A 144179-nucleotide genomic window follows, 5' to 3' on the forward strand; every position below is an offset into this window, starting at 1 on the left:
TGACTGAGCATTCACCTGGCTCCTCTGCACTGTACTGCATTCATTTCCCCTCCTTGTTCCTAGCAAGCTTTCTCTGCAACTAATGCACTCAGACAGATGCTTGGTCACTTAAGGCTTTCCTACAACTATGAAAATTTGGCCTATGACTTCCAGTGTGGCTGAACCAAAGTTGAAAGGCTAAACTTCAAGTCACAAAGCAATATTGCCTCCAAACCATGGGAAATTTTCAAATATCAGCTATTTCCTTACAGTTACAGCTGCTGGTGTTTATTTCATTGCAATTCAGGCATGGTTGTAATTTGTCAGCCATCCCTTCACCTAAGTTTGTGGAGACATGCTAACACCTGGTGGTCACCCTCTTCCTCCTGGGGTGACACATCCTTTGTCGGCTTTCGCCCCCCAGCTCTTGCAGAAATTCTATCTTTCTCAGAAGTTTCAAAGCATGGAGGAAGGATACACAGAATAAAAGCTGTAAGGGTCAGGTTTATCTTCCATCAGCAATCCTTTGCAGTTATGGGAAGGTGGATGAAGTGGACCCCTCTTATGTTTCAGAAGTCTTCAGAGCGGGGCAGAGATATTTTTTTAAGACAGAAAAGCTGTTCTGCTGCTGCGTCTTGTCCAACTCTCTTCTTTCTGCCATGCATGCTTCCCCACCACAGTCATACCCTGGAGCTCCATGGTATGGAATGAAAGTGTAATACTTGTGAATATCAGTCATCTGATAATATAGGGTCACAAGAATATTTTTAATGAGGAAATTTCAAAGGAAAAATCTGCTTCAGACCTCCCTATATATTTGCCCCAGTAACAAAAGAAAAGAAACACCACCTATTTGCTTTCCACTCATGTAGTCCTATTAGATAGGGAGGCTGATTCTAATTCCTATGTGACCCCAACTGCCAGGTAACACTTTAAACTTTTGCACAGTTTTACTAATCCTTCTAGACATACTTGGCTTCCCAGTCTTTCTGAAAAATGTAAACAAGTATGACTCAATGTCACAGTTCCAATGCAACATCTTATATTCCACCTATGCTTACCCTAAATTTTGAAGATCCTTAGTAAGACTAGCATCAGGCACAGTATTGAGTATACTGCAGAAGTTAATTGTCAGAATCTAATTACACAATTTCTCCCAAATCTCCTGATTTTCTGTTGGTGGAAAATGGGCCATTAGAGGTATATATTCTCCTGGATGACAAAAGTAAATATGTGCATTGAATTGCAACATGATTTTGCTATTATAAGCTACAGTCCCATAACTGAATGAATTTGGCATAATTTTTTCCTGCTGCTCTCCACTTTTCTCTCCAAATCCACCTTAATGTTCTGATTTTCTGACCTCTGCCATTAGTAAGTACTTGTCTATCCCAACAGCAATGCAAGTTGCATATTTTCCTCCATACTGCATCCCAAATTGCCCCCCAGAAAATAATGTTATCATGCCTTTCAAAGACAAATGATACCTGCAAAATAATTTCAGGAATTAGGGTTTCCTCTCCTCCTCTCTGATGTCTTATGCCGATAATACTGAATAGGTGAGGTATTTGGGGTATAGAGACCACTGCAAATGGCTTTCCCCTGATTATTATTATTATTTAGAGATTGTTATTATTATTTTTATTATGATATAGATTCTGAATGTGCCCTCAGACTCACTTGTGGAGCAGAACTCTATTTATTAGAAAAAGCAATACTTCAATACAGAGTGATGTCCCTATCACAAAGACTTTACAAACTACAAAATAAGACTGTCAAGAATAACTACAGTTCCCCAGATGTGTATAGAACAGGACTGACAACAAAACGTGTTAAAAAATCATGAGTCACTACTTAGGAAATTGTGAGACTTAAACATCATGAGATTTTTAAAAATTACAAAAGGGGAGTTCTGCATGCTTTATGAGCATTTACAGTGCACTACCATTATATTTTTCAACTTTTTTTTTCACATTCTTTTGAGCTAGAATCTTAGTTTACAACTGCATGTTAATACTCTAATGTGCTCAGGCAACTAAAAAAGCTGAGGCTTAGACATAGCCCGCTAATACTTTAAGTTTTGTAATAAAGCTCCTGGTGACAAATTGGCAATGCAATGATTGTTTAGCTCTGGCTAGAAAGGATGTCAAGGGCACTGAGCATTTTCACGTTCTTGAAATAAGCCAAACAGTCAGATCATGTGCCTGTAACTCATGTCTGAGGGTTGCATAGCCAGTAATTCCGAGTGCCTTTCTCCACTTCACCAGTCAGATCTTTGGGTATGTAAGTTCACCTATTTCATCGAACTTGCTCAATGTTCTCCAAATTGGTGTTCACCCACTCATCTATTTCAATGTGTTACCAAGAGACTTGAGCTTTAAAATAATTTTGTCATTTGCTATCATTATCTTCTATCAAGAAAGTGTTCTGCTTCATTATGTCTTCATTAAAATAAGCCTCCAAATGGTGTGTGGGTGAACAGAGCCCTCCAATTCCATTTATGCCATTTGTGAAGAGTGGTAAAGAGCAACTGTCTGCAAGAATCAATAATTTTGTAATTACATACATATTGGAGTAGCTACATGTATGATATATCACATAATGGTTCATTCTGCAGAATTTCTGGAGCAGCAGTAGTATATTATCCTATATTTTGCCCTTTGTTCACTTTCATCATATATTCATGCATATGCACTTTGCACACTACAGAGATAAAACAGTGTTACTTCAACATGGCAAGGCAGTATCATCATCTTCATTAGTGGAAAAATTTATTATTCTACTAATAAAATGGTATTTGTTTAACATACTTTACTTCTCAGTTTTTCAAGATGATAAGAACTGATTCCCAGTACAGGAAGGATCCAGCCTTCTCATATGGTCCTGAAAGTCAGATGCTAGTGCTACTGTGAAGTAACTCTTGCTCTGATGTGGAGATGCCTTGTAGGTATTGGTGTCCCAAAGGGCAATATTAAATACCTTTCTTCCTTTACAACAGCAAATAGCAAGCCACATCTGCAAACAGTAATGCCTGATCCTTAGGTTCAAAAATCTTGGAAACATGTACTAGGTCTGGTTCAAATCCCTGTTAGTCATTTGCCTCGAGCAGTGTACATTTCTGAGTCAGCACGTGGCAAGCTATTGCAGAAACCAAAAGGTCAGCCTCCACTCCAGACTGCAGATATATTTATCTTCTCTATTTGATCCTATCTTACTCACATATGGACCTATCCATCAGTTGAGGACAGGACCCTTATGAATTTCTGTGAACATTTAGAGATTGGATAGTGAATACAAGTTCATCCTTCCACACAAACCTCAACCCTGCCATGCTTATATTATCTGCCAGATGTTTTAAAATGCTTTGTAGAAGCTTGGAAACTTTTAATCATCATGCAAAATGAAATCATTCTTATTACTACCAGAACTCCTTCTCACTTGAGGCTTAAAGAAAGGGTGCTGTGAGAAATGTGTTGTTCATACTCATCGCTGGCATTTTGTGTAATTAGGAAGGAAAACTGTTGGAAGGAAGGAAGGAAGGAAGGAAGGAAGGGAGGGAGAGAGGGAGGGAGGGAGGATTTTATTATTTTTCCTTTATCCAGCTATATGATATAGTGTATATAGCAGTTAAACCCTGAGGTCAGATGTCAGGAGTCACAGGTTCCAGACTACAAGGAAAAATCCTGCAATTTTTGATGCTTAGTTACAGTGAAGTATTCTTACACATTAAGACACAGATTTGTGCATTTCCCTGAGCCTCATTTCGCTCTTCATTGAACTGTATCGATGTCTTGATTTCAGCTGGGATAGTTATTTTTCTTCCCAGTAGCTGGTGCAATGCTGTGTTTTGGATTCAGTGGGAGAATACCATTGGTAACACACTGATGCTTGATCTGTTGCTATGTAGCACTTACTCTGAGCTGAGGACGTTTCAGTTCCCCCTGCTCCCCCAGCGAGGGGGTGCACAAGAAGCTGGGAGGGAGCGTGGCCAGGACAGGTGACCTGAACTAGCCCACGGGCTATTCCATACCATGGAGCGTCAGGCTCAGCGCATGGGCTGGGGGGGGAATTGCTGCTGGGGCATCGGTCAGCGGGTGGTGGGCAGTTGCCCAGTGCATCACTTGTCTTCTCTTGGGTTTTATTTCCCCTTCTTTTTGTTATATTCCTTTAAATTACTGTTATTGACATTTATTATTATATTTTATTCTATTTTAGTTATTAAACTGTTCTTGTCTCAACTCATAAGTTTTACTTTTTTTCCCAATTCTCCCCATCCCGCTAGGAGTTGGGAGGAGTGAGCAAGGTGCTACGTGGTGCTCAGTTGCTGGCTGGGTTTAAACCATGACAATCCAGAATCACAGTTTTAATTTCTGTCTCTAATTTCAGCCTTCATATTTGGCTAGCAAGCTAAAGAGTGGAACCAAAACAAACCAAGTTTGCTAATAGCTTAATTCTGGAATTTAGAGGTAAAAGCATTTGCTTGATGGCTCTGCTTGGTTAACTTCATAAAGATTTTAACCTTCAACTCACTGTATGCCAAAGACAGAAGAATTTCAGTTACTTTAATGATAAAAGAAGCCAATACAGCAACATCATCCAGTGCCAAAAAGTGACAACTGGAAATTTTCACAGTACTTAGAAATACTATTCTTTTTATTAGATTATTTTCTCATTGAGATGAGATATATTAGACGGGAATTGATTACTCTGTATTTTGAAATTTTGTATGTGCTCCCCGGCTTTATGGTATTAAAAAACACTTGCAAACTTTGCACCTTGTAGACTGGCCTCAAATAAAAAAATCAAACTCCAGTTATCCTACCTGCATTCTAGGTAGATTATTAGCAACTGTTTTTTGAAATCTTTGCTAAATATTGTTGTTTTATCAAAACATTTAGAAAAATACAATACCCACAATTTCAGCAATTCCCTGCAATATCATTTCTCATTTATGGTCACCATAAACTACGAGGTAAAGGCACTTCATTAGTTTTCTATGGAGGGAGGGAGGAAGGAAGGCAAAGGCACTTCATTAGTTTTCTATGGATCAAATCAACTGTTACCAAAGCTTATACAAATTATGATAATAGGCTGACCTAGGTAGGAAAAAGTTGGAGGACTAAATAAGTAAAACTCACTTGCTTTTTCCTCGCTTAACTACAGTCTCTGAAGATATTGTTTTAAGGAGTACGAGGAGGCAAGCTTTCACTTCCTACACTGTGCACTACGCTGTACTGTGTATGTTCCTGTAGGACCCCTCTGCCTCTCCCAGCACTGAAACACTCAAATGACTCAAAAATTTTAACATATTCCTAGCCCATACAAATTACTTGCTGTGTTCCTAAGTAATTCCCTTTAAATATTGTCAAGACAATTCTACAGATTAGAAATGAATGTTGGGACACCGGGCTACATACATATCAGGTCACCATGTGGTAGTGATTTGTCAATACAGCAGTTACTTATGTATTTATGTATCATCCTAGGTCTACAACAAAGTAACCGGGATTAGTTTACCCTTCAAGAAAAAAATCCATACACGTAAATACATGTCACTTTTCTCCAGGCAAATGTTCAGATATTCAAGACTGGTTCCTCCGTAAGTTTCATTAAATTAAAAAAAAAAAAAAAAAAAAAAAAAAAATCAATAAAAACCATATTGTCACATATACAGTCTTACCCATGATCTGCTCTGAGAACTTTATAACAGTGAGCAATATAGCTAACGAATATATTCCTATCATCTGTACACCTGAAATGTATTGACATTTTTTCACATATGCTTCCTATTCATTTCATAGTTGTTCCAGGATGTGTTGAAATCACACAAAGCTAAACATAGTTTAAATAGAATTTAGATTTTTGTTTGCTCAGCAGCTGTACTTCATAGCTGTACAGGCAGTTAGTCTCCCAAAGTATTAGTTCTTTTGGTCTTTTTCCATAACTGAGTTCATTTCTATAATAACTTCAACATTTCAAGAATGATCCATGGTCTTGGGCTACCTTTAATTATTTTTCTTTTATTGGGACACTTTTATTACAAGGGGGTTTTTTTGGTTTTTTTTTTTTTTTTGTTGTTTTTTGGTTGGTTGTTTTTTTTTTTTTATATAGCTCCCCATACAGAAACTGCCAGCTTGACTCTACATCCAGGATCAAAGCCAATGTCTGTCATTCTATAATAGGAAGATCAAATTAAAAACAGCTTGCTCATCAGGATGTTTAAAACATCTCTATTTCACCTGCCTGAGATTTTTTTAAAATGCCTCTTTAAGTTTCTATGGATGCCGTAAATTATCAACTTATTTTTTTCAAGGTCATGGCCATGGAATTACCTTTCATGAAGTGAAGAAAAAAAAAAAAAAAAAAAGAAATACAAATTAAGAAAAAAGCCTAGAATATTGGCATGCATTTTAGGGACAAAACACTAGCAGAAAAGAACAGAAACATTGTACCTTAACAGGAAACAAAAACTATGTAAAGGTCTTCAATACAATTCAATATATATCGTTCTACTGTTGCAGAACATGGAAGTAAGATATATCTCTATGTATTATGTTTTTTCTAAGGTTGCAGAACTGCTTTAAGATATTGCAAGCTCTGGGAAGGTGTATATCAGCTACAATCACATGGCTCGATACCAGTAAGAGGTCATTTTTTTGTGCTGAGCACTGCAGACAATTCTAGCTCTCCCAAAAAAGTACTACAAAATCCTTACTGTGAAAAAAAGGAAACTTAAAGCATTAAGAGAAACACACAAACCATGGAAACTCCACAGAAGAAGAAGCAAACTCTAACTTAATGTTAGTTATTTCCTCTAGTTCACCAAAACAGCTCAAAAGAAAAGCAGAGTAAGTTGTAAGAAGGGGTATTTGAGAAAGTAAATAGACAGAAAAATAAAGGAAGCCCTTGAACTGGGAAATTGTCTTGCAAATGCTGTGGTTGCTATTGTCCAGAGAGGCACCACCTTCTCACCTCCAGGGACAGATCAGACCTTTTACTTGCTGAAAGCAACATCTGAGATTCCCAATATATGTGGGAGGAAATAAAAAATTACACTCTGTGGCAGTAAGTACACCAAGGCCAGAGCTCTTCTGCACAGGGTAAGCCTGATCCTTCCCACCCTGAAACCTCGTGTGCCTTTTTCTTCTTATACATCCTCAATGCTACTCATACTTTGCCACATTTCTGTGCCAAAGTCTAGACATAGTCATGGTGTTTCTTACTCTTTCTTTGCATTAGACACTTTCGGTTTGCCTTTTCTGTGGCTTTGTAACATGGTAGCATGCCAGCATTCCTTTTAAGTGGTCTAGAGCCTTTTGTGATTTAATTAAACTAATATGATACTCACTCATCTGCTTCCTTTTTTCCACTAGGCTTCCTTTTATTTTTTTAATTACATTTTCCTGATTGTGACAGATACAGACAAATTACTGCAGTTGCTCAACACATTTGAAAAAGAAGGCCACATTTTTAGGAGTCTCTGTATAAAGGTACGCAGCTGGCTCCAGGTGTTAACACCTGGGATAGACGATGGCTCTTGCTTCTCATCCATGGGGATTTCAGTCCTCTTCCCTGCCTCAGCAAGGTACATAATTTTTTCTTTTCCCAGGCTGTCACCCAAAACAGCCAGACCCATGTGAAGAGGAAATGTGAGAAGGTTCCAACTTTTGCTGATCTACCCCAGGCCTTCGCTACTTGGTCGTCATAGACAGAAATCATGCAAACTTGACTAACATACATTTTTGGATGGATTGTGTCGAGTGTAATTAAATAAGACAAGTTAAACTTTCATTCTGCACTCTCCTTCATGTCATTCAGCAAGAGTTTTGTTTTTTTCCCTTACATTCATCTTCCCAAGTTTGAAAATTGTGATCAGCAAGTTTATATACAAATATTGAAAACCCTGCCATAATCCTAGAGGGAATTGGGCCCCAATATTGTATACACCTTAATCACGTTTATGGGTGGGGAGGGGGAAGCAGGCCGTTGTCAAGGTCTTGTGTGGAGAAATAAATGCTTCTTCACAATTTTGGCGTTTAAACTTACCAGGACCGAACGCCAGTGGGAAATCCTACAATCCATTCCTGCACTCTCCACACCCAATTTCCTGCCAGGATTACAGGGCTGAATATTTCCCCAGAATATTTAACCAGAGATTATCGGCAGTACAGCCACGGGTGGCTTTTCCGGCAGCCCCCCCAGCCCCCAGGACCAGCTCCCCTGCCCGGGGGTGCGGGCCTCCCTCCCACCCCACCTGGCAGAGCACGGAGGTCGCCTGGCAGGCGGGGTGGCAACGCGGGCCTTGCCGTGGGGCGACCTCCCCCCTCGGGCACGGGTGTCGCCCCACGGCACCTTTGCTCCTTCCCCTCGCCCTGCGGGGCGGGGCTGGTGGGGGGCGGAGAGGGGAAACCCTCCGGGCAGCCTCCCGACCCAGGGGAGCGCTGCGCCCCACGCACGGCCCCGGCGGGGGCTGCGGGAAAGGCCGGCAAGGAGGGGCGAGCGGCCGCCGGGCCTCGCCCCGGCGGGCGGGGAGGCGGAGGGCGTGCAGCCGGGCGGGCGGGCCGAAGGGGCGGGCGGGGGGCCGGGCTCCCCCCCGTTGCCAGGTGAGGTGCAACGTCTCCCGCCCCTCCCCTGGGGAAGCGCGCCGCGGCGCGGAGCGGAGCGCAGGCAGGCGGGCGGGCGGCAGGGCGCGGATCGACCGCCTCAGCCGCCGCCGCCCCCCGCCATGGCGAAGGCGGGCAGGAAGGGATGCAGCTGCCCAGGTTTCCTGAGGAAGAACTGGCTGCTGCTCAGCACGGTGGCCGCCGTGCTGATGGGTGAGTGGCGGGGAGTGGCGGGGGGAAGGCGGGCGGCAGGAAGGGAGCGAGGCGCCGGAGCCCCCCGCTCGGCCTCGCCCGGCACGTTACGGCCCTGCCCGGCGCGGCGACACCCCCCCCCCCCCCTCCCCGCCCTCCGCCGGTGCTGTGGCAGGCTAACGGCCCTAACGGCGGGCGAGGGGGGCCGGCTGCCCTCCCGCGGCGGAGCGCAGGCCGGCGGAGGCGCTCCGGGGCCGGGGCGTCGCGTAGCCGCGGCCGCGGGGGACGGGTCGGCGGTGCCGTGGCGGCGGGTGTAAAGCGGGGTCTCGCGTGGGTCCGCCGGCGGTCAGGTCGGCAGCGGGGCGCCGAGACGCGGGGTACCCGGGCCCCGCTGGGCCGGGCCTCCCCCCGGCCTCCATCCCGCGTGGCTCCGGCAACGAGTGCGGCAAAACCCGTGCTGTGGAGAAGCCGCGAGCGCACCGGATGGCCGCGCGCCCTTTTCGTGCGTGGGCGCTGCGGGTCTCCCCGGCCGACCCGCGGGCAGGCTGTGCCGCGGGCTGCGTTTGCACAGCCCGGGGCGGGGGGAGCGCAGCGTGCCGAGCGGGCACGGACCGCGGGGAACGGCGTGGGGGGACGCCCGGCGGCTGCGGTTGGTCTGGGGGCTGGAGCCCCGCGGCGATGGAGGCTGCTGGGCGGGAGGGCGTCGTGTCGGGCTCGGGGGTGCTTCCGGTGGCCTGCGCCAGCAACGCGCCTGGAAAAGTTTGGCGACGACACCCGGCTTTCAGTGGGGCCGGGGGGGTGTGTCATCGTAAGGATACGAGGATTTCTTCTCTTGGTCGCCGACGGGTTTCTGAAGGAGAAATGAGTTGAACGCCATTTTATTAAGACTAGGTGGGCAAAAGGGCCGAGAGAAGCTGCCAGATGACTTGGCTGCAGAGACTTCCATAGGATGTAATTTGTGTCCTAGTCACGCACCCTTTTCATTTTCTCCTGGTGATTATTTTATTGCTAACCAAAGAGAGCTTCCTTCACATTATTGCTCCTGTAGAGAAGCGCTGCTTTAAGTACTTCATTAACAACGCTTGCTGTTTGATCTGTCTCTTTCAGATGACTTTTCTGCTGATTTGAATTTTGGCTGGAACATATCTATTTCTGTGCATGTTTTTTCAGGGAAGAATTATTCCTTTGGAATTCCACCCCGCTATTTATATGCTGTGATCAGAGGTGTACTTAGGTATACATGTGTTTTCCTTCACATATTCAGTATGTGAAAGATCTTAGTTCTTCTTCACCTCCTTAGTAAGTGGAAAGATTTTTGTGAGTTCTATATACCAAGTGCTAAGGGCTTGCTTTGAAAATCTGCCTGTACAACTGGAGGAGTGTGTGTATGCTTGCGTGTACAACTGCTTTTTCATGTAGTCCCGTCAGGTACACTTCTGTGAGTCTACATACTTAATTACCAGTTACAGAAGTGGTTAAGAAATATTCCCTTCTCATTATCTTCTATTAATGTAGGTAGAACTGAAGTGTGTGGCGTCATCCTACAAGCTGATCATTCTGAAATGAGATTTTCCTGATAACCACAGAGCCTGGCAATGTGGGAACTGTGGGAGCAATTTGACCCTAATACCCAGTGGGAGTTCACAGAGGGAGAGTGACAGGCACCCAAATGCCTCCTGTGCCTTTGGACTTCACTACCTGCTGCAGTGTAATTAGCAGTCCAGAACTCAGGGGAGCTCTGTAATGTGGCAAAGACAGTCTTCATAAAAATTCCTTGAGCTTTGGACCGAATTGCATTTTGCAAGTAGCTGCATATCTGCTGCATTTTCAGTATTTGTTGGAGGTGAAATAAGTTACACAAGGAGAACAGTGAAACCCTTGTAAGGTTGAACTGGATGTTATCTTTTTATTACAGCTTGAGGAATGTTTGTAATATACCTGAAGTCCACAAACCATTCATATTTAAATTTACGTATTCTTTTTTAATATACACTGGGAAATTGCTCTGAGGTCTACTTAGTTTGGAGGAAGAATTCGTCATTCATGAACAGAAGAGTATCATTTATCACTTTGAAAGCAGAAAATACGTTTAGACTTTTCAGAAAAGTATGCGTGAGTGAGGAGTCGAAATACCAAATGCAGCAAGCTGTGGAAACTCACTGTGAAAGCTGTACAGCTGTGCTGCAAAATGCCTGAAATTTCAGCACTCTCATACGGAATTATGATTTTTGCTCATCAGTCGTGTTCAGCATCCTGCTTAGATATGCTTATCTTTGTTAATATCCTTACTAAGCTGAAAAGTTTGCCTGGTTGCTTGTTGTGCACATCTCTGACAAGAAGAGACAGTAACAGACAGAAACCCCTCAGAATTCCAAACACTTCTTCCTTCAAGGGTAATTATTTTATATGTTACATATGAAGCATTCAGTCGTTTGCCTGTCATTTACATTTCCAAAGACATTGGAATTTCTTTTACAGCAGTTAGGGGGACAGTATTTAAAATCTGTACACAAATTATCTTAAGAGAGGCACATCTTTTTTGGTGGAAACATCTGTATGTATTCAAATAACGCAAAACTTGAGACTCAAGAGGTTATTTTTCTCGCCTTAGTGGAGATTCTATTCCAGACCACCAAAATGGTGTGGAGAGGTCTGTGAACTCAGATTTGGCATCTGAAATTGTCGAATTTCAGAATCGGGGCTCATTGTGATGCTTGTAGTTTGTATAATTTCAATGGTAGCTTTGCCGTAATACTGGGCCCGAGAAGTGAGTTTATTGTTCATTTGTTGTTAGTGCATACTTAGGGCATGTAGTGTGGGTCATCTGTGCTGACCAGTGACTCAGAAGTGAGATATGGGCTCGTCTGCACCTCCCCTGCCTCCGTGCCCTTCTCTAGGAGGGAGAGGAGTAGGAGAGTAGCAGCCTCACCTAAGTAGCTGTGAAAGGAGGAATATCTTGCGTCTTTTTGCTCCACTGGCCTTCCAGAGCCCAAAGCAGCTGAGCTAACAAAAGTGATTTAAAAATCAACTTACTTCAAGTGCTTCTTCAACCTTTAATAAATAAAGTTATATTGCTTTCAGTTTGTATCATTAAGTCAAAATAAACCAAAAATATCCCTGAACTTTACTCACCCTGAAACAGGTTTCCAAAGGACAATTGCAAAGAGAGAGTTTGTCACACTTCATAGGATTCTCCTCAAGCATCTATTTTTTTATCATCACTTTGTCTTCTATGAGGTCAGTGCTGCAACACAGCCAAACCAGTCATGAAGGTAGAAGGCTGATGATGCGTAAATACTTATTCACTCATTAGTCTGCAGGTCATAGCCTAGTAGCTTGGAGACCTGGGCAATTCTTCAGCAGAACGGATTTTTTCTTACAGTGGAAATTAAAGTGTAAGTGATTTGAGTACGTATGGTCTCAGGCATTGAGTAGCACACTATACTGAAGTGGAGATCCTTTTACACACTCAGAGTATACACAAACAGGTTGCGATTATTTTTTAATACTTGTATTTCTCAAATCTGTTAGACAGATACCTTTCTGTTATAGCTCTGTGTCTGGGGAACATGATTCTGAGCGATTCGGGTTTGGTTTTTTTTGTTGTTTTTTTTTTTTTTTTTTTTTTTTTTTGTGGGTCACTTGATGGGGTGTCTGTCTGTGACTTCCTAAACAGACACCTGTGAATCCACCCATGACTGAGGTTTGTTTTTATTCAAGAGCAGATGTGCAGGACACTGAAATTGTTCATATATTCATGAGGACGATACAAGAAATGCAGTGTTTAGGCTGATGTAGCCACTAATCACAAGAGGGAGTAAATGGCAAGTGTCTTTTCTTCAGCCAGCCATAAATCGTGTTTATCAAAGGTGTGCACATGCTGTTGCTGTGTGAGGCAGCGATGAACGTTTTCGTGCTCTGCCATTAACTGTCTCCTTTATTCTCCACGTATATACATGACTCGACGCTCATACTATTCACCTCAGATCTTGAGAGAAAGGGAGTTTTCGTGTCGTCGCCGTGCAGGCGGGGCGGGGGCTGGAGGGAGCCGGGGCGGGGGGGGAGCCGGGGCTTTGGGGGGAGCCGGGGCGGGGGGAGAGCCGGGGCTGGGGGAGCCGGGGCGGGGGGGGGAGCCGGGGCGGGGGGAGAGCCGGGGCTTGGGGGGGAGCCGGGGCGGGGGGGGGAGCCGGGGCGGGGGGAACCGGGGCGGGGGGAGCCGCAGCCGGAGCTGGAGCCGGAGGCGGGGCGGGAGCTGTCCGAGGTGGCTGCAGGATCTTCTGGTTTGTGCTTTATGGTATCACCCCAGCAGTCCATATGCCAAAAATTCATTCTCTTTAATGAAAAATATTATTTCATATTACAGTATTAAGTAGCAGTATCTTTCCCATAAGAATATTTTTAAGTTCATTGGTCTGAGTTAAAAAAAAAAAAAATGTCAGGTATAATCACACCTGCTAACTGAAAGGGTAGGCTCACTTTGTAATCAGAGACAAGGAGTTTAGACAGCTGCTTTGAAAAGCACTGGTCCCTTTAAAATTCAGCCATGTCAGAGCAGTGTCAGCACATGCTATTGTTACTGGAGGCCCACCAATGCATTCTTACAAGAATGAAGGTCTTGCAGGGCAAAGACAACAGCAGAACAATTAGTAACCTATCACTCTATTGACAGCCTCTCACCATGTGGAAGGCCACCCTGAATCAAAGGTGCTCACAATACTCCTGACAGTGAGAAGTTTCTTTGGTAAAGGTAGCCTGCAGCCTCTAAACCCTGTAAACCTATAGACTCTTTCAGAAAGTTTTTCCCATTAAATTGTTTCTGTCTCTGACAAGTGTAATTTAAAAATAAAAACCCCATTCTGGATATGGAGTAAGGCTTCACTGTTTTTCATTTACGTCTCCTTGTACATTTACCAAAAAGTGACCAGTTAGCTTAAGCTGTCTTTGGTACCATTTCTCTTTGCTTGTACTATACAGTGTGAAGGTTACAAACAATGAAGCAGATTAATTGCCTCTTGAAATACACTAGCAAAACCAAAGCTCTTTTCTTTACAGCAGGAAAAGAATTAAAGGAAATATACCAAAGGAAAGAACTTATTACCCTGTACAGTTGTCAAGCAAACATCTGATTCCTTGCTTGAATTCTGAAGCATAACATTTTATTAATTTGGAATTTATAACAGGTGAAGACCAGACATTCTGAATCAACTGTGGTACCATGAAAATTTAACAGAAGACTCTGGTTTCTTCCTGGTGTAATTTTTAGCAGCATAGATACTTCTGACTTTTTATGCCCCTTAGGCAGTTGTGATGCTTATCTGTCTGTCTTCTCTGTCACACTGCATACAGTTCGATACAGGATGGGATCTGTTCAGAAACATGTGAAACCCAGCAATTCTGAAAGAATGTCTGAATTTAATTTTAAAGACAGAAAATAAAATGCAGAAAGGCTAACAGTTTCATCTGAGAGTTACACTTACTACTGAGGATGAAAAATGCTCTGAGTCTGAAACTCAGCCAACAAAAGAAACCAAAGATAACTGAAACCTGGTGCCTCTTTTGCTCTTGAGCTGTTTTGAAGCAAAGAAAACCTAACTTTTATTTGTTCTTCTGTAATTTAAAGTGTTCTCCTGTTGTCCATGTATTTTGTGTCATTTTGTAACATAAAGCCTGGGTTTCACTTTATGTGAATGAAGTGAAACTGTCACTAGAGGTGAACTTTTCAATAAAGGGAGCTTTGAAAGAAGTGAGTCCAAGGTTGATTTCCACTCTACTGACCACCAAAGCTACCAAAGTCAATGAAATATTTATTTGTTTGAAAGAATAACACCAATACTACCAGAAAAATATTTACTGTTTCCAATTTCCCAATATTATTTAAGGGAAAATGCTACAGTGTAATGACAATAATATTTTCTGTTCTCTGTTTACATCTTAAGAAAGCATAAAGACATTTTCCTCTTGTATACCACAACAGATGGATAATGTTCAGGTTGAGACTATTCACAAACAACACTTTCACTGTTTGCAAATTTATTTTTTTTTTTTTTTTACAAAAGCCTCATAGGATTTCTGGAAGGCATTTTTACTTAAGGCCCCACAACAGTATCTCATGCTGTAAAGTCACACCTGTATCAAATATTATGCTGAAGATCAGGGCTATATTGGACTTAGTGTTCCAGACTTACTTTTCTGTCTACCATTGTTCCACTTATTACCCATTCCATGAGAACCAAAAGGTATATCAGAAGATTAAATGTAACATGATAGCAATTGCTATGGATTACATATAATCTAAGTATTTTCACAGTATATTGCAGAACACCCATTTCTTGGTCCTCTTGGTCCTTTCATGCTTTTGGAACTGCAAACAACCTGACCTTGCTTAATCTGAACTCATTTTCGGAGTCATATCTCTGATTTCTCAAAGCTTTGATGTCTTCATTAGTTTTAGAATAATGATGTTTCTGCATGTCACTATCTGTCTCTCTTTAGTTTCCACTAAATTGCCTTTCTGGTGCTTATCTCAATTTATTACAGTCAGAATCATTCCACTGTCCTTCCAGCAAGGGGATAGCTAAAAAGGTATGTCCTGTTTACTATCTTTCCTCTCATCACAGCTTAAGACAGAAGCTGTAACAAGGGTAAGAATCCAGTAGATATTCCCAATTACTAGCCTTTCACCTTTCTTAAAGCATTGCAAACCATTTAGTTTCTCATGTTTTTCAGGGGTCTTGAGTGAAGATTCAGTGGATTTGGAGACATGGAGGAAGCAACAAGACCTGTAAATGTCTGAATGACTGTAGAGGAGACAGGTCATAGTTGAAGAAGGCTTCCAAGTTAGAGATGGGTGGTATGAAGGAGAATAGTGGCGGTTTTAGAAGTAGCAGCTTAAAGGGGTCATGGAAAAAGTCTACAAAAGAAGACGAGCAAGTTACTGTTGTCAGGTTACATACAAATTTTACTGTAAACCACAGAAATATGAGATAGAAAGATACCTCCTGGGTTATCACATCCAGTCAGTCTACTGCTGCTTCAGGTTACACCATTTTAGATAAGTTTCTATGACATACATGCTCCACATTAAAGCTGGATAGGCTTCTTGGTGCCTTCACATCATCCTAGGGAGCTATATTCATCAGTCTGATTGTTATAAACCTTACAGTTTCCCTTCTAAATGTATTCATGTTCAGTATGCATCCTTTTGTTAAAACATTGCTCTTTCTCTGCTATTCTTCCATTTTCTATAATTTTCGCTCACTCATCCCTGTTGAACAAATCAAGGTCTTTAATCTCCTTTCAGAAAGTAGGCTCCTCATTCTTTTAATCACTCTACAGTCCTTCTTTGTGCATGTTTCAGTTTGATTTCACTTTTCCTCAAGCCTTAATGACTTTCACACAGAATTACCCAACAGAACAGGTGCCTTCACCAGAACACATCCAAATTAACGAGGGAGTGTAGGTTGTATAGCTGCTGGGAAAGAACTGTAATTTTCTTTAGATTACTTAATTTATGACATAATCTTGATGATATCGTGTTTATTGTGTTAAAGTTGTAGATATTGTACTTAATTTTACAAATCTAACGAGTCACCGAGTTTGTTGGAAAGCTGTGAAAGAGGCAAGCAGTATTTCTCATACAAGTTAATTTATCTTAACAGAGTTAAGGACTAATGAATGAAATCTTCAAACCACCTCTCTGTATTTTTGTGTATGTTAATGGATTGTTCCTATAGTTAGGTTCTGTACAGCAGTTCTTACTGGTGTACTGAGATACATATACAGATGAAGCACAATTGTAAAGGTTTTTTCTTTCCTTCAATTGTATTCTTCTATCTTGGCTTTCTTGGATAGAATTTACATCTGCCTACTGAAAGTATGTACACACAAAATTCATCTATAGCGTATTTAGATAAATGAAAGGAAATTACGAGTCTAATAGGAGACACTGTTAAATTATCAAACTGCTTAGCCATCCACACATTGCTGTTCTGGGGAACACTGGGTCAGCATTCAGCAGAGCTGCAGTTGCTCATAGTCAGAGGAGAATGGCCATTATTTCCCTTTCCTGGCTGAATGAAATAACTGCCCATGGCTTGACTAAGGATGAGGTGGGTCCTGTGCAGGCCTGCATTGCAGAGAGGCCACCCTGTGTTATCAGTGACTGTTACAGGCCACTCTGTGTTATCAGCCCTGCTACAGGCTTCTTCAGCACAGAAGGTAGCAGGAGTTACATGGCTTTGCTGGTTGCAGCAGCCTTCACACCTGCTGTGAGTCAGGGAGTGCCCCACACTGGAGAGGCTGTTTTTTCACCCTCTGGCTAGTACTCCACCTTGCCTTCATTCCTAAAGGTCCATCACAGGGAGTCACTGTCCACCCAGACTTTCCTCACACTGCAGTCAGATGACTGTGTCATTTGTGTGAAGGAATTTACAACTGCTGCACCCTCAACAGGTTAATCAGAGAGCAGACAGTGGATCCTCTCCTCATCCTCACCACAGTGGAGGAAGGAACACCCATTCCTCTAATACATTCCTACTAAATAAGTTTCAGTCGACTTGGGAACTTTCTTCTGGAGGTTTTCCGAGAGAACTTTTCTTCACATATCCTTGTAAGCAAACTGGTAGTCTGGTCAACACCAGCATCTGGTGAGTTAAGATCAGTTGCCATGCAATTATACCCCAGAGACTCTAAATCCTATCTCAGTAGTTAGTAGTTCTACCTTAGTAGTTTTCTAAGAATCTTATTTTTTTTTCAGTTAAGATCAATATGTTTTTTGGAAGGAATACTAATTGTGAAGTAGAGTGTAAAACAGTAGAATGCATAACATCAGAAAATATTAAAAATAATGCAAAGGGACCTGAAATAATAAGATGCAACAATAAGTTTATAAGTATTATTATAAGTAACAATTTCTTCTGCACCCTCTCTTTTAGTGCTTTGTAGTTGGCACTGTGTATTTCTTTGTAGGTAAGAGACAGCCAGTGATACTACACAAAATCTATAGAGAGGAGAAAAAAAAAATTGATTTTATAAAATATTACTAAAGGTGTTAGACTGTGCTACAGACTGAAAAAATCTTGCCTGCCTGTACTGCAATTTGACATGTTTATATTGATGTTTTGTATTGTGTTTCAAATCAAGTCAGTCAACTTTGTTTGCCAGCCTTTTCAGTCCCATGAATCATCTGCTGTAGAGATAATCCAGTTAAGACTCGCCAAGATGATAGCAGTAGTTGTATTTTAGTCTGTCAAGTGAACAGCATATTGTGAAATTATGAAGAGCTTAATCACTTTGTTAATAGCACAATCCATGTTGATACAGTACAATTAAATATCAGCTTTTAACCATGAGACGTGCCCACATTTTTTCTTCTTTTAATGCAAAATTCCTATAATTCCCCCAGTATCTATCAGTATTAGCCAGAATCACTAACTGTGCTCTAGTGAAAAGGAGTTTCTACATGCTGGAATTATATGAAAACAGGAAAAATAAATACCACAACTTTTTTTCAGAAAGAGATACAGTGTAATTCAGAACAGATCATTTTACAAAACAGATTATTTTCTCACCAGAAATGTATTCTGGATTTCTTTTCACATTATCCTTATGGTTTATTTCTAAGGATCATTCCCATAATAAAGTCAGTAAGAGTTGAAGATGATATGCTGTTTCTGAAGTACCATGCTGTTAAGGATGATGTTAAGGAATCCTACCTGTTAGATACCAACTTTATCTGGTTTATAGTTCAGTGAGAGGTAAGACCAGGCACGTTTGTGTGTGGACTTCAATTATTTGTTTCTAAATCATGAGTTGTTTTGCCTGCGAATGAAGGTAAAGATAGTAAGGGTGCATAGTACCATGCATCATCTTTGTTATCCAAGATGTAATCAGGCTCTGAAGAGCATCTAACCCACAATGGTAATGACATAAAGCAAGTAACTACAGTCATGTCATACTGCATGTCCTGAACAGATTCAGCTACTCAGGGGTTCTGAGTTTTCAAATTCAAGATCTGAATTATATTGATGCCACACATTTATACAAAAAAGGCTTCAGGATTTAGCCTTCACTCCCTGAAAAACTGTAAATAGTCTCCACGTTTGGTTACTTGGGTGGTTGGTGAGAGGGCAGCACATTTTCACAAGTTTGCAGTGCCTGTAGGGCAATCTGTGACACTCCGCATGACTACTAGTATAGATGAACTGAGAGATTATGGAATTTGTTTGAACAAGATGTGTATTTCTTTTCTTAATAATTTCCAAATCTGCGTCATGAGCTGCATCACAGTTCTTGAAGAAGAATGTAGTAGTCCTATTGTTGTTCCCGTGCAAATAATTTGCCTTTTTCTTTAGACAACATTTCAGAAACAGCAGTATGCAAAAAAATATACTGTAGATGTAGGGCAGATGGCGATGAGTGTTTACCAGATACCCACATGTCACAGAGTTAACTTTGCAGATATGCAGAACCTACAACGTAATGGTTTCCCAGGACACATTTTACCTAATTTCTGTGGTTCACTCACTGCACACATGTACAGAGACCAGACTGGTTCTGCCACCTTATTGCACACAGTGATCATTTCCTAGGCCCTGGAAAGCAAGCCTCAGGCTTGGCAGATGTGGTTGATCTAGTTCTACATGCAGTACAACCCATTGCAGATGCTATCCCCTTGCAATACTTCCTGCTCCTCTTTACCTGGGCAACACAACAAAAGAGAGATCATCCCATACAGAGGAACCATGTATTCCCTGTAAGTTTTTATGCTAGGACTCCAAAGACTACCTGAAAGATGAGTGCCAACAGTTTTCTCTTAATATGCTAATTTTCAGTAGTTTTCTTCCACTCTGTTTTTCTTCTCTTGTTCTTCTTAGCCTCACCTCTCACTTCTCTGAGTCTGCATTTATGGCCTTTCTTTGAAGGATTTTCTGTCTGTTACCAAGCTTGTAAAAAGACTATATGGTACCTGGGAGAGCAGTACTATGGGGTCAAGGCATGTGTTGTTCCATATAGACAAAATAATCGTCCTGTGCCACCTTCACGCATTGCAATCCCAGGGACCCGAACTGCACCTTGCCTTCTCTTGGTCAGTAACTAATAGGAGAGAAAATGTATGTAGACACCAGACGATATAGCATGTACTGTACTGTGCACAGTTGCAAGGAGATATTTGCCTTAGAAAATTAAAGACATGGGATTGTACTGTTTTTGCCACCTTCATTCTTCCATTCTGCCCAGTATTGCAGAAATCAGGACCTTAAGGAGTATATGCTGTTGAGCTATAAGTAGAGGATTGCTCTTGTGGTAAAAAACATAACCTAACTTAGCCATGTGGGCAAGAAGGAAAAGCAGGAAGAGGGAATAGGAAAGAAAGAAAAGCAATTTAGCATGCACAAGAAGAAAGGTGTAGTGTTTGACACTGAGGGAGGAGGAAGAGGGCAGGCAGGAAATGTGATGTTTTGCTCTTTAAAAATGCAGAAGTCGATTATTCCATAAATGAAAAAGAGAGAAATAAAAAGAAAGGAAAATTCCTAATCTATAGTAGAGGGTTTGCCTACTATAGGGTGTTTTGTGGTTGTTAGAAGTAATTGCACATGTATGAATTAGTTTCAGAAATCGTGGAGTATCAATATCATTCATGTAAAGGAATTAACATTTTGTAAGACTATACTTGCTTAGGGCTGCTGTAATCAATGTGATGTTAAAAGCACTGGTGACCATGTGAAATATGTTTATGCCAGGCCATGCTTCTTTCTGTCCATTATAATTCCCAGGAAGCAAATTCCAGTTGAACTTGATTATTCAGATGAGGATCAAAAAATTCTACATATATCCATTTCCAGTACATAAGCAAATTTATTCTGCTAACTTTCTAACCTTCTCTCTTTACTGTTACAAAATAAAATTTCTTCTTATATTCCCATGCTAAATTCCAGCAACATATGCTAGATGCTAGCTCCAGTTAAAAGGTAGATGAATTTTACTGTATTTTGACACACTACAGAAATTAATATGGATACAAGTGCTCTTTCTGGTAAAGGAAGAGCATGAACAAGGAAGCAAGAGCAATAGCGGAATTTTAAGAGATTGTTGGAATGAGGAAGTCTTTTCTCAGTTACTGGCACTAGATAAATAATATCCTCATCAAAAAAAAAAATGTAAATGAAAAAATTTAAGGAAACCCTATTAAAATTTTGAGAGCTTGTGGGAAGTTTTTGTAGTGAAATTCAAAGAAATGGAAAGGAGAACTCTGAGGAATGAAAATGAGGGTGAATCTTTCAACTTGCTAGTAATCTTGCTAAATGTATGACGATGAAACTTCCCAGCTGGTCAAACATGACAGTCACCACCTGGAATGAAAGGCACATGGTTAGAACACATCCTAGTCACACCTGCTCAAAGTGATGTTACACAGCTTCTAATAAACATGCAGTCTAGTCTTGCCTACCCTAAATCATGTGAATAGTCCGAAAACATGGAGATTACTTACAAGCTTAGGTTCAGCTATTTACACTGCTGTTTTCAGGATCAAAGCCTTCCCAACTTACTTCAATACATGTTACCATTTTACAGATTTTTATCTTGCTTGGGCTTATCTTAAGGTACAGACTAATTCTTTTCAACACATTTAGTTCAGTCACTAGATTAGAACTAGAGTTCATTATATCTTTATCATTCACCGATCAAGGGCATTTACATAATATTGTAAATATCTTCAAGGCTATTAAGATTCAAGATTGTTGCAAGAAATTTAAACTGTCCGTGTTCACTGGCACAGATGATTCCTAAATCGGAAATCTTAATAACTTCTTAGAGCAGCCTGTTTCCTGAAAGGTTAACTTGTTCATTTTCCATCTCTTTATTAACAGGAAAGACTTGGTAGGAGTTTATAACCTGCCTCTATTTTCTTTCAGCTTGTTTCTGCAGGTGCAGATAGATCACAGAAAAGATGGTTCATGATCTTTTTTGTGCTCTCAGAGGCAAATTCTGTGAAGCTAGCTGGTAGCTTACATTTCTACATCAACTAACATCCAGATAGTGTGTGAGCTAGCACAAACCTCAGCCATGGTGAATCTTTAGGGAGGATTTTTGCAAAAGTCCTTACTTTCAAGAAGAGAATGTTAATGAGTTGCTTGTTTAGTAGAGAATTGGATATGGGATCCTTGTCTGTTTCCTTCAATATCAACAGTACAGACCAATTGTTTGTGGATTTGCCTAAATCTGGGTTTGAACCTGCTGGTACTGTCTGCCTGCACAACTTCAATCACTTAAAATAAGAAACGTATCCTATAAGCCTGTTTAGTCAAACTTTACTCCAGTTTCTTGAGCAACATTTAACTTAAATGCCTTGTATACCATCAAAAATAAAACTGGGGGAAAAGGTGCACTTGGCAGCTTTCCCGGGACCCTGCAAGTTTACATGAGCCACTGAGACTGGTAAAGGTAGACTGGTAGCACCTTCTTGTGCTTTTATAACAATTCTGTGGCACAATACACACCACAGATGTCACTAAAATACCAAGGGATGTAAATAATTCCAGTAATTTAAGTGGGCCTATTCATACAAGTAAGACCTTTCGCCACTCAGCGGGTAATGAAGGGTTCTGGGTTGCCATGTCTCCCACTGAATCCAGTTAGAGATTGAATGTCTTGATACTCAATTTGGCCAGGACTGAAGCATTACAAGGTTTGTATATGAAACAACAGTCGTAATGCTTTCTAAACACTGATGAACACATTTCCTATACCAGTGATTTTCATTCAAAAATCACACTGAAATGGAAAATGAAGGTATTTCCTGTCAAACTGAAGAAATTTGTCTTTTGGCCCATGATTTATTTTATTTAGGTATAACTCTTGGCTGTGATTTGTCTCAGAAGCTGGAACTATTTGATAGTTAATCCAAAGATAAGAGTAAGTACAAAGGTGCTTTGTACTGTGGCTCAATCACTGATTAAACTTATAGTTTGGTATTTTGTAGATCCGTCATGTAGTGGAATGAGTGTGAAATATGCTGAGTGTATTTTTGTTGATCCATTTCCTTTAAATTATTAAATTAATTTAGTGATTGTAGTCACACTTTTCTAATTATGTAGAGCCACAATTGCTGAACATATCAATGCTGGGTAGACATATTTTCACCAATCCAAATTATCTAAAATATTTATATCATTTCACTTTATTTAATGTTTTGTAGTGCTTATATATTATTTTGAATTTTTTTAATGCCAGTTATGGATCTTATAGAGCTAGTGAAAGCAGATAAAAAGTCACTACTGGACTGGATAATCAGAGGGCATGATCAAGATTTTTCCAGAGACATACCTAAAGACATCCTCCAATTTCAGGATTATACATGTTATTACTGTGCCTATTATCAATATATAGAAAAGAAAATGAAACATCTCTAATTTGCTTTAGAAGTTCCACCATGGCAGTAAAAATATGTCTATTGCTTGTTCATTTTGTTTTGCTGTTGTTCTCTTATTTCTCCTCCTTTCCCCCCATGTGTCTACTCTAAATTACTGCTAATTTGTGTCACATTTTTTATGTGTCTTTTAGGTATTGGAGTCGGCATGCTGGTACGGGAATATGGCAAACTGTCTAACCTGGATAAATTCTACTTTTCGTTTCCTGGGGAAGTGCTGATGAGAATGCTCAAACTCATCATTCTGCCATTAATCATATCAAGTATGATCACAGGTATGACTGGAAATAGACTGTTAGCTGATGAGATTGTCATTGTGGTTTAGCTTTCTTTCTAAAAAAAATAACCTTTAAAAAACAATTTGATAGAAATCTATAATGAAACGTATAGTTTGCACACATTTAGATGAAGCTTTTCTATATATAATGAGAATGGATTTGGAAGGGTTAGCATCTTTATCTGGTAATTAAGTTATAAAGAGCTATGAGATAATAATTTAGATGTTTATAGATTCTTGTATCAATTTCTCCTTGTTTTCAGGAGTTAAACAGTTGCAAATTACAAGCCCAAAGCTGCAACTGCATATTCTCAGTTAGAGTTAACAATTGTAATTAGTCTTATGCTGCCATTTCACAAGAAGGAGCAAGCTAATCTCATAGTTTACTGTCATAAAAAGAGGAGAATCCTCACCTACACTTCCCTCAGCAAACTCCCATGAGGTACCTTGAATGAGCTCTGACACTTGCTGAATCCTTCTGTGAGTCCATTCAATTCACTGACCTGACAGAAAACTATTAATTAGGAAAAAAAAAAAAAAAAGAAAAAAGAAAAAACCATAATCTGTTTGTTGTGCTTGGTTCAAAGGAGTTTTGGAGAAATGCAAGGGAGTGGGGAGGGAGATGGTGTGGCCAGGAAGGCGTTACAGTAAGAGAAGGAGAGCTTTCCTGTTTTGGAAGAAGCAAGCAAGCCTTTGGCTGGAACCCCGCCATGGCATGCTGGAATTTGCTAACAGCTCACCAGGTAGGAAAGATTTGGCTAGATTGGCCAAAGTGAGCCCAAAGAGAAGAGACAGAATTGAATGTCAAATAGCCTTTCTGAAATAAATAAAAAAAAATAAAATTTTAAAAAAGGGTAAAGAAAGCCAATCTAACTTGTCTTTATTCTTTAAGCCTTTATTGAGGGAACAAGGTTTGTGACTAATTTCTTTTAGCTTCCTACAATGAATCAGGACTTCTATCTTGGGAATGTCTCCACGTCCAGGTGTTTGTTGTTTGGTTGGATGGTCATGGAAATGCGTCAGACATTTGACTGCAGAAAAGGAGAGCATGTCATGATCAGAAAATGAAAGGGGAATTTTGATCATGCTATGAAAGTGCTTTCAAGAATAGGATATTGAATACAGACTCCCAAGCTTCTCAGAGTGCATGGCCAAAAATATCACTAATTTCACTAGCACACTTCAAAGTGGGCCTATGACAGAAAGACCCTCAAGAAAGCTGCCAAGGCCTTTGGGGCATATCTGTAATGCAGGGTGACAGGACTGAAATGGTGAATGTCAAGAGCTGCAAGATGGAGACATCCAGAAAGGAAAGCTGCGAGAGGCAGAGTGAGAAATGGTAGCAGAAAATAGTCAAGGCCTGTGTCCAAAGGAATGAAGGGACATGAAACAGCTAGTGTGTAAAGGAGAGGAGAACAGAGAGAGGAATAAAAAGAACTTGGTGTTTTAATTAATAGACAGGACAGCAGCATTTTTATATAGAGGAGTAAAGGAAACAGAAAGCAAAGGAAAACTGAACTCTGCTTCTGTCATATTGAACTTGAGTGTGTGACAGGAGATCCAGGAAAAGCTGCCCAGATAAGACTAATATATTTGGTTTTTCAAACAAGCTTTTACTTGTGAGTGAAGTTGGGCCTATGTCTTCAGAAATAAAGGATATTGTTAGTATAACTATGAAATGAATTATTTATTAAATGTATCCTTGTCCAGTACTTGCAAGGGGAAACAAATCATGCGGTTAAAAATATTATGCTGCTATTTATTGTTTATCATTCCAACATGAGTAAACTGTATTTGTAACTACTAACATGAGATTGCATAAAACCCAAAATTGCAGGTTACAGGACTTAGATTCATATACAGAGGTGAGAATGAGATGTTCTGATTCTGACCTTGGCATATCCAACTGACATAGAAAAGAATGTAAACATCTGATAATCAGAGGAAATAATACTATCTAGATGTGAGTAGATGAAGAAATGTAAAGTACTACTCAATTTCTTTCTTGTACTGGGGAACCCAGAACTGGACGACACAGTACTCCAGGTGTGGCCTCACTGGTGATGTGTTTAGGGAAAATATCACCTCCCTCCACATACTGACAGTGCTCTTCATAATGCTGTCCAGGAGGCTGTTGGCCACTTTTGCTATGAGATGTTGCTGTTTGATGGTCAGCTTGTTGTCCATCAGGACCCTCAGGTCCTCTGCAGTCCCGTTCTCCAGCCAGTCAGCCTCCAGCATGTACTGGTGCCTTGCATCATTATTCCCCATATGTAGAGCTTTGTATTTATCCTTGCTGATCTTCATGAGATTTCTCTCAGATGAATTCTCCAGTCCATCCAGGTACCTCTGAATGTCAGTATAAGCATCTCATGTATCAGCCACTCCTCCCAATTTTGTATCATCTGTGAATGTGCTGACAGAGCACTCTGCCCCATCATCTGGGCCACTGATGAAGATGTTAAATAGTATTGGCCCCAGTACTGACTTCTGGGGTACACCAGTAGTGGCTTGCCTCCAACCAGACTTTTGCTGTTGATCACAACCTTCTGAGACAGGCCATTCAGCCAGTTTTCAATTCATCTCACTGTGTAATTATCTAACCTGTACTTTGTCAGGTTTTTCTGTGAGCACGTTATGGGAAGCAGTGTCAAAAGCCTTACTAACATCAAGGTAGACAACATGACCTTTTTGCAATTCTGAATTTTAGCACCAAAGCAAAATTCACACTTTCAGAAAATATTGTAAAGAATAGAACAGGGAGGGAAATTTAAATTATAAGGAGGAAACAGGATGTGTCTTAAGCTATGTCTGTAAAAAAGACAGGCACCTCACTGTTGGCAGGGGCACATCTCTCTGCCTTTGCCTATGAACCTTCACTGGAATGAGACACAGAAGTATTTTCCTCAAAAGTAACCTCATCATTATTGACTAAAAGTAGGACATACAAGGATAGCACCACAATCTGCATGCTGGCTGTCTTTGCTGGCACCAATGGTGTTCTGAGTATGCCCACCTTCTCATGATTTGCACATTATGCAGACACCTATAGGGCTTATATCTGATAATCACAGCTGTCAGACCTGTGTACATGTTCACAGTCCCAGTGGCAGACATTTAGGGCCTTAATACATATGTGGTTACTGCAGTAAAACTAGTGACAACACATCAACTGGTCCTGAATAACTGTCTTTTAGTTCACAAGATAAGGGGATGCTTCTTAGCTCACAATGAGAGAAAGTTAAACTTTAAATCATGTTATTGTGCTTTTGCTGCAGGCTAAGAGAGTACACAGAGACAATTGCAATGGCTCATTTTGTGCATAATTGTAACCAGACCATCGTGCCTGGTCCAAAGTCATCTAGGAAGTTTTGATGCCTACAGGAGGCCATTTTGTGAAAATGTCATGTCAAAATATTGGATTTTGGTGACTAGTAACATTTTTGTACAAGAACCACCAACATGTTATTGAAAATACAATCTGTAGTTTTCTTTTTTAGGATTAGAATGTTTTAAAAGGTAATGTCACATCCTGAAAAGCACCGACTTATACACAGGCTTTTGAGACAGTGAGCTATGGACAAATGCATGTTCTATGACCAGATCCCTGTTCATTTGGGCATAATGATGCAAATAAAGCCCACAGCAAAGACAGTGATGTTGGGAATCACTCCTGGAGATTCCAGGAGTTTCTGCAAAAATTAAACTATTAGTAATTTTAAATTGTTGGGGGAAACCCTATCTTAGTGGAAAAACTCATGGACTTCTTTAATTAGAGCAGGAACACACTTAGTCTATTTTCAAATTGAAAAGGCAAAATTCTCCCTCTGGTTAAATGAAGGGCTTTGTAGAATGTGGTTTTGCTTTGCAAACCCAGTTCCTCAGAGTGTAAAAGAGGGAAAGCATTGTTTACATACTTACTTTGCATAGCATATGAGCTGCAATTTGTGAAACTTTTCCACTGACCTGCCTGGAGGCTGAACTATAATCTGATAAAAAACTAACAAAAGCACAAAGAATTTATTTGTTTGGAAAAAAATTAAAAGAATGGTTATTAGATTGTTGTTTTGAGGACAGAAGAGTCTAAGTAGTGCCATGCTTTTTTAAACTATTCTTAATCTATTTCAGAGCTGCATTTTAAATGCCCTCTTCTTCTGTTAATTATTTTAATGGATGGCAGATGTAAGTTTAATTTACTCCAACTTATTAACCCACCACTGATAATTCAGTTCAGAGCTCTTTCAGATCTCTATGAGATTTCTATCCCTCAAATTAGCTAATGGTACACTAATGCATAATTCTTGTGAAGGAATTATTTGTATTTTCTGTTTCCTGCTGTAGTGTCATGGACAAATGGAAAATTAAAATCAAAACCCTAGAGGGTTACTCAAGACCCTTGCTATGTCATCCAGAACTACACCTGTACTGAGTGTAATACTCCATACCCCAAATCAACTTCTTTGAAGTAATGATCTAAAAGAAGAAATGATTAGGCAAATACCAAAAATATGTTATTTTTAGGTGCCCTGTAGGGAGAAAGAATTGAGAGGAATCTCTTGTGTACTTCCTGGGAGTTTTGAGGCTCAAATATAATAATTCTGAGAGTACTTAAAAGCCTATAAAATATCTTTGAAAGTCTTGGAAATTCACAACTCTTATTTAATTCAGAGAATGAAGATTCTGTAGAATTGTGCAGTATATGTCATCACGTCTGTATATTGTGCAGACTAGTCCCTTTAATCACTTTTAGCCTTCTTTTTCATGGACTGAGATTCACAGGGAAGGTAATGTCAGTAAATGTTTGCAAATCTGTTTTCTTTCTGGATCACAAAAGAACTTAGGCTGGAGACTACTGTCCAGTTTCTGAACAGTTCCCCTGTACTTGGTTACAAGCTGGGGAAACTTAACCCAACACCCCCAGCCTTTCAGATACTACCGAAGTGCCATGGCTCCACTTCCCATCTCTCTTCAATCAGTCCTTCTAAGCTAGGGTTATTTCAGACTGCCCGTCTCACTGATTTCTAAAACTACAAGCCACGGACCATGATGTGGAGGTCTTTCTCTAGGGCAAGAATGTTTTCTGTCAAAAACTTCCCCTAAAAGCTGGAATCATGTATCTGATAAATGACCATTCTTTAATGATATTTCCCGGTTTACCCATAAATGCTAGAATGCTTAGCTGTGTAGTAGTCACGTTTGTTCTGTTTTCTGCACCATGCTTTGGGTTAAAAGATTTGACACATAACACAGCAGGTCCATGACTCACATCTCAATATCAATGACATGATTTTATTAGATATTCAACATCTCTTTTAAATTCTACAATAACCTCTCCCTCATTTCTTATATTTTCTCCCTGATGAAACAATAAAGCTTTTCTTTCTATTTCTGACCTTCCCTGCACTTCCAGCCTTCACAGACAGCTCCAAAGAGGCTAGAACATATACAGGGGAGTTTTCTGGCTTGTGAATTTGTGCAGGGTTAGCTGTAGGGAACACCGAAATTCTTTAAAGCAATTGATGAGGTGTTTGTAGGTTACACACACCATACTCCAGGAACAGTGAAAAAAAGAAAGTATCAGTTTCCTTTCTGAGGGCAGCTTGTATGTGAGCTATAAATACAATACCTGCCTTGCTGTGATTCTGACAATGCTCTAATCACGAGGTTTCCATGACTGTAGAAATAAACTCTTCCTTTACTCCAGGGCCTGCTTTGATTACTGCTTCAGTACTGTCTGAACGACCCTGCCAGTTCCACCTTTCCTACTACCAACTGCACACTCTTTTATTTGCACTTCTTGTTCATAGTACAAAGACAATGATTCTGCAACAGATCTGGGTTATTCTTTCTGACAATGGCCTATTACAACTGCATGAGAGAGAAAAATGTCCCAGTGAAGTACATGGGCCATGTGACTTTTCTCATTTTCAAAGACCATTGCTTTCCTTGTGGAAAGAGGATGTTGAATTGTGGCTGATAGATAGGTATCTTGAATTGGTTATTTGTTCTTTTTCATTGTTCAAAATGATATTGTCAGTTTCCTACCTTGGATCTATGTTTGGGAAGTTATTAATTTGCTTTATCAAGATGTCACCAAGTTTGGGAGACAAAATGTACAAAATGAGAAGCAAAATAGCTGGAATGCAAAGAGAAAAAGTAAAAGTAGAGTATTAATCAGATTGTTCTTATTTCTCATGTTTATCTTTGAAAGTCAGAACAGTTCAGATTTAACCTTTTTTTTTTTTTGTCCACTGTATTAGTAGTTGAAGTTAAAACACACCGAGGCTGGGCCTATGCTCAGAAATAGATCTGCCAGTTCCATTAGAAATAAAATGTCCACAGATTTAAAGAACTGTGAAGGAGCACAGACAAGGAAATGGCTGGAGAACAAATCTGTTTTTTTTCTTATAATGCAGGGTTTCCAAATAAATTTTCCTTTGGTATCACCATTCCTGGAGATGGCAGCTGCCTCAGCAGTTTCCATTTCTGCAAGTCCAAGAAGTGCCGCTACTGAAAGATGCTTTGTGACTGAGTCATCCTTAACATCCCCTTGTGCATCACCATCAGGCACACTAGTTTCCAGTCCTTGGGGAATTCCCTGAGCTAGCTTAACATACTCAGAGACTGTCTCTTGAGATACCTGCATGTTCTTTGCTTGCTTCTCTACTTTTCTGAACCCAAAAGAACCTCTAAGAAGGCAAGTCCATTGTATAATATTAGTAAACTAGTTATCTGGTCTCAGGCAGGAAACTCTCCTTGTCCCTCTGTATCATGTACATTGTCCAAAGTACAAAAATTGTTACGCTACTGTTAATGAGTTTTGCCTTCAGTTGTACTGAGGGATGCTGGAGGTCCTGTCCCCGCTGTCCATGTGCAGTCATTGAGGCAGGGAGGACTGCAGAGTCATGGGCTATTAATGGACAAGGCTTTGTGCCTATCCTCTTCAGATTACTTCTATCACAGTCATCTACTCCTTTCCCATCAATATCAGTTGACCTTATGCAACTGAGACAGCCCCTACATTATTTAAGGTTTTAAATTACAGTAATAAAACTTTGAAGTGCACTTCTGGTTCATGGAGCATGATTACCACCAGCTCTCAAGGGCAAAGAGCCCCAACACAATGGCCATTCTGCAGCATCAGCAGTCACTGCCTCCTGTCCCAGCCATATCACTGGGGTGCTGCTGGTGGCACCACTGTGGACAATTCTGAAGTGAATTAATGTCTTCTGTTCTGGAGCTCAGGATGCAAGCAAGAATTTCACTATATAAAAAAGATTACATTCACTTTTTTGCTCCATTTCCCTGTATGTGGACATCATGATTGATTATAAAATGAAGTGGCATGTTAAAGTTTTCTTCTTTAAGTGTCTGGAAGCTAAAACTTGTCCACCTATACATTCTAGCACCGCTAATTTTGAGGCAATTCAAATAATTTCAGTATTCCAGGTTTTCAATATACACTCCATTTATATTTCACTTGCAACAGTGTAGAGGCTAAATTTCTGCTACATCCATGAACTCAGTCTGATTTCTGTTATAAGTCTTGCTAGCCTGTCCATCTTGGCAGATTGATGTGTCATCTTCCCTCCTCATACACTCATATCTCCTGAAAAGGCATTAACTTCAGATTATGTAACCCCTAAGAGCTTTCTAGAGGAAAATTAAAATTTTCCTACAAGTGATACTGTTTGCAAATAAGAGGGATGGAACACAGTACTAATACCTTCTTTCTATGCATGTAGTCCAATAAGCTCTCTAGAGAAATATCATAATACAGTGCTGCAATGCTGATTATGCCAACTGCCTACAGGGTCAGAAATTTTTTTTTACATCTTACCTGAACTTCCTTCCATTTTATAATGATTTCATCCCTTTCATTGCCATAAGATATTCATCTCCCTTTTCTATCTGGCATTTAGGAAGGTTCATAGCAACTACTTTTTCAGCCCCATCCTAAATCATCCAGGACACCCCTTTTAGTATTTATTACTATTATTGCATTCCATGCTTTAGTCTTTTTTTTTTTTTTTAAATAATCTTTTTTCAATGCCTCTTCAAAGTTAAAAGATTAATATTTATCAATCTAATCCAGAGGTAGTCTCACTAGATCATGTAATTAGGAATTGAGAATTTTCTAATTTAAATTTTTTGTGGTATTTAAATAGCACTAACAGGTGCTTATTCATTACCTGCATGCATCTATCTTTCTATGTCCCCCCCGACTCTCCCCCCTCACCCTCCAATTTGCTAGGTTTTTTCAGTTCATTTGTAAGATATTCTTCTGTTGGATGTACACAACAATATTAGTGGAATAACAATGATTTTCTCCAAAAAACAGAGATTAAATAAATTTCTATTAAGTCTATTGTAAAGGTAATTGTTACAAGCTGTCATAAAATCCTTTTCCTTTGCAGTAAGTAACAGTGAAATTTGAATAAACACGATAACTGCTATTATAGAGGTACTGACAGAATAGGAATGGAAGACTTCTAGTAACAAACACTAAAGACAGAGGTAGTGAGTCACCAAAAATCTCATTTGAGACGCTGCATATCACTGCCTTTGGGGATTCTATTTGCCGTAGCTTCTTCATTACCTGATCTCCTCAGCCAACATCTGACTCAGAACTATCTTCCTAATGAGACTTAGCTGTATATGTAATTCAGTTAGCTAGTGGAAAACTATATACAAAAGATAATTCAGAGCCCAATGACACAGGAAACAGAAGGGAAAAAAAAATTATATGAGATGCATATCAAATGAAAGATAGTTGAGGATGATCTACATGTAACAATAGATAGCAGCATCTGAGTCCTGTGTCTCAGACAAATAGTGAAGTCGTGCATAGAATCATGCTATCTGAAGTTCTGAATGTGAGTGGTATTTCAGTAGATGGTTGTGAATTACTTGTTTGATCCTGACAGTCTTGTTCACGTGCAAGCGATGTGTTACTGCGTTTTCTAGAGAATTCCACAGAGCAAAGGGAAAAATAGCAAAAGATTCACTGTTCAGTCCTTGGAAAAAAAACAACAGTCATTCCTGTTGAATCTAATTTGTAAACTTAGATTTCAGGAACAATATGAGGAAAGTGAACTTTCAGGAAATTAACCACAGTCAGAGTAAAGTTGTATTACAAGATCACTGAAAGGGCAGAATGGGAGAGAAAAGGCTCAGAGTCTGGAATGGAAAGAGGGTAAAATCAAAGATGAGTCAAAGACAGCTTCAATAGAATACAGGCTCTGAATTCACCAGTGTTACAGTGATTCACCCTGCAGCAGTTACTGTCTGATGTGTAAACAGCATGGTTTTCCTTTCAAAAAGTGAGCATAGGCCAAGGACAAAAGGACAGAAAACAGCTGGCTTTGATACTAATCCTTGTTTTCCAGAAGGCCTGAGAGAAACATTCTTCACATAGGAAATGAAGAGATAGTAGTAGGATTAGCATGCAAAAACAGACGTCCAGGGTGGATATAGCCACATCACCAAAAGACTGAATGGGTGAAAAATGTTCAGATTATTTGACGAATTTAACATTTAGCCTATTCATACCCTTTCTGAGTCCCAGGGAATGTGAGTCCAACAAGTGTCTCTGTTTAGGAAGAATCACTGTGGACTAATGAGTCACGAGGGAGATTGCGTAGGTGATGTCAGGCACTTTGAGCACAAAGATCTCTTCAAATCTAACTTCATGTTTATGAACTGTCCTGAATTCATAGGACATCAGAGAAGACCTTTCCCTGCCATGAAAATGAAACTTTCCCACTTATATCTATCACCCAATTATCAAACAATGACAAAATTTACATAGAAATAGTATGAAATCTAGTCTTATATGTGTGACTTTCCTTTCTTTCCTGGAAGTAGCTGATTAAAGCTGATTAGCCCATGGAACAAGAATGAAAACTTGGATTCTCTTAGACACATGGAGAAATAAGAACATAAGCAATGAATTTGCTGCACAAGTCAACACTGGAACTAGGATTTTGTGTCCAGTTCCTCAAGCAAAAATCATGTGTCACTTCTGAAGATGTAGGCCAAATCCTGTTTAATATTAATCGTGTTTCCCACTGCAAGTAGAAGAAAAGTATGACAACTAATTCAAAATTGTCACTTGCCTCTAGGAGAGATTGCTGTTATGACTTGACCACCAGCCCTGTGATGATCAGAGGATTAAATGAGAATAGTCAGTATGAGATAGATGACATTCCAAAAACCAAATTAGAATAGAGACATCATACCACACAGACAGATGCAGTTGAAATTTTGATACTGCTCATCTTAAATTAGAAGCACTCTCAGCTCCATCTTTTAAAGCCCAGAAACTTCATGCGTTTCAGACAGCTATCCATTTATAAAGGTCACTGTGTCTGTACTTCTTCATTCTTTCCCTCTCCCCCTACCATTTTTCAAAGAGTAAACCTTACATTTTTGCAACAACACATAACATAGTGCACCCCAGCAATAAAACAACACTACTATTTTTATATAACATATTGTAGTACCCCTAGAAGGATTGCTTACTGAAATTCTTTGTATGCATTTTAAGATTCTCCTATGTTTTTCTATTTTCATATGTCTGTTACAACATTCTATAAAAATTTTTTTAAATGGATTTGACTGTCGTGGATGTCCATTGTATCACTTCTATGACCTAGTGACTGCACATTGCAGCCAGAAGAGCCAAGATGTAAGAGGGAAGAATTAAAACTAGTACACCTGGGAAAAACTGAGAATTCCTTTGTGATTAGCATCTGCAGAAATTCCTCAATGAAAGCAGTAAGGCTGATGGCAGTTTGGAGCAGCTTTAGAATTGCATTTTATCCTTAGTCATAGATGAGAAGGTGTGAAAACCTTAGCATTCTATTCTTCAGGAACTGTTGTTGCTATATTTTTGTTACAATAAGGAATTAGATATCAGAACCCTGAGAGAATTGTGTACAGTTGTCCTCAGAAATGTGATTAGCTCCTAAAACTGATTGAGAAAGCTATGATGGGGCTGGCAGTTTTATGGACATGGAAGACCTCTGAGCCAGGCTCTGAGTCACACTTAAGGAGAAGAGCCTTCCACCAGTGCTAGGAGCTGGCTGGGTGGTATTGATCTTTGTACAGAGAAAACTCACGTCTTGATCATCAAGTGTAGCAGCATTGACAAAGGGAGGTAAACAGCCCAGCCTTTTGCTGATTATACTTAATGGTCAATTTGTTGTGCAGATGAAGTGACATGGCAGAAGAAACAGACCCTGGCAGCTTCCATTGATATTCAGAAGCTTTGAGAACATCTAAGAAGTACTGCAGGAGATGCACTTGGTGATGACACTGAAAAAAAAAAAAAAAAAGCTGCTGAACATAGTCAATCACAGCACCAAATTGTTGATATAGTTTTTCATAATGTATCGAAAAAGAACACCTGGACGCAGAAATTCTTGTGCTCAGTTGGGATACCTCTGTAGAATGATTTGACAAACTCTTAAGGATGTAGGTGTTATCCCCTAGGGAAACAGTAAGACGATAATCAGCGGAAGTCAGAAAAGCCCAGTGATTTTTTTCCAGTCCTTAATGCAACCCTTTTCACTTCCAGATCTCAGAGGATCACAGGATTAATGAAGCACAGTGAACAGCTCTAGAATTACAGTGTTATACCTTGTGCCAAAGCTGTTTGGACATGTGTGCATTTGTACAGGCCTCCAAAATGAACACTGATGCAAACCACACAACAACGCAGTGCAATATCATCTTGTGCAGAGGGCATTTTGTTTAATTGATTTCTAATCATGTTGGATACTGATTTGCTTGTTTCAGTTTAAAATATTTATCCCAACTGTACACATCTCAGAGGGAAAAAAAAAAAATCTAATTCATGGATCACACAGTTTCAGTTTTTGACCAGGGTTAGTACCTGTGGTACAGACCAAGTGTTCTACCCAGACAGTAGTTGTCTTAAATGTTGGTAGTTTTTCTGATGATGGCAACTGCAGTCAGTCACTTGGTGTGACAGCGGGTAGGGAATGGGGGGTGCAGTCAGTGCTTCCACTTCTTACATCTTCGGTGGGGGGAGCTTCTGGAACTTCTTCCCCTGCTCCATCTTGGTCCCCCTCTCACAGGAGACAGTCCTCCACAAACTTTCCTTGACATGAGTCCCTCCCATGGTCTGCAGCATGTCCTTACACTGCACTGGTGTGGGACACCAACTTTCTCCGACTGGATTCCCTCCCACGGCTGCAGCCCTTCCCGAGCTGCTCCGGTGTGGGACTCCCCCGCATGCTGCAATCCTCCCAGTGCCGAACTACAACAGCAGGGCTACCTTTTCCCACAAGATTCCAGCCTTCTTCGGGCACAGCACCTTGATCAATCATGCAAAAAACACAGGCCATAAATCAATGTCTGCTCCACCGTAGATCTTCATGTGTGGCAGGGGGGGCCGCCCTGCCGTCTCCCCACAGGATACAGGGGGGTCTCTGCTCTGGCACACCTCCCCCCTCCTTTCTTCCTCCGTTCCTCCACTGACCTTGGTGTTCATGCAGCTGCAGCAACTCCTCCTCACAAGTCCCACTGCCCGTCACCACGTCCCTTCTTAAATACGTTATCGCAGAGGCGCAGCTGATTGGCTCAATTTCCCAAACAGAAGTGGAGCTGACTCTCACAGGGGGCCACCCCTATAGCACCATCCTCTGCTACCAAAAAACCCCACCACTCACTCAACCCAGGACACTTGGCTATCCACTCCATGCTGTATAAAAATGTAGTTCTATAATGGATTTTATTATGAGGTTCCCAAATCTTGATAACAGCATAAAATTTCTACTTTATGTGGGAAATGTAGATCATTCCAATAGGGAGGAGCAAATTAGGAGGGGCTGATGGGGTAGTATCCTTTCAACTTCTCTCGAGATTTTATTAATGCACTGTAAGTAGTTCCCTCTCCTGCACTCCATTAAATACAATTAAAATATTAATATTAATCAGTACTTGATTTTTTTACCTGACTTTATAGGTCGCTCCTTTGGAACTGCCATGAGCTCTTAAGTCTGTGTTAATGGCCAGCTTCAGAGAAAGATAAAAAAACGTTACAGTATCCAGATGCAGAATAATTTCACATCATGGAAGTTTCAGTCTAATCTAGTACCTTGATAATGTTATAAACTGAAACAACTGGTTTCTTTATCTTTCATGTTATATTAACTTCTGTGATTTTGGGTATTTCTACAACCTCTGTACAGGTTCAATACCTCTGTCTCCTATATAGCTCTCGGTCTCAGCAACACTCAAAGACAACAGTCTGCAATCCAGTTACCCAAGTGATGAAAGATATTTCCACACAACTAGTCTGAAATTGCTACATCACGATTTAGCTAGCTGGTGGCACTTTCCAATGCTTCTGTGTCAGGAGAGGAAGAGAATAGGAATTTTCTATTTTCTGAATAAATGCCTCAGACATAGTGAATGTGAAGCACTTTGCTCTAGGATTTGTTACAAAGGCCGCAGTACTTTACACAATGCAGAGATGTATTGTTACATTACTCCACAGTGTTTTTGCTGGCACACTAGTGCAGGATGTAAAAGATCTCAGTTGGATTTTTATTCATCAAAAATCTGTGTATTTCAGATTTCAGGAGCCATTTGAGAGTGGCAAACAGGTCTGGTTTGTGACTATGAATTTGTCTGAATGGTTTACCTGACTCCAATACTTGCAGAGTTTTTTTATTAGATATGTGGTTTCTTCTACCTGAAATATTATGCATTATTTGTATTTCCAAAGATCTGAGTAACTGTTTTTGAAAACTAAAAGGGAAGTATAGAAATCATTGAGAATCTTACTACATTTTCTAGGCTGTAGACCAAACTGGAGACAATGAAAAGAGGTTGACTCTGTTGGCAGTTGAGCAAAGACACTCCTGTATTTAATGGAAATGGAGTTCTCATTAGTGTCAGAAGATTAGTGTCATTAGTGTCAAAGAAATAAAACCTGAGGACTGGTTTGTGTGCAGAATATTTCAGCACAATCTTTTGAAGCAGAAAAGCAAAGACAGACAAGTGTTTATCACAAAAAGTTTAGAAAATCAATTTCCTGGATTTGTATGAAGCTTCAACAGCATCAGTACCGTTGAGACACATATTTCAATGATTTTTCAAGACTTCATTACAACTTTTCAAGCACTTCAAAAATTATAGCTTAGTTTTGGAACATTCTGTGTTCCTCTGTGACACCAAAATGGAAAAAAAAAATCACTCTTATCAGAGGGAAAATGGACAAGTAAATATGGGTCTTTCATAACATTGCAGCCTTGTGTTATACTAAAGTGTCATTTTTTAAAATCTGTGAGAAACTGAAAGATTGATTTATCTTTCCATCAGTGGCTACTGGTAAAAATTTCTGGAACACCGCATTTCGTATTTAGGCTCAGTTTTGTTTAAATCGGACTGTTCCCTTAGGTGAAGCAGCTTTATACAGTAGCATCTCAGGAAAGCAGCTCTAAATATGTACAACATAGCAAGGTTATGAAAGAAATTTTAGAAGGTCTTCAAAAGCTGCAGATGACTCATGGTTCTACCATTCAGTCTTAAGAGGACTCCTGGTCTGATGGACCTAACCAGGTAGACAGGAGTTCTAACATAAGAGTCAGAGAAGTTATTTTAACTTTGGCAACACACTGTATTCCACATGCAAAAATCAGTAGTTGAACACAACATAAGATTAAACTGGTTAGTTGTAGTCATTCAGTTTTTCCACTTCCGATTTTTTGCAAGTTTCATGGTATTGTCCTCCTTTCTGGTTATTTTTTAAAGAGGAAAGTCCTGGCAATCCTCTGGTAATAGAGCAAAAATAACAGCTGTAAAAATAAAATTTTAAAAAAACAAAACAAAACAAAACAAAAAAACCCACATAATTGATAGGCTTCCTGACAGTACCAACCAAAAGATTCAAGTATATAAAGATGATATACAGAATAAATAATGTTATTGGAATGCAAGGAACCACTCGATCAGAGTTTTCCTTTTTTCCCCAGCATTTAAAATGAGATCTCTCTGTTTCTTAACAAAATCATGTGCCTGTTCTGTTCTGTTGAGGGTCCTGTACTACTCTCATCCCTGTTATTCTTAGCTTTCTAGTACTCTGTCAAGCAAAATTATTAGCATCAGTCTTCTGATTTATCTTCCTATCGTTTCCACACCAAAAAAAAAAAAAAAAAAGTATGTATACAGTACAGCATTTCATTTTGGTAGGGTTTTGAGGTCCTGGGACAAGGAAGAGAAAATGTGAGATACTTGATTTCACTGATTGTTTCCTTTTTTATTCTTTCACAAGTATATGTGTTGAAAATTAGAGAAAATTGGGCAAAAAGAGAAAAACAGTACAAAGAGCTTTGAGTTCGAGACTGCAACACAGAAACACAGAAAATATGGAAGCTGAATTGCAAAAGACTAGGCAATTGAATCCCAAATCTGGCTTCAGATATTAAAATCTTAACTCTGTTCTGCTAAAATAATATGGGTAGATAGATTAACAGATTTTAACACCAGTTGGTGTCTTTTGTGATCATCTCCCTTAGGTCTTATGTATCACAGCCACAGAATTGTGTTCCATGCTTCAGTGGCTGTGAATTGGAAGATCTCTTGCAGGAGAATTTAAGGAACTAATCTGAAATACTGCAGCTTTGAAATGTCCAGAGTTGAAGGAGAATATATCATGCTGTTTAAATTCTGTACAGTAGACTACATTTACAGTTTATCCGCTCAAACTTGTTTAAACAATTTAAAACTTGGGGACAGGCTGAGGGAGGGAAAGGCCAAATAAAATACTTATAAAAGTTTAGTGCTAATCCACGGTAGATACCCAAGTTTAATTGTACTGGTTTTGTGATCTTACCTTTACTACAGGATTTCCATTTTAAGTAGTATGTATGCCATATTAGTTGGAGAAATAAGTTTTCTTATGAACTGAAATCAGTGTTAGTTGTATGCTTTGTTTAATACAACTTCGATTAACTCTTTCAGTTATGTCCAAAGAAATTATAAATCCATTATGTTATTACCAAGGAAATTTAATTTGCAGTTGGCTTGAGAAGGTGGCCAGTAGCTATCAATTATAATGTATTATCAGTTGCTCACAAATGACAGTAGGGTATATCTGGACGGAAATCTATTTTTATATATTGTGTTTTCCTGTGTATAACAAGCTAACATGAAAAAAAGGATCTTAGCAGCATAAAGCACCCAGTGTAAATCTGTGTCTCTGGCATTTGTAGTAAGTGCTACTTCATTCTCTGAACAGAATAATAACCATGAATGCAGTTTTATTTCAGAATAGAACAGGTTTTTAAAAAAAAAAAAAAATAAAACCAAACTCTCACCTGCCATCCTCAGAGCATGCTCATACTCAATCAGTTATGTCTGACTGATTTGCATGTTTTTATAGCTACCAACAAAGCAGCACTGACATGACAGTGGAAGCACAAGCTGGACTCTAGCACATCTCACTCGTTAATGGGATCGTTATCCAATTTAAAAAGGCAGGGGCAAAGTTTTCCCTTAATTATACCTCTGTAACTCCAGTGAGCCTGACAGTTTGCAATGGGATTTCGTTTGGAGCCAGAAGAATGGCTATCACAGGAACTTCATGTCATACTAATTGTAGAATCTTTATAACTGAGTACTCCAGGGAAATAACCTTACATGATTATTACGCTCTTGGCTGAGTTAGCAAGACTGTCAGCAAAAAAAAATCTTCAGGCAAGCTTTGTGAAGACCTCCATCCCATGAAAAGCGTATTATCTTACCTCCACTGTCTGTCTAACCACTATTGACAGTCAATACAACAAGTTTTAGAATAAAATTCCTAATTTCTACTTTTTATTAACTTTTAATTAGAAGATATGGAACTGTGGCAGTACCAGTTTGCTCTCTTTTATAACCGAGATGTAAAGTCTTCTAAGTTAATATACCAGCTGCAAAAGGTTCAACATTGACAGCCTTTGAAACCAGCTCTTCTATTGTCCACAGAACCCATTATTTATTACTGCCCATTCTCAAGAATTCTCGCTGCCATAATTTCCACAGCTGAGCCCACAGCAATGTGGAAGTCCTCCTTTCTACCTGTTTTTTCCCAGTTCCCATGCTGAGAAATAAAAATCATGGCCCAGGTTCTGTATCCATTCTGTTGTTTGTGCCTCAAACAATATCCTTAGTGCTGACAGCCTCCTGTAATAGCCGTGACATTGCTTTTTTTCTGTGCACTGGTCTGTATTCCCTTGCCATATGAATAGTTCTTTCGTTATCCATATTTGCTGTACAAATGAGATAATGAGATAGTCTTTACACCATGTTTTCTGCGTGTATATTTAGTTCTTCTATACTGTCTGATGATACGCTATCCCATCAGAGACCCCAAAATAATCAAATAGATGATGAAATAAAATAACCTTCATTCTCCCCTCCCAATACTGTTTGCATTTTGAATAACAATTAACAGAACAAGTAAGTCATTATATGAATGCTCTAGGCACAAGTTGTTACTGCTCTAAATATACCTTCTGAAAGAGACATCAGCACATGGTTAAAGTATGCTTGCTAAGATCCTTTTTGAGCTCAAAGATCAGTAAGTTACATTTGTGTCAGAAAGATCTTTTGATTTTTCTTCCTTAGTTTTTGAAACTTTTTTTGCTACAAAATCATGCTTTTCTGAGATTAAATATTGTTATGGTATTTTTGCTTTCCTATACAAAGGAATCCAGCTAGTCTTTGATAATCTAACTCAAGAAACATTAAAATATAAATGGATCACAAATGTATAATAAAGGGATAGTAGTGAATTATTAACTAATGTGGTTATAGACAGTCAAGTTTTGTAGTCACAATGCTCATTTTACCCTGGTTACTAAATTGTATGTGTACAGATGTAGCTGTAAATCTTTTAAACAATTAAAAAATACTTCACGAGCAGTTTGATGTATTATTGTTGCCAGAAGTTAAGTTGACCTCACTATAACACCTGCCTCAGCACTTTCCCCACCTTCATTAACAGAGACTGCCCTCAATTCCTGGCAATGATAGATACAGGCAGAGTGGGAACAGCCCAGACTTTAGAAAAGCTTTAGTCAAAAAAAAAAAAAAAAGGTAAAAAAAAAAAATAATAATAATAAAAAAAAGCAAACCTGTTAATAAAGGCAAGCCCACCAGGAATGACCTGTCTGCACGTGCCTTTGAGCAACCTGGTTTAACAGCCCTGAGCAGCTCCCTTTCCATGACTTTTAGTTGTAAAACCAAAATGTTACAGATCTGAAGAAAGTGAAGTTATTATTTAAGTGAATATGAAAATAAACCAAAATCAAACTCATCACGAACATCAGGGAATCAGAAAAGCTCAATTATCCTAGAAAAATCCAGGAAAACTGGATTTTTGCAAAGAAACAGAAGCAGATATGTTGGTCTGCTACAGACATTTTTCAGATGTGCAATTGGTTATTTAGAAATATTTTGAATAAGGAAAAATTTCCTGCATAGAATTTAGAGACAATAAATAATTGTCTCTACAAAAATAACAGGTGTCTTCTAAGGCTGTTTTTTAGAGTGTTGGTTTTGTGGTTCTTTTTGCAGGTGTTGCTGCTTTGGATTCCAGCGTTTCTGGGAAGATTGGTTTGCGAGCAGTCATATATTATTTCTGCACTACAGTCATTGCTGTAATACTAGGTACTCTGTCGTACTGTAACTTTTAAAATCCTCAGCATTGCATAATTACAGGTATACAGCACTGTGGCATTACTAATTTCCCAAGACAGGATGGGAAGAAGAGACAGGAATCATACCAAACATCTTGACATACTGGTAGCCAGATACAGGGAGAAGCTAGCCCTGCTGTTCACAGTTGGGCTGTATTCTTATCCAATATGAAGCCGCAGGCAATTTCACCATGCATTTCAGCTCAGGGAAGATTCGGAGCTGTCTGCTTAGGTAAACAGTGATCAGCAATGGGAAAGCTGAATGAACATCAAAGGGAGTTTCCTCAGTAGCAAAATGATAGATTGTCGCCGATTCTCGTATGTGAGAATGTATAATGTGTTTCACCTGAAAGAATGACAGAAAATACTGCTTTCCCTGTCATCTCATTTCCTTCCTAGAAGGTTTTTGTCCCCTCTGTCACTGCCAGGCTCCACTCCTACGCCTCTGAAGTCCACATTTCCTCTTGCAGGGAGTTCATCCCTACAACCAACCTTGAAATCTTGAACAAATATCTTCAGCCTGCCTTCATAAATAAATAAAATTAAACCCTCCTCTGTCAGCTGTAATGTAGTTTGTGGCTTATCTTTGTATTTTGTTGAGTCTGAGTAAATACTGTGCCTAGATATCACCCACTAAAAAGAAGCATGTTTTTTTGAAGGATACAATGTACATTGTATGTGGTCTACTTGTAAAGGAAAGCAGTATTCAACAATAGAAAAAGAATCACATACAGACATATAAGGATAGATTCATTTTTAGAGGTTGGCTATCTGATCTGTCCGGGAATTTTCTGTGAATACATAGTGAGGAAAATTAATAAAGAATAACATGACTGTGAATCTAACTTTGAAATTGTTCCTACCCTGAGAAAGAGGTTAAACCAGACAATCTCCAGAGGTCCCTGCTTTTCTAAATTATTCTATGATACTGTGATATTACTTGTTTCATTGTGCAGAGTTCTACAAATTCAGTTCTGCTTTTATTCACAACTGCCATTAGAAGGCCTTGTTCCTGACTGGCTGAAAGGTCATCCAAATGCCCCTTTCTACTTACACTGAGATTTAGTAGTTCCATTTGCTTTAGGTTTGTTTGGATTTGAAGGAGGAGGGGGAAAAAAAAAAAAAAAAAAAAAAAAAAAAAAGGGACATTTGGAAAGGTCTAGTATTTCATATAATAGTAAAAATGCCTAAAGTGTAGCCAGTGGAGTAAATGTAAAATTTGTCATTGACAAGGTCAAAGCTGGTATTTCTTGCCCGTAATTTTTTATTTCAGTATGTTTCTGAGCCCTTTCTCTTATGTAACTTTATTGCTAACTAACTTTACTAAAACATCCTGTTGTACTTTGGGGTCACAGGACAAGTCACTTGTATTCATATCTGAAAGCTAGTTAGTAACAAGAAGAGCTGTGTAAGGAAGATGTAAATAGCAATTCAAAATATCACCATTCAAAAGTTGCAGAACTTTTTAATTTACCCTCTTGGTGAGCAGTAGTGATTTAGTACCATACATGCAAAAAACAAAGCTAGAGTGCCCAAGTCCAGTGGCAAGGCTGCAAGTAGCTCCTGTGTTGGAGGAACCCACACATTTAAGGACACCACCCATAGACTTCTGTTTTCTGAACAGCCCTGGATATGCACCCAGGAAAAGCATTTGGTGAGTTTAGCTCATGATGAGTTTAGCTACATGAGATACACTGAGGCAGGATGCACCAATGCCTCTGCTTACCCTGTGAACTCTTCTTCTGGTACTCCTGCAGGGATTGTCTTGGTTGTGACCATTAAACCTGGAGTGCCTCAAACAGCAAATGAAATAGACAGAGTGGGCAGTACCCCAGAAGTCAGTACTGTTGACGCCATGCTGGATCTGATCAGGTAAGGTTTTCTTTTTTAGTTTCTATGTCCTTGTTACAGAAATCCAAACAAATGCAAATAAAGTTGTGATGTGTAATACAATAAAACTATTTTCTAATGTTGTTTGGATGAATAAGGAAATAATAGCTTCCAACAGGTTAGACATTTTAGAGTATATTCAAGGCAGCTTGTTAAAAATGTTTCTTTTTACACCATAGACTTTGGTTTATAAACCAATGACAACAAAGATTCCCTCCTTCACAGAAATTGATATGCAAGATTTAACTCTTATGAAGAAAATATCCAGAAAGGATTGAATGGTTGGCAGGTTACTGACTGGCAACTTCTGTGTCATCCAGAACCATCTGAAATTGCAGTGTTGTATTACCCCTCCTCGAGGCAGGATGCAGAGCAACAGACGCAGTATGCAACAGTTTCTTAGGATTGCATAGTCAACAAGTTTGCTGCACCACCAGTATCTAAGGCAACCTTATAGTGAGTTTTTCCCCATCAGCATCCTGGGAATGATAGATACTTCAAGTGGCTAGAAGAAGGAAATCCTCAGAAAAGTCTGCAGAAGACTTGAGCAGATTTTCAGAGCTAATGTGTTTAAAGAATTAGAAAAAAAAAATCACAAAAAAAAGGCTGGATTTCCAATAGTGGCTAAGTAGTTCCCTCAAAAATCTTTGTCATTTTTTTTTTTCTCCAACTGTAATTAGTCTCTGTTTTGTATCACTATTTGTGCCCATTATTTTCTTTTTGCAGACTTTTTACTTAATCTATCATGTAAGAATCAACTGCCACATATATAAAATTGGCTTTCGCAGCATTTTTTTATTTCAAGAAATATGACTGGCATTTGTAGATGCAACTCCAGATACACAGTTCTTTGACATTTGTAAATTATACACAAGCATATATACATATATGTATATAATCTGCCTTGAAAATGTCATTGTCCTATTTAATAGAAAATGTCTGCTGTCATCTGGGGCATTTCTGCCCCAGCACAGATCAAGGTAGACCTCTCTGAGAATAACTTAATTTCTCTGAGGTTTCTGTGTGAGATAGTTAACTGTCCTCAACCCCAAAGCCCCATGTTCAACAGTCCACAGTTCTTCCCTGCCTCTGTCCCCTCCTACCTGTGCATGACCAGATTGGCAGCTCCTGGGATGGCTCATCTCATTCCTCATCGTCACTTGCTGAGGAATCAATGAGGGGAACTGTGCAATCAATCATATTATAAAACCTAATACAGTCTGTGTATCAGTAACTTCCACATGAACTTTTCCACACATAGTCACAGGGCTGATGTAGTTCCATGCACAAAAAAAGTCTTCGTATTGTAAGAAGCAGTGTGAATTGTAATTCAGAGTAGTTTAGGGTTTTGCTACAGTTTATAGCTCAACTTCTTGTAAACTAATTTAAGACCATAAATTCAGAGTTCAAGGTCTGAAATTATCTTTTAAAGGAATTATGGTTACTTTTCCTACTTATTTATATTCATCAGATTTAAGATCCAAATCCAAAGAGTCTTATAAAGATTAAGGAAAATCCCAGGCTTGTACAAACCACCCTTGCCTTTGAAGAAATTTTGGTTTAAAAACTATAAAAATAAAGGCAGGAATTTGTGAAAGATCTGGAAGGGAGATAGACTTCTGCTTCAATATATGAACTGCCTTTTTCCGCACTGGACTGAGTATACATAAATATCTAATTAATGCTTTTTTCTGCAATCATTTGAATCTGAAATTGGCAGTTGGAGCAGAGGCACATAATTGGATTGCACAGCTTCTGATCTAATTTCCTAATTTTTCACTGTGCAAAAATGATTCTTGACCCTGGAATAACACATGGGAATCTTCCATCAGCCAAGATTAATTTCTGAATTCAAAACTACAAATAGCTGATTCTTCCAACACAGCATTTATAAGAGTTGTTATTTTTTTCTGCCTATGTTTGACAAATCCTATAAAAATCGTGTGTCCTGTATTCCTCATGCAAATGATGGAGATGATGCAGCAGGGAAAAAAAGCACTGGGTTTAGTAGTTTGCCAACAGAAACATCAAATAAGCCCCAAAATTTGACAGTAGGAAAACAGTCACCTGATCGATGGAAGTCCTGAAGCCTTAATTTCTTTGGACTTCATATCTGATGGTGCTAAATACAGTGCTTTCTGGATAAAGGAACACAACCTAATCTGTTTTTCAAACAGCAGATTTTACCATTTTGTTTGTATAAAGAACTTGTTCTTAGTATGCTATAATGTTGAAATACCTCCACTTTTTTTAACAGGAATATGTTTCCAGAAAACCTTGTCCAAGCCTGTTTTCAACAGGTAAGTTCGAACATTCCTCTTCGCTACTGTAGTTTTCATTGTTAACTGCCAATTATTTTTCTTTTATGTCCCCAAAACTATGTCAGGTAACAATTATTTCTGAGAAGTCCAGGATTATCTTAATCTCCTATAAAAAGACTTTTTTTAAGGCATCTTGTTTTCATTTCCATTATGGTAAACACTCTATTATCAACTATTAAGTCATTGATCATCCCTTTCAAAAAGACACTGTTTAGGAGCTGAGTACAGAAACCAAGCAGTGTAGGAGATGAGATTTTTCTATTTGGAATAGGCAGTGTTAGTAGAACCATGTCATGAGGATCTATTTCCTTGTCCTTTAAAACCCTCAGTGTCTGATGAAATCTGCATAGTTTAGCCTTCAGCAGTGTGTCTCACATCTAATATCTATTGCCAGACCTGATGATCCATGTTAAGGCAGCTAATTGGTACAGTCTATTTGAGACATCTTTCAGAAAAAGTGAGATTTGCAAGTTGAAAGAGGAAACTGCTGTCTATATATTAGATTTACTTCAGATTCAGTCATCATTATCTATAAATATATCAAATGGTTTTTGTGATGCTCGCTGCTTCCCTTTTTTGTCTTCCTGTGCACAACACTGAATGTATTTCCAGTTTATAAAACCTGATGTAGTTTTTCTCATATGTTAATTACTGTCACATGACACTAAGGGGACAGACCTTTAGGGACCTCTTTTAGGGATCCTTGACAGAATGATGACAACACTAAACCATAGTTACAATTAAAGCTTTATTTTCTTAACAGGATATTGTGATTAGTATAGCACAGTTTTATAATCAGAATAGCATGGGATTTCTATAAGCAAAGTCAGTGTAGTACAATTTTATAATATCACCACTTAGCTTATGATTTCTCATCACCTAGACTCTGCAGATTGGGTCAAATCTTAATACTTGGTTTGCTATATCAACATAACAATCATAATCTAGACTTGAAAGACATAAAAAAAGATGAGCCACTCCCTCAGTCCTCAGAGGAAGCAGATGACAGTGGATGCATCCCTGGCCACTGGTGGGTCCCGGGTCTTGCTGTTCAGCTGCAGCTCCAGTCCAAGTTTCCCCTTAGGACTTGTAACTGCTTGGTTTTACAGACAGTGCTCTGGGTGCTGTTAGGCTTCCCTGTTCTTTGGCGGGGCCACCAACACCACCATGTTGGCCGGGTGCCTGGGGCCTTCAAGGCTGCTAAGGAGGGCAGTGGTCAGAATTCATAGCATATTATCTGTGAATCACTTATTTGATCTACAGCATCTGAAGTACAGAACCATGATGGATCACATGAATTGGGAAATAATGTGTTTATCTATCTTTGCCACCTTCAAGTCAGATTGGTTTATTTTTACCTTATTTTTACTGGACAAAAGCTATGCCTTTGTCCATTCTTCAGTTTCCTCATGTTCCTAGTTAAATTCTTCATTTGTTTTGTTTGGTTTTTTTTTTTTTTTTTTCCCAGTATAAAACCAAACGTGAAAAAGTTGAAGCTACAACTGGCATGGATAAAAATAGCTCCACATTTACAGAAGAACCGGCTACAACTGCTACAACAACAGAGGCTTCAGAGGTGTGACCTTTATTGTTGTATTCCTTCATAATGTATGAAGTGGGGAGAAAGAGCATGGAATAAATTTGGTTTAGTTGATGCGATTAGTGATTGAGAAAAGAAAGGAAATGGTACATAGATAGACTTTAGTAAGGGCACAAAGCCTAGTAGGTGAACGCTAGAGGTATTATGAGGATCATCAAGTAGGCTTAAGAACACCAGAGGACTCCACTGGTAATTAAGTAGTCCAAAGATAATAGATGATGTGTGAAAATAGTCCATTCATACACTCTATTAAATGTACATGGTAATGAATGGTCAATTTGCTGAGAAATTAAAGAAAATAGTCACTGTGGAAAGGCTAAATGTTTATCAGCATGAGATGTGTAAGCAGCAATGAGATAACTGTGAGCACTGCAGAGAGAAAGGGGTGGAAAATGATAATAACATTTTTCTAAATAGAAAGCAAAACAATGGAAGGCATTTGTTAATTAATATTTTATTACCCTACAAAAAAAAAAAAAAAAAAGACAAAAGTGAAGAACCAGCCTCTGATTAGAGGAGTAGAAAGCTTATCTATATTGGTTGTTTATAAAGCCTAGACTTACACTGGAGTAGAGGAAGAAAGGAATTCAATAGAATGTGACACAGAACTATGAACAGTATCAAATCAATATGCATTTTATTATACTCTTTCCAAATTTTATCTCATAGTATTGAAAGCATGGGAACACGAGCTATATGATAAGACATTAATTAAATCCTAAAACAGGTTGTAGTGAAGAATTATACCTTTCCCTCATATATTCATACTGCACAAAGAGGAATGCATGAATATCTACCTATTTAGTAGGATTTTTATGTTATGTGCATGCAGTTCTGCTATAAATTATGCAATTTCACTGATTTCAGCTGAACAATAGATTTAAAACTTGGGGCAAAATTGGATACCATTGTCTCAGTTCTTACACAATGGACTATTTGAAATCCTGACACAAACCCTCGAGTTACTCAGAAATAACCACAAGGATTCTACATCAACTGTGTTTTGTTCCCCACAGTAGGAAGTAAGTCTTGAGTATATTGAAGGCATGACTGTGGATACCTAGATTTTACCATACTTTGTGTCAACAATCTGTAGAATGGACAACATAAATTATGGGATGCTTTATCCCCTGGTAGGGTTTGGTCAGATCCTTGCATAGTTTCAAAATACAAACTTTTCAAAGACAAATTAGTTCTACCTTCATCCTTGAACTTGCCCACTTGGCAGTGCCAGAAAGGGAATAGAGTAACTGGGGAACAGCTCTCTATCTTTCCCAGAAAAGATCTAAATGTGTTTTCATTTTAGAACTCCTTAAAGTAAATTCAGTGGTTTCAGATAGTAACTTTTTTCCTCTTGAATCTAATCTATAGAACAAAACCCAAGAATACAAAATCGTGGGCATATATTCTGATGGCATCAATGTGCTGGGGTTGATCGTCTTTTGTCTTGTTTTTGGAATGGTTATTGGGAAGATGGGAGAGAAAGGACAAGTGCTGGTGGATTTTTTCAATGCATTGAACGAAGCTACAATGAGAATTGTTCAGATAATTATGTGGTAAGTCCAAGGACATACTGGCATTTTCTAACAACTTCTTTAAGTGGATTTTGTCATTGAAGAGGTAGGAACAGACCCATACTTCATGGTTGCTTTTGTGTAGTGCTTTAGAGCAAACAACTTGAAAAGAAAGGCTGGTAAAAAGTTTCCTTTCTACGGAATCTGATCCTCTTGAGGAAACTGGAAACAGGGCTTCCACTTACTACATACTAAAGAAGCAGTCCTACTGGTACACAAGAAACCTGAGTTTTTCAGACATTCCTGCTAGAGGTTTATATCAAAACATTACAACTGCACTAGTGATTTGAGGGCTGTAAAAGCATTACCACTCACGCCCTTCTCAGTCTTGAACACTATTCCCTGATAGCCATTATGTTCACACAATAACTGTCCTTGGAGCTAAGTTATTTTAGAAATATAAATTAATATACAACCCACAGCATAGAACAAAATCCAAAATGGTATGCAAAATACAATTTTGCATCATTTGTCTTCTGTTCATAGGTTTTGTGAGACAACGTTCTCACAATATTCTCTCATAATATTCTTAGACAGGAAAAACAATTTTAAAATGTTGCAGATCATCTGACAGTGTTTGGCTGAACTTCACAGCTATTCATAGAGCTTTTGTCCATACAGATCACTATTACAGGATCAGAACTATAAACACACACAGTCATTTCCAGAGTTTGATCCTACATGTGGAGTGCCTTGTGCCATTTACTACAATACTCTGCTCATATCCACATTTCACACCAACAGTAGCTTATCAGATCTGGCCCTTCTATGGATTTTTCTTCCATCCTGGCACAGTGAGGATGTGTAGAACAGTAAACCTGTCCAGGGTTTAGTTGCATACTTCTTCCTGCCTTTAAATAAAGGTAAATTAGTTTCTGCAACTTGTCCTGTGCCAGGTAGCTGGTTCAGTCCCCATCTGAGTTACAGCCTCATGAAACAGTCAGGCTCTGCAGCAAATTCCAACTAATGAGACCCAAGAGTTAGCACATGCCACAAATACAGAATCCTACCAATAAGCTGACTTGCTGTTGTCTTGCATGTGCCTGAAGCTGTGGCTACAGGCTCCCTGTGTTTCTACGGATGTGGGAGATGTTGTATTGAATAAGGTGAAGTTTGATGCTGTCAGTGTGAGGAATTAGTTCTGCTTTCACCAAGTTCAGGGCTCGGAAGTAACTGGGAGTCCCTGCTTTGCACACAGACAAAGTACTATTATATTTGTGAGATAGCACACACATATTTTATAAATCTATAATTTATATTTTTAAATGGATGCATTTTATATATTCACAGATTTATAGATTAATTCATACTTCTCAAAGCTCCAAAGTGGCAAGTTGTCTCTGTGACATCCTGCTCAGTACCAAAAGGAATGCAATTGAGCTGGTGCTAGCTTAAATTGTGATTTTTGCCTTGAATTTTCTGTAGGCAGAAGCCCATGCAGCTATTCATGTCTACAAAGCATGGCCTTGTGTAACTTTACTGGAGGATGGGGCCTCCTCCATCAAACAACACACTGATGACTGTACTATCCCAGCATACTAAAATCACTTTTACTCTGTGCAGGTGACACACATGCCCCCAGTGCTGCAAGGCAGCTGCTGTAAGCAAAGGAGATCTCTCCTCTCTGTGTGTGATTGCAAAATGCACAGATATTGGTCTCAACCTTGCAGACTTCCACTTCCAAGTAAGCTTATGGATATGTATAGCATCTGCTATAGTAGAGCAGAGCCCACACCCCTTCCCAACATCTGTGTGTTCTGTGACACCAGGTCACGCGGTACTTGTTAGACTATGCCTAGGGTTACATTTACTCTGGTTTTCTAATCTTTTTTTGTTACTTCTGTTGTAGTCTTGCTGCAAGTGAATAAAGTCAGTTGTGTAATATAAAAAAACATTTCTTCAGTTGTGTAATAGAATATTAAAAAAAAATTTTCCATCTGTTGTGAAAACTTACACTGTGCAAGAAATTATTCTGTGGTAAGCACACAATATTTTTCAGAATGCATTTTTAACTGCTTTTTTTTTTGCTTTCTAGGTATATGCCAATTGGTATTGTGTTTTTAATTGCTGGGAAGATAATAGAAGTTGAGGACTGGGAAATATTCCGTAAACTGGGTCTTTATATGGCTACAGTACTAAGTGGGTACGTCATTTCTTAAAGATGAATTTAAATGTGTGCAGTTTTTAGAGCTCAGTTGATTACAACTTGATTATCCACAACACCCATCCTCTTCTAGGTCAGAGACAAAAATTCTTGTGAGTGAAAATTATGTGAGTTTGCGTGAGCATGTTTTGAATGCATGTCTTGCTGAATGCATGTTTCGTTTTGAAAAGTCACTGCCTTGCCTTCTTTAAAAAAAAGTGAAGGCTGTACTTGTATTCATTGTTTCATCTTCTCAGCCTGGTGCTGAAACAGATATTATCACTGTATTTTTGAGAGTAGTAATGCTTCTGTTAGAAACTAAAGGAAGTTGGAAAAGGGTGAGGTTGTGAATTATGGCTTACTGGGGGGTTCCAGCCCATTGAAAATACACAAATATCTGAATTAAGTTGGGAACCTCCATGGGACCTGTGGGCCCAAGGTGTCCCAGCACGGGGCCAGCTCCAATGCCCAGTACCAATGCATAGTAAGTACAGTGCACAAGGCATGATGCCAAAGAGGGAACTGATCCCCTCCCACCTCAGTGCAGAGCAGACAGCTGCCACTGAAACACTCTGGGGTTTGCACTGTTTGTTAGTTACTCCTTGTGCTGCAAAAGCAGCAGTTGCTGTCTCAATAACTTAGCCAAGCCTCAAAACATTTTTTCTATTATTTTTCTAGACGTTTGGCTGTGTAGAACAGTTGGGTGGAGGAGGTTACACCTGCATAATGTAGAGCCTTGAAGATGTGGAGCCTTAGAAGGGGCAACTTAACTGCTCCAAGTGATATAGGTTGTAATACTAGGTGATTATATACCTCTGAAGACTATCCCACAAAGAACCCTTTTGATAGATAAATGGATATTATAGTCCCGATAAGTTAAATGCATTTAAATTTCTATTTCCAATTCAGTGAAGCATAACTTCTAGGCTGTCTTGGTTCATTGCCTTAGCATCCACTCCTGTAATTCCTTCAATATACTAAGGATTTATTCATGTTTTGTCTCAAGGCTAGATCCAAAGTTGTTCAAGAGCTTCTCTCCCCCCACTTGATGACTATGCATGCCGTTCTTCAAATGTCATTCACACAATTTCCAATAGCCAAGCAGAGAGAAGGGTGATATAATAGACTTAAATGCAAACTTCCCTATAAATAGTCAAGCAGGATCTTTTTTTATTGCATTAATCTTTCCTATAAAATATTTCAATGTTGTTTTGTTTTGTGCATAAGCCAGTATGTTTGGACTATCTGTTCAAAAATAATTTGAGATGTAATGACTTTCTAAGTAAAAATTACAGCTCCAGAAATAGCACTGAGTCATGACTTTTCAAAATGTTAGAGATGAGTGCAAGTTATGTTTGACTAATGAATAATGCAGTTTTCTTGTGAGTTTCTTGGAAAAGAAATCGAATTTTTAAAGGATAGTAAAGTTGATGTTTACCAAGAGACTGTAAATCAAGAGAATAATATTTTCTATATAAATTATAAATGAGACCATGACCACAAGTTAGGTACAAGTCATTTATAGAATGACACTTGCTATGGCCCAGCTGGCAATAAAGCACCATGCGGCTGCTTGCTCAGTTGTGTTCCCCCCAGTGGTGGCATGGGGAGGAGAATCAGAAGGAAAAAGAAGTAAAAGCCTTGTGGGATAAGATAAGGACAGTTTAACAGGACAACACAAGAACTGATGAAAAGGATTAAAACAACAATACCAATAAAATTAATATATGAAGTGAGTGATGCACAATGCACCTGCTTACCACCCAGTACCCCACAGTCAGCCCCTTTCTGAGCCACAATCACAAGCCTACCCCCGCTATCCCCAGGCAGATTCTCTACTTATATACTGAGCATGACATCAGCATGATGTTGAATATCTCCTTGGCCAGTTTGGGTAATCTGGCCTGGCTGTGCCCCCTCACAGCTTCTTGTGAAAATTAACCCTACTCTAGACAAACCCAGGACATTATCTACCTCTTATTCTACACCACCTACATCATGCCCTGATCCTACACTTTCCAATTATTTACAACCAATTTTTCACTGTCCTTGATAGATACATATATATACACACACAGAGATATAATTGCCTTAGTCTATGGGCCATCCTTTTAATGTGTCCATTGAGTTCACTTAATCCATGACTTTGGGGATCCCTCTGTTGTAACAGTCTTCCAGGGCAGGAGAGATGGTCGCTGATGTTGGATTGGTGCCTACTTCATCCAGAGCTTGTGGCTGGAATATGTGCTGCAGCCTGTACCCACAGGCCGTGGGTTGGAGATGTTGATCTTGAGGAAGTTGCTGGGCACCCGTTGATGAAGCCAGTTCAAGTTCCATCACTGCTGCACTTTGCTCTGTTTCTTTGAAGTCCACCCATTAGTGATTTGCATGATTCTTATCGTTAGAACATTGATATGGCACACAGCAACTGCAGTAGTGATGACATACAGTGGCAGGGCTATTTTGCAGTTAACGTCATACAATTTAATTCACTAGATATTCTCACCTAAAATCAAATTCTTTGAGGTACACATCAAACTTCCCTGTCCTCCCACATCACCCACCACGTGCACCCAGGTCCTTGAGTCAAAACAATCTTGCAAACAGTTTTGCCTTTGCCCAAGGCAGGACTAACCCAGACTGTGTTCCCTAACATATTCTTCATGGGCATTATGGGGGCTTTGGCCCCTTCTACAGTACGTGGAAGTTTTGATTGGGCAGGACCAGCTCAATTGCTGGATCCTCTACTCTTAATAAACTGAGTGGCTTTTGCTAAATGTTTATCCCAATGTCTGAAGGTCCCATACTTCCATTGTTCACAGTGGGTTTTTTAGCAATCCACTATATCACTCAATTTTCCCAGAAGCTGGTACATGATAGGTGATGTGATATATCCATGCAATACCGTGCTCTTTGGCCCAGGTATCTATGAGGTTCTTTCAGAAATGTGTCCCATTGTCTGACTCGATTCTCTCTGGGGTGCCATGTTGCCATAAGACCTGTCTTTCAAGGCCCAGGATAGTATTCTGGGTGGTGCCATGGAGCATGGGATGTGTCTCCAGCCATCAGGTGGTTGCTTCCACCATTGTAAGCACATGACACTTGCCTTGTCAAATTTGTGGGAGTGTGGTACAGCCAATCTGCCAGGCCTCCCCATATTTATATTTCAGCCATCCTCCTCCATACCAAAGATGCTTTAGCTGCTTGGCTTGCTTGATTGCAGCACGTGTTTTGCATTCATGGATAACCTGTGTGATAGTGTCCATGGGCAAGTCCTCTCCTCAATCCCAAGCCCATCTATAAGTTGCATCTCTTCCTTGATGGCCTGAGGTGTCATGGGCCCACCGAGCTATAAATAAACCACTCTTATGTTACAAAGTCAAATCCACCAGAGCCACTTCAATCTTAGCAGCCTGATTCACCTGCTGCTTGCTTTTATGTTCTTCTGTGGCCCTACTCTTAGGTACGTGGGCATCTACATGACATACTTTTACAACCAGCTTCTCTAATTGGGCAGCAACATCCCACCACAAAGCAGCAGCCCCATGGGTTTGCTTCTGCACTGCCAGTTGCTCTGCTTCCATTGCTGCAACCACCCCCACAGGGCACCTGCCACCATCCATGAGTCAGTATAGAGACAGAGCACTGGTCATTTCTCTCGATTAGCAATGTCTAAAGCCAGCTGGATGGCTTTCAGCTCTGCAAACTGGCTTGATTCACCTTCTCCTTCGGTGGTTTCTGTGACTTGTCATATAGGACCCCATACAGCACCCTTCCACCTCCGACGCCTTCCCACAATGTGACAGGCCCTATCAGTGAACAGGGCATCTTGCTTCTCGTTTTCTGGCAGTACATTATACAGTGGGGCCTCTTCAGCACATGTCACCTCCTCCTCTGGCAATATTCCAAAATCTTTTCCTTCTGGCCAGTCTGTGATTACTTCCAGGATTCCTGGGCAACTGAGGTTTCCTATTTGAGCCTGCTGTGTGATCAGTGCAACCCACTTACTCCACCTCTCCCCATCCCAGAGGTGACAAATACCACCACAAGGAGTGCATACTGCGTATAAGGATTTACATAACCCCTCCATGTGAATAAATGAACCAATGTTGTGACCAGCAATTATTTGAATAAGAAATGCATATAACAGATTTGTCTTAACATGCTCTGGTCAGATTTTTGCCGTTATCTCAACCCTTCATGCTCCACGTTGGGCAGAAAAAAGGACTGTTGTGCTTTAGGCCCTGCTGTCAACTAAGCACCATGTGGCCGCTCACTCACTGCTGCCTGCCATGGTGGGATGAGGAGGAGAATCAGAAGGAAAAAATAAAGATAAAACCCCACAGGTTGCAATAAGGACAGTTTAATAGAACAACACAAGAAGAGAAGAAAATTATTATAACAACAGTACTAATAAAGTGAATATATGAAGCGAGTGATGCGCAATGCACCTGCTCACCACCCAGTACCCCATGATCAGCCCCTTTCTGAACCACAATCACATCACACACACACACACACACAGAGCCAGGTCCTCTAGTTATATACTGAGCATGATGTCAGCATGGTGTTGATTATCCCCTTGGCTGCTTTGGGTAAACTGTCCTGGCAGTGCCCCCTCTCAGCTTCCTGTGAAAGCCAAACCCAAGACAACACTGTATTACTTCTGCAGGCTTTTTATGTTATTAACTCAGATTAACTCAGAGGAAGAGTATATTGAATGGATTATTACTGTCCTTTGACTTCAGTTTTAGATCAGATAGCAAGTTTGATGACTGGTTACCTATTATTGGTCACTGATTGTACTGTGACAGAGCATATCTTCCTTAAGATGTGTGTGAAGATGCAGTGCCTTCCTCAGAGTGCTTCAATTGAAAAGTAAACTACCACCACATAGAGTCTCCCATTTAGCTGGTAACCCTAGGCTTGACAGGCACAACAGTCTAAGTAGGTTCCCAGATGCCATCAAAAAGCTTGTATATAGTAAGAGCGCTCACCTTCACATCCTTGGCAAGAAAAAGTCTCTGTTCCACTGAACTTGCTTGCATATACCACAATTTTCCCTGATGGATGCAAGGGTAGATGTCTGTAGCAATTCTGTCTCTTTTGGGGGGGCCTACAGTTGGTGATGCTCAAGGTGTTGTGGAGTAGGGCTAACAGCAGCATGTACGTTCACAACTGCCCATCGAGGAGAGCCTGTTGTAATCAGACCAGAGAAGCAAATATGACAATGTACACACAAGGATATAGGCTGCAGGGAAAAGGTGCTTGTTCTACGTTTTCCAGTCTGCAAGAATACCCTTTTTCCTACCTCTCAGCAAACAGGAGAAGTTGTGCTCTTCCTTTGTTTTGGTTTGTTAAACACTGTTCTTCCCACTGTCTTTCTAGTTTTCTTCCTTAATTCTTTGACCTTGTCAGTTTGCAGTATATTCTGTCCATCAACATTTTCTGTAGCTGTCTATCATCCCCCCTTGAAGCTTGATCCTGAGAATTACAGGTTATCTTAAGCATATTTCTTATATTCCCTATCAAGAGGAATGTGCAAGAGCACAAAGACTGGTGTGTTATATCCTCCTTCTCCTTTCCTGTAACTTCCCTCTCCAGTTCGTCCTCTATGTCACCTTCTTCCCAGCTTTCTTGTTCATGACCTTTCACATTCCCAGACCTACCACCTCTCATCCACCATTGTCTGCAATATATCTCAGAGTTTATGTCTCATTCAGGTCATCATGAGGGAACAGACTTCCCCTGGTGCCTCTGCTCCAGTTGGCCACTAAATATCTGCAGCCTCTCACTTTTAATGGTTGCAGTGTTAAGATGAGGACATGTTAACAGTCACAGAGGAGGAAGACCAAAGTAGGGGGCATAATACAAGTGCTGGAGGACTCTCAGCCTGAGGTGGAAAAAAAGAAAAGGAACCTTCAGCAAGCAGACCCTCTTGCCTGTGTCTTTGTCTCTTCTGAAAGCAGCAAGGCAGATGCATCTCTGGATGCTACAAGGGCTGCCAGTCTGGGATTCTGAGGGATAAGATTCTTCCTATCTTAAAATTTAACACTATTAAAATTTCTCTTTTCAGTTGCTGATTATGATTTTGGGTATAAAAAATCTCTGCTGCTTGCTGTGAGTTGCATTTCATGCATGAAAATAAGTGTTACTTCAAATTTGTTTTATGAAAAACAGTAGTAGCAAAGCAGATACGCACAAATACTTTATTTTGGATAATGCCTTGTTCATGCTGCCTCTAAAAAAGTGCAGGTTGAAATTTTTCAAAATAACTATCTTGAAGTCGGTATGCTTCTAGACGTAAACACACTTGAAATGTTTATTCTCATCAACATTTTGTTGATTTTGTTTGTTGGTGAATAATACCATTTTATATTTTTTTCTATATGTTTGCAGAACTCAGTTTGTTCTCAGGCAGCATTGTATAAATTGTTAGGTTTCTTTCTAGAGTTCTTTGCAAAATTTTATCAATCCATGGTGTGTACTATTATGTACATTCCACTAAATAAATTATTTGTTCACATACAGAATGAAATTTTTAATGCTTGTTGCTTTTAAAAAGATAATTTTTTCAGTTAAACAAATGGGTTTTGTGGGTGATTTTTGGTGCTGTTGTGGATTTCTGTACTGTGGCTACTGCTGTCTTAATGGCCTATTTTTGGCAGAACAAATGGTACCATGATTTATCACTATCAGCTGTTCTGGAATCATAAAACACTCTTACAACACAGTAACATTTGCAAGAACATCTTGTGAGGACAGACTAAAAACCCCAAGGTCATACATGACAACAGTTTTGGGCTTTATGTTTCTAGGCTAGGACAATTTGACATAAAGCTGATGTTGCTATAAATGCTTGCAACCTTGGAACACAGGAAATATTTCATTTCACATATATTTCATTTCAAATATACTCACAGCAGGCTGTTTACCTCTAATCTTAATGTCCACAAAGCTCTGCATTCATATGCATTCAGGATTAATGCACAATGTTCAAAATTAATGCACAAGTTGAAGGATGAATTTGTCTCTGAAACCCACGCAAATATCCAGGCAAATGCACCTTAGCAGCTAAAGTCAAGAGGATGGTTTGATCTTTTGCATGTCTGCACACTTAATGTTAAAAATTAATAGTTCCAAAAGACAGTATTTCACCATTTTACAAGATTGAAGATGGTGAGACTAGATACATCTAATTTGTATATTCTGAAATACCTCACTACATTTTAATTGTAGACCTAAGCTTACAGTTTTCCACAAAGTAAGGGTGGATTTTCTTACAGGGTCATGTCTGAAGTTTCTGCAGAAAGATGTGGACATCATCTCTCTCTGTCTGGGAATCATATTTACCTTTAATTCCAAAATGTGTTCTATAATAAAGGCAGATAAACTGAAAAATCTGGTTTGTTTTTCCAATTTGTCTCTAGTCTGCATTGTAAGGATTTTGCAGGAGAGTGGAGTGTTTTATCATTATTTAAGATCACTTCTGCATATCAGTTTAAATATTATTTATTACCTTTTTTTTTTTGTCATCTTCAGCTGTTTAAAATTATTTCCAATATATTAGTTAATTCTTGTTCTACTTTGGAAAGAGAGACAATTAATAATCTCTCTCTCCTTCCCAAAAGAAAGTGTAGAACAGCATTAGTCTGCATTTTTTTTGAAGATGGTATACTGTCTAAATTTGGGGCACAGGTGTCACTAAAGTCACTGTTAGTGTTTCACAAGTGTCCTTGAGGACAGAACTAGATACTTGTTATCACCATCTTATTAAAACAATACAATGAGATGGATCCACTTATTTAACTAGTCCATTTTATTTTACAGACTTGCAATCCATTCCACTATAATTTTGCCACTGATCTACTTAATAATAGTAAGGAAAAATCCTTTTCGGTTTGCCATGGGGATGGCTCAGGCACTTCTGACAGCCCTCATGATTTCTTCCAGGTAAACAAAAGAAACATTTATGTTCTTACTAGTAATTGCATTGTTTGTACTCTGATTTTATTGTTACTTTGTTACATACCCTGATTTCACCGGGGCAATTCTTAGTCCCCTGGAGGTTGAAATATTACTGTTATCATTATTTCTGTAGTACCCACAGGGGCACTATAGGTTGCACTGGACTTACACAGAATGAGAGTCTGCCTCTCCCAGGCAGAGACAATTCTTTGCCTCTCCCTTCATTAATCACAGACTTGCTACAGTTTACGCTGTTTCACAGTTTCCGTGACTACATACATCATGACAATTTTACCATGTACTTTTGAGGATAACTAAGACTTTGTTGTTTCTTTCCATGATTAGAAGAGATAACAAAAGTTACTTCGTTTTTTCATGGTTCAGCCTTCCTGCCTGGCTGAGATCTCCATCAGAGTCTCAGAGCAAATCAGAAAAAATCCTTTGCCCTGAGGACAGGGAAAGATAAGAGAAATGGTGTGCTGTTGCCTGCACTTACTTTATGTGTTTATCTATGTGCCAGTTCAGCAACTTTGCCTGTCACTTTCCGCTGTGCGGAAGAAAAAAACTTCATCGACAAAAGAATTACCAGGTTCGTTCTTCCAGTTGGAGCTACCATCAACATGGACGGCACAGCTCTTTACGAAGCAGTAGCAGCTGTATTTATTGCACAACTGAATGACTTAGAGTTGGATATTGGCCAAATTGTTACCATTAGGTAAGACGAAAGCCATCATACACATTTTGTTGGAGGTGGTTTCTTTAGTGAGTGGTACATTAACTTTGGATACCCCATGGGAAAGTTGAAACTATTCATTCACAGCACAGGAAGTAACAGAAGCATTCTCCCTTCTTGATCCGAGGCCTTAGATGTGCAGCCTGCTGAGGTGGTAGGGTGGGCCAGGACAAGCAGCTGGTATACAGCATCCTTCTGGACATTGCCGTTACTCTTCCACTGCAAACACTTGCAAACCCAACTCGGCCTTTACCTCTGATCTGTCCAGTTTGCTTGTTAGTCATGCGTTGCCTGCTGTTCCACAGTTTAACCATAATGGTATTGATGTGTGACTTGTCCCATAAACTTGTCAGCAGACTTCTGAGTAGATACTATTCAAGAGGAAAAGTGGAATATTTGAGCTTCTTTCCTACAGTGAAATAAGCCTATTTGTGCTAGAAAATAGAGTTTCTGTGAGCAACATGCATTCTGAATGCCTTTTCTGGGCTTTATTTGGGATTTAGTGTCACAGCTACCGCAGCCAGCATTGGGGCTGCAGGTGTCCCCCAAGCCGGACTTGTCACCATGGTGATTGTACTGAGCGCTGTCGGCCTGCCCGCCGAAGATGTCACTCTGATCATTGCAGTTGACTGGCTTCTGTAAGTTTAAGGCACTTGATATTTAATTCTTTCTCCTTGTTTTTTGTTAATGTTTACAAAATTTGTGTGGGAACATGTGGGTCTGAGAAAGAAAGCAACAAAATCATTTAGGACTGTTGCAGAAATTGGACAACGATGCTTCTTATGGCAAATCTTGTTAAATACGGAGTTATATGCAGTAGTGGCTTTAATTCTGAGATAAGTCCTACTGCATGGGATGGCTGTGAATAACCTCACATCCAGAGATGCTATCAACCTTAAAATAGTGGCCACAGCATTAAAAAATCATGAGCACAATACTCAGGAAACACAGATTGGACAGTACCAATGAGTGCCTCCAGAGTGTCAGCTGTCACCATATTATGCTAAATTCATACACTATTCATAAAAATCAAACGCAACCACAAGCAGAACATTTCAGCTGATTTACACAAAGCACATAAATATCCATACAGTGGTGGTATGGATCCGTACAGTGGAGGTAGTGGAGCACAACATGAACTAAGCAAAGCTGGTTCTGGATTCCACATGCACACGCGTGGCGGGCTGTACATGGATCTGTGCTGCCAGCATTATTTTGCTAGGTCTGTTCTTCACTGAGAGTCTTTGTAAAGACCCAGCCCCTTGATCAACAAGCACACACGTGCAAACTCAGAAAACATTCCTATGCCTGATCCCAACCTTGGTGCACATCAAAACCCCTCAGTCCCACTAAGCAGCTCTTTCTGGGGAGAAGCAGTTTCACCAGAAATCTTTTCTATTCATCTTACACAGAGATGTTGCTCTGCTACATTTGCAAAAGTCCAAAGAATCACAGAGTGTGTTCTGGACTTCAGGAGAACATCAGCATTCAGCATTGTCCTGTGATTGACTGTGAAAGAGTAACAGGATTCACAAGTTAAGAGTATAACTTCAGTTTGTAATATAGCTTTTTTTGCCTCCTAAACTGTGCGAGCTTTTGTGCTCAGACCAAGGCCTTGTTCACCTGCAAGTAACTCATCATGGGTGATATTTCATTGACATCGATGCAGAGATCTTAATCATTTAATAGTCTCTGCGTGTCTTCTTCTTAGGCTTGTATTTACACTCAAGGTAAATGCATTCCTGTTCCTCCCCCATCCTTTCCAATCATTTTCTTGAAGGAGTTTTGGCAGCAACCTATGTATTTGACGGATATATATTATTTATTTGATTATATAAGTCAGTTTTGCAAGCTGAGAGAGAAATGCCAGTCACCAGAAAATCAATTCAATTTCTGTATAATTGCTCCAAACAAAACTGCTCCAGCCACAAGTACATTCACCCCATTAACTGTCTGCAACAGGGTCTAATAGATTGTTTGCTGTGCTCCACAGTAATTTCATTTTTCTCCGGCTCTCTTCTTTTCCCAGCGAGCATTTAGTTTTGTTAAGGATGATGGAGATCCAAACAAACCACTGGCTCAGGGCAGGTATCTGAAGAAGAATGTAAGAACATAACAAATGTATACTGGTTCTTGTCGCACAGTACTCTCTTAGCCTGTTGCAAATTGCAGCTGAGAGGGTTCCTGAGCTAGAGGTGGTTTTTGTTCTAACAGTTCTCAATAGATTTCTTCTTCTTCCATGAATGCCTCCTTGCTTTTGGGACCCATATAAACTTTCAGATTTCCACAAGTACTGTGCAGAGGAATTCCACAGCCTAACGTGTAAAGACATATTTAATTTTATTTGGTTTAATCTACATCCTCATTTTTTTATTTGATGCCCTCTAATTCTTTTATGGGAGTGAGAAAGAGAGAAAGATAACAGTAATTCCCTGTTTCTCATAATAATCTTAGTTTTAGAGATCTGATCTTGTCTCCACTTTGAAAGTATACAGTTTGTGTAATTCTTAGGCACAATATGAATATATGGAAGCTTCTTGTTCCACCATGAAACAGACAAAGAATTCAAGGTGTTTCTGATTCTAATTGAGATATTTTTCAGATTAAGGCATCTTGCTGTGTAAATCAAATTAAAGATTAATTTCATGTACCAGGAATCATTGCCAGTGCATTTTACACCTCAGCAGATGGAATGCATATCATGATGTCACGTAGATTATTAACACTTTCGCCTTTTGTACTTACTCCCTAAAATGTATTAATTTGCAACCTGCTAGTAGTGGCTCATTAACAATCCTCTAGTTAATTCTGAACTTACAAAGATTTTATTACATAGGCTTGAGGAGTACTTCCATGTTTTTAATGAAGAATGGAAAAATTTTGAGAATAGAAGTATTATGAAAGATGAGTTTCCGCTGCTGTTGATTTCCTCACTTGTCACACTGATCCTACCAGAATTTTACTTTACCCCTCTCTTTTCCTTTCCCTACCATGGATTTCCTTTCCACATGGAGAACACATGGACACCTTTTAGCACTGGAGTTCAGCAGTTGTAGTAGAAGAATATGTATATGAGACACGCTGATTCACTTCACTGTTGTTTTTGTAGTCCCTTCTATTTGTGAATGTATCCAACTCAACATCTCTGCACAGAGGGAGCAGCTCATTCTGCCACAGAGCCCTTGCAGTACTGTGTAGCTGAAAAGAAAACCAGGGAAGCATGACCTGCCACTGTCCCTACCTTCTGTGCCAATATTCAAACTTTGTTGTATGGCATGGTTTTGTTGCTCCTCTGCCAAGTAGTGGCAGATTTTTAAGGCCTACAAGTCACATTTCTGTTGGAAGAAAAATCAACAGTACAGAAGTATCATATTGCTTGAAGTGACACGTTTAATACAACTTTGTACTTCAGCCCTTTAACAAATAAAAGCTAACAGAAGATAGCCTTTCCCATTTCCAGGGTTTGGGTCAGAACACTGAAGATACTGAGCTAGGTGCTCCTCCAGCTGAGGAAATGACTGTTAGAAAGACAGAAGGCACAATGCAGACTTCTGCTGCACCCCACAGTCTCTTCTCCCAACAAAAGCAGTCTCATCACAGAGAGAACCAACTGTGTAGCATACTTCAGGGGCTGAGAAGTGATCCCTGCAACATTTTGTAAGGCTGTCCACAGCAGTATGATTACTGCTTTAACAAGCTGGTGACTTGACTTGCAGTTTTGCACACCCTGTAAAAGTAACTTGTCATGGAAGTGACTCCAAGTTTCTCCAAATACATGTGGAGAAAATTCTGTTACTTACTTTACAAGATTTGTTTCTTTTAATTGCAGAATTACCCTGAATCTTCACTGGGAAAAAAACAGCTCTGCATTTGCTAGAGTAGCTTACTTTTACTAAAAGGATTTTCTAAGTGACATACAGAATGGTTTGTCTGACAACATTTTTATTCCATAGGGATCGATTCAGAACAATGGTGAATGTCTTGGGAGATGCCTTTGGTACAGGGATAGTGGAGAAGCTCTCTAAAAAGGAACTGGAGCAGATGGATGTCACCTCTGAAGTCAACATAGTCAATCCTTTTGCCTTGGAAACAACAGTGCTTGATAATGATGACACAGAGACCAAGAAATCATACATCAATGGAGGCTTTGCTGTAGATAAGTCTGACACCATATCCTTCACGCAGACATCTCAGTTCTAAAGCCAGTAGCTTTCAGGTAAAACAGGAGCACTAAAGGACATGGCCATATGCAATATTTCAAAAGCTTAAAGAATAATTGAGAATTAATTACATACCACGTGCATTTGATTTACTACAACAGACTCTGATTCTCCTTACGAGTTCTATCCCCTTCTCATCCACTCTGTCAACAATTTGAACTCACCACTTCTAGTCCTTGCTGATAGGTTAAGAAAAAGACAGTTGTAAAATACTTTTTTTTTTTTTTTTTTTTTATTAAGAATATACACTATTGCTGAGGCTGTGAAATGCCTCTTTGGAATCAGCATGCTCATCATAAATGGGTATCTTAGCTGGGACAGCCAAACATGTTTTACTCAGGAGTAGCACAGCATTTCACATCTTACCACGTTACGAAGCACCTGTATGAAATTTACATCCTTGCCTTTTAACATCCCTGCCTTCTAAACAGATTGCACAGTACTTGACACCTACTGTAACTTGATCACGTGCCAAAATACTCATTTCTGCAGCTGAGAGGATACCACTTGGATGATTCGGGAAGGAACAGACAAGAAAGGCCTTGTATTAAGTATTTTACTGTGAGCAGGGTTTCATTTTTCTTTAATTGTGAAATAATTGGGCATGGAACAATTCCCAGTGTTTGCATAGCTAGATTTCCCCCTGCCTTTCATATGAATGCCAGCTGCAGGGATTGGCCTTCAGATGTGAAATAAATATATTGCTATGGGTTTGCTCTTCCGGTATTTGAAGAGTTTATGTAAAGTGATACTTTACTGATTTAGGTCCACTTTGATGGCCTCCTAATACATTTCCATCAGAAGCAGAAATAAGTCCATTTACTGTTCTTTACCTTTAACTCTAACCAAATATTAATCAGCCCAAAAGTAGGCAGAGGTTATGAAGATGAAAATAGACTATATAGCAACACATAGTGCAAATTCTAGACCTTTCTGCTGTGGAATTAAAACAGATATAATATCAAGAATATAGGAGGCACACTTTTTTCTAGAAGGAAACCACTCTCACTAAGCTTTTTACACAGACTGGTTGTTTTTTTGCTCCTTGGTTTAGTTTGCCAGATGAACATGCAAATCTGTAGCTGCAACACTACTGCAGTGCCAACGTGTCAGCTAAACTGTATCTTATGAACCATTTCTGGACCCAGAAAGTCATGTCTTCAATGTCTTGCTATAGGATAAGAAGCACCAAGAATTTCCTCATAAGAAATCTCCACTTTCTGAAACATTTTATACAAGATTTCCATGGTGCAAAAATCACTCTCTCAAGGGAGGAGTTGCTGTAACAAATTTTTTTGCCTTGCACATTAAAGTGATTAGCCATTTTATATGTAAAGTAAACTGAAATTCATATAAAGTTGTTTGTAAATAAGCTTGTGGTAAACCTAAAATTGCACTCATACGCTAACAAAAAAACCTTCAAATTCCTGCAGTGTTATATACTCGATTAAATTCTACACTTTTATATTTAAATAAACCAGAAGTGTGCCAAAGAGAACTGATTAAGAAAAGAGAAAATACTTACTGTAGTTTTTGATAAATTGCACCTTAAATCAACAAGTCAATGAGACATAATACTGTATTTAAATTAAACATTGTGAACTATGTGGAAGTGTTAATCTAAGTATTGGTATGTTTATACAGAATAAATAAAATGTACTGATTGAGTAAATCAATCTTTTACCTGTGCAGAAATAGTATGAGACAGTCTTTATTTGTACAGCTTTGCTTACAGGAGGAAAAAATGCACCAGTTTCCACAACTAGCCTATGCTTTGTCTTTTCTTTGCTTTTTTAAATCACCCTTTTATGATCACCCCCATTATGTAGTCACCCTGTTATGATGTACTGTGAACAGTGTTCCTAACATGTTCTAAATAAATAATTTCTCTTTACTCTTGTTTTAGCCTACCATTCTCTCATCACTGTAGAATATTGACATCCTTTAGCTATAGCAAGAAAAAGAAAACTGGTTGAATTTGGGATTTATTTATTATCCTCACTAGTTACTCAGCTGTAGCTATGGCAAGAATTACTCTCCTCTTCCCTCTAGCTATGGATGATCTAGATTGGGCATATACTATGAAACACTTGTTAAGCAGGGAATTATTTATTTACAATTTATTTATATGGATCAGATTCAACTAAGCAGGGGCTGATGTTGCTATTTACCGTTATTTATCTATTCACCACAAAAGAGACCAAACCATATACTGAAAATACTGTTAAGTCCAACGATGCTTTTACTGGCACAACATTCTGAGTATGTACCTTCTATATATGTGCAAATAACCTGCATGGGCAATGCATCCTCTTCTTCATAGCCTGGTCTGGAAGTTTTGCAGAGTGGTGGTGAGTTTCCCATCAGAAAAGCACCTGCAGGTTTTGGCATCTTACACCATGTTTTTACATTCTTGTAAGGCCTTTGGGACTGCAAAAGCTGTCACAGGATTGGACCCTGCATTTTGAATAGCATGTGTGTCTTTAAGTCATGGAAGACAAGGTTACCCATTCACGCATTCCTGCTGAAATACTCAGGAGCTTGTAGTCAGCTCTTAACAGTGAGACAAGAAAGCACCTAGACATAAACCTACACAGATCTGTTAATGTACACCGGTCAGCTGTATCAGCTCCACAAGAATTTAAACTGTGTAAAAATAGTCATGATGCATGCAGTTCACTTATTCTTTAATCTTCCCTGATAACAAAAGAAACTGACCAGTTTGAGATCTTCAAAGACACAACCAACTATTCACTAATGTCATGGTTAGGTCCCTCCAATAAATTACAGTTTCAGGTCCCATTTGACTATGTACAGTGTACCTTGGAGCATGTCCTGTCACCCAGCGAGAGACCAAACAATGGAGCATGCACAGCTGTGCAGAGCTACATCCCAGCAGAGTTTCCCTGGTTTTCCTTTTTCCATATTTTCTACCTGCAGCTTTTCCTTGCTCAACACCTGGCAGTGATTGGCAGATTGCAGAGCGCAAGGAAGGCAGAATTGCCAGGGCATAGGAGGCGTACCAGGCGAGGAACAGCAACCAAGTCACAGCACCTCGACCACCAGACCAGTATTGCATGGTGAAAGTGTACAGTGTAATGTGGACAAAATGTGACCTGTTTATAAATACGCTTTCTGGAACCCAGTATCTCCATTGGCTCTTGGCAAAGGCAAAATCTTGAGTAGATGAGATAGTTTTTTTCTGACACACTAAAATTTAGGGCTTATCAAATGTTTCACTGTTGACAGTCTCAACTGGCCCCAGAAAGCCTACATTGTCACCACCATTCAAAAAAATATGTGAGGAGGAAGGAGCAGCAGAGAGGAGCTGTTATGGACAGACACTAATCCCCATTCCCCATGCCCCTGAGCAGGTCAGGGTGGGATGGAGGTAGAGGAGTCAGCAGTGAAGGGGTGAAACTGCACATTGGAAAGAAAGGGGATTGGGTGAGCAAGTGGTTTAGATTTTATTACTCACCATCCAACTCTATTTTTAGTTTACAATAAATTAAATTAATTTTCCCCAAGTCCAGGCTGGTTTGCCATGACAGTAATCCATCAGGGATCTCCCTGTCCTTATCTCAACTCATTAGCTCTCCCATCGTATTCTTCACACCCCATTCTGCTGAAGAGGTGTGTGAGAGTGGCTGTGGGCAGCTGGCAGCTGGCCAAGGCTAACTCACTACAGTGATATATAAAATATATACATATATTGACTTAGAAAGGAGTGTATAAATGTTTATATCATTTATTTATACAGATACATTATACATTGTGCTATATGATATAGGTAGTACTACTACGTTACACTATAGAATAGATAACTTACACGTTTATCAAGATACAGATATATACCTACAGCCTAAAAGCAAAGGTATAAAATGTGTAAAACATTATTTAATAAGAGCTAATGGAATGAATAGGCCAAGTTGGGGTCCTGCACTTTACCTGGCTGCAGGAGAAGCACTACATGTCCAGGGTGGGGGTGGGGGGACTTGAAAAGGGCAGAGGGACACCAAAAGGGTGATGGGGAAGACATTTGGAATGTGCATGAGGGCCACGGACCCCTCCCAGGAGGCCAGCAAGGGGCCTCCGGTGCGAATCCTGTCACATGCCGAGACTGATCCTGTGAGCAGGACCGAGAAGGAAAAGAGCTTAAGGCTCTTCCAAATGGCCAGGTACTGGACTTGGAGGTACGTGTCACACAGAGAGGGCAGGTGGCAGGGAAGGATCCCTTTGCCCATGGTTGTGGGGGATAAGCTACTTAACCTGTCAGAGTGCAGGATGCTGCTATATACGCTGCCTGATCCTTACGAAAGGCTTCAGGAAGCTCTGAGTGAATGAGCGAGGGGGAATTGGGAGTGTGCCATGGGTTGCCAGCCTTCCTGTCTGGGCCTGCAGCAGCCAGAGAAAGGAGCATGTGCACAGAAGTGAGAGTGGTGTTCATGGAAAAAAAAAAAAAAAAAAGGAAAAAGCCTGAAGAAGTGACTGGCAACAAACTCCCCTCATACTCTGTTAGTAAAAATTCTCTGTACTTGAGTTCAATTGATTGCCCAGTGTCTCCTTTCATAAGCATATGTAATAGCATGTGAGTAGACCTCTATGCCACAGCTTCTGTTGTCAGGGATCTACTGTCCTCTTGGGGAGGTGGGAAGCTTTGGGGGTACAAAACCCCTTTTTGAACCTTCTAAAAGGCTAATTACTGATCTCAGCAGAGGCCAAGTGGCAATCTGGCTTGCAAACCAGGATGCTTATATCTTAGAAAAGGCAGCAAGAAAGCACTTTAAAAGAAAGAGGTGGTTGTGGCAGAAGTGGATGCACCATGGGAAGCAGATTTGATGGGTATGTGACAGTTTTCCATCATTATGATGGCATTTAGTACATCTTGTCAGTAATAGACATACTATCCAAGCTTGTCTCAGCCACTGATCCAAAAGGCAAAACACGTTTTGGGATAGCTGGGTCTTTTAAAACAATTTTAAAAGACAGTACAAACCTAAGAAATTAGATATTGACCGGGGAAAAGAGTTTTAAAACTAGCCTTTAAGCTGTTAAAGAAGATCATATTCACAATGTTGTTACTAACAATGAAGTAAAAGCCTCTGCCACAGGGCATTTTAGCAGGATGCTCAAAACCAAGGTGTGGAGACATTTTACAACATAAAACAGTTCTTGCTACATTGATGTGTTGTCAAATTTTATGAAGAGCTATAACCATAACTTCTACCAAGCTATCACAGCCAGGTCTGTGGATACGAACACTTAAAACCCCATAGGGGTTTGGAAAACCATGTATGAGTTTGTATTTAAAAATAAAGAATCTGTGCCTCTAGTAGGTCAGGGAGTCTAGAACAAAAGGGAAATTTGAGAAAGGTTATGAGTGGATACTCATAGATGAAATTTTCATAGTAGCTGAAACTGTGAGAAGGGGACAGCTGCCAGCGTACTACATAACAGCTTATGATCACAAAGCAATTGAGGGGACATTTTACCCTGAAAACTTCAAAAAAAATGAATCCTCACAAGGACAGAATCGGCAGAATTGGGAAGAACATCACTGCAGAAGGGAAAGGAAGAAAGAAAACAGCTGCTGGAGAAGTGGCAGGGCTACCCCTAGAAAGTTATACAGTTGGACAGGAACCTCCCACATCCAGAATACCTAGTGATTGGCAGCAGACCAGGGGAAAAAGGAAGGGTGGCAGATGGGGGGGATCTTAGAACATAATGCTGCCCCGCAATGCCAGCAGCAGCATCTCTCCACAATACACCAGCATGAACTTTATTGTAGAGCTGGTGAGGTGCCTTGAGTCCTCAGGCAAGTGGGAGATGGGGCTGGTGGAAATACAATGCCACACAGCTGAGATAACATAAGCAAAGATATTACCTTTGAAATACCACTGCAGAGTTAAGATATGGCAGTATACTCGAGAAAGGCTTTTGTCTGTCCTTCTCCATGTTGATGGAACATGTGAACCATCATATTAACCCCCACAAGAGAAATTCAGCTAACAGCTCTCCAGCAATGGACCTGGTCAGTGACCCCATCTAGTAAACAAAGCTTAAAACAGATAAAATACTTACACTTGTTCTACAAAGAGAAATCTAGCACATATCTGGGGGGCTTCTCTGCAGGTTGAAGCTAAGAAATTGCCCTGTCTGACTGTGGTGGTGCAACCCTCCCTACCTCTCTTAGGCTGCCCAGTGCTCAGTGCAATTTTCCCCCCTCTTGGGTCACATGCCAACCCAAGATGAATAGGGAAAGGTAGGGAACCAGAGCATGAAGGCACTCCCTTAATGCTCCTGCCTCCTGCCTCTCCTGTTGCTTGGGAACGGATGGCATGCCAACTCAAATGGCTTGGGAGAGGCAGAAGACCAGAGCATTAAGGTGCCCAAGTACCCCACCTGGTTTCTGCCCCACCCCCCATCCCTTACTGCTTAAGAACAATAGGAACAATCAATACCTCCTGACAGCCTTGTACATCTGTAATTGGGTTATAGCCCAGAGGGGGTGATGCCAGAACTCCAAGATGAAGAAAGTTCTGAGATTGCACAACAGGTAGAAAGTACCACAATATTCTGTCATCTGAAATGGGATAAAATGGAAAAGTACCTGATAAAAGTAAATTATCTCAGACCCCATAAATAGCAGTTCTAAGTGAGATCCTTTGAGCTCTCCTGGATCACAGCAGGCTGTGACCAGCATCTCCCCTGAGCTGGCTCAGACTTCTCAAAGTTTGAAGATCATCTGCCCACAAAGCTAATGGAAGGCTTGGATGAAATCAAACTCCTTCTCAGCAATCCATTACCACCCACTGAGAAATATCGATGCATTGTATTTGCTCAAAACTCAAGAAGAGAGAAATCTTAACTACAGGCTAGACTCTTCCATCCACCTCTTTACCTATCCATGTGCTTGAATATGCACATTTGCCTTCATGAGTCTGGATGTCTATGTATTTCATTGGATATCCAAATATTTTTGTGCTGTATAGGTGTGTGTGTATTTTTTGTGTGCTTACATACATATATATCTCTATTTTGATTTAAAATACCTTGTAGTAAGTTAGTGTGAATCTTGTCATTCTCAAATCTGCAATTAAGTAGCTTTTTTAATCTTAATATATTCTAACAAATCACCTTGTTAATCTTGAAATCGGCCAATCATTAAGTGTTGCTAAAACTCACCCTTTTGATCCACCTCACACCAATAATAAATCTTAAAATTGCTATTAAATCGTAACCACGTGAGGTACTTTAATCCATGATGCTGATGGACATCACTGGAGAGTGTTTAGCTCACTGGAGTGTTTAACTCACTCCGTCACTACACACATTTTGCAGAGCATCAACTTGTTGGGGAATTTGTGATTCCATTATTGCTATGTGTTTGACTGGCAATAATAACAATGAGATCATTAAACTGATATATGATGAGCAGCACTATGTGCTGGTAGACCACCAGCACATCAACACAATCAGCACTGAAATAAAGACTGACCAGCATCGACACACATCATTTTGCTTTGGGTAAGTGATTGTGAACTGCATCTTCGGCCCTGGAAGTAGCTAGTATGTTAATGAACCACACCAAAATGGTAGTGATAAAAAATTATGGAGACCCATCCTTGTATGTGAATTACTACAGAGCCCAGGCTGGTAGTGGTCTCCCTGTTTTGTGTGAAGCATGGTGTGGGTGTTGCAGGTATACTCTGAGGCCTGTTTAGAAAGACCATCCTGCAACCAAAAAGTGGTCAAGCAACACATCAACAACATTGCTCAAGATACTGCAAAATACATTTGGACATGTTACCAAGGTTGTCCCAAATAAGCTGAAAACGCCAGCAGATCAGGAAGGCTTGGGACTTGTTTGTATTGAAATAAAAAGCCATAAAAGAAAGAGATGCATATCATAGACCCAGGGGAAAGGTCCACCCATCTCTTTAAAAGAAAGGGAATAGACACCTGTCATGGTTTGGGCCTGGTCAGCAGCCAACCACCAGGCAGCCACTCTCTCTCCCTTCTCTTCGGGCAATAAGAAGGGACAGAGAGCCAGGCTTGGGGTTCGAGATAGGACTGGGATGGGGAAAAAAATCACACTTTATAGTCATGAGCAAAAGGCAGACTTGTTAGGGGAAGAAATAAAGAACATACATTTGTTACAGACACTAACAACACATAACAGAGTAGGACAGTGAGAAGCATTGTCACATCTTGAGAACACCTTCCCCCCACCCCTCCCTTCTTCCCGGGCTCAGCTCTGCTCCCGATATCTCTACCTCCTCCCCCAGTGGTGCAGGGGCAGGGAATGGGGGGTGCAGTCAGTGCTGCCGCTTCTTCCACCTTTGTTAGGGAGAGCTTCTGGAACTTGTTCCCCCTGCTCCATCGTGGTCCCCTTCTCACAGGAGACAGTCCTCCACAAACTTTCTCCAACGTGAGTCCCTCCCCCAGGTGGCAGCGTTCCCCACACTGCTCCATCATGGGTCACTAACTTTTTCCAACTAGATTCCCTCCCACGGCTGCAGCCCTTCCCGAGCTGCTCCGGTGTGGGACACCCCCACATGCTGCAATCCTCCCAGCGCTGAATTACAGCAGCGGGGCTACCTTTTCCCATGAGACCCCGGCCTTCTTCAGGCACAGACACCTTGATCATTCAGACAGAAGCCACAGGCCACAAATCAATGTCTGCTCCACCATAGATCTTCATGGGTGGCAGGGGGGGCTGTCCTGCCGTCTCACCACAGGATACAGGGGGGTCTCTGCTCCGGCACACCTCCCCCCTCCTTTCTTCCTCCGTTCCTCCACTGACCTTGGTGTTCACGCAGCTGCAGCAACTCCTCCTCACAAGTCCGACTGCCTGTCACCACGTCCCTTCTTAAATACGTTATCGCAGAGGCGCAGCTGATGGGCTCAGTTTTTGAGCAGAGGTGGAGCTGACTTGGAGCTGGGGGAGCTTCAAGAAGCTTCTCACAGGGGGCCGCCCCTATACCCCCTCCCCTACCACCAAAAAACTCCACCACTCACTCAACCCAGGACAACACCAGACAACAGTCTGACCAGGACAATAAAAAAAAAAAAAGAACAAGAAGCCAGGCCGAACACTGGAAAAGAAACAGAAAACCCAAAGAAAGAGGTTCCATTCTACCAGTAGAAAAGGAAATTTATTTTAAAAGGGATGGCTTTCAGTTATGACTGCTCAGAAGACTGTACCAAATCCAAGCTGGATCTGTTTGCAGTGTCCTCAAAACAGACTTGCTTTGAGAAGAGTATTTTTATTGAGGTGCCTTCACTTTTCTCTGGGGCAGAAACCTGGTACCTCTGGAGTTTTTCATAACTGAGAATGGGAAAGATTACATAGATCTGAACAACACCCTGCTGTAGCTTTCTTGCAAGATTGTAAAAGCAGCTGACAGGTCCAACTGATGTGCGGGTGAGACTGTCGGCCTCATGAGTTTCCCACTGGACTCTGTTTGCAGCCAGCTAGATGTTACGCGGGGGGACCAGCTGCCGCACCCTCACTGAGTTGCCTCTCGATTACAGCCATGACACATTGTCAATGCATTTCTCCATGGGGTTGCTCTGCCGTGGTGCAGCTGGGCCACGGGGAGCGGGCACGATGAGTCGCGTCAGTAATCAGCAGTTTAGGCAACAGTTGCCTCTGGAGGCCCAGAGTAGGACTGAACTATTTGGACTGCTCCATGGTGATCTGTTCTTTCAAGGCAAGCTTTTGTTGAACAGTGCGAATGTAAAAATTAAGCTGATGCACATCAAGGACAGTTTTTGTTTGATTAGCTCCCCAGCAGCTGGGAGTGGCCATTACATATGCCTCACCGTTTGTGAAGAAAGTGCAGGTGGCACCTGGAGTACATTTGGTGCACACTGGGGTGTGCACATACTTACGGCTAATGCAAAATAGCCAGTGCACCAGGTGGGCATGAAAGTGCCCAGAATACCACCCATCAGTTGTATCGTCAACCAGGAAGATTTGTTTCTGGAACAGCTGCACAAACTTCTTGTTAATGGGTTCATAGATAACAGTGCTTTTAGAAGCTATTATGCTAAGAACCCTTTCAACTCCAGGTATGATACAAATTCTGTGGTCATGTATGTAGTTGATGAACTAATGCCAGCGAAACCCAATGCCAGCACTGCAGCCCAATTTTGAGAATGTCTGCTGTATGAGAGAGTACATACAGCTCATTCAGATGATTAGCAGCCATATGAAAGGCCATTCCCTGATGGTTGACAGGAAGGAGTTTGCCAATGGCTGTACCCAGTTTGTCTTCCACCTATCTCCAGGCAAAGAATGTGCTCATCACTATTCCTGGATTAAAACAGGAAACCTGAGAGCAGAAGTACACTGTCCTGAGGCCTTGATCACCAGTGTTAATACGGTTGTGTATAGGGCATTTGACAACATGATAGAAATAAACCAGTGGAGACATGTGCTCTTTGACTGCATGTGAGGATGGACACTGAACAACTTTCTTGTCTTTTTATCAGCAGACCTCTACTCCAAAGATGTGTTTCTAGGTTCTTACGTGATCAACTGGCTCCCTAGGGCCTGTTTTTCTCCAGGACCAGCAAGCATGGTTATAAATAGCACAACTTCCCTGGCTGTCCCAGGAAGAAATATGCTTGTGTTGCCCTAGTGTACTTTTTCATTCTTCTGATACTGTGTGTGCACATAACACAACATCTCCTAAACTACGGGGTCAGAGGCCTCAGGAGTCTCAAGGACCTTTTCCACTTCTGTCTGCATAGGAAGCACAGGCAAAAAACAGCCCATAAGTCAAGTACACCTTTACTTTGACCATCCTAAAGCAGGTTGTCACTGTGTCAAAATTCTCAAAAAATAACTTTGAGGAGTCAAAAAGGCTATTGTTTTGTTTTGTTGATGAAGGGAGGAAGGCTAGTAAAATCATAGAAATTTATCTTTTCATTGGGAGCTGCTTTGTAATATGGACAAATAATATTTGTCCTGCCACCAGCAAGCATATCTCTGAGGACCAGTGGCTGTGGGCAGATTGGTCCTGGTGAAGAACTGTGCAAGCTTCCCATCTGATTTTGTCATAGTGGCCCACTCACACTCTCGTATAGATCTGATGTGAAAACTGGCTCTCTTTAGGTAGCCCCTCTTCTGTTGTGTAATACAAATACCTAAAGGTGGTCCCATCCAGAGGGTTCCGGTAATTTTCATGGTAGCATTTGATACAGCCATGGGAAAAGCACGCAGTGTATCCCAGTTTTGTGCATACATTCCATGTCATAGATAATAAAGGCCTGCCCTGCCTCTGGATTTTTGATAACAGACATAAAACACCAGTGCTGGTTTACATTACAAGTCTGTTCACAGCACAGCCCACACTTCCAGACTTTACATTTGTGATGTTTTTCTACACAGGATTTACATTTTTCACAAAAATCTTAGACAAACAATCAATTTGGTTTTTAACAGCAGGGCCCTGTGCCTCTGCAAACGTTTCCCAGACCTTCACAGCAGCCTCCAGCTGGGACACCTTATGTGTCCCCACGTTAACTGCACAGTTAGAGCCAGCAAAAATACTTACAGCTATGGCCATGGTTACACAACTTATGACACAGCTCACAAAAGTTTCTCACCCCAAATACCTTCCTAACAGCCTTAACACCATAATAATGTTAATCGTGTAAGAGGAGGGAGCAGATCTTGCAGTATCAAAGATCATCATTTGGCTTAAAAGTCCCCCAGCCTTTTTTCTCCCTCAGACAGGAGGATGATGAGTATATTTACAGGTTGCAGATTCTCAAACAAGATGTCATTTAACATGACCTTCCCGTGCACAGTCCACCCCAGTTTGTCATGTAGCTCTTCTGCTATGCTTAATAGTTCTGCATCTGTCAGATCCCTCACAGATGTAAGCTGTAAGCTCTGTGTAGGGTTCCCAGCAAAACAGAATAACACCACCTTTTGTCCATAGTTTTGGAATAGAAAATAGACTGCAGGGTTCTGCATACTTCATTGCTAATGGCTCTTACAATATTGGTAGTGTCCTGGTTTTGCCTGAGATAGAGTTCATATTCTTCCCAGTAGCTGGTGCCGTGCTGTGTTTTGGATTCAGTGTGAGAATAATGTTGGTAACACACTGATGCTTGAGCTGTTGCTATGTAGCACTTACTCTGAGCTGAGGACGTTTCAGTTCCCCCTGCTCCCCCAGCGAGGGGGTGCACAAGAAGCTGGGAGGGAGCGTGGCCAGGACAGGTGACCTGAACTAGCCCACGGGCTATTCCATACCATGGAGCGTCAGGCTCAGCGCATGGGCTGGGGGGGGAATTGCTGCTGGGGCATCGGTCAGCGGGTGGTGGGCAGTTGCCCAGTGCATCACCTGTCTTCTCTTGGGTTTTATTTCTCCCTCTTTTTGTTATATTCATTTTAATTATTATTATTACTATTTTATTTTATTGATTTTATTTTTTTTATTAAGCTATTCTTACCTCAACCCATGAGTTTTATGTTTTTTTCTGATTCTCCTCCCCTTCCCACTGGGAGTGGGGAGGAGGGAGCAAGAGGCTGCATGGTGCTTAGTTGCTGACTGGGGTTAAACCATGATAGGTATCTAGGCAGAAAGACTGATCAAAACATAGTTCTCTTTTACTTTGCAAAACAGTACTGACCAAGTCTAAAACTTTTGCAGCCTTCATATAGCATAAATTAATAGTGTGAGATTACAGAGAGTTACGCATGCTGGCAGTTTCAAGACAGAGCTGAGCATAATGACCAGGTTCAAACAGATGGTGTAAATCACAACAAATCCGCTCTACACCCCATACAAACATTTCATAACCTTCATGTAGTGACACCTGATCTAAATTTACGAAGTTTGTTAGTCATCTTCTACCCTAATGGGAGGCATGTTTACTGGCCCACTAGGTTCAGAAAAGAAGTTTGCATGTAAGATTCCTTATGGTCCCCATAACCATTTTCCAACAAAGCACTTGCCCTTTCTGCAGTGGCTGTGGTCTCTGAGAGCACAGGGCTGCAGTGTGTGTCCCAAAGTCTGTGTCTTGCTGCTTTTGCTGTAATTGTTATCCAACATGCATGCTTGGTCTTCTGCTTCTTCTTTGCAGCATTGCTCTAGGACGAAGAGACATATATAGCAACACATGTTTCCAGATCAACACACTAGAATAATGGAGATTTGATCAAAGAGACACCTCAAAATACTAGGATTTAATTTGCTGATACAGTCTGGGTAAGAGTGGGAAACTCTCTTACCCAGTCAAGAACAAGAGTGAGGCTAATAAATGACTGGCAAGCTGTGACATTTCAGTCATCTCTGTAGTTGGAGGACACCAGACTCAAAATAGGTCTTTAAAAAGCATTTTAAAGTCAATTAATCAGTTTTAGAATTAACGTCTCTGAGGGTCTACAGAGCTGTAAAGGGTCTGAGAGGGTCAGGCTTTACAGTGGGAAGTGATTTAGACATTTGTCACAAAACAAGAATTCACTGGCTGTCAGCAGAGAAATCAAATTGTTTTGCTGTTGTTTTATCAGAGAGCAACAAGGCAGAATTAGCACCAGAATAACTGGCAGATCAATACCAGCTGGGGACTAATATATATATGTAGCCTCCACTTGCAGGCTACAAAAAATCAGAATCCAGCTACAGAGGCTGTATTAGGAAACCACCTTAAAAATCTCCCATCATTATCCCTGTTGAAACAGTGCCACAAAAGCTAGTAGCTGGAGAACAGTATATTAACTGTTGTTTTATTCACTGTCATTTAATCTTCCCCAGAGCACATCTAGTTGAGACTCTGAGTAACTCCCATTGACCAAGTCCAGCTGATAATGGGAACAAGACCATTTTTTAAGAGGAAGGTGAGAGTGTACTTAAGACAGGTGTTACACTGGCAAATTCAGTGTAACAAAATATGGCCCATGATGTTTGCAAAAACAATAGAAGAAATTTTGGATGGCACGAAACATGGTATGCAGAGGCAATGCAACAATCACAGCAATATTTAGATATCTTTAAGAGAGAAAAAAAAAATGGTGTGTGTTCGTATGGACTCTGCTGAGCTGCAGCTAGGGATGAGCGAACAGCTGTGATAGTTGAAGAGCAGCCTTCTCTGAATTAAAGGCAAATGAAAGAGCTCTGAAATCAGAAGTCCCTGCTCACAGAATAGCTCAATAAAGGGAGAACACATTGATCTAGATAGAAAGAGGAAGACAGTACAGTGCGTTGTAAAGTCGTAACGAAGGACTATAGAGTGGAAAACATGTAGGCTCTGAACTGGTGACAAAACCACAACAGTGGAGCAAACACAGACTGTAAGTGCAGTCAAAGAGAACAGGCACAGCAACACGATTGCCACGGACCATTTCTGGAGGGCTACCCATCCTGCAGCTGTCAGCAGGAATGTCAGTCCTACAGACCTTGGTCCCAAGTAACCAAGAGTCGAGTTTGGTATGCTAACTGCATGACACATTGGCAGGACACACAGGAAAGGAAAAGAAGAGAACAGTTGTATCTCTGATTTCAAGACTCTTTTTTAGGACTTACTGCTTTAAATATACATAAGACTTCTGGGACTCCTGCAAAGCCAGAAGCATCTGTACTCACACCCTTTTTTCAGCTTATGCTGGTTAAATGAAAGATGTATCTGCACAAAGCCTACCCCCTTGACTTGACCTCTCTTCCTTTTCACATATTTTCTCTTTTAAGTGCCAAAATATATGTTACTAATTCTTTTTGATAACCCTCCAACTTTTTCTTAGTCACCCAGTGAGTGACTCATTCTTGCTGAAGACATGAGTTAGCACTGCTAGCACTCTCCTGACTGACAATCCGTGTAGGATGACATATTCTCTTCCCCTGCCCTCAGAGGTCCTGCTCAAGCTGTTTGTTTTACGGGCATGTGTAGAAAAGGCCTCTTTTTGATCAATATGTTTTTCCTGCTTATTAAAGCAAAGCATCAAGAGCCTAGCAAGGTAATTTATTTCTTCATCAACAGAGTTGTGGGCAGTGCATCCCAGCCTATTTACAGTATTAGGCAAAAATACAGCTTTTGTGTTCAACAAGCTCAAGATAAGAATGGGACTGCACATTACTAGGAAGACCACTGACCTTCGTTTACCAAAAATCCTTTAATTTTAAGTGCAGTGACTGTATGTTTTAGTGGGGAAGAGGGACTTCAATATAATAGAATGTCGCAAGAACATTGTAACAAGCTATCCTCTCCAACAGAGACAGAAATGTGATTAATATGTTCTGTTTATCCCCTGGCATGACCAATAGGGATCAAAAACCTGGGAAACCATGCCATCAACCACAACATTCAAAGACAAAACAAGAAAACAAGTCAGTAATCCAATCCTAATAAAGACAACAGTCAATGTGCTGCAGCAATAGGAGCTAAAATTATAAAAGCAATTGGTTGCTCCGTGGGTTTCCATGGTCACTGTAACTTGTTAGTTTATTATTAAATAATAAATAATTACACGGTGATGCCACTTTCTGCATTTTCAGAGGAAATCTAAATTTAAAACTGCAAGGATTAATTTTCCATGAAGACCCTGTTTCTCTTCATAAATTAATAGGGGAAACCACTTAATAACAAAAACTAAACCTCCACGTGCTCACATCCAGAAATGCTGCCAGATTCAACTGCAGATCAGCCCTGGCTTTCCCGGTGCTATCGTTGCAAGATCAGACAGCAACTCTCTACTCCTCCTGGGTCACCTGTCCTGCCTTCCACTCCTTATAATCTTCCTTTTTATGCCTGAGTCCTCCTGGGAGCACCTTACTCACCCATGCCGGTCTCCTGCTGCTTTTCTTTGATTTCCTACTTGTTGGGATGGAGCTTTCTTCACCTTGGAGGAGGTGATCCTTGAATATCAACCAGCTCTTGTGAAGAACCCTCTTGTGAAAGAACCCTCTTCTTTCCTGGAACATATTCCATGGGATTTTGCAAAGCAGGCTCCTCAGGAGGCCCAAGTCTGCTCTCCTGACGTCCAGGGTTGTGTTCCTGGTTTTTGCCTTGATAGGGCCTCTCCGGGTCCTGAACTCCAATGCCTCATGGTCACTCAGGCTGGCCCCGACCTCCACATCCACAGCCAGTTCTTCCTGGTGTGAACTAACGGGTAGCGTAGCATCCCATGACCTGACTGAAACATCCACGCAATATTTAGCAACAGAAACAGACTCCTAGTCTTGCTGACCTGAGTTTTGTCTTTATAGTCTTTGCCACGTCACTGCCAGATGTGTTAAAGAAGAATCACAGAATCACAGAATATCTCAAGTTGGAAGGCACCTACGAGGATCATTGAGTCCAACTCCTCGCAGAAATACCTCCAACTAAGTCATACAACTAAAAGAGCATTGTCTAGACACTCCGTGAACTCTGGCAGGCTTGGTGCCATGACCACTTCCCTGGGGAGCCTGTTCCAGTGACCAAGGACCGTCTCAGTGAAGAACCTTTTCCTAATGTCCCCTCTGAACTTGCCCTGACACAGCTTCTTTCCATCTCCTCGTGTCCTGTTGCTGGTCACCAGAGAGAGGAGATCAGCACCTCCTGCTCTGCTGCCCACCCTGAAGAAGTGGGCGGTGAGACTTGCTGAGACCACACAGAAGCTCCAGGCCCTACCTGGCTTTGGGGGACACCAGCAGTCCTTTGAGGGGATTTATATTTTAGCACGGAGAGCAGAGAAAGGGTAGTGGCTGGCCGTCGGGACCACTGGTCTTGCACTGAGGATGTAATCAGTGCTTAGAAGAGGGAAAAGGGAGTCTTCTTCCTGCTTGGGGCCAGCGGTCATCAAGACAGCAGGAACCGGGAGCAGAGGACATGTTTCTCTGAGGAAGAAAGAAACGGCCTCTCACAGTAGCAACTCTGATGGCTTCCTTCATAGCATCATTTCTTAACTTTTAAAAGAAGACGTCTTGCTTTAGAATGCTTTTACCTGCAGAGAGTTGAGGGCGAGTGCAGGAAACCGAGAGTAGAAAAGTTGTTCTCGCTTCCAGAAATAATATGTCACTTTATGCTCCTAAAACTTGTGTATGTCACTTTATACTCCTAAAACTTGTGTATGTTTCTCACTGTACATTTTGTCCTGAAATGTTACGTTGTCTGGGAAGTCTCTCTTTATGAAATTAAATCTAAGCAGCAGAGCAAACTGTGTTTTCAGAGGAGGTGATTTTACAGTTGCATCATGCAGTGTACATGCTTTAGCAATTTGAGAAGGCAAAAAGAAAGAGTAAGAAAGGGAGGATGTGTGAGATTATTATTGTCTGTGAAGGATGGAGATGCTTTCCACTAGAGCGATTTTTGTACGTTACGATGTGCATCTTCCTATTATTTCTTCATTTTCATGTGGACAGTTCTAAATCGTTCCATGAAGTAACCTCGCCTTTACCTTACCATAAGGTGAAGCAAAGTGTGAGAGCAGCAAGATGTTCTCTTAAATTCCATGTGAAACGAGGTACTTCTAATTTGCTGCTAGTAATAATAGAACGGGGCTGATACCGCTGTTGATATTCCCACCTATCTCAAAATCTTTATTTATCTTTAAAATCCATATGCAGGCTTGTGCTGGTTTTCAGTTCAGATGAGCTGTTCACCAAAGAAAACACTGTTTGGGATGGACAGGGGGCAATACCAATCACCTCGTTCCAACCCCCCTGCCACGGGCAGGGACACTTCCCACTACACCAGGCTGCTCCCAGCCCCGTCCGACCTGGCCTTGAACCCTTCCAGGGAGGGGGCAGCCACAGCTGCTCTGGGCACCCTGGGCCAGTGCCTCACCACCCTCACAGGAGAGCATTTCTTCCCTATATCTAATCTGAGTGTACCCCCTTTTAGTTGAAAACCATTACCCCTCATTCTTTTTTCCCCCTTTTTAAGAATGGGGGTTCTGTTTCCTCTTTTCCAGTCGGTGGGGACTTCACTGGACTGCCACGACTTCTCAAATATGACAGAGAGTGGATCAGCTGCTTCATCTGCCAGTTCCCTCAGCACTCACAGATACATCTCATCAGGTCCCGTGGACTTGTGTACCTTCAGGTTCCTTAGACGGTCTTGAACCTGATCTTCTCCTACAGTGGGTGATTCTTCATTCTCTCAGTCCCTGCCTTTACCTTCTGAAACTTGGGTGGTGTGGCTGGAGCTGTTTCCAGTGAAGACTGAGGCAAAAAAGTCATTGAGTATCTCAGCCTTCTCCATATCCCGGATAACCAGGTCTCCCGTTTGCTTCTGGAGAGGGCCCACATTTTCCCTAGTCTTCCTTTCATCACCGACAGACCGACGGAAGCTTTTGCTGTTGCCCTTGATGTCCCTAGCCAGATTTAACTCCACCAGGGCTTTGGCCTTCCTGGCCTGATCCCTGGCTGCTCGGACATTTTCTCTGTATCTCCCCCTCATCCATGCAGGCTGCCTGGCATTTTTGCCCGCCTTCCTCTTTGTCGTGACGCATCGCTCCTGAGCTTGGAGGAGGTGATCCTTGAATACTAACCAGCTTTCGGGGGCCCCTCTTCCCTCCAGGAGTTTATCTCATGCTCCTCTGCCAAGCAGATCCCTGAAGAGGCCAAAGTCTGCTCTCCTGAAGACCAGGGTAGGGAGCTTGCTTGTCGAATTAAAAAGTAACAAGTGGAAAGTTGTGTCTCCCCTGTTACTATCTAATGGAACAGTTCCACCAGGAGGGTTGAGGGTTCCGAAGACAGCAATGGGTCATTCTATTTATCTGTCATGGAGAATGGAAAAGACCAAACGGCTCTTTGCCAACGCCTGCATTTCACTTGGAGGTGTAGTAGATAAAAACGTATTTGTGTCGGCACTAGTCCAACTCGCTTGACTATTAGCAGCAGCAAAACCAAGGTAACATGATCTTGAATGGGAGTTTCTTGTGCAAATACAACCTTCGGTCTGGGATTTCTTGTACCGTTGCTAAAGAAAGTCGCTGCTAGCACACTAACAGACCTGAACTGATGCGAGACCACATCAGCGTTTTGGCATGTGCTGCATTGCTACATTGGACTACATGGCAGTTGTGCCCAAGAAGTTGTAGCTCTGTCAAATGTGCCAAAGTCTTTCACCCAAAAGCTGTAGCTGGGACGCATCTTTATAGCAATAGGATAGAGGGTTGCTTCACTCTCAGCCATGAATTCAAACCTACCTTAGATGAGCACTGGCAGAAGGTAATTAATATTGACAAGGAAAGGCTCTAGAGGCATTGCCGTGCATCCGCAGGTACAGCCATGTGCTGAACGACCATCTCTGCCGAGTACCGCTCAAGCAGAATACCGACCCTGTAGTGGAAAAGAATGTTTGCTCTTTGTGGGTATTATTCTTGGTCATTCTCTGCCTGTCATTCATTGACTATCCTCTGGCTTCTGTCAGACTCCAGCCTTTGTAGCAAGGGACCAGTCGACCCAAGTATGATGGAATTTCATCTGTTTTTAATGCCTATCCGTTAATAATTGAACTGTCATTTGCAGTAACGTCAGAAAGAACACTGAATGGACAGCAGTGAAGTAGCAATCATCTAAGGTAATTACAGCCAGAAAAAGGTTTGACATCTAGTCTGAGCTAAACATCTCATCTCCTGCCATGGACGGTGGAAAGATGCTGATTTGTTCTTTCATAAAATCACCATCTAAGGCAACTGGAGCGTATCGTATACGAGCAGTCCTTACCTCTCTTCACTGATTATCTCAAATGGACGGCTAGTTAAAACTGGATGCCAAGCCTTCACGTGGCCAGTGTTAAGTGAGATGACCCGCACACATACTAATCTGCCGTCAGTATTACCAGAGGAGTCAGATTAATTGTGGAGGGAACCATACCACGACCCATCACCTGTCCTAGGCAGTAGAATTTGCCTTCAGCCATTTTCTTTATCCTTCTCTGAGTAAAGGATCCTTGAAAGGCACGGGATGTGTGTCTGAGGAACGTCAGGATTGGAGGCCCGATCAGTTAATGCTGCTGGTTTTCTCTCAAATATCAGGCATGCTACTAATTACGTCTGATATCAAAGATGAGACCAAATGGTCTTCCGACGTCTCCCCACTCGTCACCAAACCAAACCGCGTTCATCACACAGCCAGCTGCTACTCTGTTTCTTTTTCACTCTTTAGTCACAATCCACTTGAACTCCCACTTGGCAAGTGAAGGTGAAAATACAGGTTTTGTAAAAACCTCTCTCAGGGTGCTTCTGTGAGGCACAGATTCCCTCACGTGTCAAGGGCCAGCGCAGCTAGTTTGGAGAGGTGCTCAGTGGCCTAGTGCAGCAATGTAAGCTTTTGTACGTAAAGACAGGAGCAGCTTGCTCCTGTTTCCTGTGGTGTCCTACCCTTTCACAAATGAGATAGATAGTACCTGGCTGAAACAATGACTTTGATTCGCTTTTGTCAGTCACTCATCAGCATGAGGAATTCTGCATGGGCCATTCTTCTGAGGGCTTCCGTTTCATGTGCCTCGCAGTGGGTCTCTGCATACCCGGTTTATGATTGGCGTTGTGCATTTTCCGCTTACCTCTAATATCCACCTTACTATTCCTTTCCACAAAGTGGAGGACAACTTCTCCCCTCCTTTCTCTCCCCAGCTGCTTTCTTTTGCTACGTCAGGTGTCAATTCTGGTTACGGAAATTTGCCTCCTTATTGCCCAGATGATCAAGGATCCATCTGAACAAGCTTCTTCTGAGCATGATTCGTCATCTCTTGGAACAGATGGACCTCAGAGTTACTTGCCTTATCCTCTGCATCAGAGGGATTCAGCTTTTCAGTGTGCCGCCTCATCTGCTACCTCCCAACACCTCAAGTCACCAAGTCCTGTGGGGAGTCCCTCTGCTTTTCAAAACAGGTAACATTCTTAATGAAATCAGTTGCCTGGCTGGCTTTGTGCTGTGAGAACACAAGCTGAATGACCAAAAAGATTCACTTCCAGATTCCTTGGGCAAACTGAACTTACGATTCTCAGATAAACTTCGGTAGAAAAATTGAGACAACTCTTCAGGAAATGCTTTCTTTGTGCGGACAGATAGAAAAGCCATGGTTCACCTGGCAAGTCTCCTTCAGTGACTGGGACCGGATGCCTCAGAAGGCGGGGGCGTGAAAACCCACTCAGAATACAAGTGCGTGAGGAAAATACCACCCCCCCCAGGATAGATTTTGTCACCCCTGTCAATTGATAGTTGTCTTTATGCCCTGAAATGGGAGATTTCTGTTCCATGGAAGTTCCGTGTTTCTCTTTAAGATACGCTTTCATTATCGTGAAATAATTTTCTGCAGTTTCCTGGAGCGTTCCGCAGTTGCATGCTGCCTCATGTGGACAAGTGCAACGGATGTATGCCCCTCCACTGGTTTCACATTCACCGCTTCTGAACTTCACAGGGTGTGCTCATCATCTTATCTGGAGGGGAACTGAGATTGATTTACTCTCCCCTCTAGCACACAGCCACCTGTGTCCTTCTGTTTGAGCTGCATGACCCTCCCCTTCAAGTTGTGTAGGAAGAACCCCACACGCTCTGCTCATAAATGCTTCTTTAGCTCAGGAAATTTTTGTGGGATGAGCACACGGGGTTACGATCAGGTTCCGAGGAGCTTGAGTGACCATTCTCAGTCTGGAGGGGCATTCCCTAGCTTTGGGTTGGAGAATGTGTGGCATCTGTCCTGTGCCCTCCTTCAGCTCCAGGTCTCAGGACAGACAGAGTCACTCTGAGCAGTGAAATACTAGACACGACTGGCCACCAACTTTGGGGAGGAAAAGTAGGTAGACTCCCACTTCTGCACAGAGTCGCCGCCTTCTCACGTCAGTGGGGCGACTCTGCTTTGCTGTTTCCTTGCAGCACCTTTGGAGATCAATGTGCCGTGGAGTGCAAGTTCACACTAATTTCTCTGAGCAAAGGTTCACGTTTTATAGCCATCCTCTGCCAACCTTACCGGGTGAGAGAGAGCTTTTCACGCCTGTCATGCTTGACAGACAGAGAAACAGACAGACAGAGGTAACAATGTTGCTGACTTTCTGCAACTGTATTCCGTCCCTTCCAGTTCAGCACCTGCCATCCACCCTCATCGTGCCTCAGGTGAAGTGGGTCTGGTCTAAAATCGCTGGCTCCCCCCGAGAAGAAAACAGCAACTGTGCAGACAGCTCAGCTTCTAGGCAGGCCACATGAACAAGCCTCAAATGTAACCTGACCCCGCCGGGGCACAGTTTGAAAAAGTGCTGTGGGAGCCACTCCCATACAAATCCCTTGCCTTGCTGTTGCTTGGTACAAGGGAGAGTTTTACCGTGCCTTCATTAAGCTGAAGCAGGATCTGGTTGTGCCGGGTCCTGAGCAACCAAGTTTTGCCCCACATACAAGCTGTCTCCAAGGGACCGTTTTGTTTGCCTGTGTGCACGAAGCATACCGGGAGCGTGTCTTTCCTTCCACACCCAGCACGCATCTGCGTACAGACACTCACATGAGCATACCAGGACGGAGTATTTTTTCTGTCAAGCAAAGCTGGTTTTTTGTCACTGCTCCTTGAGACCTCCGTCTGGCACTGAAATGCGGGTAATCTCAGTTTCACTATGGTGAAATGACAGCATGGCTCCTGGGACAAATCACAAGGAGTGCTTTGCTGGGGGAGTCCCTTGGTCCGGAATGAATCCTTGCTGACCGTTCTGCACCTGGCTGGGACCTGATTCCCACGTCCTATGTAGGGTCTGTTGGACATGCAGGCTGATCGGGAATTCCGGAGAATGGTGGCTGGACAAGGCTGGGCTGGGCTGCCTTTGGCAACGGAGGGAAGTTTCTCTCTCACAGGGAGAAGCCCCAAGAACACCACGTTACTGCTCAGTCTTACGATTCGTCTTACCATGCCAATTTTACAGGCATCGAGAACAGATTTCCATTAATCCATAACCGGCAAGAGCAGATGCAGGGGAGGAATAAGAATTGTGGTGGTTTGGTTTGTTTTGTTTATTTAAGCGAAGGGGCGTTCTTTTGTAAATGCGATGCCATTTATTCAAAAATAGGAGCACTCCTGCCATGTGTCAGTATTTTACCTGGTTGGATTTTATACCTGGTTGCTTTCTCGTATCTCTGAGCAAATGAATTACGCAGGCTTGTCACAACTGGATTTTGGTTCACGTAGTCACAGAATGGCTGAGGTTCGAAGGGGCCTCTGGAGGTCACCTGGTCCAACCTCCCTGTTTTTTCCTTCAGTCTTGATGTTTGCTTGTTGCTTGGGCTTTCTGAAGCCTTGATTAAACCGCACGGTATTTCTGTGAGGTGGTTAAGAGAGGCATTACGTCCACCTTAAAATTAAACTGCTGGACCAGAGGGAAATGCTTTATCTTCACCACAGCTGGCTGTTAGGGTAGTGGCAGAACGGGCAGAAAGCCCATCGAGGGATTCTGGTGCTAAGCACAGGAGTTTGATACCGTTCGGGGTGCCCTGGGTTGTCCTGTGTGGGCTGCTGCTGCCGCCCCAAAAGAACATGAGCCTCCTGTCAGTCTTCCCCCATATCTCCTGGCTGGGCATGGGAGTTTGGGTGCCTTTTCATGTCTAAAATGCCAGAAAAGCTGCCTGTATTGGGGTCCTGGAATCTTAACCTCCCAGCGGGAAGGTACTGCGATTCAGTCTTACCCCGTGTCTTCATTTCTTTCCTGGTTTTACGATGGTACTGGTTCCCACGGCAGTGGAAGCCTTACAGGGCGTATACACCCAGCCTGCCCGGAGACGATGGCAACAACGTGAACTTTGCTCTGAGATGCCTGGCGGGCTTGTCTGTCTTGTGTCCTTTCAAAGGTGTAGACCCTGCAGTTAGTGCAGGAGGTCAGGGCTGGTGGGGTGGAAGCACTGTGTTTGCCCCGTGGAACCCGTGCTCTGGGCAAGGGCAGCTAGCAGAAGGAGGGGAAGAGACAAGAGTGTCAAAGGAGAAAGGGAGGAAACAAAGGCAGAGGTGTGGGGGAAGAGACTTTCACGGAATAGACGGAGAGCAGAGAAGACTGGAGGAAAGGATGAGGTAGGGAAGCCTGGCTATACAGGGAAGAGAGCGTTGAATGCAGTGGAAGATAGAACAAGTCTGGAGGGCAATAATGGAACAGGAGCTGGGGATAAAGGAGAGGGTGCGAGAGCTCCACTGGGAGTATAAAAGCCAAAGAAAATGTCAGGAAGAAATAAGTAGCTTGAAGGGGAACAAAGGCAAAAGAAGAAATATCTGTGCGCATCCCTGTGCGGAGATTTGATATGAGGGGATGAAGGGATCATCATGATTTCATAGGATGGTTTGAAAGGATGTGATGAGTGAGGCATTAGAAATAATGTACCCGAAGGGAACACACGGTGTCACTCCGGAGGGGAACTGAGCTGATCTGACTGTTGGTCACTTGGACTGTTGATCCAGCTGACTGTTAGATCCCTTTCGGCAGGTTAAATTCCAGTTTGGATCTCAGCTGAGAGAAAATCAACGGGAGGGTGCCGGATCTCCTCACCTCAGCCCAGGCCAAGCAGCGGCTTGCTTCTGTGAGTATTGACATCACAGGTCAAGGGCCACCGGACGGTGTCTCCCAGTTCCCTACCCATTCCAGCATGTCAGGATTTTTGCCCATTTAGCTACCGTTCTACCCTTGGTCCATACATATGCGTGTCTAGTTGTTGGTAGCCAGTTATCTGCCTGACAAGGCTGTCCAAGCCCAGGAACGCTCCGTTGCTACGGAGTGCCACGGAACAGAGGCTAGAAGGGATGTCTTGGATTTTCATTTGTGAACGAGCACAGTAGTGGTGTCTGTAGCATCAGCAGAAAACAGACAACTTTAAATAGCACATGGGAACTCTGGAACTAAGGACTAAAGAGCTGTGTCAATATGAGCCCACTGTCACTGGCAAGAGAACAGGTGAAACACTGTATTTGTTCTCTTTCTCTGGCTGGAGTAATAACAGTTGGTCCAGCAGGACATTGCCTTTCTCTACAGTCCACACGTCTGTTTTCCCCATGTCTTCCAAAAAGGAAGCTACTGTAGCCCTGTCCGCACTGGCATACGGAAGGCTCTTTCAGCCAGTCATTGATTTTTATTTCCAAGACGGAGGTATTTATTTCATGGTCAAGGGAAAGGCTACAGATACAACTCACTGATGCTCCCTTCCACCCTCCCTCCCTCCCGCCCTCTTTCCTTCCTTCGTTCCTTCCCTCCCTGCCTCCCTCCTCTCTATAGGCTGTGAGTGGGCATTGCCCACCTCAGATGGCAGAAGTGACAGAAGGCATGCTCTTACTCCCTAACTTCTGGGGTTGTAAAACAGCCTAAACAAGAAGACTGTAATGATTAATAACCCTGTAGGGGCTAGAAGGTAAGTGATCCTGTATGAGTCAGGCTTTCGCGATAAGGCCCTTCATCTCACTGAGGTAATTTCCCATTGTTTAGCTAATTGGTAGCATCTGTTTATGGTTTCCAGTTACACAAACATCGCAAACCTCAGTTAGCCTCAGTTTGCCTGCAGCATGTTTGTCCACTGCTTGTTTCAGTACCTGAAATGACATGTGCTAATCGGTTTATACTTACAACACAGAGGTGGGAAAATTCAATACCCAGCCATAAACTAGTTTAGCAAGAATTTGAGACTGAGAGGAGGTGGAAAACTGCACAACTGATACTTCAGGCACAGCGTCATGAAAGCATTTGCTGTAATACGCGGTGCTTACTGTGATAGATACTTAGCTTCCATGCTCAACCGAAGTCCTAGTTTTTCCCCAAGCAGCGTTGTATGCCAGTCCCCGCAAGAATGCATGAGTTTATTTTCACTCTTGAAACTCTGTGACACTGTCCCACGTGACATCCTTGTCTCTAAATGGGAGAGACGTGGATTTGGTGGATGGACCACTGGGTGGATAGGGAATTGGCAGGGTGGTCTCACACAGAGAGTGGTGGTCAGCGGCTCGATGTCCGAGTGGAGATCAGGGATGAGCGGCGTTCCTCAGGGCCAGGTGTTGGGACCGGCGCTGTTTAACATCTCTGTTGGCAACATGGACAACAGGGTTGAGGGCACCCTCAGCAAGTTTGCCAACGACACCAAGCTGTGTGGTGCGGTCGACACGCTGGAGGGAAGGGATGCCATCCAGAGGGACCTTGGCAGGCTGGAGAGGTGGGACTGTGCAAACCTCATGCAGTTCTACAAGGCCAAGGGCAAGGTCCTGCACATGGGTTGGGGCAATCCCAAGCACAAAGAGAGGCCGAGCCGTGAGCGGATTGAGAGCAGCCGTGCGGAGAAGGACGTGGGGGTATTAGAGGATGGAAGACTGACTATGAGCCAGCAGTGTGCGCTCACAGCCCAGAAAGCCAACCGTGTCCTGGACTGGATCAAGAGAAGTGTGGCCAGCAGGTCAGGAAGGCGATTCTCCCCCTCTTCCCGGCTCTCATGAGACCCCACCTGGAATACTCGATCCAGCTCTGGGGCCCCCAACATAAGAAGGACACGGACCTGTTGGGGCCAGTCCAGAGGAAGTCGCAAAGATGATCAGAGGTCTGGAGCACCTCACCTCTGAGGACAGGCTGAGGTTGTTCAGCTTGGAGAAGAGAAAGCTCCAGGGAGACCTTATAGCGGCCTTCCAGTACCTCAGGGGGGCCTACAGGGAAGGTGGGGAGGGACTTTTTATCAGGGGGTGTAGTGATAGGACAAGGGGTAACAGTTTTAAACTGAAAGGGGATAGATTTAGATTAGGTATTGGGAAGAAATTCTTTTCTGTGCAGGTGGTGAGACACGGGAGCAGGTTGCCCACAGAGGTTGTGGCTGCCCCCTCCCTGGAAGTGTTCGAGGCCAGGCTGGATGGGGCTTTGAGCAGCCTGGTCTAGTGGAAGGTGTCTCTGCCCGTGGCAGGGGGGTTGGAACTAGATGACCTTTAAGGTCCCTTCCAACCCGACCAATTCTAGGATTCTATGAAACGGGAGGGAGAGCAATAAGACCTGTGAACCTATTATTAGGAAGTGCAACACAGAAGAGACAGGCAGCGGAATCGAGGGTTTGTCTATTTGTGAGTGTGATAGCAGCCGTTGTTATCCTGTCTTGCGATCGTATCTGACCTCAAACACCTAAGAACAAAATTCTTGATGAAATCAAACAGTGTTTCTTTCTCTCACCAGCATTGCTGTTTTCTAGTGCGGAACTCTGTTTTCTGCAGCCGTCCTAAGTAGACTAATACTCCGTGTAGTTATGTCTAATTCGGTGGAGTTTACGCGGGAACGACTTTGAGATTGAGACTTGACCCTGCGGCATATGAGAAACATAGAGCCATGGGTCCCTAGGTTGTCCTCTGACTCACAGCAGCCCTTTGGAATGTTGACTGCTACTTACCGAAGTACATAGACCACTATGCTGATGATAAAGATCTTGTAACCCCAAAGAATCCCGTTATGTTCAGTGTAGCTGTTCCATCAGCCAGAGGCTGTTTCTGTCGCAACCTTTAGGTGGCGAGAGAGGTCCAGTGAATTTCTTTTGACATTTGTTTTGGCCCCGGCTGGCTGAAATAAGGTTTTAATAACGAGGCATCCCACTCTTGAGCAGGCTACAAGGGACAGAGGACAGTGCCTGTTGCCCTGAGCTGGTTCAACTCTTTCAGAAACACATGAAAGGTTTACTTTGGGCTATGTACTTTTATCAGTTCTCTTGAAGATAAGAAATGAGTTAACTGGAGGTGTCTTTGCCAGGGAGCTTCTACGATGTCCTTGAGTGAGGGTCTGCCTGTCTATCGAATTTTTCACTAGCGCGCTTCATTAGGATTTTAACGGCCAAACACAGTGACACTCCTTTCTCAAATGCCAGCAGATTCATACTAAGGGGTTTGCATCGTTTTTCTCCTGACCACGCTTGATTTTGATCTTTTTGTTGATATTCAGCTTCTGTGAGTAAAAAATGACCAAATTCTGCCCCTGTGTACTAGTCTTACCTTTAGGTGAGTTGCCTGCCTATAACTGAAAGCAGTCATTGTGCATTTCCTTACACGACCACTTAAAGAGTGTCCTGAACAGTGTGACGATACGCGTAGCATGCCTGTCGTGTGGCCAGTTCCTCACTTGGCTTCTCCTGGAAACCGATTTGGACTGTCCCCTCCGCCTCAGGACCCTTCCTGCACAGCCAGGTTGAGGTGGCTGACACAGAGTAATACGGGGTATGAGGAACCAGTGGGCCACATCCTACAGTCGTCACTTATGCAAGACTGATTTACACCAAATCCAGTGGGATTTTCATTGTACTAGGGACACGGGATCGGCTCCTTTATCTTTATGACACTGACTCTAGTAACTCTAAAAAAGCACATCAGAGTGGTCTACGCTTGAGTCTGAAAGCTTTTATGAAAAGTCTGATCCTCAAAACTTATTCTTACGCCCAGTTTTCTCTGAGATCATTGCTTAGAAGTGTTTTGGACAAAGCGCTCTTGCAGACACTCTGGTTCTTGGGCAGTAACATTATTCCTGTTCCTGCAGGTGGAACAGCCCAGTGACTGCTGGATTCTGACCTGAAGAATGTGCTGAGACCGATACCCCCATGCCAGCTGAGCAGGGGCTTCTTTTTGTGTTACACTGTGTCATACCTCTTACTTAGTGGTAAGATCTTTACATCTCAAAATTTAAATTTGAATTTAAATTTTCTATCTGTAGGATTTCTTTAGTTGCTCTCTGTTGCTGGATAAGAGTGGCTAATTAAATTATTACACTGTTATCTCAGCTAGAATTTTCATAAATGTTTGTTCTTCCTAGCTTATTATTGACAGAAATGGAAGTCTTTGCGTCCCGACTTTTGTCTGTACTTTCTCTAGGCGAGGCACTTGAAATTACCACTAAAATTCTACAGCACTGGAATTGGTGATCTGAATGGTTGCATGTTCATAAAAAGTGTAAGGACTCTTTGTCTGCTTAATAACTGTGCCATATATTCTTCCTCCTTCTTGGACAAGCCTTGTTGAAATGTAACTTTAATAGATGTACTTGGAAAATTACTTCTAATAAAATACTTGTAATAATTGAGGCATATACGGGATTTTATTTTAAATAATTTAATGAAATTGTGTAGTTTTTCAGCTTAGCTAAATGTTAAATTCTCTAGGCAAGCACAGTTATGCTTTTATGTAAGAATAATATTTCAGAGTAACAGAGGCTTGCAAAAAAAAAAAAAACAAAAACAAAAAAACCCCTAAACCCAAAATACAAACCACAACCATATGCCATGTACAGAGAGTGGAAATAAGCCTTTAGAATTTGGAGGGGAATACAGTGCTGAAACTACGGGGAACAGTACTGGCTCTGGCAAGGTCTTGGTCTGAGAAAGGACAGCCTACTCAGATGAGTAGTACCAGTTGATTTGGACATAACAACATGCCCTGCAAAAGCTGGCCCCGTGCTGACCTAGAGATTCAGCAGGACAGGTGAGAAGCACCCAGGACGCTCCTGTGTAGACTGACACCAGGCACAGATGCAGTACAGCTGATGAGCATAGTATCATGCTGGCACAGCTGCAGTGTTTTCAGACCTCAGCTCAAATCTGTCTTTCTGTACCATGCTGTACCAGTTCAAGAGGAAGCTTGTTAGAGGGAATCCTGCAAGTTGCTTCATGTAGACGTTCTTCTGTGCTACATTCATTTAAAAGGAAGGGACAGCATCACAACGAGCAGCTGGCAACCTACAGCATAGGGAAGCAGAAAGATGAACAGACAGGTCTCTGTAGTGATAGAAGGAAACTTCCTGTGGACCTGAGATTGCTGCAGTGCAGCCATTCAGCTGATGAAAATCAAGCCAGCTGGAAAGGGCTTGACCTGAACATTCGCAGCAGTCCAGGGGAGGGTCTCTTTTCTCTCTGCAAGCAGTCTCTCTGCAGACATGTGACAGAGCACAAACTACCGGACGATACACAAGCTTCTCCAGGCCACAGACTCGGAAAAATAACCTGTGTGCTCCTGAAGCTAGACTGGTTGGTCACAGATAACATCGCGGGGGATGGCGAGCAGAGGAATATGATCATCACCTGGTAGATTAAATGAGCCACCTCTTGAATTTGGAATCTTCTTAATGGTGTTTATACAAAACCACTTTGAGGTATACATTTAAGCAAGCTGATCACTTGGGGGATTTGGAATTAATCCATTAGGTTCTTCATGGCCCAGATGCTCTGATATGTGAAATATTGCAGGATATCCTACAGATAGAAAATTTAAATTCAAATTTAAATTTTGAGATGTAAAGATCTTACCACTAAGTAAGAGGTATGACACAGTGTAACACAAAAAGAAGCCCCTGCTCAGCTGGCATGGGGGTATCGGTCTCAGCACATTCTTCAGGTCAGAATCCAGCAGTCACTGGGCTGTTCCACCTGCAGGAACAGGAATAATGTTACTGCCCAAGAACCAGAGTGTCTGCAAGAGCGCTTTGTCCAAAACACTTCTAAGCAATGATCTCAGAGAAAACTGGGCGTAAGAATAAGTTTTGAGGATCAGACTTTTCATAAAAGCTTTCAGACTCAAGCGTAGACCACTCTGATGTGCTTTTTTAGAGTTACTAGAGTCAGTGTCATAAAGATAAAGGAGCCGATCCCGTGTCCCTAGTACAATGAAAATCCCACTGGATTTGGTGTAAATCAGTCTTGCATAAGTGACGACTGTAGGATGTGGCCCACTGGTTCCTCATACCCCGTATTACTCTGTGTCAGCCACCTCAACCTGGCTGTGCAGGAAGGGTCCTGAGGCGGAGGGGACAGTCCAAATCGGTTTCCAGGAGAAGCCAAGTGAGGAACTGGCCACACGACAGGCATGCTACGCGTATCGTCACACTGTTCAGGACACTCTTTAAGTGGTCGTGTAAGGAAATGCACAATGACTGCTTTCAGTTATAGGCAGGCAACTCACCTAAAGGTAAGACTAGTACACAGGGGCAGAATTTGGTCATTTTTTACTCACAGAAGCTGAATATCAACAAAAAGATCAAAATCAAGCGTGGTCAGGAGAAAAACGATGCAAACCCCTTAGTATGAATCTGCTGGCATTTGAGAAAGGAGTGTCACTGTGTTTGGCCGTTAAAATCCTAATGAAGCGCGCTAGTGAAAAATTCGATAGACAGGCAGACCCTCACTCAAGGACATCGTAGAAGCTCCCTGGCAAAGACACCTCCAGTTAACTCATTTCTTATCTTCAAGAGAACTGATAAAAGTACATAGCCCAAAGTAAACCTTTCATGTGTTTCTGAAAGAGTTGAACCAGCTCAGGGCAACAGGCACTGTCCTCTGTCCCTTGTAGCCTGCTCAAGAGTGGGATGCCTCGTTATTAAAACCTTATTTCAGCCAGCCGGGGCCAAAACAAATGTCAAAAGAAATTCACTGGACCTCTCTCGCCACCTAAAGGTTGCGACAGAAACAGCCTCTGGCTGATGGAACAGCTACACTGAACATAACGGGATTCTTTGGGGTTACAAGATCTTTATCATCAGCATAGTGGTCTATGTACTTCGGTAAGTAGCAGTCAACATTCCAAAGGGCTGCTGTGAGTCAGAGGACAACCTAGGGACCCATGGCTCTATGTTTCTCATATGCCGCAGGGTCAAGTCTCAATCTCAAAGTCGTTCCCGCGTAAACTCCACCGAATTAGACATAACTACACGGAGTATTAGTCTACTTAGGACGGCTGCAGAAAACAGAGTTCCGCACTAGAAAACAGCAATGCTGGTGAGAGAAAGAAACACTGTTTGATTTCATCAAGAATTTTGTTCTTAGGTGTTTGAGGTCAGATACGATCGCAAGACAGGATAACAACGGCTGCTATCACACTCACAAATAGACAAACCCTCGATTCCGCTGCCTGTCTCTTCTGTGTTGCACTTCCTAATAATAGGTTCACAGGTCTTATTGCTCTCCCTCCCGTTTCATAGAATCCTAGAATTGGTCGGGTTGGAAGGGACCTTAAAGGTCATCTAGTTCCAACCCCCCTGCCACGGGCAGAGACACCTTCCACTAGACCAGGCTGCTCAAAGCCCCATCCAGCCTGGCCTCGAACACTTCCAGGGAGGGGGCAGCCACAACCTCTGTGGGCAACCTGCTCCCGTGTCTCACCACCTGCACAGAAAAGAATTTCTTCCCAATACCTAATCTAAATCTATCCCCTTTCAGTTTAAAACTGTTACCCCTTGTCCTATCACTACACCCCCTGATAAAAAGTCCCTCCCCACCTTCCCTGTAGGCCCCCCTGAGGTACTGGAAGGCCGCTATAAGGTCTCCCTGGAGCTTTCTCTTCTCCAAGCTGAACAACCTCAGCCTGTCCTCAGAGGTGAGGTGCTCCAGACCTCTGATCATCTTTGCGACTTCCTCTGGACTGGCCCCAACAGGTCCGTGTCCTTCTTATGTTGGGGGCCCCAGAGCTGGATCGAGTATTCCAGGTGGGGTCTCATGAGAGCCGGGAAGAGGGGGAGAATCGCCTTCCTGACCTGCTGGCCACACTTCTCTTGATCCAGTCCAGGACACGGTTGGCTTTCTGGGCTGTGAGCGCACACTGCTGGCTCATAGTCAGTCTTCCATCCTCTAATACCCCCACGTCCTTCTCCGCACGGCTGCTCTCAATCCGCTCACGGCTCGGCCTCTCTTTGTGCTTGGGATTGCCCCAACCCATGTGCAGGACCTTGCCCTTGGCCTTGTAGAACTGCATGAGGTTTGCACAGTCCCACCTCTCCAGCCTGCCAAGGTCCCTCTGGATGGCATCCCTTCCCTCCAGCGTGTCGACCGCACCACACAGCTTGGTGTCGTTGGCAAACTTGCTGAGGGTGCCCTCAACCCTGTTGTCCATGTTGCCAACAGAGATGTTAAACAGCGCCGGTCCCAACACCTGGCCCTGAGGAACGCCGCTCATCCCTGATCTCCACTCGGACATCGAGCCGCTGACCACCACTCTCTGTGTGAGACCACCCTGCCAATTCCCTATCCACCCAGTGGTCCATCCACCAAATCCACGTCTCTCCCATTTAGAGACAAGGATGTCACGTGGGACAGTGTCACAGAGTTTCAAGAGTGAAAATAAACTCATGCATTCTTGCGGGGACTGGCATACAACGCTGCTTGGGGAAAAACTAGGACTTCGGTTGAGCATGGAAGCTAAGTATCTATCACAGTAAGCACCGCGTATTACAGCAAATGCTTTCATGACGCTGTGCCTGAAGTATCAGTTGTGCAGTTTTCCACCTCCTCTCAGTCTCAAATTCTTGCTAAACTAGTTTATGGCTGGGTATTGAATTTTCCCACCTCTGTGTTGTAAGTATAAACCGATTAGCACATGTCATTTCAGGTACTGAAACAAGCAGTGGACAAACATGCTGCAGGCAAACTGAGGCTAACTGAGGTTTGCGATGTTTGTGTAACTGGAAACCATAAACAGATGCTACCAATTAGCTAAACAATGGGAAATTACCTCAGTGAGATGAAGGGCCTTATCGCGAAAGCCTGACTCATACAGGATCACTTACCTTCTAGCCCCTACAGGGTTATTAATCATTACAGTCTTCTTGTTTAGGCTGTTTTACAACCCCAGAAGTTAGGGAGTAAGAGCATGCCTTCTGTCACTTCTGCCATCTGAGGTGGGCAATGCCCACTCACAGCCTATAGAGAGGAGGGAGGCAGGGAGGGAAGGAACGAAGGAAGGAAAGAGGGCGGGAGGGAGGGAGGGTGGAAGGGAGCATCAGTGAGTTGTATCTGTAGCCTTTCCCTTGACCATGAAATAAATACCTCCGTCTTGGAAATAAAAATCAATGACTGGCTGAAAGAGCCTTCCGTATGCCAGTGCGGACAGGGCTACAGTAGCTTCCTTTTTGGAAGACATGGGGAAAACAGACGTGTGGACTGTAGAGAAAGGCAATGTCCTGCTGGACCAACTGTTATTACTCCAGCCAGAGAAAGAGAACAAATACAGTGTTTCACCTGTTCTCTTGCCAGTGACAGTGGGCTCATATTGACACAGCTCTTTAGTCCTTAGTTCCAGAGTTCCATGTGCTATTTAAAGTTGTCTGTTTTCTGCTGATGCTACAGACACCACTACTGTGCTCGTTCACAAATGAAAATCCAAGACATCCCTTCTAGCCTCTGTTCCGTGGCACTCCGTAGCAACGGAGCGTTCCTGGGCTTGGACAGCCTTGTCAGGCAGATAACTGGCTACCAACAACTAGACACGCATATGTATGGACCAAGGGTAGAACGGTAGCTAAATGGGCAAAAATCCTGACATGCTGGAATGGGTAGGGAACTGGGAGACACCGTCCGGTGGCCCTTGACCTGTGATGTCAATACTCACAGAAGCAAGCCGCTGCTTGGCCTGGGCTGAGGTGAGGAGATCCGGCACCCTCCCGTTGATTTTCTCTCAGCTGAGATCCAAACTGGAATTTAACCTGCCGAAAGGGATCTAACAGTCAGCTGGATCAACAGTCCAAGTGACCAACAGTCAGATCAGCTCAGTTCCCCTCCGGAGTGACACCGTGTGTTCCCTTCGGGTACATTATTTCTAATGCCTCACTCATCACATCCTTTCAAACCATCCTATGAAATCATGATGATCCCTTCATCCCCTCATATCAAATCTCCGCACAGGGATGCGCACAGATATTTCTTCTTTTGCCTTTGTTCCCCTTCAAGCTACTTATTTCTTCCTGACATTTTCTTTGGCTTTTATACTCCCAGTGGAGCTCTCGCACCCTCTCCTTTATCCCCAGCTCCTGTTCCATTATTGCCCTCCAGACTTGTTCTATCTTCCACTGCATTCAACGCTCTCTTCCCTGTATAGCCAGGCTTCCCTACCTCATCCTTTCCTCCAGTCTTCTCTGCTCTCCGTCTATTCCGTGAAAGTCTCTTCCCCCACACCTCTGCCTTTGTTTCCTCCCTTTCTCCTTTGACACTCTTGTCTCTTCCCCTCCTTCTGCTAGCTGCCCTTGCCCAGAGCACGGGTTCCACGGGGCAAACACAGTGCTTCCACCCCACCAGCCCTGACCTCCTGCACTAACTGCAGGGTCTACACCTTTGAAAGGACACAAGACAGACAAGCCCGCCAGGCATCTCAGAGCAAAGTTCACGTTGTTGCCATCGTCTCCGGGCAGGCTGGGTGTATACGCCCTGTAAGGCTTCCACTGCCGTGGGAACCAGTACCATCGTAAAACCAGGAAAGAAATGAAGACACGGGGTAAGACTGAATCGCAGTACCTTCCCGCTGGGAGGTTAAGATTCCAGGACCCCAATACAGGCAGCTTTTCTGGCATTTTAGACATGAAAAGGCACCCAAACTCCCATGCCCAGCCAGGAGATATGGGGGAAGACTGACAGGAGGCTCATGTTCTTTTGGGGCGGCAGCAGCAGCCCACACAGGACAACCCAGGGCACCCCGAACGGTATCAAACTCCTGTGCTTAGCACCAGAATCCCTCGATGGGCTTTCTGCCCGTTCTGCCACTACCCTAACAGCCAGCTGTGGTGAAGATAAAGCATTTCCCTCTGGTCCAGCAGTTTAATTTTAAGGTGGACGTAATGCCTCTCTTAACCACCTCACAGAAATACCGTGCGGTTTAATCAAGGCTTCAGAAAGCCCAAGCAACAAGCAAACATCAAGACTGAAGGAAAAAACAGGGAGGTTGGACCAGGTGACCTCCAGAGGCCCCTTCGAACCTCAGCCATTCTGTGACTACGTGAACCAAAATCCAGTTGTGACAAGCCTGCGTAATTCATTTGCTCAGAGATACGAGAAAGCAACCAGGTATAAAATCCAACCAGGTAAAATACTGACACATGGCAGGAGTGCTCCTATTTTTGAATAAATGGCATCGCATTTACAAAAGAACGCCCCTTCGCTTAAATAAACAAAACAAACCAAACCACCACAATTCTTATTCCTCCCCTGCATCTGCTCTTGCCGGTTATGGATTAATGGAAATCTGTTCTCGATGCCTGTAAAATTGGCATGGTAAGACGAATCGTAAGACTGAGCAGTAACGTGGTGTTCTTGGGGCTTCTCCCTGTGAGAGAGAAACTTCCCTCCGTTGCCAAAGGCAGCCCAGCCCAGCCTTGTCCAGCCACCATTCTCCGGAATTCCCGATCAGCCTGCATGTCCAACAGACCCTACATAGGACGTGGGAATCAGGTCCCAGCCAGGTGCAGAACGGTCAGCAAGGATTCATTCCGGACCAAGGGACTCCCCCAGCAAAGCACTCCTTGTGATTTGTCCCAGGAGCCATGCTGTCATTTCACCATAGTGAAACTGAGATTACCCGCATTTCAGTGCCAGACGGAGGTCTCAAGGAGCAGTGACAAAAAACCAGCTTTGCTTGACAGAAAAAATACTCCGTCCTGGTATGCTCATGTGAGTGTCTGTACGCAGATGCGTGCTGGGTGTGGAAGGAAAGACACGCTCCCGGTATGCTTCGTGCACACAGGCAAACAAAACGGTCCCTTGGAGACAGCTTGTATGTGGGGCAAAACTTGGTTGCTCAGGACCCGGCACAACCAGATCCTGCTTCAGCTTAATGAAGGCACGGTAAAACTCTCCCTTGTACCAAGCAACAGCAAGGCAAGGGATTTGTATGGGAGTGGCTCCCACAGCACTTTTTCAAACTGTGCCCCGGCGGGGTCAGGTTACATTTGAGGCTTGTTCATGTGGCCTGCCTAGAAGCTGAGCTGTCTGCACAGTTGCTGTTTTCTTCTCGGGGGGAGCCAGCGATTTTAGACCAGACCCACTTCACCTGAGGCACGATGAGGGTGGATGGCAGGTGCTGAACTGGAAGGGACGGAATACAGTTGCAGAAAGTCAGCAACATTGTTACCTCTGTCTGTCTGTTTCTCTGTCTGTCAAGCATGACAGGCGTGAAAAGCTCTCTCTCACCCGGTAAGGTTGGCAGAGGATGGCTATAAAACGTGAACCTTTGCTCAGAGAAATTAGTGTGAACTTGCACTCCACGGCACATTGATCTCCAAAGGTGCTGCAAGGAAACAGCAAAGCAGAGTCGCCCCACTGACGTGAGAAGGCGGCGACTCTGTGCAGAAGTGGGAGTCTACCTACTTTTCCTCCCCAAAGTTGGTGGCCAGTCGTGTCTAGTATTTCACTGCTCAGAGTGACTCTGTCTGTCCTGAGACCTGGAGCTGAAGGAGGGCACAGGACAGATGCCACACATTCTCCAACCCAAAGCTAGGGAATGCCCCTCCAGACTGAGAATGGTCACTCAAGCTCCTCGGAACCTGATCGTAACCCCGTGTGCTCATCCCACAAAAATTTCCTGAGCTAAAGAAGCATTTATGAGCAGAGCGTGTGGGGTTCTTCCTACACAACTTGAAGGGGAGGGTCATGCAGCTCAAACAGAAGGACACAGGTGGCTGTGTGCTAGAGGGGAGAGTAAATCAATCTCAGTTCCCCTCCAGATAAGATGATGAGCACACCCTGTGAAGTTCAGAAGCGGTGAATGTGAAACCAGTGGAGGGGCATACATCCGTTGCACTTGTCCACATGAGGCAGCATGCAACTGCGGAACGCTCCAGGAAACTGCAGAAAATTATTTCACGATAATGAAAGCGTATCTTAAAGAGAAACACGGAACTTCCATGGAACAGAAATCTCCCATTTCAGGGCATAAAGACAACTATCAATTGACAGGGGTGACAAAATCTATCCTGGGGGGGGTGGTATTTTCCTCACGCACTTGTATTCTGAGTGGGTTTTCACGCCCCCGCCTTCTGAGGCATCCGGTCCCAGTCACTGAAGGAGACTTGCCAGGTGAACCATGGCTTTTCTATCTGTCCGCACAAAGAAAGCATTTCCTGAAGAGTTGTCTCAATTTTTCTACCGAAGTTTATCTGAGAATCGTAAGTTCAGTTTGCCCAAGGAATCTGGAAGTGAATCTTTTTGGTCATTCAGCTTGTGTTCTCACAGCACAAAGCCAGCCAGGCAACTGATTTCATTAAGAATGTTACCTGTTTTGAAAAGCAGAGGGACTCCCCACAGGACTTGGTGACTTGAGGTGTTGGGAGGTAGCAGATGAGGCGGCACACTGAAAAGCTGAATCCCTCTGATGCAGAGGATAAGGCAAGTAACTCTGAGGTCCATCTGTTCCAAGAGATGACGAATCATGCTCAGAAGAAGCTTGTTCAGATGGATCCTTGATCATCTGGGCAATAAGGAGACAAATTTCCGTAACCAGAATTGACACCTGACGTAGCAAAAGAAAGCAGCTGGGGAGAGAAAGGAGGGGAGAAGTTGTCCTCCACTTTGTGGAAAGGAATAGTAAGGTGGATATTAGAGGTAAGCGGAAAATGCACAACGCCAATCATAAACCGGGTATGCAGAGACCCACTGCGAGGCACATGAAACGGAAGCCCTCAGAAGAATGGCCCATGCAGAATTCCTCATGCTGATGAGTGACTGACAAAAGCTAATCAAACTCATTGTTTCAGCCAGGTACTATCCATCTCATTTGTGAAAGGGTAGGACACCACAGGAAACAGGAGCAAGCTGCTCCTGTCTTTACGTACAAAAGCTTACATTGCTGCACTAGGCCACTGAGCACCTCTCCAAACTAGCTGCGCTGGCCCTTGACACGTGAGGGAATCTGTGCCTCACAGAAGCACCCTGAGAGAGGTTTTTACAAAACCTGTATTTTCACCTTCACTTGCCAAGTGGGAGTTCAAGTGGATTGTGACTAAAGAGTGAAAAAGAAACAGAGTAGCAGCTGGCTGTGTGATGAACGCGGTTTGGTTTGGTGACGAGTGGGGAGACGTCGGAAGACCATTTGGTCTCATCTTTGATATCAGACGTAATTAGTAGCATGCCTGATATTTGAGAGAAAACCAGCAGCATTAACTGATCGGGCCTCCAATCCTGACGTTCCTCAGACACACATCCCGTGCCTTTCAAGGATCCTTTACTCAGAGAAGGATAAAGAAAATGGCTGAAGGCAAATTCTACTGCCTAGGACAGGTGATGGGTCGTGGTATGGTTCCCTCCACAATTAATCTGACTCCTCTGGTAATACTGACGGCAGATTAGTATGTGTGCTGGTCATCTCACTTAACACTGGCCACGTGAAGGCTTGGCATCCAGTTTTAACTAGCCGTCCATTTGAGATAATCAGTGAAGAGAGGTAAGGACTGCTCGTATACGATACGCTCCAGTTGCCTTAGATGGTGATTTTATGAAAGAACAAATCAGCATCTTTCCACCGTCCATGGCAGGAGATGAGATGTTTAGCTCAGACTAGATGTCAAACCTTTTTCTGGCTGTAATTACCTTAGATGATTGCTACTTCACTGCTGTCCATTCAGTGTTCTTTCTGACGTTACTGCAGATGACAGTTCAATTATTAACGGATAGGCATTAAAAACAGATGAAATTCCATCATACTTGGGTCGACTGGTCCCTTGCTACAAAGGCTGGAGTCTGACAGAAGCCAGAGGATAGTCAATGAATGACAGGCAGAGAATGACCAAGAATAATACCCACAAAGAGCAAACATTCTTTTCCACTACAGGGTCTGTATTCTGCTTGAGCGGTACTCGGCAGAGATGGTCGGGACACAAAACCCTTCAGCACATGGCTGTACCTGCGGATGCACGGCAATGCCTCTAGAGCCTTTCCTTGTCAATATTAATTACCTTCTGCCAGTGCTCATCTAAGGTAGGTTTGAATTCATGGCTGAGAGTGAAGCAACCCTCTATCCTATTGCTATAAAGATGCGTCCCAGCTACAGCTTTTGGGTGAAAGACTTCGGCACATTTGACAGAGCTACAACTTCTTGGGCACAACTGCCATGTAGTCCAATGTAGCAATGCAGCACATGCCAAAACGCTGATGTGGTCTCGCATCAGTTCAGGTCTGTTAGTGTGCTAGCAGCGACTTTCTTTAGCAACGGTACAAGAAATCCCAGACCGAAGGTTGTATTTGCACAAGAAACTCCCATTCAAGATCATGTTACCTTGGTTTTGCTGCTGCTAATAGTCAAGCGAGTTGGACTAGTGCCGACACAAATACGTTTTTATCTACTACACCTCCAAGTGAAATGCAGGCGTTGGCAAAGAGCCGTTTGGTCTTTTCCATTCTCCATGACAGATAAATAGAATGACCCATTGCTGTCTTCGGAACCCTCAACCCTCCTGGTGGAACTGTTCCATTAGATAGTAACAGGGGAGACACAACTTTCCACTTGTTACTTTTTAATTCGACAAGCAAGCTCCCTACCCTGGTCTTCAGGAGAGCAGACTTTGGCCTCTTCAGGGATCTGCTTGGCAGAGGAGCATGAGATAAACTCCTGGAGGGAAGAGGGGCCCCCGAAAGCTGGTTAGTATTCAAGGATCACCTCCTCCAAGCTCAGGAGCGATGCGTCACGACAAAGAGGAAGGCGGGCAAAAATGCCAGGCAGCCTGCATGGATGAGGGGGAGATACAGAGAAAATGTCCGAGCAGCCAGGGATCAGGCCAGGAAGGCCAAAGCCCTGGTGGAGTTAAATCTGGCTAGGGACATCAAGGGCAACAGCAAAAGCTTCCGTCGGTCTGTCGGTGATGAAAGGAAGACTAGGGAAAATGTGGGCCCTCTCCAGAAGCAAACGGGAGACCTGGTTATCCGGGATATGGAGAAGGCTGAGATACTCAATGACTTTTTTGCCTCAGTCTTCACTGGAAACAGCTCCAGCCACACCACCCAAGTTTCAGAAGGTAAAGGCAGGGACTGAGAGAATGAAGAATCACCCACTGTAGGAGAAGATCAGGTTCAAGACCGTCTAAGGAACCTGAAGGTACACAAGTCCACGGGACCTGATGAGATGTATCTGTGAGTGCTGAGGGAACTGGCAGATGAAGCAGCTGATCCACTCTCTGTCATATTTGAGAAGTCGTGGCAGTCCAGTGAAGTCCCCACCAACTGGAAAAGAGGAAACAGAACCCCCATTCTTAAAAAGGGGGAAAAAAGAATGAGGGGTAATGGTTTTAAACTAAAAGGGGGTACACTCAGATTAGATATAGGGAAGAAATGCTCTCCTGTGAGGGTGGTGAGGCACTGGCCCGGGGTGCCCAGAGCAGCTGTGGCTGCCCCCTCCCTGGAAGGGTTCAAGGCCAGGTCGGACGGGGCTGGGAGCAGCCTGGTGTAGTGGGAAGTGTCCCTGCCCGTGGCAGGGGGGTTGGAACGAGGTGATTGGTATTGCCCCCTGTCCATCCCAAACAGTGTTTTCTTTGGTGAACAGCTCATCTGAACTGAAAACCAGCACAAGCCTGCATATGGATTTTAAAGATAAATAAAGATTTTGAGATAGGTGGGAATATCAACAGCGGTATTAGCCCCGTTCTATTATTACTAGCAGCAAATTAGAAGTACCTCGTTTCACATGGAATTTAAGAGAACATCTTGCTGCTCTCACACTTTGCTTCACCTTATGGTAAGGTAAAGGCGAGGTTACTTCATGGAACGATTTAGAACTGTCCACATGAAAATGAAGAAATAATAGGAAGATGCACATCGTAACGTACAAAAATCGCTCTAGTGGAAAGCATCTCCATCCTTCACAGACAATAATAATCTCACACATCCTCCCTTTCTTACTCTTTCTTTTTGCCTTCTCAAATTGCTAAAGCATGTACACTGCATGATGCAACTGTAAAATCACCTCCTCTGAAAACACAGTTTGCTCTGCTGCTTAGATTTAATTTCATAAAGAGAGACTTCCCAGACAACGTAACATTTCAGGACAAAATGTACAGCGAGAAACATACACAAGTTTTAGGAGTATAAAGTGACATACACAAGTTTTAGGAGCATAAAGTGACATATTATTTCTGGAAGCGAGAACAACTTTTCTACTCTCGGTTTCCTGCACTCGCCCTCAACTCTCTGCAGGTAAAAGCATTCTAAAGCAAGACGTCTTCTTTTAAAAGTTAAGAAATGATGCTATGAAGGAAGCCATCAGAGTTGCTACTGTGAGAGGCAGTTTCTTTCTTCCTCGGAGAAACATGTCCTCTGCTCCCGGTTCCTGCTGGCTTGATGACCGCTGGCCCCAAGCAGGAAGAAGACTCGCTTTTCCCTCTTCTAAGCACTGATTACATCCTCAGTGCAAGACCAGTGGTCCCGACGGCCAGCCACTACCCTTTCTCTGCTCTCCGTGCTAAAATATAAATCCCCTCAAAGGACTGCTGGTGTCCCCCAAAGCCAGGTAGGGCCTGGAGCTTCTGTGTGGTCTCAGCAAGTCTCACCGCCCACTTCTTCAGGGTGGGCAGCAGAGCAGGAGGTGCTGATCTCCTCTCTCTGGTGACCAGCAACAGGACACGAGGAGATGGAAAGAAGCTGTGTCAGGGCAAGTTCAGAGGGGACATTAGGAAAAGGTTCTTCACTGAGACGGTCCTTGGTCACTGGAACAGGCTCCCCAGGGAAGTGGTCATGGCACCAAGCCTGCCAGAGTTCACGGAGTGTCTAGACAATGCTCTTTTAGTTGTATGACTTAGTTGGAGGTATTTCTGCGAGGAGTTGGACTCAATGATCCTCGTAGGTGCCTTCCAACTTGAGATATTCTGTGATTCTGTGATTCTTCTTTAACACATCTGGCAGTGACGTGGCAAAGAGTATAAAGACAAAACTCAGGTCAGCAAGACTAGGAGTCTGTTTCTGTTGCTAAATATTGCGTGGATGTTTCAGTCAGGTCATGGGATGCTACGCTACCCGTTAGTTCACACCAGGAAGAACTGGCTGTGGATGTGGAGGTCGGGGCCATCCTGAGTGACCATGAGGCATTGGAGTTCAGGACCCGGAGAGGCCCTATCAAGGCAAAAACCAGGAACACAACCCTGGACGTCAGGAGAGCAGACTTGGGCCTCCTGAGGAGCCTGCTTTGCAAAATCCCATGGAATATGTTCCAGGAAAGAAGAGGGTTCTTTCACAAGAGGGTTCTTCACAAGAGCTGGTTGATATTCAAGGATCACCTCCTCCAAGGTGAAGAAAGCTCCATCCCAACAAGTAGGAAATCAAAGAAAAGCAGCAGGAGACCGGCATGGGTGAGTAAGGTGCTCCCAGGAGAACTCAGGCATAAAAAGGAAGATTATAAGGAGTGGAAGGCAGGACAGGTGACCCAGGAGGAGTAGAGAGTTGCTGTCTGATCTTGCAACGATAGCACCGGGAAAGCCAGGGCTGATCTGCAGTTGAATCCGGCAGCATTTCTGGATGTGAGCACGTGGAGGTTTAGTTTTTGTTATTAAGTGGTTTCCCCTATTAATTTATGAAGAGAAACAGGGTCTTCATGGAAAATTAATCCTTGCAGTTTTAAATTTAGATTTCCTCTGAAAATGCAGAAAGTGGCATCACCGTGTAATTATTTATTATTTAATAATAAACTAACAAGTTACAGTGACCATGGAAACCCACGGAGCAACCAATTGCTTTTATAATTTTAGCTCCTATTGCTGCAGCACATTGACTGTTGTCTTTATTAGGATTGGATTACTGACTTGTTTTCTTGTTTTGTCTTTGAATGTTGTGGTTGATGGCATGGTTTCCCAGGTTTTTGATCCCTATTGGTCATGCCAGGGGATAAACAGAACATATTAATCACATTTCTGTCTCTGTTGGAGAGGATAGCTTGTTACAATGTTCTTGCGGCATTCTATTATATTGAAGTCCCTCTTCCCCACTAAAACATACAGTCACTGCACTTAAAATTAAAGGATTTTTGGTAAACGAAGGTCAGTGGTCTTCCTAGTAATGTGCAGTCCCATTCTTATCTTGAGCTTGTTGAACACAAAAGCTGTATTTTTGCCTAATACTGTAAATAGGCTGGGATGCACTGCCCACAACTCTGTTGATGAAGAAATAAATTACCTTGCTAGGCTCTTGATGCTTTGCTTTAATAAGCAGGAAAAACATATTGATCAAAAAGAGGCCTTTTCTACACATGCCCGTAAAACAAACAGCTTGAGCAGGACCTCTGAGGGCAGGGGAAGAGAATATGTCATCCTACACGGATTGTCAGTCAGGAGAGTGCTAGCAGTGCTAACTCATGTCTTCAGCAAGAATGAGTCACTCACTGGGTGACTAAGAAAAAGTTGGAGGGTTATCAAAAAGAATTAGTAACATATATTTTGGCACTTAAAAGAGAAAATATGTGAAAAGGAAGAGAGGTCAAGTCAAGGGGGTAGGCTTTGTGCAGATACATCTTTCATTTAACCAGCATAAGCTGAAAAAAGGGTGTGAGTACAGATGCTTCTGGCTTTGCAGGAGTCCCAGAAGTCTTATGTATATTTAAAGCAGTAAGTCCTAAAAAAGAGTCTTGAAATCAGAGATACAACTGTTCTCTTCTTTTCCTTTCCTGTGTGTCCTGCCAATGTGTCATGCAGTTAGCATACCAAACTCGACTCTTGGTTACTTGGGACCAAGGTCGGTAGGACTGACATTCCTGCTGACAGCTGCAGGATGGGTAGCCCTCCAGAAATGGTCCGTGGCAATCATGTTGCTGTGCCTGTTCTCTTTGACTGCACTTACAGTCTGTGTTTGCTCCACTGCTGTGGTTTTGTCACCAGTTCAGAGCCTACATGTTTTCCACTCTATAGTCCTTCGTTACGACTTTACAACGCACTGTACTGTCTTCCTCTTTCTATCTAGATCAATGTGTTCTCCCTTTATTGAGCTATTCTGTGAGCAGGGACTTCTGATTTCAGAGCTCTTTCATTTGCCTTTAATTCAGAGAAGGCTGCTCTTCAACTATCACAGCTGTTCGCTCATCCCTAGCTGCAGCTCAGCCAAACCAATTAGCAATGGTGGTGGTGCCTCTGCGAGAACATATTTATGAAGGGGAACCTTACAGTGAGTTGCGACTTGTGAGGAAGAGTAACAATCAGGACACCTATTTGAACACCAAGGTCAGTGGACAGAAGAAGGAATGGTTGGATGTACACACGAGCAGAGACCTCTGCATCCCATGTTGAGAGGCAGGGCCACCCCCCCTGCCAGCCATGGAGGTCCACAGTGGAGCAGAGGCTGACTTAAAGACTGTGGAGAAGTCCACAGCAGGACAAGCAGCTGCGCTTAAAGGAAGCCAGGACTCTGAGGTGAGACGCGGCCCGCGCTGTTGTAGTTCGGTGCTGGGAGGGCTGTGACATGCGGGGGGGACCCACGTCTGAACAGCATGGGAACGGCTGCAGCCTGTGGGGAGGAATCATGCCGGAGAATATTCATGGAGTACTGTCTCCAGTCAAAGGGGAGCACATGGAGCAGGGGAGGAATGTGCGGTGTTCACCTCATGTCCTGAGCAGAAAGGAGCAGTGAGCTGACTGTGACCCCCATCCTCTGCCCCCTGCGCTGCTGGGGGAGGAGGCAGAGGGATCAAGACCAGAGCTGAGCCTGGAAAGAAGGGAGGGATGGGGGGGAGGTGTTTTTGGACTTGATGGGGCTTCTCACTGTCCCACCTTGTCTGTTAAGTGCTGTCATTGCTAGCATTTGAATTAAACTGATATTCTTTTTTTTTCTTCCCCTAACGAGTCTGTCTTTTGCCTATGACTGTAATGGGTGAGCCACTCTCCCTGTCCTTATCTGGTTTACTGATCCATTTTGCTTCATTTTCTCATTCCTATTTGTCGTTGTTTGAGCCTGGTCAGCAGCCAACCACCACGCAGTGGCTCTCTCTCCCTTCTCTCCCGGCAATAAGAAGGGACAGAGAGTCAGGCTTGGGGTTTGAGATAGGGCTCGGATGGAGAAAAAAATCACCCTTTATGGGCACAAGCAAAAGGCAGACTCGTTAGGGGAAGAAAAGAAAAGAACATACATTTATTCCAGACACTAACAACACATAACACAGTAGGACAGTGAGAAGCATTGCCACATCTTGAGAACACCTTCCCCCCACCCCTCCCTTCTTCCCAGGCTCAGTTCTGCTCCCGATATCTCTACCTCCTCCCCTCAGTGGTGCAGGGGCAGGGAATGGGGGGTGCAGTCAGTGCTGCCACTTTTTCCATCTTTGGTGGGGGGAGCTTCTGGAACTTGTTCCCCCGGCTCCATCATGGTCCCCCTCTCACAGCGGACAGTCCTCCACAAACTTTCTCCAACGTGAGTTCCTCCCATGGGCCACAGCATTCCCCACACTGCTCCATCGTGGGTCACCAACTTTCTCCAACTGGAGTCCCTCCCACGGGCTGCAGCCCTTCCTGAGCTGCTCCGGTGTGGGACACCCCCGCATGCTGCAATCTTCCCAGCGCTGAATTACAGCAGCGGGGCTACCTTTTCCCACAAGACCCCGGCCTTCTTCGGGCACAGACACCTTGATCATTCAGACAGAAGCCACAGGCCACAAATCAATGTCTGCTCCACCATAGATCTTCATGGGTGGCAGGGGGGGCTGTCCTGCCGTCTCACCACAGGATACAGGGGGGTCTCTGCTCTGGCACACCTCCCCCCTCCTTTCTTCCTCCGTTCCTCCACTGACCTTGGTGTTCACGCAGCTGCAGCAACTCCTCCTCACAAGTCCGATTTCCCGTCACCACGTCCCTTCTTAAATACATTATCACAAAGGCGCAGCTGATTGGCTCAGTTTTTAAGCAGAGGTGGAGCTGACTTGGAGCTGGGGGTGCTTCAAGAAACTTCTCACAGGGGGCCGCCCCTATAGTCCCTCCCCTGCCACCAAAAAAAACCTCCACCACTCACTCAACCCAGGACACTATTCCTGAAAGGGCAAGACCTGAGTGAACGGCTGCATGGTGCTCAGTTGCCATCTGGGCTCAAACCACAACACCAGATTAAAGAGAAACTTAAGCAAACTGGGCATATGTAATTTCATATGACATAAGAGGTTGCACCCAGAAATGCTGAAGGAGCTGCATGATGTCACTGTAAGTTCAATCTTGATTATCTTCAAAAGGTCACAGCAACAGGGAGAGGTTCCTGAAGACTGGAGGAAAGCCAATGTCACTCCCATCTTTAAGAAGGACAAGAAGAAAGATCCAGGGAACTATAGACTGGCCAGCTTCACCGTAATTTCTGGGAAGATAATGGAGCAACTAATCCTGGAAGACAATCTTCCAAACATGTGAAGTACAAGACAGTAGTCAGGAATAGTCAGTGTGGATTCACAAAGAGGAAGCCATGCATCACCAACCTGATAACTTTCTACAATGAGGTCACTGGCTTGGTGGATGTAGGGAGAGCAGTGGATGTTGTTTATCTTGACTTTAGTAAGGCTTTAACGCTGTCTTCCCATAACATCCTCACAGAAAAGCTGATAAAGTAAAGGTTAGATAAGTGCACAGTGAGGGGCATTAAAATAGCCTGAACATCCAGGCCCAGAGGGTTGTGATCACGGGCTTAGAGGCAAGTCATTAGCAGTGTATCCCAGGGGTCAATACTGAGGCCAGTACTGTTTAACATATTCACCAATGACCCAGAGTGCACCCTCAGAGAATACACAGACAGTACAAAACTGGGAGGAGTAGCTGATCCATAAAATGGTTGGTTGTACTGCCATTCAGGGGGATTGAAGACAGACAAAAGGATGTCCGAGAGCAATCTCATGAAAGTTAACAAGGATATATGCAAAGTCCTGCATCCAGGAAAGAACAACCCTGGGCACCAATACTATGCTGTGGTACAGTACATGCTATGGACTAACTGGCTAGAGATCAGCTTTGCAGAGAAAGATCTTAGGGTCCTGGTGAACAACAGTCTGACCCTGAGCTATCAGTGCAACCCCATGGCAAATCAGCCAACAACTTCCTGGGCTGCATTTAAGTGGGGTTTGGATTAGCTGACCTCCAGAGCACCATCTCAAGCTGAATGATTTCATAATTCTCAAGCAAAGCCGGATTTAAAGAATGTAACTTGTCATGGATTAAAGTATTTGTGAAAACAGTTAAAATACACATGACTGTTAAATATAGGGCTGATAAAACATATGCACACTGGAATAGGACTGTGGAATATAAAATCAGGACCTAGGTAAACCTAAGGTATTCTAAACAGCTATCACTTTAGCCTGGAAGTACTGATCACCTGAGAAACACTGTTTTCCTCTCTTTATGCCAGGCAAATACTCAGAAGAGCAATGCCCTAGTAATTGTTAGTGCTTTGAAGCATTCAGATGGAACTCCAAACCAGCTAAACTCAAAGGTTTATTGATGTGTTGTGGTTTAACCCCAGCCAGTAGCTAAGCACTACACAGCACCTTCCAGTGGGATGGGGAGGAAAATCGATAAAACTCCTGGGCTGAGGTAAGAACAGCTTAATAACTAAAATAGAATAAAATATAATAAAAACAACAATAAAAAATAGAGATAGTAACAGTAATAGTAACAGTATTAATTATGGTACTAATAGTAGTGAAAATTAGTATAACAAAATGTGATAGAAATAAAACCCAAGAGAAGACAAGTGATGCACTGGGCAACTGCCCACCACCCGCTGACCGATGCCCCAGCAGCAATTCCCCCCCCAGCCCATGCGCTGAGCCTGACGCTCCATGGTATGGAATAGCCCGTGGGCTAGTTCAGGTCACCTGTCCTGGCCACGCTCCCTCCCAGCTTCTTGTGCACCCCCTCGCTGGGGGAGCAGGGGGAACTGAAACGTCCTCAGCTCAGGGTAAGTGCTACATAGCAACAGCTCAAGCATCAGTGTGTTACCAACATTATTCTCACACTGAATCCAAAACACAGCACGGCACCAGCTACTGGGAAGAAAATTAACCCTATCCCAACTGAAACCAGACATGACAAAACCCCAGAAACACCATCCACTAACTTAAGTGACAAGCAAAAGACTCTGACTCATCTAAGCAGAACTGTGGGGACTGGCAATCACGGCCATATCATCAGGTACCTCAGTTTACTGGCCTGTTGGTAAGTACAACCAGTCCCAGAGATTTCAAAAGGAAGCAGAAGGACTATCTCAAAAATATGAAATAAACTGCCCATGGATTCCTTACCAAGTACAGAAATGTACAGATTGGTTTATGTCCAAAAGAAAAGGGGGGGCTAAAATGTATTATATTTTTATAGTATCTAAATGTGTCTTTGAATTATTTGTTTGTGATATCTTTTCATTTCCTGAATGTTGCTGACTGACCTGATTTCTACCACCTGTTAGTGAGTTTGACAGGCCAATTACATACTGAACAAAAAAATATTCCTATTTACATTTTCAAATTTGTTGTTAAATTTCTTCAGTCTTCTGCTGATCTAGTAGTTCAAGCCAGGATAGACCAAAATGCTGAAATTAATGCTAACAAAAATTCACCTTCTTAATGCAGTACAACAGTTTTAGGACTTACATATCTGATAACAAAAGATGGTCTGTCCTCATTTTCTGATTTGCACTCAGCAGACCCCAGGTTCAGTCTTGATGGCTGCTGCTGATTTTCTCTGCAGAGTTCACAGAAGTGGTGTCCAGTGTTTAAGAGAAGGAGCTTGTGATTCCAAGGACCTTGTGTGCCTTCCATAGCTTTCACCCCTGTTCACTGATGTCTCGCATTGTGTTAGTGATCAGTTCCTTCATTTGGGTGATCTTTGATTCTCTGTTCTGTTTTGGCCCTGGCAGAGAAATTCACTGTTGTACAACTACCTTAGTAAAAACAGGTACAAGTCATTTGCAATTCCTTGCAAAGAAGACTAAGCTGTAAGTAGAAATTAGTTCAGCAGAAATTGACCATATGATAGCAGAATCTGGATCTTTGTATGTACAAAATGGAAGAATCTGTGAATCTGGTCTGGAGTGCAACAAAGTCAAAATCAGAAAACAGTCAGCATGGGCTCAAATATCCTATCTCCTTCCATATTATCCCAGTTGTATAATCTCTTACCTAGAGCTCAATCCTGAAAGATTGTTCCCTGGCTGTCACAGAGCTCAGAGAAGGATGAAGTAAAACACTTATGAGCTTAAAAAATTCAGAACCTTGGTTAAAATCTTGAAATTCTGACTTCTGTGGAAGTTAATGCAAATAAAGCTTGTAAGTATCTCAGATCAAGAGATAATTTGTGGGGCCAAATTCAGCAGCTTGTAACTCAAACAAATGTACTTTATCTGCTGTGTGTGTTTTGTTCCAGCAGGGAGTGCAAAATTAGGATATTTATCTAATAGATAAGCTTTTTTATATATATAGCCACTAAACAAGGCACACAAAGCACTGGTAGCACTTTTTCATAGAAGGCCTAACAGGTTGCAATCCAGTCTGGATCAGAGGATGCTATGATAAATTGGGGAAGCATGAGTTCACTAAGCATGCAAAGAGGAATGTTTGTAAAAGCTAGATATAAACCACTGTCAGCAAAAGACAGGAGGTAGTGAAATGCCATCAAATCAAGAGGTCATTATCTGCTCAAATCTTACCTTCAATAGAAAGCAATGCAAGGACTATTTGGTTTTGTGGGCTTTCCCTGGAACAAACTGCTTAATAATTAGGAAATAAGAGCACCTGGAATAGCAGATAAAAAAATGAGAAATGGATGGCTTTAGTTCAGTCAGTCAGATTTGCTGTTGTTAAAAATCTAGGACCCCTAGCATAGCCTTAAACCTTACCTACCATTGCTGCCTAAGGTATCTAGATACCAAGCCAACAGCAAAACTAGACTCAAATAAACTCAGTCAAAGGTTATAAAACTGTAACCAGATCTGCATCCTTACCATAAACACTTACATAATCCTTCCTTCTATACTGAAGTAGAAGCTCTGTAATGGTTGCTCTTGTGGAGAACTCTATTTTTGGTGCTATTCCCTTAAAAATAACAGTTACAGGGAAAAGATTAAAAACATAATCACTGCATATGCATCGCCCTTATAATCAGAACACTTAAGTCCCTCATTGCAACCACAGAATCAAGTGTCACTAAAAGAGGCACTGCAGCTAAAAAAAGACTTGTGGCAAACTCACCAGCAAAGAACAGTTGTAAAGCAATTTTACTATGAAAAGCAGTAATTTGATTTTAGTCTGCTCTTTCAATAGGTATTAACCATGCAAGAAGGGAAACATGATGCACAAAGCCAGCAAGATCAAAATGTATGCCCGAGGCACTAGCACTGCCCCAGAGCATTTCCTCATAAAGCAAATATTGTGAAGAAAAGTGAGTAGAATCCTTTGAACTACAGAGAAGATATATAGCTCTTTACTGTTTGATTAGCAGCTCCATTTACACACTAGTCTTCCTGGTGGATCAGGGTGGCCCAAAGGACACCTTCCAAAATGGTGTGAAAAGGAATTCCAGCTTGCCTTTCAAGGCAGGTAATGTCATGACAAATACTGTAAAAGACACTAATGATCTCTAACTAGAAAAAAAAAAAAAATAAAAGAAAAATCTGTTCACTTGCCTTCATCTTTGAATTGTGCATTTCTAGCAATTCCTCTTTCTTCTACAAGAGCAACAGAAATCACAGTACAGTACCTTCAAACTATATTTGCCCGTACCATTATGCAAAGAGGAGGAGAAAACAGAAGCAGCAGCAATGAAGAAGCAAAGAAATGAGCTCTCCATCTGTTGGCTTTACAGGATTGGCTCGCTCCAGAAGAACAAAAACCTGAGACCCTGCAATGACAAAGGAATGCTAAGTGAATTAAAGTCAAGGGATGAAAACTTTTTAAATTAATACAACATCTGCTTCTGTAGGTATGACTGAAAAAGTCTGGCTAAAGGTTACTTGCAATGATGAAAAAGAATGTACACAAATCATTGTTATAAATAATTTTTTCCCTCTCCTTGCCCCCCTACCAATAATAAATAAGATTTTTGCTTTTAAAAGACTAGATAGTCATTAACTTCATGACTTGTCACAGATTTCAAAATAAAGAATTGGTGATGGAAAAAATAAAAAGCACACCTGACAGGTTAACCTAATGTTACATTAGGTGTCAGAACACAGCCTGGCCTAAGAATAGAAAAATCATGTAATTGACTCAAGGAGAAGTTGTAGAGGCTGACACTCAAATGGTTAAATTCAGAGCAATGTATGAAGGGTGTCATGTGTACCAGATGATGTCCTTTAGAAAGACAGTCAGACAAGCAGATGGACAGACTATGTGAATACATGGACCTACTTCAGCATTTTAGTTATTCAACTATTCAAGCATTTTAAAAATCATACTTACTTCCAAGCATTTCAGTCACTGTAGCAGGATCTACAGCACTTTCAAACACCTTCAGGAAAACTGTAATAAGTAAACAAATTCATTATAACACCAACTGATTTAACAATCTAGCATTCATAAGAACACTTTAATACCTATTCAAAATAATTCCCCTATTCTTTGTCAAGCTGCCACTAAGCAAAATCAAACTTAACTAATACCTTATATCTATGTTTGTGTACTTTAAGATATAATTTACATTTTAAAGCTACACAATATTTTGAAAAAAATACTTTAAAGCTGAAATTGCATATTCATCCATGTCTGCATCAACTTCAGAACAGTCTGTACTTTGCAGGAGAAATTATCATGTTCACAGTACCATAACTGCAATTCTATGAACTGTAAAATAGCAGAACCACAAGTACAATTAGGAAATCTATGTTTTGAAAAACACGTAAATTTTTAGCTGATCATATAGGTCACATCCTGAAAGAAAAACTTAAAAGCTCTAACTGCAAGCACCTGAAAGCACAGGTAATCTTTTGCAGGGATTATAGACAAATGAGAAGGTGTTAGGAAGTTTCCCTGTATGTTTCTATGTATTATGTAAAGATTGCCCAAATATCTTATAAAAATAAAATTAATTAATAAATCATCTATGAAATGTCTTTCAAGAAACAAATTCAAATGCATTCGCCTGTATCTAGCTCTTGTTTATTTTAATACAACAAATTATGTCTTATTCAAATATACTCTTCTCATGCCTTGGAGTGCAATTCTGACCCCTTTGATACCACTGATTTTATTTGGGCGTTCACGCTGGACATTCTACCTATCTAAAGAATCTGCCCTCAGCTGCAACCCACTTATGAATATTTGCTGCTTTTTTGTTTCTTTTGAATGTGCCAATATCCTTCTTCAAATCATATCAGTCTTTTCAGACAATACTTTAGCAACAGTTGTTTTCTGAGAGGGCTGTGCAAAGCCATATTTTCCCTAAGAAAATGTGTTGCTTCATGATAGTTGACACCTACTAATGAAAGTCACGTGCACAAAAAACACATTACTGTGAGGTGAGACAAACAATGAACTTATCTAACAACATCTACTTCATAATTACTTTGATGCTCCTTTTACGACTGGGTAAATATACAAGAAACTATTCTTCTATGGACGTGTGTTGTATTACCCACTTCTGGTCAGAACATGGCAATGGGCTCCTATTGCAGAGAGACTGAAAAGTCGTGTGTTCAGATGTGTGCTTGCCTTGAGACAGGGTAAGGGTCTGGAGCAAAATTATGCTTTGTAGCTTTCAGATGCATTAACTATGTAACTTTTCACTTGTGTCAATAATAACCACAGGAGGAAAGGGAAAGTAATCATGTCCCTCAAGGAAAGGCCTCTTGTGAGCCAGCCACAAAGAATCTTAGAGAAACAGACAAGTAGAGTGGTTTGAAAAAGAATGGAGAAGAATCTGAAATGAAATAGGTCAGAAAGACACTGTTTCTCTAAACTTCATCTATTCCTGTTTTGCAGTGGCTTCAGCATGGTTTTCCTTGTCAATAGACATAGTCATTCAGTCTTAACCATTTTTTAAAAAACAGTTTTCAAACACAAAATACCATTCACCAGAACTATAGCCAATGAGAATACTACAGAGTACAGGAAAAACACACTGAAGACTCCTGTACTCACTGGTTCCAGGTGTTAGAGTGGCATGTAAAATGGCAAAACCATCCGTCTATCACTTATTTGAGTCTTTATTTACATGACATGTCTCCTGTACTGACAAAAATTTTGAATAGATGATAGCCACATTAGAATTGAGGTAGCATATTGCTTCCAGAACAACCATATCTGAAACAGAGTAAATTCAATTACTCTCATGTACATTGTTGCCGTTAATGATATTAGGTAAGAACTGTCCATGTGAGAAATGACCTCTCATAACTGCTGTTGTCAAAGGTCTAGATCATCAAATCTTAAAGAAATATTAAAATCTACTCCATTACAGAAATGGGCCTAATACTTAAATCCTACCATGTTGAAACACATGCAAAACAAGAATAACCAGTCAGTTGTAAAGAAAAATAAGTCTGTGTATGAATTACAGCTTGTATAAGGCTTAAGACTTTCTAGTCCAATAGCATGTAACAAGTGAAAGTCACCTTTTCAAAGCACATCATCTCATGAAACAAAAGAGGGAAAACAGGAGGAAGGCATTCTGTCTCTTTGTGTTGACCCAAGATGCACAAACTGAGAAAAATGTCATGTTTCTCAGGCAGAAACACATCAGGACATGTAAGGAAAGAAAAAAATACATTCACATGAGACTCCTTAGCCCAGTCTTACACACTGCATCTCTCAGAAGGGACTCAGCAGGCCCTTGGCTTCATTACTGATCGTCCCAAAAGGGTGCCAGTTAAGATCTATCCTTTGGAATGCTCTCATTTTGTATTTTTGACTTTTCTTTTTCATCATTTCATGTAACAGGGAGTGATTCCATAGATCTTAGCATTACACACAAGAGAAACATTCAATACCTGTAAGGAAATGAATGAGTGAAAGCCACCAATTTTTTTTTTTTCTTATATCTGATGAGAAGATCTGTTATGAGCAACATCTTGGTATTATCCATGGCAGTAATCCCCTTCATTAAATAAACATCAAACAGCAAGAAAAACCTCACATGTAATCTAGTCTTTTCCTTGCAAACTCTTTCTAGCAGACCTTATACCTGCAACCCCAAAGAATCAGTCAGAGCCCCCTGTTTGGAGGAAGACCTAAATACCCATGGATGAGAAACTATGGCTACAATGAGGGCACGTTTTAATCTTCACAGGGATATTATCAATGGAAAGCTATGCCCTCATTTTATGTTAACTTCCATTTCAAGGTGAGAACCAAGCTGTTAAAATCCGGACCGCTCCCTGGGAGCTCTTGTAGCTGTACGTGCATTCACAGATACGCATACACAAACACATCATGTGTATATACATATGCACATGTATAATACATATACGGGAACACATCTGTTCGTGTCTGTGCAGCTTTGCCATATGGTGCCTGTAAGGGGAAGAAAGAATGTTTTCACATGACAAGCCTGATAAGAATAACGGGAGGCAGCAGAACCGGTAAAGATCTGATTGAAACAAGGAATCAGGACGGTAAGATTGAAACAATATCCAATTAAAATAGTGGTGAAAAGAGGGCTTGAACCTCTAGTAAATCTAATTCTAAACATGTTTGGATTACTAATATGCCTATTATTACTATAATTAATATAATTATTAACATAATTACTGATAACTATTATTATTATTATCATATTACTAATATGATTGGCATTCACCAAATTAAATATAACACTCCAATATTGGCGGTAAAGAAAGCTAATGGGAAGAATTACCGGCTGGTACAGGATTTAAAAGCAACTAATACAGTAGCAGAAGATACACATCCTGTAGTAGCAAATTCACATACATTGTTAACTACATTACATGAAAAATTAAGGTCGTTTACAGTGATTGATTTAAAGGGTGACTTCTTTTGCATCACCTTAAGGTTGGAGGGCCAGGAATTGTCTGCCTTTGAGTGGGAAATCCCTGAAACAGGCCGCAAAACAATTAAGGTGGCTGGGCAGTAACGTCTCAAAGGCAAATATTGCTAACTCCTAGCTTAATGAAAAAGGTGGCCACAAAAGAACCTGAAGCTACTCATTGAGGAATGGAAAGCCTGGTTAAATATTTGTGGAAAACTATAATTAGTAGACACATGACTGAAACTGTAAAATCAGTTGTTGAAAAATGTGAAATTTATAAGATAAATAATCTTAATACAGGCAGTAAGGTAGTTTTGGGAATAACTAGGAGAGGACTGATTCCAGGACAATATTATCAGATAGGTTTTGCTGAATTACCAAGAACAGGGAGATATAGATATCTCTTGGTCTTAGTGGACACGTTTAGTGGATGGCCAGAAGCCTACCCCTGTTGCACCAATATGGCTCGTGAGGTAGTGAAACAGCTGCTGAATCAAATAATGCCCTGATTTGGTATACCAGCAGGCATATCTTCAGATAGAGGTCCCCATTTTTATCACAGAAGTTCAGAAAGTGGGAAAAGCATTTAGGGATTAGATGGGACCTACATACCCCATAAAGGCCTCAGGCCAGTAGAAGGCTAGAACATTTGAACTAAAACTCTCCAACTAAAACTGAGTATGATATGCCAGGAAATCTGATTAAAAGCACTACAAATAGCATTATTAAGAATAAGAATACAGACTGGAAAAATCACATAAGCCTGTATGAATTAATGTATCAGTTCCTGAAGACTTTTCTTTGCAGCAAAGCCAGGATCTCCAACAACACCTGTTGGCCCTGGGGAAGACCCTCCAGCAGCTTCACAACCAGATTTGCATCACCAAAGTGGGTAGACACTCCGGCTCACCGATTCCAACCAGGGGACTGAGTCTAATTTAAACATGGAAAGATGAGCCACGGGCAACTAAGTGGCAGGAACCCTTCGAGGTACTATTGACCACCTATACAACACTGAAGGTAGCAGAGAAGGGACCTTGGATACACTACTCTCGGGATAAAAGAGGCTCTGCTCCATGGATGGTGAAACAAAAATCATCACTCAATTTGAAGTTTGTAAGAAAAACTTGTGGGTAATAATTTCAACTGTTTTATTATTATATATATATATATAATAAAAAAAAAAAAAAAAAAAAAAGAAGGCAGGGGACCAGCTTTTTAACCAGGTCGGACTTAGGGCAAGAAATTAAATGGTAAAAGAATTTAATATAGACTGGTCCTGATTGACTAGCTGGTTTCCATCCCTTCCATGGGTAAAGCAATTTGTTGTTATTATAATTTTGATAATCTTTACATGCTTGATCACTCAAATATGACTGTTACAATCTTGTTTAGTATTATATATTACATATATTACATCATATTATGATAGTATTATAACTATCAACTTTTAAGTGTAAGAAAGGATGGTCCCAGGCTGGAGGGCTGATAGTAAACATGATAATCATTGTCATCTTTATTGTAATCAGTACAATCAAAAGAATAATGTTATGAGACTTATGAGAATTTATGGACTCTAATAAGTCTTAAAGGGGGGAATTGATACCTCCTGACAATTGCCATGGCGAAATTGCTAGCAACAGATGATAAGTGGAAGGGAGGAGCTGGGTATCCTGTTAAGCTTTGGATAAATGTAACTAGGACAGAAAGACCCCAAACTGTCCAATTTGATGCCTGTCAGGTGTTGAACTGTGGAAGTGTTGAGACCTAAAGACAAGTAGTGAAAGTAAATATCTATGCCCTGAGACACAAATTCATAGGGGGCTACCATGTCCCGGGTGGAATAATTTATGGTGGACTATCATCTACCAGGGATGGCCCTATACACCTCCCCCATCCAATACAGCAAAGGCATTAAAGGATCAAATAAGCATATCTAAAGGGGTCCCCAGTCCCACCTGCTCATCTTTGCAATGTAATCCTATAGTAATAACCATCAAAAGGCTGATAACCTCGTAGATCGCACTTATGGCCTTGGGGCAGATGTAACAGGGAAGGACCCCGTAGCAAGATTTAGAATAGCAGTATGGGCATCACAGACTAAGATTAGTAAAGAGAAAAAGCAGTGCACTCAATCCCCCGAAGAAGGAAAATTGAGTCCCCCTAGTGATCCTAAAATTGTGACGGTTGTGAAACAAAGGATCTTAAACAAACTTCTGAAATAGAGGCAGGATACAGGGATACAAATGCCTGGGTAGAATGGATCAAATATATGGTACAGAGTTTAAATCATAGCAATTGCTATGCCTGTGCAACAGGAAGACCAACGACACAAGTTGTTCCCTGCCCCATGGGTTTGGACTCAGGATTCACAAGGCATGCAGTGCATGATTGCCCTCTACAAGAAGGCTGCTTGGGGTAATGAAACTTGCAAGTATTCAGCATTACTATTTCCTGCCATACAGGACAAGGATATCAAAGTACCACCTGCTTTTTCCACTGCCTTTGGTCTCTCATGACAGGGTAATAAGGCTACCAGACTTTTGGGAAAAGTCAACTTACACACAAAAACCTTGAATGTGACTAACAACAGTGCAGGAAATTACTCAGCATTAAGTACCCTCAGAGTAGACCTGTGGTGGTATTGTGGACGAAGAATCCTGCAACCCATCCTACCAGCAGTTTGGAAGGGAACATGTGCAGTTGTCCAACTGACCATCCCATTCACCCTGGCATTTGAAAAAAGATCAGAACCTTCAGGTAGACATGCAAAGAGGAACCTAGGAGTATCATCTGATGATCAAATATACATTGACTGCATTTGAGTTCCTTGGGGAGTCCCAGATGAGCATAAGGCAAGGAATTGAATATTGGAAGTGTCTGAGTCCTTTTTATTCTGGCGGGTAACTATAAACAAGAACGTAGACTGGATAAATTATGTTTATTATAATAATCAGAGGTTTATAAATTATACTAAAGATGCAGTAAAGGGGATTGCCAAGCAGCTAGATGCTACAAGTAGAGTGGCCTGGGAAAACAGAACAGCTCTAGATATGATAATTGCTGAGAAAGGAGTTGTATGTGTAATGCTGGGGAACAAATGCTGTACTTTTATTCCAAATAACACAGCCCCTGATGGGACTATCACTAAGGCATTGCAGACAGAAACTTACTACCTTGGCGGATGAACTAGCAGAGAATTCAGGAATAGACAGTTCACTGACTGAGTGGCTGGATTCCTGGTTTGGGAAATGTAAGGGAATGGCCGTATCCATCCTCACTTCTTTGATTGTAGCAGCAGGTGTCCTAGCAGCAGTGGGATGCTGCATAATCCCTTGCATCAGAGGATTGGTTCAACGCCTCACTGAAACTGCCTTGTAAAAACAGAGGCCTCGGGGACCACCCCCTCTACCTTGACAAGGTGCTGTTACTAGAAGAACAGGGAGATAAGGACGCAAGAGATGACCTGTCATCAGAGAAAAGATGCGAAATCATGTTGTCAACACTAGAAAATACTCATGGAGCAATACTCTGAGAAATGGGAAAAGCAACAAGGGTATAAATAAAAAACAGGGGGAAATTGTAAGGGGAAGAAAGAATGTTGTTTTCGCCTGACAAGCCTGATAAGAATAACGAGACGGGCGATTCACACCTAGCCTGTGGCTAGAAGTGGTCTTTTTGTTAACTGTGATGACCCAGTACTTGGAACTAGTTTTAGGTGGCTGGAGATACCGAAAGGCTTGGGGAACCTGAACTTCTGAACTTTTCATCTTACTACGCTTGCGTGATGAGTCCATGCATATTAACTTCTCCGCCCTGGAGAAAGCGAAGGTTCATTTCCATGAGCATCAGACGTACGAACACATACATGAAGGGGGGTGTCGGTAGGCGGTTCGGGAAGTCCGTACACCCTGTAGTACCCAGCCAGTGAGGAATCCGGGGAGGGAACCTGGGGTCGGGAAAAAGGGATAGAAACCATCGCACGATGGCTGTTAGGCGAGTCCACCTAGTGGGGCGCCCGGTCTTGCAGGATCGTAATAAAGAGTGCTTTCACCACGCCTCCTCTCTGAGCCGCTGATCATTGGCAACGGAGCATTTCTCACAGCGCGGCACCTCAGGGTGCCGGAATAACCGCGGTGACAAGTTCCCCCCTCCGCGCAGGCTGTCAGGGGCGACCCGCCGCTACGCCCTCCCAGCGGCCGAGGGCCCGCCGCTCTGCCGGGGGCCTCATCGCCCGGACCCGCAGCTCCACAGCCGCCTTCGGTGCCGTTCGGTGCCATTCGGGGCCGTTCGGGGCCGGGGCGGGCGGGCGGCGGGGATGGGCGACCCGGCCCGGCCCGCGTTGCCACGGCGACCGCGGCGCCCCCAACGGCCGCGGCGCGCGACCCCGCCCCGCCCCCGCGGGCGGCGTCCCTCGCCACAACGCCCGGCAGCGCCGGCGCCGCCTGTGCGCGCACCCGCGGCCGCCTTGCCTCCCGGTTGTTTTTTGGTTTTTTTTTTTTGAAAAAAAATAGAGATATTATCGATATATACACACGCATGGCTCGTCAGCGTCCTTGCCGGCGGGTAGGCTCCAGGGCGGCGGCTGGCCCGCCGCCGCCGCGGAAGAGGCCCTACACACGGTACTCCGAACGATGGCAGGCGGGCGCGCCTCGGCGCCGTAACTGCTGGCCAGTGCGCGCGCGCGTGCGCGCGCTACCGGGGGTGTGTGTGTGGGGGGGGGGGGTGTGTGAGGGGGTTACGGGGTCCGGGTCCCGGCTCCGTCCCGCCGTGCCGGCCCGCCCGCGGCTGGCGCAGAGGCCCCGCCCGCCGGCGCCGGGGGGCGGGAGCGCGGCGGCTCGCTTCGGTTGCCGGAAGTGGTGCGCGGCCTCCCCTTCCGGTGAGGGGCGAGAAGCGCCGCGGAGCGGCTGAGGCCGCGCTCAGGGGCGAGGATGGCGCTGTGGCTCCCGCGCCCGCGGGACGGCGGCCCCCCGCCGCCAACGCCGCAGGGCGAGGAGCGGGGACCGGCTCCCGCGCCCCCTCAGCGCGTACCGGAACCGCAGGTACGCCCGCGCCGCTCCCCCGCCTCGGCTGCCCGGCGGCCGGAGCCCGACCCGCGGAGCGGGCCCGCGGAGGGACGCGGGTAGCCGCGGGGCGGGGGTCGGTACGTGTCCGGACGCGCCCGCTGCTACAGCGGGGCTGCGCCGCTGCGCGCCAGCGGGGGCAGATGCGCTGCCGCCGCCTTGGGGGGTGGGGAGGATGGCGGAGGGTGTGTCTGGCGTCTGCCGCCACCCGTGAGTTACAGTTCCACGTTTGGCAAGAGCCGCGGAAGGAGCTGGGCTGAAGCTGTCCCAGCACCCTCGTGTTTAGAAAGCAGCCGTACGGGGGCGTGGGGGGAGTGTGTGCGTTTCCCTGTTGGCTTGGGCCAGTCGGTGTTTTATAAATACGCTGTCAGGAGTTGTGCAAGAAGCTGCCGTTAGTTTTTCAAACAGTGACATGTTCTTACTGTTGTAAAAAAAAAAAAAAAAAAAAAAAGTAGTAATTCCCAAGCAAAGTTGTCACAAGAACTTTGATGTACCTACGTTAAAGTTTCCTTCAAGTTATGTTTTACAACTTGTGCTGTCCTTCATGTCCCTCTGCCAGAGGTTATCAGCACCACAAATTTCATAATACTGCACTGGATGGCTGAGGAACTAATGGGTATGGATGTTTTTTCTCTGCTCTTGGTGGGAAGTCATGGCATATGCTTTAGAGGATAATTTCTTAAATGACTAAATGTGAATTCCCAGCTTAAGAGGTCATTTTCTCTCCTAGCTATGAGTGGTGACCTCCTTGATAGATTTGACCAAAAGGAGCATATGTTTGTGCTGGGCCTCAGCCACTTCGTAACTTAAATTCTACTTTCTCTGTCCGTTCAAGGGAAGATGTTGGCCATCTGTTAGGTAATCCGTATTGGAATGCAGGCAGCAGCAGTTAATTTACTGTTGTGATCTGACATCACAAAATAGATACTTTCTTCTCAGAAGTATATATTCAGAGTATTTTCACCCTTGGTTGTTACTAGCATTGCAGCCCAAAGACAGCTGGAGGTGTTTCAGCTGTGTCAAAAATTTTTTTTACAGTCTGGAGACTATTACCAATAGCAGTACCTAATCCGTGATCTTGCAAATGCAATTAAAGTTAAGACAGCTTGAATTAGAAATCTCTTTCTAAAAAACATCTAGCTGTACAATACTATGATTCATCACTCCAGCGAATATAATGCTGTGTATCTAAGGTGCCTTACAGGTACACTGTCTTTGGGATTTAGGCCTGTCTGCCCCTGTACAAACGGTGAACTGTCAGTTTTCCCTCCATAAATACTATGTCTGATTTTCCTCGCAGATGTACAGCCAAGGGATTGAATTAGCCTGCCAAAAAGAAAGAGAGTTTGTGAAGCACTCTGTGGAGTACACATGGAACCTAGCAGAAGCCCAGCAGAAACTTGGTAGCTTAGCACTGCATAATTCAGAATCCCACGATCAGGAATCTGCTCAAGCAAAGACTGAAGCTGCAGAGTTGAGAAGGAGAGAGGAAGAATGGAGAAGAAAAGAAGAAGCACTAAACCAGAGGGAAAAACAGCATTTGTGGAACACAGATCCTGTTAGTAAGGAGGTATTTAATAAGGTATGACCTCTGTCAGTGTGCATGAAAACAAACATTAGCCTCTTTTTTTTTTATTCCATTCCTTACTAGTCTTAAGGGTCTTCTGTGTCCAGTAGAACACAAAACCACAGTATGTGTTAAATGGAGGGGTTTTTCCCTCATGGAAGGAAGGGAGCAAGCTGCACTTATACTCCAGATCTGGGTGACCTTTCTGTACCAGAAGTGTGAATCAGAACTTGTGTAGACCATCTAGGTATTAGATATGAGCTGGCAACATGCACTTGCAGCCCAGAAAGCCAGCTGTATCTTGGGCTGCATAAAAAGCAGTGAGGCCAGCAGGTTGAGGGAGGTGATTCTCCCCCTCTATTATGCTCTCATGAGACCCCACCTGAAATGCTGCATCCAGCTCGGGGACAAGGAAGACATGTATGAAAAGGCACGGTACACCTCTCCTGTGAGGAAAGGCTGAGAGAGTTGGGGTTGTTCAGCCTAGAGAAGAGAAGGTGCTGGGGAGAGCTTTGGTTTTAAACTGAAAGAGAGTAGGTGTTGTGGTTTGAGCCTACTCAGCAGCTAAATGCCATACAGTCGCTCACCCACCCTCCCCCCACTTGGGAATGGGGAGGGAATCGGAGGAGCAAAGGGAGACTCGCAGGTTGAGATAAAAACAGTTTAATAACAGTAACAGAATAATATGCTGACTGCGGTATCAACCCGTAATGTACAATACAGCTGCTCACCACCCGCCGACCGACACCCACCTGCTCCTGGAACACCAAGGCCCCGCAGCCACACTCCCAGAAGTGGCAGCCCCTCCCGGCCCACTCCTGCCTTTATATAGTGAGCGCAATGTCACGTGACATGGACTATCGGCCAATCCGGGCCCAGCCCTCCAGCTGTGCTGCCCCCTGTCTTGGTTTGGGCTGAAATAGAGTTAATATTCCTTTTCAGGGACTAGATGAGTGCTGTGTTTTGGATTTAGCTTTGGGTTTGGTATGAGAAGAATGCTGATAGCACACGGACGTTTTCAGCTGCTACCGAGACTTCAAGGACTCTCCGACCCCCCATGTCCTGCCCATGCGCAAGGGCACAGGGAGCAGGGAGGGAGCACGGCCAGAGCACCAGACCCAAATTGGCCAGTGAAATATTCCATATCATGGAACGTCATGCTCACTATATAGAGGAGGGGTGGTCAGGAAGGGGCTCTCTCTCTCTCTCTTGCTTCCAGGATTGCGATTGTGGGATCTTGGTATCTCGGGGTCGCTGGCCAGGAACGGGCTGGATATTGGTTAGCGGGTGGTGAGCAATTACACTGTACATTGCCTGTTTATATATTTCTTTTTGTTTTCCCCCTATCATCATCATTGTTCTCATTTTATTGCCATTATTAAACTGTCCTTATCTCAGCCTGCGAGTCTCCCTTCACCACTCTAATCCCCTCCCCCATTCCCAGGTGGGGAGGGGGAAGGGAGGGTGATTAGCTGCGGGGGTTGGTTGCTGATCAGGCTCAAACCATGACACCCCACACACAGGCAAGGGCTCTGGGGCCTGGGGAGCCTCTGGAACCTCAGTGTGCTGCAGCACTCCTCCAGCTACCAAACCAACAGGAACTCTAGTCCAGCCCAAACCAGGACAATATCCACCCCTTATTCCATATCATTTTACATTATGCTCACGTTCCATATTTCTAATACATTCTTGTTATTTACTGTCCTCATCCTTGGTCAAAGACATATGCGCACAGATGTCATTCCCTCAGTCCATGGTCCATCATTGCAGGATGTATCATGAGTTCACTTGGTCCATAGCTTCAGGTTCCATCTGTCATAACAGTCCCTTCAGGCAGGAGGAGTGATGCTCAGTCAGTAGGGCAGAGGTGTCCTTAGACCTGGCAGGAGGATGGCATGCAGTCTCTGTTGCAGCTGGAGCTGGTGGCTGATGCATCTGATGGTGTCTGTATTCACAGTCTGCGGCAGTCGCTGGGCATCAGTTGCTGGAACCAGTCCTATTTTCATCCACGTTCATGTTTGCCATAACAAAGCATTGGTAGGGTGGTGTGGTGACTAATCTAATACAGCTTATTGGCTATTTTCGCCTAACATTAAGTCCCCTTGAGGTACACATTGGACTTCCCCGTCCTGCATTACCCACCAAGTGCACGTGGGTCCTTGGGCAAAGGTAATTCCACGTATGGGCTTACCTTTACCTGAGGTAGGAATAACCCAGATGGTCTTCCCCAGCATGTTTTTAGGGTGCACTACCGGGACTCTGTCTCCATCTACAATATGCAGAATGTTTGACTGCACAGGGCCAGCCTGGTTGGCAGATCCTCTAGTATTGACTAACCAGGTGGCCTTTGCTAAATGTGTGTCCCAATGCTTAAAAGTTCTGCCTCCCATTGCTCTCAGCATGGTCTTCAGTAGCCCATTATACCGCTCAATTTTCCCAGATTGGGGCATGATAGGGGATATGATATATCCACTCAGTGCCATGATCTTTTGCCCAGGTGTTTATGAGATTATTTTGAAAATGAGTACCATTATCTGACTCAATTCTATCTGGGGTGCCATGCTGCTACAGGACTTGTTTTTCAAGTCCCAGAATAGTGTTCCAGGCAGTGGCATGGGGCACAGCATATGTTTCCAGCCATCCGGTAGTTGCTTCTACCATTGTGAGCACATAACACTTACCATGCTGAGTTTGTGGGAGCGTAATATAATCGATCTGCCAGGCCTCCCTATATCTATACTTTAACCATCTCCCTCCATACCAAAGAGGTTTTAACCGCTTGGCCTGCCTGATCACAGCACATGTCTCACATTCATGGACAACCTGTGATATAATGTCCATAGTTAGGTCCACCCCTCGGTCATGAGCCCATCTATACGTTGCGTCTCTTCCTTGATGGCCTGAGGAGTCATGGGCCCAGCGAGCCATAAATTTTTCACCCTTATGCTGCCAGTCCAGATCTACTTGGGCCACCTTAATCTTTGCAGCCTGGCCCACCTGGTGGTTGTTTTGATGTTCTTCCGTTGCTTGATTTTTGAGTATATGAGCATCTACGTGGCGTACTTTCACAACCAAGTTCTCTCTTTGAACAGCAATATCTTGCCACAAATCAGCAGCCCAGATGGGTTTGCCTCTACGCTGCCAGCCACTCTGTTTCCACTGCTGCAACCACCCCCACAGGGCATTTGCCACCATCCATGAGTCAGTGTAGAGATAAAGGACTGGCCATTTTTCTTGCTCAGCAATACTTAAGGCCAGCTGGATGGCTTTCACCTCTGCAAGTTGACTGGATTCACCCTCTCCTTCAACAGCTTCTGCGACCCGACGTGTGGGGCTCCACACAGCAGCCTTCCACTTCCGATGTTTCCCTACAATGCGACAGGACCCATCGGTAAATAAGGCATATCGCTTCTCATTATCTGGTAGCTCATTATATGGCGGTGCCTCTGCAGCTGGGGTCACCTCTTCCTCTGGTGACATTCCAAAGTCTTTGTTTTCTGGCCAAGTTGTGATTACTTCTAGTATTCCTGGGCGGTTGGTGTTTCCTATTCGAGCCCGCTGTGTGATGAGCGCGACCCACTTACTCCACGTAGCGTCAGCTGCATGATGTGTTGAGGGGACCTTCCCTTTGAACATCCAGCCCAGTACCGGCAGTTGGGGTGCCAAGAGGAGCTGTGCTTCTGTACCAATCACTTCTGAAGCAGCTCAGACCCCTTTGTATGCTGCTAGTGTCTCTTTTTCAGTTGGAGTACAACGGGCTTCAGATCCTCTATACCCTCGACTCCAGAATCCCAGGGGTCTCCCTTGGTGCCCTCTGCCAAAGTCTCCAGGTAGAGCCATTCTCCCCAGCTGCAGTGTAGAGCCCATTTTTAACATCATGTCCTGCCCGAACTGGCATGAACGATTTCTTGTTTAATTTGTTCAAAAGCTTGCTTTTGTTCAGGGCCCCATAAAATTCATTTTTCTTCTGGGTCACTTGATAAAGAGGGCTTATGATCTGACTGTAATTTGGAATATGCATTCTCCAGAAGCCTATCACATCTAAGAAAGCTTGTACTTCCTTTCTGCTGGTTGGTGGAGACATCGCCGTTATTTTATTAATCACATCTATGGGAATCTGACAATGTCCATATTGACATTTGATTCCTAAAAACTGAATCTCCTGTGCAGGGCCCTTGACTTTACCCTGTTTTATGGCGAAGCCAGCTCTCAAAAGAATTTTAACTATTTTCTCTCCCTTCTCAAAAATTCTTCTGCTGTATTCCCCCATATAATGATATCATCGATGTATTGTGGGTGTTCTGGACCTTCACCCTGTTCCAGTGCAGTATAGATCAGTCCATGGCAAATAGTGGGACTGTGTTTCCATCCCTGGGGCAGTCTGTTCCAGGTGTATTGGACACCCCTCCAGGTGAAAGCAAACTGTGGCCTGCATTCTGCTGCCAGAGGGATGGAGAAAAAGGCATTGGCGATATCAATTGTGGCGTACCGCTTGGCTGCCTTTGACTCCAGTTCATACTGAAGCTGTAGCATGTCTGGCACAGCAGCACTTAACGGTGGTGTGACTTCATTCAGGCCCCAATAGTCCATTGTCAATCTCCACTCTCCATTAGACTTCTGCACTGGCCATATAGGGCTGTTGAAGGGTGAGCGACTTTTGCTGATCACCCCTTGGCTCTCGAGTTGACGAATCAGTTGGTGGATGGGAACTACAGAATCTCTGTTGGTGCGATATTTCCGTTGGTGCACAGTCGTGGTAGCGATCGGCACCTGTTGCTCTTCAACCTTCAGTAGTCCCACAGCAGAAGGATCTTCTGAGAGCCCTGGCAGAGTGGACAGCTATTTGATTTCTTCTGTCTCCAAGGCAGCTATACCAAAAGCCCACCGGTACCCTCTTGGGTCCTTAAAATACCCTCTCCGGAGATAATCTATTCCAAGAATACAGGGAGCTTCCGGGCCAGTCACAATGGGGTGCTTTTGCCACTCATTTCCAGCTAGGCTCACCTCAGCCTCCAACACAGCTGTTGAGAACCTCCTGTCTCTCCTAAGATACAGATAGCCTCTGTTCCTTGGAAATTCAACGGCATCAGGGTGCACTGGGCACCAGTGTCCACCAAAGCCTTATACTCCTGGGGGTCAGATGTGCCAGGCCATCAAATCCACACAGTCCAGTAAACACGATTGTCCCTCTCCTCCACCTGGCTGGAGGCAGGGCCCCTCTAATGCTGCTTATAGTGTCCATTATCGATGAAGGGGATAGTGCAGTCTACGCGGATCTCAGTCTCATCCTGGTTACTCACTTCTTGTAAATACAACTCAGAAGTTCTCCTCATAGGATCAGGAGCAGAGTCAACTCTTCTACGCTGTTTGGGTAACTGATTAGCTGAGACTGGAGCGGCACTTCTCCTGGAAGAACCTTGATTTGTAGCCGTTCTTCCTTCCAACTCTCGAACCCGCTCTCTTAGAACGTAGGTGGGTTTCCCATCCCATTTTCTCATGTCTTCTCCATGGTCGCGCAGGTAATACCATAGGTTCCCCCGTGGTGTATACCGTCTCGTTTGAGTAGGGAACTGTTTGCTCCTGATAGCCGAGACCTTAGTCTGTGCAGGTGGAAAGTAGGACATGTCCTCTTTGAGTTGTTGGACTTCTTGTGACAGTTTCTCCACAGCCGCGACGATGAAAGAAGAGAGACTTTCTTCGTAGTGCTGGAGTTGGTGAGTCAAGTTGTCCATAGTTGGTCCCTCTTCATCTCTCCAGTTCAATACTGCTAATACATTGGTATGTGATGGTGGAAGCACTCCATATAAACTTCTGACACATGGGCCAGGTACATTGGACTTCATCTGGGTCTGTGGGTAGCCGTGCATCATCTGGATCATAATAAACCATCTCCCGCACAGGCAGTTCCCTCACGTATTGGATGCCTCTCTTGATGGTGGTCCACTTACTTAGATGACATATAAGATCTTCCTTGAAGGGATATCTGTCCCTCACGCCTGACAGTAGTCATCTCCAAAGGCTGAGCGTTTGTGTCTTTCTTCCAATAATCTTGTGAATGCCTGTGTCCCTGGGCAGGGATCCCAGTTGCCTGGCTTCTCTACCTTCTAATTCCACACTGTTGGCCCCACTATCCCAGCATCGGAGCAGCCATGTAAGGAGGTGTTCACCTGGATGGTGGCTGAAATCCTTTCTCATGTCTCGTAGTTCACTCAGGGATAGGGATCGGGTGATTACCACTGGCTCTGCCTCCTCCTCCTGTTCTTGTGATGGCCCTCGCTCACCATCATCTTTTATAATGCGAGGGGATTTTTTAGTGTATTTCTTCTTCTGTATGGGAGCAACTGATACTGTTGTGGATTGATGCTCCAGTTCACCTGCAGTACTTATCGTAGGGGTCGGATTGGCTGCAGCGTCAGTCGCCTGAGTTGGAGTGGCTGCAGTGCCTGGTGGGGGTGTCAGAGTGGTTGCAGTGCCGGTTGTTTTGCTCGCAGATGCCGAGACGTCTTCCTTTTGAGGGTACTGCATGGTGGCAAGCAGGGTTCGGTAGGCATGGGCCAGGCCCCAGCATGTTGCAATGATCTGCATCTCTCTTGAGGTGTCAGGATGACAGCACACCTTTTCTAAATATTTTACTAATTTCTCAGGATCCCGCACTTGTTCAGGGGTGAAGTTCCAAAACATTGGCGGTCCCCACTGTCCTAGGTACTTATCCATGCTACCCCACACTCCCAGCCACTCATAACTCTGCAACCCTGGGGTAGACCTCTGGGTGGTATTCAGAAACAGTTGCATAACCTGAAACAGAACCTGAACCACATTCAGGAACACTACAGCTTCTAGAAACAAGACAACAACATTAATATGAGCATTCCATGAATATTCAGAGTTCTCAGCATTCTCAAGTATACTTGCGAGTAGCTTGGAGAAGGGGAAGATGGAAAAAGGTATCTCCCCCTTGGGTGGTCTTTCCGAGGAGAAAAGGTGGAGGGTGTAGTTACTGACCCACTCCAGTAGGTGCCCCACAACTTCCAGGACCAAAGATTTTATCATGCCATAAATTAGAGTTACATAATACAGCAAGGCAAAAATCTTATTCCAATTCCCATGGGTAATAAGCAACAGCATGGAGATTACATATGGTAAGTAATGTGATGTATAACACAACTGCAGCAACAAAACCCACGATTTTAGGAGCCAAGCAAATGACATTGTAACAGGACGGGCAGTCGGCATTATAACAAACTTGATAGTACACACAAATCAAATTGTTATTATCTCAACCCTTTGGGCCCCACATTGGGCGCCAAAAAGGACTGTTGTGGTTTGAGCCTACTCAGCAGCTAAATGCCACACAGTCACTCACGCACCCTCCCCCAACTTGGGAATGGGGAGGGAATCGGAGGGGCAAAGGGAGACTCGCAGGTTGAGATAAAAACAGTTTAATAACAGTAACAGAATAATACACTGACAGCAGTATCAACAGGTAATGTACCATACAGCTGCTCACCTCCTGCCTGCTCCCAGCCGGCAATCCCAAACACAAAAGCCCCACAGCCACACTCCCAGAAGTGGCAGCCCCTCTCGGCCCGCTCCTGCCTTTATATAGTGAGCACAATGTCACATGACATGGACTATCGGCCAATCGGGGCCCAGCCCTCCAGCTGTGCTCCCCCCGCCCCCGCACACAGGTGAGGGCACTGGGCCCTGGGGAGCCCTGGGGGGCTCAGGGTGCTGCAGCTCCTCCCGCTGCCAGACCAACGGGAACTCCAGTCCAGCCCCAGCCAGGACAGTAGGTTTAGATTGGATATAACGAAGACATTTTTTTATGATGGGGGTGGTGAAACACTGCAGCAGGTTGCCCAGAGTGGTTGTGGCTGCATCTTCCCTGGAAATGTTCAAGGCCAGGTTGGATGGGGCTTGGAGCAACCTGGTCTAGTGAAAGATGTCCCCTGCCCACTGCAGAGAGAGGTGGAACTAGTTGTTCTTTAAATGCCCCTTCCAACCCAAACCATTATATGTAGTGCAAGTGTTGCCAAATATGCTGAAAAATTACTTTTTTTCACATGAGGAGTCTGCTTCTGTACTGTGTCGAATTCTTAAAATGTGAGACTGTTAGTTTGCCTGTAATAAGGACTACTGTAATGCAGATTATTTAATCACAGACTTTTTTTGATAGAGAATCTCGGCTTTGATTTCACAATTTGAACAACAAGCGCATCTCCTGATTTCACTGATTTTAGCTGCATCCTGGCTATTAAGTTCCTACCTGAGTGTTGTGGTTTAAACTGGGCTGGCAGCCAAACACCACACAGCTGCTTGCTCCCCCTCCCCCACCCCGGGGATGGGGGAGAGAATTGGAGGGTAAAGGGAAACTTGTAGGTTGAGCAAAACAGTTTAATAACTGAAATAAACTAAAACAATAATAGAAAGTACAAATGTGTAATGCACAGTGTGACTGCTCGCTACCTGCTGACTGATACCCAGTCTGTTCCCAGCTAGCGATCCCGAAAAAAACACAAGATCATGAAGCTGCAATCCCAGAAGTGAGAGCCCCCCCGCCCCTTTCCAGCTAACCCTCCTTTCTATACTGAGCAATGATATGGAATATTTCACAGGCCAGTTTGGGTCTGGTGCTTGGGCTCTGCTCCCTCCCAGCATCTTGCACACCAGTGCATGGGCAGGACAGGGAAAGTTGAAAAGTCCTTGATCTCTTAGCAACAACTGAAAACATCAGTGTATTATCAACATTCTTCTCATGCCAAATCCCATACTGAATCCAAAGCACAGCACTATTCTAGCCACTAAGAAGAAAAATTAACCCTATCCCAGCTGAAATCAGGACACTGAGGACAGAAGATTTTCAGGAATTCTTTAGTTGGTAGACTATGAGACTTTTGAACTCTATTATTAGGCAATGCACATTTTTAAAGAAAACCTTCTCAAGTATATGACACAACTCTAAAATTAGAACATAGCACTTTAAGTAGTAACATATTAAAATACAATACTCCTATATATCACAAAAAGATATGTCTTGGGTTTCTGTGATAGTACAATTTTTCTTTTCCTCAGAGTTTTATTAATCATAAAAGAAAAGAAACAGAAGATGAAGATGTGTCTGGACCACTTATGCAAAAACATGAAGAAAAGATTAGACACTTTGGTGAGTATGCCTTTTCCAACATTCTGTAGTTCAAAGTTCTACAGAATTTGTGTAGGTTTGCTCCTTATTGTATAGAATGAATTCTAACAAATTAAACACCTGGCTAACAGACCGCTCAGCTTAATTTTATCAGGACAGATAATTTCAAAGCAAAGTAAGGTGTAAACTGTAGAAGCTTGTTAGTTCCCCTGACCAGTAAGAACTTAAAAAAAAAAATAAGGATCTTAAAACATGAAAACTAAAGTTCTAGCAACTTTTTATACTATGCAGTGGGAAAAGGCAGGGACATTCATGGAAATGAAAGTCGTGTGTATAAAAGTGCATGGGGTTGTCCATAGCACTCTCCTTTTAATAAATGCTTTTCTGGTGGCTATTAAGCTACAAGGGTAATGTTAACTAAAGAGTAATTAAAGGGAAACTTTTTTAAGTGCTGACTGAGAGTAGGTGTATGTGGAATTAGGTGTTTTTAAAATTGCATTTAATTATCCACTAGGTGTCACTTTAGCTCTGTTGTAATTGTTGATCCCAGTTAAGCACAAAGCTGATCTTGTAAAGCAATCTGAAATTTTGATGGTTCTCTGAAGTGCTTTCCATTCTTAGTTACAGGCTGGTTTCATACTATGATATAGTATAGCCATATTTGGAATTCCAGAACAATCAAGTGCAGGACTGAGTTAGCAAAATTCAATTATTTGTACAAACTAACTTTTACTAAGCCACTTGGCTTCTAAGGGTCTTAAACTGTTTTAAAGAAAGGTTTTCTAGCCCTGTTACCCTTAGCAAGCCTTGCAGGTACCAAGTTGTCACAATATGCAAGTAGCAGTGATAGGCAACAGGTTCTCTCAAATACCTTAATTGCGAAGTGTAATGATAGCAGAATCAGAGGAAGTCTCCCCTGCTGTGCATTTCAGCAGGGGAAAAAAAAAAAAAAAAAAAAAAAAAAAAAAAAGGGGCTTTCTTGCAGGCTTCCTAGCTAAGAGTTGGACAAAATTACTTTGTTGTCTAAATTCCGATTAAGCTGTTACAGAAGGTCATCAATTTTTTTCTTACCTCCTAAATGCAAAGCCATGTTGTTATTTTAATTCGAAATACCTAAGTCCATTGTAAAAAGGGACAGTATATTGATGCTCCTTCAAGTCTCCTGTTGTGTGCTAGCTGCTGCCAAGAGGTGGTTTGGACATAGCTAGCCATATTGCATAAGTCCTGTTTCTGGATCCTGCTCTGGCTTCCAAGCAGTAAAGAACTTAGCAGAATAGAGCTCTTGAAAACAGCCAAAAGAAATATTAGCCATTGCTTTCTCTTTAGGCATTTGTTTGCTAGAATTAAGATTAGCTTAGGTCATTACCACTGAATTATCTTTAGCCTGGTTATAATTATACACTGATAGACATGTAAAGCTGTAGATCTGGTACCTGTTGCCAGTAATGACTTGACTGTCAGTGATACATGAAGGACAATTTTAAGAAGTGCTCTGAGTTCCAATTTTTAAACTCAGCTCTTTACATGAAGGTAGCTTCATGGTATCACTATTCAGTCTTCTAGTTAACGTTCCAATACTGATGTGGCTTTGCTTTTTGAGATCAAGCTGTTCCTGTAATTAAATTAAAATTTCCTAAAAACCTAGCAAATGATGTGTTAGAAGCACTAGTGTGCATGAGAACTGATTAAAAACAACTTAATGTTTAATGCTAGAGAAGCATTGAAATATAGGAAACTGACTGTTAATATCTACTTTTAGTAACTTCGAAGTCTGATTATACCTTCTGGTAATGGTCTTTCACAGTTGGCTAGATGTATAAATAAACCCCACAAATTTAGCTGCATGCTGTCATTCTGAGGTTAGTGAATTAAAAAGGTCTTATATATACTGGGATATCTGTGCAAGTAACTTCCTTGATGCATTAAATCATGTATCCATTTAAAATAACTATGTTTCTCTTATTAGGTATGCTGAGCAGATGGGATGATAGTCAAAGATTTTTGTCTGATCACCCATATCTCGTATGTGAAGAAACATCTAGATATCTGATGTGGTGGTGTTTTCATCTAGAAGCTGAACAGGTATGAAGATGTTTAAATTGTTTGAAAGCATACAGTTTTCCACTTGCAATATGTAAAAGCTGACCAACTTGATTAGCTATCTAATAACTGTTCTTCCCATCCTCTCTCTACTTTATTGAAGAAAAACTCTACAGTGCGTTGTCACTATATAGCTAATTATCATTCCCCTTGCTTCTGTAAGCATCAGTTCTCATCTGATTAGGAATTAGAACAAAAGGAAATTATGTGGAATTTTAGAAATATAATCACAGGAAATAGCTTTAAATCATAACTGTAACTTTTTTTCAGAAGACAGCTCTGATGGAGCAAGTAGCACACCAAGCAGTTGTAATGCAGTTTATTATAGAAATTGCCAGAAGCTGCAGTGTGGATCCAAGAGGCTGCTTTCGTCTCTTTTTCCAAAAAGCCAAAGTAAGTCAGCTTGGGTAATGATGGGAGCAACTCTTGATGCTATACACGGGACCAGTGTTTTAGAGAAGATTTCTTCCTAACCATTACAGGCAAAGTGTTTTATTGACTGATGTAGGCTTATGGGAAAGTGTTTTGTTAGCAGCTCTGTCCTAGACGTCATATTTGGTGTAATCACAATTCTGAAAAAGTAAAGTTTAGTGGATTTTGCTTATCCCAGAGGGAAAGCAAGATACAGCAGGGGGACAACAGGGGTGTTAGAGACAAGTAATAACTAACGACAGCAAACATAGACCAATTTAAGGACTGATTTGGGCTAATTACACTTGTGTTTTCACAGTGTACCTATGTGTTGTCACAACTTTCCATTTCATCTGCATTTCACAGTGGGGCCCAAAACCGTGTCCTTTCTCATTACTGAAATAGAGCAATCCAGACTCTGATGGATCTCAGTGTTGCCTAAAAGAGTTCAGTTAAAGTGTGAGCCAACTTGTACTTTGCTTTCAACCAGAGTGCTACAAGCACCTCTTCTTCTAAGGGTTGTGGCTTCTGAGTTGGAATACAATTAGTTTTATTTTTACGTGTCCTTTGATAAATCAATTACTTTGCTTCTACATGTAAGTACTACAGATTGTCTTAAAATCTACCCAAAAATTTAACTTTAAATTTACTAACATTATTCCCAAGTTGTTCACACTTGTTATACCACAAAGAGCATAACATGCATTACTGCGTGTTTTTTTACAGCACTGTATATGCTTACAACTCAAAAGTAAATCTGGCTGAAGTGCAAATATTTCGTTTTTCTCTTTGCAGACAGGAGAAGGCTATTTTGAGGCTTTTAAAAATGAACTTGAGTCATTCAAGACAAGAGTGAGAATCTGGTCACGCTCACATGGCTTTCAAACTATGTTACTACATGATCTCAGTGTCAGTCCTGGTCTTGTAGGAGAGCTGGTATCTTTTTCACCGGTAGGTTTATTATTTCTAGAAATTAATTTAACTAAACTAGGATTAGGTCCTGCCTTTGGAAGCTGTACCTTTCTGAAATGTAAAGAGGGTTATTCCTAGAGCTGCTAGTGCTCAGGATAGAATATGCAGTATTATCAATATACAAGACATATATGGGCTTTCTTTTTACTTGCTGGAATTCAGAAATCATCAGAATAAGGTTAAAAGCATATGTTAGTTCAGTGCCCTTACATTATCATGATTAAAATAAACACTGCATCACAGAATTGATCAGATGCTAGAATTGTATTCAGCCTTTACCACAAGCAGTGAAATGACAAATTCTGTTCATGGGATCATTCAGGTAAGTCAAGCCTAAGGAAAGTCTTTTGTTGCAATAATAAGAAACTGGGGGTACTTAAGTCTTTTGATACAGTACTAGCGATGGCCACATTCTGGAATGAAGAAGCAACTTAAAAGATTGTCAGAAATTAGGTGTTAGTGAAGGAGTCACAATTGAAACTACGTATTTGAAATAATTTGATTAAAGTACCTCTCAAGTAAGATCCAACAGCTGAATTTTAAGTAAAAGTGCTAGAAATATTGAGACCAAATACAAACTATGCCAGCAAATTTAAAGAATTCTTGTATGGTGAGATAATTTGGGTTGATGAATTTTTCAGAGCTCATTTCTTTACTATTGCTTATTTGTCTTATCTTTAGATGGACAACACAGTCCAACTTAAGCTAAAAATCTCCGTTTCTCTCTTTCTTTCTTTCTCTCTCCTCTCTCTCTCTGTCTCCCCACCTCCATATACACAGTTATGGAGAATTAAGCTGTCGATTTTTCATCTGTTGCAGAACACAGCTGATCTACAAGGTTCCATAAACACAGATGTCTGCAATTTAAACTCTGTGATACAAAGAGATGAAGAAGAATCCAGAATGATGGACATAGTATAGAACTTTTAAGACTGAGGCCAAGTACTCTTCCTTTTTAAATTTTTTTCTTCTTTTTATTTTTTTTTTTTTAAAAAGAAACAGCTATTTTCTTGACACTTATTTTTCTGGGTACTGCACTTTATTTTTCACATCAGATTTTTGTTGTTGTTTGGTTTTAATGGGGAACGGATTCTGAAGAGTGAGTAATTCACAAAAACTTTCAATATTGTTTTAAAATGTGCTGCTAGGTTTTTGGTTGTCCTTGAAGAGCAGGGTTCTCATTGATGAATGTGAAACTGGATGTGTTTTCTGCTACTAACCTTGCCTTTCATGACTTTAGAAATTAAAGTATGAAAAAAAATCTGCACAAATACAATGTTTACAAGAAGTGGTAGATTCTTGGTAGAATCTGCTATTGTCTTACTACAGATGTGGACATGTTCTACTCTATGAATACTGGAGATCACAACTGTATTCATGCTACCTTACTGACATTATAAGCTCTCCAATTTGGTTATCACCAATAGCAATAAATCAGTATCTGGTATCAGTATTTCAGATCTGAATGGATTAGATTAAAACACTGGCTTTCTACCTCTACTAAGGGGATTTAAATGTTACATTGTGCTTTCATTAAACATAACTTGGTTTTATCCTAAAATGTAAGCAACACTTGTCTACGTATTAGTGTTGGGTTGTATGATTTCTGAGAGTCTGACTCTCTTCTTATTAATAAGGGTAACTTCAGATTTGTTTTATTAAACCAAGTGTCATTATGGGGAGAAACATTTGATGGAGGTACAAGGGTTAGGCTAAGACTTCAGTTTAAACAAAAAGCTTTGTCACAGTTCATGTAGAGTAAGGTGTCGTGGGGTTTGAAAGGTGGTTCATATGCTACAAAACTGAAGGGGGTTTCTGACATTGCCAACTCAAAAAATTAAAGTGGAAATTCATTAAAAGCTTCCTGTTTGAGGAGCTGGAAATCCAAATACTATTTCTAGACCAGGCCTTCCACAAAACCTCTGCAATCCAAAATTCTACTGTGCTTTCCTGACTTGCTGCTATTACAGCAATTCTGTCTATAAAAATATATGCTGCAGTTGGAAGACTCCAGTGGAAACAGCTCATATCTCAAAGAATAGTATCAGTATACGCTCTTGATCCTTTATTGTTCAGATTGTGTGTAAGGTCTGGAAGGTATTTTGATTTCAACAGTTTAATGAACACAGCCTACCTGTAGTTGCTAATTTGGGCAAAAGTTGTGCCAATATACAGTAATTTTCAGCTTTGGCCATAGAAGAGATAGGGAAAAATCTTAAATTTGCAGTATATCTAAGAGTGATTATTAGTACAACTGGAGTAGCAAAAGTAGGAACTCCCAGATCTACTGACAGAAGTGGCTTTTTGTGTGCCTTATGTTTTCTAGCAGTTCTTTTGCAGACAGATTGAGGGTAAAGAAGCAAGCAGCTGGTCTGTCCCAGATGCAAATTAGTGATAAACAGCTTCAGTGGTAGGGTTTTTTTTTTTAAGTTTGACAGATACTCCAGAGATGATAAGTAAGCACTGCCTCCTCCTTAAATAATTAGTTAATTATTAAGGGAAACTAATAACTTCAGTTTGTTAACTGAATGTTATATACAAGAGTAGCAAGGGCAGTATAGCTGACTTGCAATTGCTACCATTGTCTGTAGAGCCACATTGGTCTAGCAACCTGTGATATACTGAAAATTATTTTTAAAGTTTCTAAGGGGCTAAAATTGCATGGTGTGGGAATAAGTGTCAAATCATAAGGAGATTTCCTTCCCCTTCTCCTTCCAGCTAACTGAAATTTGTGTAGGCTAGCAAAAAAAACCCCAAGCATAGCTGATTTTTTCTGAAATCAAAATGCATAAATAGAAGTACGCAGCAAAGCAGGGTTTCTCATTATAATGTGGTAGCTACAGTTTTCTACCCCCTGACTTCTTAAAGAAAGTGCATCTCTAAAATCACTGAGTCTATAGCCTCCATTAGACACTTCTGAAGGTGAAGATAGAAGTGGTCATCCTTTTGGCAAGCCTTCTTTAAAATGTAAGGAAAGCTGCTTGCAGTGATAGAATTTGTAAAGTTTTCCCATTACTCTACAATGATCATCTTTAGTCTAATGTGTCTCAGCATCAATACTGCTAAAGCTAGATGTACAAATGTAGTCTGAGGTACGTCAGCAGTTGGTTACAGTCACTGCATTAGTAGGACACAGCTGCTTCAGACATTGCCTAGACAGAATTGTTTGTTCCTCAAGTTTTGCTGATTCTTCCTGAAACTCTCAATCTGTTGAGCATAAAAAAGGGCTAGTAGAGTTCACTGAAAAACAGCACTGTCTGCATTACCTGGACTATAAAACATGTGGTCTGTGGAGGTTTTTAACTCCAGTTATCTAGTGAATAAATAAATACAAGAGCTGGTCAGAGACATTAATTAGTAGTATGAACCCATGAAAACCAGTCCAATTGCTACAATCAAACTTGCCATAATAATATGACAAAGTTAATAACTTGACCACTGGAAGTCCTGGCACTGACATCAATGAGCAGTAGTTTTTTTCAAAGATAGCAGAAAAGACACATTTACTAGTCAAGCTCATCTAGCTACAGGTTTACCAAATTACACTTAATCTGTTCAGTATCTGCTGTCTTTTTACTAATAAAGTCTTAGACAGCTGCACAAAGACAGAGGCTTTACTGAATGTGTTACATGTCATTGAAACTTGCTTTCTCATGCCTGCAAGGTAGCTGTTCTGAGGGCAGAAATATAAACATTTAAGTCCAACAAAATCAAATAGCATCTCTGCAAGCAAAGCTAAAAATCTGACTGTCATTTTCATGAGTTCAGTCTCTACGTATGCACCATTTGTAGAATGGTGGTCATGGTTTGCCATAGCTTCTAGCTGGCCTCAACTACTCACACATTCAAGAAACATGATTTTACGCCCTTATCATTGCTTCACACTACATTTCATGAGTCAGTAAATCAATGTGCTTTGTAATTAAGCTGTATTCTGAAATGTGTTTCCTTCACCAGTCAATATGTGCAAACATAAGTATTTTCTGAATAAGAGACACAAAAGTAGCTTCTTTTGTTAAAGTCAGTTACTATATTATAAAAATTAGGTATATTTAATATAAAAAAAATACAGCATTGAAGTGAAAACCACAGGCAACAAAGTTTTATCATAATGTAAGTTAAGGACAACATTAGACTAATTATTGATCAGTCTGGTAGACTTCTTAGAGAAATCCTTGATTGCTGAATCTCATGTAACCAAGTGTGAACTATGACAGATGAGCAGAAGTTAGACCTATTTTCACCTTGGACTGGCAGCATCTTTCTGACTCACATCTGTCAACTTGGTTTGAAGGAAAGCATAGATATGTGGCCAGATCTTATTGGTTTCTGTTCCAGAGAAGGATTTCAATAACCCTTTTTCCCTAAGGAAGAAAAGGAAGAAAGCATTACAGAAGTCAAATTGCTTAACTGTTGCAAGATCTCTGCATCACTTTAAGATTGCCCTAGCAGCAGTGTGCAAATATGCATGTGATTTAACACCAAGAACAGCCATAACATTGGGAATGCAGGCAGGACTTTATTACTCTTCCTCAAACAGTGAGCTGTTGGCCACATCAATTCGTAAAACTGACAGCTGTCCACAAAGTACTTCTTAATAACAAACTCTGAAGGGTAAAAACAAGAAGCAGCAATGCAGTCACATAGCCCATGCTATACAGCAGTCACCCAACAAACCGTGACTAACACAAGTATTGTAAAGTTACACGTCAAAGATCAAAGAAGCAAGTGAACCAAGCA

The 144179-nt window shown here is 42.4% G+C and overlaps 3 protein-coding genes and 1 long non-coding RNA gene across 10 annotated transcripts in view; 2 read left to right on the top strand and 2 right to left on the bottom strand.

Annotated features, from left to right (window-relative positions):
* The first annotated feature begins 8550 nt into the window (after positions 1 to 8550).
* On the top strand, positions 8551 to 66538 carry SLC1A1 (solute carrier family 1 member 1). Its single transcript, XM_032989672.2, has 12 exons — positions 8551 to 8795; positions 23337 to 23477; positions 42074 to 42166; positions 43953 to 44067; positions 46343 to 46385; positions 47875 to 47982; positions 49378 to 49562; positions 51616 to 51723; positions 59554 to 59676; positions 60212 to 60406; positions 60928 to 61062; positions 64378 to 66538. Exons 1-12 carry the CDS (start codon positions 8705 to 8707, stop codon positions 64622 to 64624), a joined length of 1584 nt encoding a protein of 527 aa, XP_032845563.2. The 5' UTR covers positions 8551 to 8704; the 3' UTR covers positions 64625 to 66538.
* Positions 66539 to 106247: 39709 nt separating this feature from the next.
* Positions 106248 to 118919, bottom strand: LOC116962015. Of its 4 annotated transcripts, none has more exons than XR_004407317.2 (5): positions 118812 to 118919; positions 116662 to 116721; positions 114912 to 114996; positions 113857 to 114115; positions 106248 to 107819 (listed from the first exon to the last, which is right to left on the bottom strand). It is a non-coding gene; the product is annotated as an uncharacterized LOC116962015 (long non-coding RNA). The 4 variants fall into 4 exon arrangements; XR_004407315.2 differs by having other exon boundaries at positions 106248 to 107770; positions 113857 to 114146; XR_004407314.2 differs by having other exon boundaries at positions 113857 to 114146.
* Positions 118920 to 124613: 5694 nt separating this feature from the next.
* Positions 124614 to 141000, top strand: CDC37L1 (cell division cycle 37 like 1). 3 transcript variants are annotated; one of them, XM_042804511.1, is made up of 7 exons: positions 124614 to 124806; positions 126548 to 126829; positions 135887 to 135977; positions 137923 to 138038; positions 138327 to 138449; positions 139263 to 139418; positions 140259 to 141000. In XM_042804511.1, exons 2-7 carry the CDS (start codon positions 126548 to 126550, stop codon positions 140358 to 140360), a joined length of 870 nt encoding a protein of 289 aa, XP_042660445.1. In that variant the 5' UTR covers positions 124614 to 124806; the 3' UTR covers positions 140361 to 141000. The 3 variants fall into 3 exon arrangements, with proteins under 3 accessions (XP_042660445.1, XP_042660442.1, XP_042660443.1); XM_042804508.1 differs by lacking the exon at positions 124614 to 124806 and adding an exon at positions 125050 to 125226; XM_042804509.1 differs by lacking the exon at positions 124614 to 124806 and adding an exon at positions 125050 to 125226 and having other exon boundaries at positions 138330 to 138449.
* A 2449-nt stretch (positions 141001 to 143449) lies between these two features.
* Positions 143450 to 144179, bottom strand: part of AK3 (adenylate kinase 3) — an 11400-nt gene continuing 10670 nt past the window's right edge. The window contains exon 5 of one of the 2 annotated variants that reach the window (XM_033003737.2): positions 143450 to 143803. In XM_033003737.2, the coding sequence (XP_032859628.1) occupies positions 143680 to 143803 (124 nt within the window). In that variant the 3' untranslated portion in view covers positions 143450 to 143679. Of the gene's footprint in view, positions 143804 to 143945; positions 144047 to 144179 lie in introns of those variants that run through there. The other variant, XM_033003738.2, reaches the window with a different exon arrangement.

This window comes from Tyto alba, unplaced genomic scaffold (assembly GCF_018691265.1).
Source record: "Tyto alba isolate M040663 unplaced genomic scaffold, T.alba_DEE_v4.0 Super-Scaffold_42, whole genome shotgun sequence".
Taxonomy (NCBI): domain Eukaryota; kingdom Metazoa; phylum Chordata; class Aves; order Strigiformes; family Tytonidae; genus Tyto; species Tyto alba.

Coding starts and splice junctions, on each gene's coding strand:
- SLC1A1 (XM_032989672.2), top strand. CDS start 8,705: ATGGCGAAGGCGGGCAGGAAGGGATGCAGCTGCCCAGGTTTCCTGAGG. Junction 49,563..51,615: donor ATTGTTCAGATAATTATGTG/GTAAGTCCAAGG, acceptor TTTGCTTTCTAG/GTATATGCCAATTGGTATTG. Junction 51,724..59,553: donor ATGGCTACAGTACTAAGTGG/GTACGTCATTTC, acceptor TTTATTTTACAG/ACTTGCAATCCATTCCACTA.
- CDC37L1 (XM_042804508.1), top strand. CDS start 125,116: ATGGCGCTGTGGCTCCCGCGCCCGCGGGACGGCGGCCCCCCGCCGCCA. Junction 125,227..126,547: donor AGCGCGTACCGGAACCGCAG/GTACGCCCGCGC, acceptor TTTTCCTCGCAG/ATGTACAGCCAAGGGATTGA. Junction 135,978..137,922: donor AGAAAAGATTAGACACTTTG/GTGAGTATGCCT, acceptor TTCTCTTATTAG/GTATGCTGAGCAGATGGGAT.